General features: G+C 41.2%; 9 protein-coding genes and 1 pseudogene across 26 annotated transcripts in view; 8 read left to right on the forward strand and 2 right to left on the reverse strand.

Moving 5' to 3' along the window:
• The window catches only part of LOC139063666 (solute carrier family 28 member 3-like), an 8,900-nt gene extending 1,584 nt beyond the window's left edge, over positions 1–7,316 (forward strand). Inside the window, exons 4-17 of the mRNA XM_070546260.1 lie at positions 1,363–1,552; positions 2,061–2,205; positions 2,282–2,395; positions 2,618–2,695; positions 2,962–3,042; positions 3,134–3,214; positions 3,311–3,436; positions 3,602–3,732; positions 4,194–4,362; positions 4,444–4,641; positions 5,119–5,200; positions 5,314–5,412; positions 6,330–6,438; positions 6,562–7,316. Coding sequence (XP_070402361.1) covers positions 1,363–1,552; positions 2,061–2,205; positions 2,282–2,395; positions 2,618–2,695; positions 2,962–3,042; positions 3,134–3,214; positions 3,311–3,436; positions 3,602–3,732; positions 4,194–4,362; positions 4,444–4,641; positions 5,119–5,200; positions 5,314–5,412; positions 6,330–6,438; positions 6,562–6,679 — 1,721 coding nt within the window. The 3' untranslated portion in view covers positions 6,680–7,316. The remainder of the gene's footprint in view (positions 1–1,362; positions 1,553–2,060; positions 2,206–2,281; positions 2,396–2,617; positions 2,696–2,961; positions 3,043–3,133; positions 3,215–3,310; positions 3,437–3,601; positions 3,733–4,193; positions 4,363–4,443; positions 4,642–5,118; positions 5,201–5,313; positions 5,413–6,329; positions 6,439–6,561) is intronic.
• Positions 7,317–35,728: 28,412 nt separating this feature from the next.
• On the reverse strand, positions 35,729–42,687 carry rmi1 (RMI1, RecQ mediated genome instability 1, homolog (S. cerevisiae)). Its single transcript, XM_070546461.1, has 9 exons — positions 42,547–42,687; positions 41,954–42,146; positions 40,744–40,854; positions 39,106–39,255; positions 38,564–38,634; positions 38,252–38,375; positions 38,058–38,160; positions 37,760–37,925; positions 35,729–36,965 (listed from the first exon to the last, which is right to left on the reverse strand). The coding sequence occupies exons 2-9, from the start codon at positions 42,113–42,115 to the stop codon at positions 35,897–35,899; spliced, it is 1,956 nt and encodes a 651-aa protein (XP_070402562.1). The 5' UTR covers positions 42,116–42,146; positions 42,547–42,687; the 3' UTR covers positions 35,729–35,896.
• Positions 42,688–42,898: 211 nt separating this feature from the next.
• On the forward strand, positions 42,899–54,427 carry hnrnpk (heterogeneous nuclear ribonucleoprotein K). 3 transcript variants are annotated; one of them, XM_070546463.1, is made up of 17 exons: positions 42,899–42,969; positions 43,811–43,881; positions 44,059–44,155; positions 44,506–44,603; positions 44,846–44,902; positions 45,801–45,844; positions 47,174–47,246; positions 47,464–47,577; positions 47,834–47,962; positions 48,228–48,553; positions 48,896–48,946; positions 50,409–50,448; positions 51,169–51,181; positions 51,538–51,570; positions 52,083–52,150; positions 52,507–52,676; positions 53,757–54,427. In XM_070546463.1, the coding sequence occupies exons 3-17, from the start codon at positions 44,098–44,100 to the stop codon at positions 53,785–53,787; spliced, it is 1,305 nt and encodes a 434-aa protein (XP_070402564.1). In that variant the 5' UTR covers positions 42,899–42,969; positions 43,811–43,881; positions 44,059–44,097; the 3' UTR covers positions 53,788–54,427. The 3 variants fall into 3 exon arrangements, with proteins under 3 accessions (XP_070402564.1, XP_070402563.1, XP_070402565.1); XM_070546462.1 differs by having other exon boundaries at positions 44,092–44,155; XM_070546464.1 differs by lacking the exon at positions 51,538–51,570 and having other exon boundaries at positions 44,092–44,155.
• Positions 54,428–54,751: 324 nt separating this feature from the next.
• Positions 54,752–62,561, forward strand: qng1 (Q-nucleotide N-glycosylase 1). Of its 3 annotated transcripts, none has more exons than XM_054731522.2 (7): positions 54,752–54,857; positions 55,685–55,892; positions 57,441–57,591; positions 59,708–59,820; positions 61,314–61,457; positions 61,663–61,858; positions 61,935–62,561. In XM_054731522.2, the coding sequence occupies exons 2-7, from the start codon at positions 55,707–55,709 to the stop codon at positions 62,162–62,164; spliced, it is 1,020 nt and encodes a 339-aa protein (XP_054587497.2). In that variant the 5' UTR covers positions 54,752–54,857; positions 55,685–55,706; the 3' UTR covers positions 62,165–62,561. The 3 variants fall into 3 exon arrangements, with proteins under 3 accessions (XP_054587497.2, XP_054587496.2, XP_054587498.2); XM_054731521.2 differs by having other exon boundaries at positions 54,775–54,889; XM_054731523.2 differs by lacking the exons at positions 54,752–54,857; positions 55,685–55,892; positions 57,441–57,591 and adding an exon at positions 58,223–58,358.
• Positions 62,562–62,869: 308 nt separating this feature from the next.
• si:dkey-75a21.2 (uncharacterized) lies at positions 62,870–74,694 on the forward strand. 3 transcript variants are annotated; one of them, XM_015972759.3, is made up of 11 exons: positions 62,870–62,988; positions 64,853–64,929; positions 68,433–68,639; positions 68,720–68,841; positions 68,945–69,214; positions 69,606–69,835; positions 70,013–70,326; positions 70,483–70,754; positions 73,358–73,508; positions 73,790–74,003; positions 74,208–74,694. In XM_015972759.3, exons 2-11 carry the CDS (start codon positions 64,855–64,857, stop codon positions 74,582–74,584), a joined length of 2,232 nt encoding a protein of 743 aa, XP_015828245.1. In that variant the 5' UTR covers positions 62,870–62,988; positions 64,853–64,854; the 3' UTR covers positions 74,585–74,694. The 3 variants fall into 3 exon arrangements, with proteins under 3 accessions (XP_015828245.1, XP_015828248.1, XP_015828246.3); XM_015972762.3 differs by lacking the exon at positions 68,433–68,639; XM_015972760.3 differs by lacking the exon at positions 64,853–64,929 and having other exon boundaries at positions 62,924–62,988.
• A 1,012-nt stretch (positions 74,695–75,706) lies between these two features.
• LOC107394039 (kinesin-like protein KIF27) lies at positions 75,707–86,460 on the forward strand. 3 transcript variants are annotated; one of them, XM_015972764.3, is made up of 15 exons: positions 75,707–77,569; positions 77,636–77,833; positions 77,967–78,976; positions 79,110–79,253; positions 79,342–79,518; positions 79,620–79,807; positions 80,850–80,971; positions 81,104–81,238; positions 81,350–81,546; positions 82,633–82,671; positions 82,830–83,000; positions 83,103–83,294; positions 84,657–84,884; positions 84,989–85,187; positions 85,269–86,460. In XM_015972764.3, exons 1-15 carry the CDS (start codon positions 77,272–77,274, stop codon positions 85,835–85,837), a joined length of 3,867 nt encoding a protein of 1,288 aa, XP_015828250.3. In that variant the 5' UTR covers positions 75,707–77,271; the 3' UTR covers positions 85,838–86,460. The 3 variants fall into 3 exon arrangements, with proteins under 3 accessions (XP_015828250.3, XP_015828252.3, XP_015828251.3); XM_015972766.3 differs by having other exon boundaries at positions 85,272–86,460; XM_015972765.3 differs by having other exon boundaries at positions 77,639–77,833.
• A 503-nt stretch (positions 86,461–86,963) lies between these two features.
• On the forward strand, positions 86,964–93,441 carry gkap1 (G kinase anchoring protein 1). Of its 2 annotated transcripts, none has more exons than XM_015972768.3 (12): positions 86,964–87,439; positions 87,734–87,993; positions 88,722–88,880; positions 89,013–89,090; positions 91,707–91,836; positions 91,937–91,965; positions 92,097–92,258; positions 92,358–92,444; positions 92,549–92,612; positions 92,701–92,771; positions 92,842–92,919; positions 93,023–93,441. In XM_015972768.3, the coding sequence occupies exons 2-12, from the start codon at positions 87,745–87,747 to the stop codon at positions 93,062–93,064; spliced, it is 1,149 nt and encodes a 382-aa protein (XP_015828254.1). In that variant the 5' UTR covers positions 86,964–87,439; positions 87,734–87,744; the 3' UTR covers positions 93,065–93,441. The 2 variants fall into 2 exon arrangements, with proteins under 2 accessions (XP_015828254.1, XP_015828253.1); XM_015972767.3 differs by having other exon boundaries at positions 86,964–87,348.
• A 1,401-nt stretch (positions 93,442–94,842) lies between these two features.
• Positions 94,843–104,781, forward strand: LOC129152916 (ubiquilin-1-like; annotated as a pseudogene).
• Positions 104,782–115,084: 10,303 nt separating this feature from the next.
• On the reverse strand, positions 115,085–121,183 carry LOC107394043 (IDNK gluconokinase). Of its 4 annotated transcripts, none has more exons than XM_054731529.2 (6): positions 121,075–121,183; positions 119,356–119,447; positions 118,707–118,737; positions 118,525–118,611; positions 116,180–116,223; positions 115,085–115,797 (listed from the first exon to the last, which is right to left on the reverse strand). In XM_054731529.2, the coding sequence occupies exons 2-6, from the start codon at positions 119,391–119,393 to the stop codon at positions 115,434–115,436; spliced, it is 564 nt and encodes a 187-aa protein (XP_054587504.1). In that variant the 5' UTR covers positions 119,394–119,447; positions 121,075–121,183; the 3' UTR covers positions 115,085–115,433. The 4 variants fall into 4 exon arrangements, with proteins under 4 accessions (XP_054587504.1, XP_070402581.1, XP_015828262.1 ...); XM_070546480.1 differs by having other exon boundaries at positions 121,039–121,176; XM_015972776.3 differs by lacking the exon at positions 121,075–121,183 and adding an exon at positions 120,581–120,662.
• frmd3 (FERM domain containing 3) overlaps positions 121,085–140,163 on the forward strand; it is a 53,000-nt gene continuing 33,921 nt past the window's right edge. For 2 of the 6 annotated variants that reach the window (XM_015972770.3, XM_054731520.2), the window contains exon 1: positions 121,086–121,404. In XM_015972770.3, coding sequence (XP_015828256.1) covers positions 121,300–121,404 — 105 coding nt within the window. In that variant the 5' untranslated portion in view covers positions 121,086–121,299. Of the gene's footprint in view, positions 121,405–140,163 lie in introns of all 6 variants that reach the window. The other 4 variants (XM_015972772.3, XM_015972775.3, XM_015972771.3 and 1 more) reach the window with 3 other exon arrangements.

Genomic DNA, 140,163 nt, shown 5'->3' on the forward strand with positions numbered 1-140,163 from the left:
AGAAAACAAATTCTAAACAAACATATTAAGTTTGGTTCATCAAATAAAGGTGATATTATTTTTAATTGATTTAAATTATTCATCGCTATCAGTTCTCAACCATGATTAGATTAATTTGGCATTACTGGTTTAATGAACCAGACTGGTGTATAATTTACAAGGTTTAATTATATATGTTTGTTTGTTTGTTTGTTTGTCTGGTTGGTTGGTTGTTGTTTTTGTTTTTTTTGTTTTTTTTTGGGGGGGGGGGGGGTATTAATTCAAAAACATGAAAAATTCCAAAATGGATAGTACCATACCATACCATACCATACCATACCATACCATACCATAGTTTATTTATATAGCACACTTGAAACGCAGCATGGGAGCTGCCCAAAGTGCTGCACAGGCTGGACCAAAGCACGGCCAATCTAAGCCACTAAAACAGAAGATAAAAATACCGATCAAAAGCAGATAAAACATGAGGAGTACTAAGAACACATTAAAACAATAAAACACTAAAATGAGTCACTATCTAAAAGCCACATCGTAGAAGTGGGTCTTTAAACGAGATTTAAAAAAACGCCAATGATGGAGCCTGTCGAACTATAATGGGTAGAGAGTTCCACAGCTTTGGGGCAGCATGTACAAATGCTCGTTCACCCTGTGATTTGTAACCCATCTGGGGCGTGCAAAGCAGCCGGAGGTCAGCCGACCTCAACGTGCACGTGGGTACAGAGGGAGTGAGCAGGTCAAAGAGATAGGGAGGTGCCAGGTCATTGAGTGCCTTAAATACAAAAGTCAATAACATAAACTGTACTCAGAAAATGACAGGGAGCCTGTGAAGGTGTTCCAGGACAGGGGCAATATGGCTATGTCGGTGCGTATTTGTCAAGAACCTGGCAGCAGCGTTCTGGACGACCTGCAGCCGATTCAGGGCAGAGACCGCAGCATCAACTAGAGGGGCATTTGCACAGTCCAGGCGAGAGGTAATGAAAGCATGGATGACTGACTCCAAATACCTCCGCTTCAAGATTGGTCTGAGGCAAGTAAGGCGGCGAAGCTGATAAAAGCAAAGTACAAAAAATAATCTTTCATAGTTTACAAATTGTGGTGTCAACTCTATATTTTCTTCTCTTTGTTTTGTTAAAAACACCAATAAGTCAGATTAGTCATTTTCAGGATGTGTTTTATTTTATTTTTATTTTTTGTGAATAAGCTCTCTGTGTGATTTCAGTTCATTTTAGACTTCTTGTTATTATTTTATGTTTGCTGTGAAAAACAAAATCAATGACAAATGGTTTAAATAAAACATGAGTAAAACTTATCTGCTTTCTATGTGCTGTAAGACACGAGTGGCAACAATTGTGATTTTTCCAGGTTTGGTTGCCATGGTGATTTCGGCATGTGTTCTGGACTTCCATCGTGCTGTGGGGCTGCTGGTCATCTCCTTAGTAGCCATCGTTTTCCTGGCTTGGGATTGGATGATGGAATGGTACGGTGACTGGTTGTGGGAGGTCTTCTCTCCTGTCAGAGACCTTCTCACCAGAAACTGGTTTTGGATCAGATGGTGAGCAACACCAGTCTCACTAGATGTTGTCACCAGGGTCACACAGTATTTAAACCCTCTGTGGAGTAACAATGAAAGTCCACCTCTGATGGCGTAATGTAGATGACACAGAAAACAGTTCAGACGAGTAGTGGGATTCTCCGTCTCCTAGCAACAACAGTATGCACAGACTTTTAAAAATAAATTATTAATTTAGCTCGGACATTGAGAACAAAAGAAAGTGATAAATAAACAGTGCTAGCTACATTCAGAGAGGAACCATGGTTTTATGAGGCCTTCGACCCTTTGGCTTGGACAAAAATCTATTTTGTTGCTGCCCCTACTCAGACTAGCTGTTGGCTTATCAATCAACAATTGATTATTGTTCAAACAGAACAAAAGAAATATAAAATAAATTAACTCTCTTTTCTTTTAAAAATATTTTTATTTCTTTATAAGATATCTGGGGTCTGTTTACTTACATTTAGAAAATTTCTTAACCCATATTTCTCGACTCCTTGTTTTCCAGGATGATCTACGTTTTGGTGCTCGTGGCTGTTGTGTGCTGGCTTGCTCTGGATACAGCCCAACAAGGGACCAGACAGCTTGTGTCATTCTCTGGTTTGCTGCTGCTTGTCTTTTTAATGCTGATGTTCTCCAAACACCCATTTGTAGTAAGAAATGCATGTATTGTATCTTTTGCATGCACAGTCAACCATTCTTGACATAATCTGTCCATATTTGTTGCAGTGGTGTTGGCAGACTTTATTTTGTGGGATTGGATTGCAGTTTCTTTTTGGTTTGCTGACCCTCCGGACCTCATTTGGCTTAAGTGCAGTGAAATGGCTTAGCAGCCAGGCAGAGGTAAATGGTCCCAGTAAGATCTGAATAAAACCTTAAAAAGAAAAGGAGATGGATATATTTCATTATGACTTTTTTACGTTTGTTTTTGTGTGTGTGTGTGTGTGTGTGTGTGTGTGTGTGTGTGTGTGTGTGTGTGTGTGTGTGTGTGTGTGTGTGTGATTTTTATTATGATTTAAGATGATCCAAATGCATTGCTAATGATTACAAATCTTACCTTTGCAGATATTTCTATCATACGCAGATGTTGGATCTCAGTTTGTGTTTGGTGATAGTTACACAGATCACTTCTTCGTTTTCAGGGTATGAGGTAGCAAAATGATAAGACCCCCCCACACACACACACTGCTAATTATAAAAAAGGTTGACCATGAACGCTGGTTAAATTAACATGAAACCATACTTCAATGTGATATCAAGGAAGATATTTTACGACAGATAAAATCTAACAATCTAGTTGATTGAAAAATTGTGAAATAAAACATGCATGATATTTTGATGCAAAAGTTAAAAATCAGGACTGAAATTATTTTAAAGTCTTATTGGGATGCTGACTGTGAGCTCCATAGGTGATGCCCATACTGATATTTGTAAGTTCAGTCGTCTCCATCCTCTACCACATTGGCTTCATGCCTTGGCTTGTTGGTAAGGTGAGAAAAATGGTTAATAAATTGCATAAACACATTCAGAAATCTCACTTTGAAACAGTGAGTTCCCTTTATTTTTTCTGGCCATTCCCAGATTGGATTCCTAATGCAGGTCACCATGAAAACCTCCCCAGTGGAGTCAATGGCTGCAGCTGGAAACATGTTCCTAGGAAATGTAAACATCTGTAACTAAACAACACTTTTAAACACATTTCTGTGTTAATCTAATGATTTCTAACAAACCTAACCATTGTATTTGTGGCTCTTTTAGACGGATACAGCTCTTCTGATTCGTCCGTACATCAGTGAGCTGTCTATATCAGAGATTCACGCTGTGATGACTGGGGGATTTGCCAGCATCTCTGGCGCTGGTTTGGGAGTCTATATTTCACTTGGGGTGAGGAAAACATGAGAAAATGTGGTGAGAAAGATTCAATATGAATCTATCTGTGAATCTCTTGAGAAGTAGTGTGTCAAGAAATAAAAATTCATAAAAGTTTAAAAAACAAAATTGATGATAGACAATATGTTTATATACCTATTTAGTTTCTTTATATTTCAGGTTGATGCAACACACCTATTAACGGCATCAATTATGTCTGCTCCTGCCTCCCTGGCCATCGCCAAGATGTTCTGGCCTGAAAAAGAGACCATTGTTTCCATCTCTAATCAAAACCTTAGACTAATAAAAGGGTAAGTGATATTGTATCAAATAAGATGTTTGTGTGTGTGTGTGTGTGTGTGTGTGTGTGTGTGTGTGTGTGTGTGTGTGTGTGTGTGTGCGCGTGTGTGTGTGTGTGTGTGTGTGTGTGTGTGTGTGTGTGTGTGTGTGCATGCGTGCATGTGTGTGTCTGTGTGCGTGTGTGCGTGTGTGTGTGTGCGTGTGTGTGTGTGCGTGTGTGTGCATGCGTGCATGTGTGTGTGTGTGTGTGTGTGTGTGTGTGTGTGTGTGTGTGTGTGTGTGTGTGTGTGTGTGTGTGTGTGTGTGTGTGTGTCTGTGTGCATGCATTCAGGCATGTGTGTGTCTGTTTAATTAACATATGTCTGTGGAACACAATGTTAATCCAATATGCAGATGACACAGTGCTATTTTAATAAGACCGTCTTGATGAACAGAATAAACAGCCATAGAATGAGTTGTTTATTCTCATCAGAGAGAGTTCTAACCTTTTGGAAGCAGCGTCCCAAGGTGCGTCTCGTGCTGTGGGTGTAGTAGCAAGCATCATAGCCAACATCATTGCCTTCTTGGCTCTGCTGGCCTTCTTTGACTCTGTCCTCTCCTGGCTGGGTGGGATGTTTGATTTTCCACAGCTCAGCTTCTCGGTGAGGCCACAACCATTTACACCAACTTACCAATAAATTGTGCAAGTGATTACCATGTGTACTTTTTTTTTGTCTCTTCAGCTCATCTGCTCCTATATCTTTATGCCTCTTTCCTTCATGATGGGCGTTTCCTGGGAGGACAGTTTCATTGTTGCTGAGCTGATTGGGATAAAGACTTTCCTCAATGAGTTTGTGGCTTATCAAAAATTAATTCAATTAATAAAGAAGAGGACAGAAGGTGGACCAGAATATGTAAATGGTGTGAAGCAGTACATTTCTGTGAGTTTCACTGTTTCTTTAATTTGTCCTTAAATAATTTGATATGGGAGAGGTCTTTGGATTTGACTGTAGACCTAAACGTGATTGCAAAACCAGTGTTTTTCTATAGTTCTGTGTGTTTTGGCCGGTTTCTCTAAGTCTATCCTTCTCAGAATCAGAATCAAAAGGATGGGTAGATGGATGAATGGATAGGTGAATGGGTGGGTGGGTGGATTGATCTGATCACTATCTTTGGAATTAACTTTGTTATGTATGCAGTTTCCAAAATTATCATTATTTTTTAACTAAACATTCTTTGGTTGGTTCAGGTGAACTTTAACTCATATTTTTTTAAGTTACCAAACCAAATAAACACACACACACACACACACACACACACACACCTTGTATGAATCCAAAAAGTTACAGGAGGTATTGTTTATTTCATTTCGAGGTTTATTTTTTCTTTTTTTGAAATCATTGTTCTCTTCCTTCCAGGTTCATTCTGAAGCCATTGCAACTTATGCTCTGTGTGGATTTTCCAACATCGCCTCCATGGGGATAAGTATTGGAGCAATGTGTGAGTTATAAGGTTTAAACTGAAGAAATTTCTCCCTCTGTCTGGGAGAAATCTGTGCTGTGTTCCAGGTTTGACCGCTGTTTATGATGTAAATGCTGTTGCTGTGTCTCCAGCTGCCCTGGCGCCAAACAGACAATCTGACATCACCAGCTGTAGCCTCAGAGCTCTGGTTGCTGGAAGCGTGGCTTGTTTCATGACTGCTTGTATTGCAGGTGAGACTTTTTATCTAAAAAGGACTTCTACGATTTTCTTTTCACCCCAAAACCTTTACTTTTATTAGCAAACAACACTCGGAAGTCACACATGTTACTTTTAACTTCATGTTGTTTTGTGGTTAAACTTATAACATACACATTATATAGAGTATAAGTGAAAAATGAGCATCTCTCTTTGAGCAACTTTCTGTTTCTGTTATTTTAAAATGTACTTTTCCTCTTCAGATCAAACATCTTTGTACATTTCTAAAATTAATTAGAATTCTTACTTATGCTATAAAGGCAGAACATTTGTTTTTAGTCTTCGACAGATTTCACAGCAGTACTTCTGATTAGAGAATAATTATTTTCAACATCTTTCTTTGTTGAACACAAGTTAAGCAGCAATCAATAAGTTTGGTCTCTGTTGGTTGTGTACAAGCACATACAGTGATTTTTGTCAGAAACATTCGAGCTTCTGAGGCTATTTTAACCCTTTGATGCATAATGGTCACTACAGTCGACAGGTACTCAAAATTGTTTTGGTTTTTTTTTGCTATTAAGTGGCTGTTGAAGACTTTATTGCATTTGCGCCCTTCCATTTGGACTTCAGGAAGTCAAGCCAACATATTTCATGTTCAGAATGCACGCTGTCCACTGAGGTGGAAATGTAATAAATTATTTGTAAATTATTAAATGTTGCAAAAAAAATATTTGAAATTTGTTTCATTCACACCTAAAGATGAATGAAAAAAATTGTTTAAAAAATCATGGTTGAAGAGTTCATTATTCATGCATCAAAGGGTTAATATCCGATTCATTTTATGAGTCTAAATTTCCCCAAAATATCCTTTAGTGATCAAAATCTAAGAAAAAACATTTTCATGAGCTTAGTAATCCTCACTCATTTTATTTACTTTCCTGTTGCTTTCTAGGAATGTTGTACATTCCAGATTGTCCAGATTTTTTAAACACAGAGTTCAACAAGACAAACGTAATCAGTAGCAAACGACTGTTGGACTGCTGTGCACAGCTCCATCACAGGTTTGTGCCTGTTGTGTGTGTTAATAATTCCCTTTCCCTGCAGTTTTAGATTCATAATCATTTCGTGGAATGAGAAGAGCTAATGGAAGAGAGACTGAGGCTGTATGTGTGTTTTACTTTCAGTGTGACGATGTACGGGCCATGGAACGTGACAATAGGAGGAGGATTCACAGAGAGCGATTTGCACGGCTGCTGCACACTTTCAGCCCCTAAAAACCTTAACTGCAGCTCACTGATTTGAATTGCTGTAAGGAATAGCACACTAAACTATAACATAATTTTTCATTTTTTTCTTTTTTTTAAATAAAGAATGTGTTTGACTTAGAACAGTGGTTCCTAACCTGGGGGTCCCGATCCCCACAAGGGGGCGCCAAAGCCTCTCAGTGGGTCGCCCGGACCTCTCCACTTTAAGGGGCTAAAACTTCATTTATTACTTGTTTATAGCCTGCATTTTGCTGACATTTTTTAATGAGTGAAAAGTTTACTGATATTAAGACAGGAAATAATCAGTTCAGAAAAACGTAACACACTTTTAAGAACCTTTGGTTCACCTCACTGTTTTATTTTCAAGTGTCAAAAGTTCATTAAAGATAGGACTGGTTGATTAATCACAGCCTTTACAGTAAATAATCTAGTATAAACAGTAATATACACATTTAAGTACATTTTGCTCAGTGTATTTTTTATGTGTCAAACGTTTATTGAAATGAATGATTGATTTATCAGTGTTTACAAGAAACAATGTGTTCAGAAAAGTAATACAAACTGTCAAGCACATTATGCTCTGTTTGGTTTTGTTAATGACTTTGTTCTGTACTGTAGCCTACTATTACTGTTATCTATTGAATCAAAGCATATTAAAATGTGCTCGAACAGTTTTATCATTTCTTAATACTGTTTGTACTGGAAGAGAGGATGGGAGGGGGTCGTCAAAATTTTACTGGTAAAAAAGGGGTCCCTTGGGAAAAAGGTTGGGAACCACTGACTTAGAACATACCGTCAAATTAGAGATTTTATTTAGAATGCGGCACACTGTTATTGCAATGCTGTAGAGGTTTAAAATATGCATTTTTCATAAAACTATAAATAATTATTTTCTGTATTGCATTTGTATTATAGTAGACCTTTAAGTTTCTGCAGCACAGACATAAAAAGCTTAAGTTGATGCTTTTGGTAATTTTATCTGCTCAAATAGTATCTTAAATGTTGCACCCAGTTCAGATTTTTTACATCTTATAATTTTGAAGTTAAATCTTATCTAAAATAAAATGTGAGTTTTCAAATGAAACAAACTCCTTATATGTTGTGGCTTTGCTGCTGAGTATTGAAGAGCCTCGTGGGGCCAGCAGGTGTCACTGTTGACTTTTGGTTTCTGTTTAACAACATTCAACAATTCAATGTTCTTCAGAAGCCCAGAGACCAGTCAGGCTCTATGGTTTGACTGGCAGAGTGATTTTACAAGAATCCAGCTCATTACCGCTGACCAATGTGAACAATTCCTTCTGCTGGTGGAACAAGGGGGGGGGGGGGGGGGGGGGTCTAATTTCCCTCTGGGATTAATAAAGTTTCTTTGAACTGAACTGAATCAAACATGCAGTCATAGAAACGGCAAATGACAGCGTCTTCATTAAAAAACGGCACAAGCAAAAGGTCAGATGGCTCCCTTCTCGGTGGGCAGGAGGTGTGTTCACATGTGTGAATTTCACACACCCACAGAGAGGGAATGTTAAAATCAGTCAGCAGAGACCGACACATAAGGCATTTTTAGCCTCTGACTTACCGTACATACACCATAACGAAAAAATATGGAAGAGTTTGTCTTCTAATTTATGTTGAGAAATAATGCAGGAGCTGTTAGAAGGCAATCTGACGTCATACTGTGCAATACTGATGAGACACGTTTACTGTTAATTGTGTTCAGGTGATCGTGTGTGTGTGTGTGTGTGTGTGTGTGTGTGTGTGTGTGTGTGTGTGTGTGTGTGTGTGTGTGTGTGTGTGTGTGTGTGTGTGTGTGTGTTTTGCATTCAAACAGCTAAAGTAATTAGGCATTAAGTGGGGGTGGGAGTGAGGGTTATATTCAACTTAATACAATACATTTAAAATTGGCGATTGAATTTATTTTTTAAGATACAGAAAAAAAGGATAATTTTATCATTTTACCAGTCAAGATGGCCTAAGCATTATCTAACATCTGTAAGAAAACACATTTTATTACATTAAATCATTTCCTTTACCTACTTGCTCTTCTTCAGGATGGGTTGAGCACATTGCAGCTTTCATCAGTCAGGCCGTGCATGCACAGACTCATGCATGAGGTCATTTTTGTTACACAAATAAACCCAACATCCATGTTCTGGGATTAAAAGAAAAACATATGTACAAAATGAAGAAAACAGTTTGTTCAAAGAAAGCGTGCACATCCAAGCAGAAAGGCCCTTACAACCAGATGTCTGCTAGTGCCAAAGGGATTGTAGAATTTAACAAACTAAACAAAAAAGTAGAAGAATTATCATGTAGCACCATTCTAGGTGATGCAAAAAGGGATGAAAACGAAGGAGAAGGTGAATAATGAAGATTAATTGTTATGATCTTGCACTTCAAAGTGACCTGAGATAGATTTACGTTACCGATATTAACTGATGCTTTAATTGCTTGTTGACACATAATTATGTGACCGTGTTGACGCACAAAGTGAGAAAGTAAACAGGAGAATTCCTGACAATTGTGTGCAGACAAAGACATGATCCGTTAGCCTAATTGAGCTTAATAGTTATGAGACATGTTCCTCATCAGGGTATTGTGCTCAAAAGCAGTAATCACATTAAACAGATCAGCATAATTTACTCTGAAACACACAAGTTAGAGTACAACAAATGTAACAGATTTAATGGATTCATAAATATGTGGTTTTAATGTGCTTTTTGATGTGACTGATGCTCTGTGGAAGAATAACCGTTAAGATATGGAAGGATCCTTTCATACATAATTATAAAGCATGAAGCAAATATCTTTTCCAGAAATTTAAATTTAAATAAGTAAATATAACAAGACGTGTTTGAGTTTGAATGTTGATTTTTGTTCAAACTAGAATAAAAATACATTTTGATGCAGAAATCTGCTTTTTTATCTCTGTGTAGTGAAATGTTATGGTTTGTTCACATTTCCCCTTACCGACTGACTTCAAGTCATGTGTGCATGTGTGCATATGCCTCTCTGGGGTCCTGCAATCAAGTGAAGACTTGTCCAGGATGCACTTCATCTCTTGTTACCTGAATAGTGTGATCAGAAAATGGGTCAGTTCTTGGTTTTGTTGTGTCCATCGTTTATTCTCTGGTTTGTTTCAGATGGTTTTCTGCTCCTCTATAGCACACCCAGCCCTAGTTTTCTAATCATCACAACTGGATTGTTTTACTTGTTCACTTCCTTTCGAACAAGTAGTCCCGTTCCATTTTTTCTGGTTCTTCACTAAACAAAGAGTAAATAGAGCTTGTTTTAACCTTTGCTGACATGTTTTGGCTTCCACTGCAGCCTTCCCTGATGATGGTGGCATCACTTCCATCTCCGTATCTATTTACTCTGTGAATAGTGAAGAACCAGAAAAATGGAATCAGATAAGAAACGCAGAACGAACAGATCAAAGATGTTCAAAGAATAAGTAGTCCCAATGCTCATTATTTTTGTCTATTTTCCAGTCTCTGCTCAAGTTTCACACATCAGTCAGCATCCTGAATTCTCTGGCTTTTCATTTTTTTAGGCCTATTTTACTTTATCAGATCTGGAACCTGGAAACTTGAAATGAGAAAAAAGAAATGGAGCAAAGTAACCACTGGAAACTGGTGTCCTGTCCTTGAGGGACACCTTTCTGCATCATTTAGTTCATTCCCTACTCTAACACACCTAATTAAGTGGTTGAATTCAATTTGCCCCCAGGTTATGATGAAACCTGTTGATCATTATTTAATTTAAATCTAAGCAATCAGCTAAAAAAATATTAGTTGGGTATTTTTTGTTTTGTAAGAGGGCCGAAGGATTTGGAATTACTATTTTAAATATTAAAATGAACATTAATCATTTGTATCAAGCTGCATTCAGGTGTCCAAAGAGCATCTTGTTTGTTGTTGTTGCTTCGAGGTGAGTGCTCCTCTCTCCTAAGAAAAAAAAAATATCTGTGACAGATTCTGGGAAAAACCTCTGCTGCGAGACTGTTTTGTGACTAAATGTGTGTTTAGCCGCCTGCACCCTTCATCCCATGTGCTTTCCCTCCTGCTGTGTGAGCTCAAACAGACACAATAATGCACTGAAACACACATGCACAAGTGTGTGTTTGCTGACCAAAGGAAAAGCTTGTCTCTCTTGCACGTGTGCGTGCGCACACACACATACACACACACACACACGCTCCCTGGAGGCCAAACGGGTGGTGTGGCTGGGACAAAGATGGAGACATGCTGAGATCATAGCCGCCATGTGTGATTCAAATTTCTCCCGTCTTTCTTTTAATCTCCTGCTTCCGTCCTTCTCTGATCACACCCTACTCCCACCTCTCCCTGCTGTGTTTACGCTCCTGTGACTTTAAAAACCTGAGTGTGTCAAACGTATTCTGCACACAAACTCATCAGCCAACTGTTCCTGAACCTATAGAGGCAATTAGACACTTGTGACTGAAATCTGGTGGTTTTTGCACTCTCTTGCTCCCTCTCAAAGAATCATGTGTTTCTGCCTTGATCCTACACTCCCCTCCTTCCTTCTGTTCTTTTTTCATGTAGCTGGGTACCAAACTCCTCATTACTCTAATTTAGAGCCAACGCCATCCCCCTAATGGGCTCAGGGGTCTGAAGAATATCAAGTGCTGCTTAATTCTTTAATTCTATTCAGCCTTTACATTCATGCAGCAGCTCTCCTGTTCCTTTTCCCATCAATTTGTAATCCATTTAGAGTCCCTCAGCAAACAGCCACAAAAAGATGGTTCCATGGTTCTTTTTTAATAAATGCAGACGAGGAGAGATGTGAGTTTTAAAAGCATATCAAAACACCACATCTCATCCCTCTTCATGCCGGCTGTTGTTCCTGGCATCCAACAAGTGTTTACATGTTGTCGGTGCTGCTCAGCTCAACTGAATGTGTACTTATTTAACCCTATCGTTTGCTGAAATAGACAAATCTCCATGGTGACCGAAGCAGCAGAGAGCAGGTGGAGGGCCCTTGAGGATGCATTAGGACCTTCTTGCAATGAGGAGATGCATCTTTGCTGTACGCTGAACTGTGCCCATCAGGTCTCTTTCAAGGGTCTAAATAAGGTTCATTGTCTCAGCCTGGAATCAGGTCATGGAGCGCCAACCCAGAGGGGCAATTTAAATCACCAGGCTGCTTTGATTAGAGAAATTTTGGGTAAAATTGAAAGTAAATTACTAAAGCTTCTTTGACTGAAAATGATAGCTTTTTCTTTGTAAAAGAAAAAAAAAATTGGATGGATTGAATCAACTACTATACCGATAGGATGCAACAATGAGTTTCCTTACAAAAAAAAGAGCTAAAAAATACAAACTAATTGGCAAAAACCAATGAAAGAAAAGTTTTTTGGGGGCATTTTTGTATCAAATCTGATATTTTCACAGCAATAGGCACTAGTGGTCTGGATAATCAGTGGGTTAATAATACACGCTTCTTTCAGATTGCTGCCTGAGCATAAAGGCAATTGCTTACAAATGTCCACAGAGTTTAAGAAGGAACATATTCAATTCCTCTCAAACTGAGAATAAAAAAATGTGTATATATATATATATACTCCATGCATCACATTTGTTGTAATTAATTGTATCTATTCAGAATTCTAATGTAATTTTTTTGCTACTTATTTTCTATATGTTTAATTATATTTAATATACCTTATATGTGATAATATATGTACTGTATGTAAATATAAATATGTAAATTTTTTGCATCTGCATCGCTGCTTTTTCAGTCCACCTGCTAACTTCCCACCTCTTTCTTTGCTCATTTGTAAACAAGACGTCAAGAAACAGAAGCACATCCACTTGTGGTAGAAACACTTCACTAACATGGGCTTAGCAGTTAACCCTTTTACCATTGAGCACCGTAGCCTTTGAACATCCCAGATGTTTCACACTCAACTGCAAACCTCCACAGCAAGAGGTGAAGATTTTGGTTTGGTGAAGCTAAGAGCACCAAATCATCTGCATAAAAGGAGAGATGAGATCCTCCACCAGCTCTCCCTTTAAATTCTGTCCATAAAGGGTGTGAACAGGACAGCAGTAGCTCAGGAGGTAGAGCTGGTAGTCCAGTCCAGTAATTGGAAAGTTGCAGGTTCGATCCTGGCTCCCACCAGAGAAGGCTGTTGTTATGCACTGTAAAAACAGACAGCCTCAAAAATGTGTTTCAATTTATTTTTCCTATTTCACCGAAGTCTCCCTGTTAAGTTTTAATTGTTAAACTCAGTTTTGTGTGTTTTGATATTGAAAACTTAAAATAGTTTGTTATTTCAACAAATTATTATATTTTCCTCATTCTCGTCCGTTCAGTCAACTTAAAACTGCAATTTATAGATTAAAAAATGACCCCGCCCACTGTGAAAGCTGCAGTGGGTGAGGTGCATTGTGGGTAGTCATGTTCTTTTTGTTCTAATTTGAGGTGTTTATGCACATTTATTGTGGGCGGTTGCATTGTTCTTAGTTTTTGCTTTGTTTAGTGTTCCTTAAGTGGAGTTATTTGTTGTTGTCATGTTGGCACCGAAAGTGAGGAGGGCGGTCGTAGGAATAAGAACGTTGCGCCGTTTCACTCCACTGCGCTGGATAAAGTTGTAGAGCTAAATGCTCAGGACTCAGCTCCCGGTGTTGAGTATAAGGCGTGAGTTAGCCGGCATTTTTCAGTGTTGTTGTTAGCTTCCTGCTCCACAGTGTTGTTGTTAGCTTCCTGCTCCACAGTGTTGTTGTTAGCTTCCTGCTCCACCGTTTGCCTGCGAATTGGCATGACAGCTGCCAGTTTGATAATGAGTTCAAACAATGAATCCATTTGTTCAGTTAACAAAACCTTTTAATCTGAATGGACAACCATACATGTCTTACTCAAATTTATAAGTTAACATAATGTAGAATTGTGTGTTTGTTTAACAAGACAAAATGATTTTTCCACTTTGTAATCTAATAAGATTTGTTGTTTTGACTCACAGCATAACATTCAAACAAAGCATAGTTATTATTTATGATTTTTGTACAACTTGACATATAGAGTTGAAAGAAAGTGTTCATTTAAGTTGACATAACTCAAGATTTTAAGGCAGCTGTTGAGCTTTCGTTTTTAAGTTACTCTGGCCTACAATTTATTACAGTGTGTCCTTGGGCAAGACACTTAACCCACCTTGCCTGCTGGTGGTGGTAGGAGGGACCGGTGGCGCTAGCATTCAGCAGGCCTCGCCTCTGTTGGTGTGCCCCAGGGCAGCTACATCGTAGTTCATCCCCACCAGTGTGTAAATGTGTGAGTGACTGATTGTTTTTCTGAAGCACCTTGGAGGATTGAACCCTAAGAAGGCACTGTACAAATACAGGCCACTTACCATTTTTACTAACTGGCGATTGCCCTGGTGAAGGCGAGCTCTCACCAGGGCTCTTTTGGAGCTAAAGTCTTTCTCCTGAGCCTCACCAAACTCTGGGGCCTTAACAAGAAGCCTTCCCCTGCCCCCCACCTTTCATATGGAGTCACTCTAAAGAAGAAGGTAGTGTGATACTTCTCAAAGATTTCAGTGTCGAGTGAGGAGTTTAGAGGTGAACCTGATTATATGTACCAATACAGATCAACCTCTTCAACAAGCGTCTTTGCTGCCAGAGAGGTGACAATCCCCTTGCACATACATCCCGTTCGCCAGGCTCCAGGGTGGGACTATGATAACTCTTCTGACTGTGTACTCTGGGAGTTTTGTATTTTTTTCATTAAGGTCCTTCTGAACTGCTCTTTGTCTCACCATTTGTCCCACTCAGAAACTAGTTTGCCATGGGATACCCTACCTAGCATGTGGATTCATTAAGGTATACTCAAAGACTTCAACCAGAGGGCGGTTCTGGTGTAGGAGACTAACTCAGAAAGACTCAAGAGTAACCAATTATAATAAGAAATATTCGTTAAAAAATTTCTGTGAGCTTCACCTTTAAAAAATACTGGAAATCCCAAAATGTCAGAATTGATTTTACTGGAATTCTTTAAAGTTTTCACCAATATTCATCATAATTAGTTTTTAGCATAAAGGCTGTGATTTGAAGTCTCAAATCGTTTTTGCTGCAAACAAGTGAAGAAGCAAATTAGGAAAATTTCCTGAAACATTCAAACATAGAGCATCTTATCTCCTATGTGTCACATTTTAAGTTCATTTTTTTTATCAGTAATGGGTGACTGAATTAGGTAGCCGGTAAACTGTGGCAAAAGTTGGAAGTGTTTGTTTTGTTGTAACTTTTCCTTAAAGTTGGACTTTTTGTCGGATTTTTTAAAACCAAAGTACTTTTTCTTGGTAAAATATTGAACAAACAACCAAGCAAAAGCATCCATCCACCCAACAATCATCTGCAGACGACCAAGTAGAAGAAAATGACTCACAAGTATTTGCCTGCATCCTCCTAATTCCAAGCAAGTAAAAATACACAATGACTACCATTAATGTCAAATTTGAAGTACTTATTCGGCAAATGAGAGAAAACTCAGTGCAGGAGTCAGTGAAATATAATAACAAATTACTGGCGACAATGGAAAAGCAAACATGGTTACAGAGCAAAACATTTACAAGAGTGTGATAATGCATTCTAAGAGATGGGCAACACTTATCGGCAGCTGGGCCGACTCTGATTGTGCCCATTAATAAGACTTGATGATGTGCCTATAGACATCCAAGGTTTATTTTTCATGTGTGGGCATAAATTAATTACTCGTTTTGACTGTCTGTGTGGTTTTGTATTCTCAAGCAATACTGATTTAATCTAATACTTGCAATTATTTGGTTGTGTGTGTCTGTGTGTCTGTCAACGACTACAAGAAGAGAGTTTGTATTTGCGGGTGTTTATTTTTATTTTTTTCATTTTGAGCAGAAATATCTCAAACAATTTCTGGGTTCTAGGGACAAGTCAAAAATTTTTCTTGCATTATTATTCTGGCTGAAATAGTTTAAAAGATAACATGGTAATGTAAATAGCCATTCAATGCAAACAGAACAAACGGTAAAAAGGGTTTATAAAAATAATGTCAGCATGAAACACTGACATTTTGGTCTTAATAGTTAACATTTTTTAATAAAAGGATATAATAGTTATTTGGTTGCTAAAAAAAACATGTTTATGAAGGTCTTTGCACTAAATCCCTCTCAGCAGTTTCATTCTTGACATTTTCAGTACCTTCCAGAATGAGTCATTTCAGGGCTCTGTCACTTTGAGAAAATAATCTGGGGCTGGCCACGCCCACCGAGCCCCACCTAGGTTGCTATAGGCTGAGAAGCTCAGATATCGGAGAATGTTTTCAGTATGCTTTGGTGCTCGCTTCAACATAAAGGGTCTAAAAAACCATTTATCAAATTGATAGACAGAATATCAAAGAGCTAAAAGGTGTATCTTCATTTCCTTTTTGTTAAAGGTCTTTAAAGAGCAAGTCACATCAAAATCAACTTTTTTAGCTGATAACTAGTATAAATGAGTGTCTAATAGTGTTGTAGACATGCGTAGTTATTATTTTTGCATTTTGATGCATTTTCTTTGAAAACTCTAAATTCTGGCATTGAGTCACGTGGGACCGCCGAGGAAGATGGCTGCACGTTAGAGGCGCTCCTAAAACCTGTTAATTAATGATCTGAATCTGAAACATACACTCCAGCTGTAGTCATAAATTGGACACCCTTTGTTGACTTTTTAAGTTTTGCGAGGAGTACCATCTTTGGAAAATGGCCGGTAATAACAAGGCAAACTTTTTTAAGGGAGCTACCACGAGGAAGAAGCAAGCTAGCATAGCCTTGCACCGGAGACGCCGGAAAATGCGCCTGCATCTGAGGCCGCCTCTCCAACAGCAGTGGAGGAATGTATGGGGACCGAGAGCAAAAGAGACATTTTTGAGGAAATTAAGAAAATGAATGCTACTCTTCAGGTTGTAGCAAAAGATGTCACCACTATTAAAGAAGCCACGAAAGAACTTAAAGACTCGGTGGAAGACATAAAAGTGAGGTTAGGAGAGGCGGAACAACGTATCTCAGAAATGGAAGATGCTAGTGTTCTTACCGAAGCAAAAGTGGATAAAGTCCAGAAAAGTTTGGAGGCGTTGTGGTCACGAGTGGAGGACTTTGAAAACCGTAGTAGGAGAAATAACGTACGGATTATTGGACTTAAAGAAGGGGTGGAGGCACCCGGGAACGTAGACAAATATGTGACGGAGATTCTGGATAAAGCACTTGGGCTTTCGGGAAGTGAATTTGAAATTGAACGTACGCATTGTTCCCCGGTGCCAATGCCGGAACCTAACGAGCCTCCCAGGCAGGGCCGTGCAGAGACCTTTGACGGGGCGGGTGCTCAACGTAAAAAAAGGGGCACTTATAGAGCAATCCAATAAGTTAGAAAATTCAAATAATGAGACCCTTGGGTTTAAACAACATAATAAAAATATATAAATTAGTGTCATTAGTGTTAATGTTAGTTCATAAATAATAGTTTAGTTTTTAAAGCTGACTTATATCTAGAGATGTTACAACCACATTTTTGCCCCTGATCCAAGTTGTATGATTTTTAATTATCTTCCAATACTGAGTCCTGTTCTGATACCAGGTGGTGATGCAATGCCTTATAAAAGAAGAAAGCAGTTGTCCTTCTGTCTGTATTTGTCGTTTTGTTATTTTAGCCTGAAAAGGTCCCTCATTCAGGAAGTACATTTAACAGGAATCAAGATCATTTATTGCTATTGCACAGGTGTACAACCAAGTATATTTTGTGCTTACTAAAGACAGCTCTAGTAAAATAAATGCAACCACAGAGACTTATCCAGTGTGATCTACAGCTATGTTAGCTGAGATCTTTTTCCTGTCAGTAGAAAATTCTTGATCCCATTCCATGATCTCACTGAACTTAACACTAAACATGAGAGCTCTACTACCAACCTAACAACAACACCCTTTAGACAAAGGCACCATCATCACATACGTGGCAGGAGTCTCAGAGAAACTTAGAAGAATCTTCTCCAAACACAACATCCCAGTAAACTTTAACCCAACAACACCCTCAGACAGAACCTGGTCCATCCAGCAGATAAAACACCCAAACAGAAGCTCAGTGGGGTCGTTTATGCAGTCCAGTGTAGGAGCACTGTCCAGATGTTTACATTAGAGAAACTAAACAACAAGTACACAAGAACATAACACAACACAGGAGAGCCACCTCTTCAGGTCAAAACTCTGCAGTCCACCTTCACCTGAAGGGCAAGGGACACACCTTTGAAGATGACAAAGTCCACATTCTGGACAGAGAAGATAGATGATTTGAGAGAGGAGTAAAAGAAGCTATCTATGTAAAAACGTGAAAACCCCACTTTAAATAGGGGCGGGGCTTAGATTTCACCTTTCCAGAACCAACAATGCAGCTTTGGTCAAGGTCAATTTTACTTACAGAGCGCATTTACAGCAGCAAAGCTACACCAAAGCGCTGTACAAGGTGCAACAAATCAAGATACAACAAATCAACAATAAAAACCTAAAATAAGATGAGCACACAACAGTCACAATCTGTGATAAAAACTGTTAAAAACTATTAAGATGCTCAAGTCAACCTGCATTAAAAGCCAAATCAAAAAATTGCGTCTTAAGAAGGGATTTAAAATGCTCTAGATTCTGTGTGGTCCTGATGTTGAGAGGTAGTTTGTTCCACAGTTTGGGCCCAACCACAGAGAACGCTCTGTCGCCGCGAGTCCTGTGGCGGGTTTTTGGAACTGTTAAAAGAGCTTGAGAGCTGGACCTCATGGTTCTGGCAGGGACGTAAGCGGACAGCAGCTCAGAGATGTAAACTGGGGCCAGGCCATGAAGGGATTTAAAAACAAAAAGTAAAATTTTGAAACGGATCCTGTAAGAGACAGGAAGCCAATGGAGAGAGGCCAGAACCGGGGTTATGTGATCCCACTTGCTGGTTCCAGTCAGCAAGCGAGCCGCTGCATTTTGGACCAGCTGAAGTCGGTGTGGGGAGGACTGGTCCAGGCCAGAATACAGGGAGTTGCAGTAGTCCAATCGGCAAGACACGAACAGGTGGATGACATGTTCGAGGACATTAGCAGGAAGGTATGGCTTCACCTTTGCTATCTGCCTTAAATGATAAAAACCTGATTGGACCACTGCACTCACCTGTCTGTAAAGATTACAAGAACCGTCTAAAAACACACCAAGGTTTTTAACACCGGGTTTTAGAAAACCAGAACAAGGACCAAGAGGACCAACAGCGTTGTTTAAAAGATTAGAACTTTTTTTTGAATCTCATTCCGTTTCAGTCTAGGGCGCACCTTCCTGCATCTAATCAACACGATGACTCACCATCAATAGAGGCTAACCACTCATCAGGAGATGGAGAGGCGGGGTACTCAGAGTAGTTTCTGCTCTTTAAATAACAACAGACAGCTACAGCTTATGAGCTTGACTCTCCCATATTCCAGTTAGAACTGACAAAGCTCCTCAGAGGAGAAGTGAAATGTTTTAAAGAAACCAAAGAAGTCCAGTTGCCTTCATCTGAACCCTTAGGAGTAATAGTCAATAATAAAAAATACACAATAAAGTAATAAAACGTATATAATCATGCTCACATTCACTTTTACCATCTCTTTGTGGGAGGCAGAAAATTTATCACGTTTAACCCTCTTATGACCATAAATATAACTGTTTTTTGTTTTGTTTTTGTTTTATGACTTTAAAATTGTAATAAAAGTGTAAAATGTTTGTAACTCTGCTCCTTTTTTCAGAACAACCTCAGCTTTCAGTGTCTGGTTTGTATTTGTGTTTATGTTTATTAAAGTCTGTAAAACTGCAGCTTAAATGAAAAAAAACGGATTTGAATTTTCCTTGCATTTATTACTAAACAGGAACTTCAAAATGACTTGAGCAAACTATGTCAAAAGAACTACCGGAGAAGGAGAGAAGGACTCTGAGGCAGGGTTGACAGCCCCTTTAAAAATATCAAATGAATCACGATGAGTGTTTTTGTCCGCTCAAGTAATGAATAAAGTAATTTATACTCCTACTATATATTTTGGGTTTATGGTGATTCAGCCTTTCTTGTTTATATCATGTAAATAAAATATATCATAGTATCTATTCAGACATAAATGACCATATTGACTTTTTCTCTAAAACGTTAAATATTTTTTTCTCTTTTGTCTCACCTTATTTGATGATTCTCATTTCCCCCTCGTTCCTTCTTGCCCCCACGGTTTCCTTATGCTAACCTTTACTTTCATTTCCTGCCTCATGAATTAAGGCCAATTAATTAAGGCTGACAATAAACATTTGCATACATTAGCATCTTAGTTACACACAGTGCTGCAAAGCCTTCACCTAAAACTATAAGCTACAGAAAAAGCAACAGGAGCAATCTCCTGTGTGAATAAATCATGAGAAGAACTCAGTGGTGGTGTGCAAACTCTTGGCTGTCTCACCCCTCTGATTGCCACGGTGATCAGCGAGCCATGCTGACCCGAACAGAACATAGGGCGCGATGCGCCGACTGTCATCTGTCGTCCTCTGTGGTCTTTTTCCAGCTGTGTATTTTCTTAATATGAACCAAGGCTACAGAACAAGGCTTCGTGATGCTCAAGAGGTGTAAGGGCACAGCAAAAGCACTCTGCACAGCTTGTCAAATTACCCTCCTAATGGCCAGCTTGACAGGCTGCCTCCTTTTTGAAGAAAGAAAGGACAAGTGGAGAGGGAGTGAACAATTATTTTTCTTGTCATAGCAAAATCATCCATTCATCTCTTTATATGGTACCTCTTTCTTTTCTTTTAAGCCCTGCATCTCAAGTACATGCTGCTCATATTCAAATGGTCGTAATGACTTGGTGGTATGAGAGCGGGACGTTGAGAGACAGGGTAGCTGTATTGTGGACCTGTCAATCGGCTGTCTTCAGCCTTTCAAAGCTACCTTTTAAATGGGTCATCCCATTAAAACTAGTTAACAATCATTCACCTGAGTCATCGCTAAGAGGTTGAACACCGAATTGATTTTCACTGTTTGTGCACATGAAAATCTTTGAAACTTTTCACACTTGTTTGATATATTTGAACGTATTTTCTGTTAAAAAAATAAAAGTAAATTTTTTATCATTTTAAAATGTGTCACATCATTTATGAGTCAAGCTTTGGTTGCAAACATTCAAATTTGATTTAAAAAACAAAAAATGTCTTGCTAATAACGATCAAGACACAAATCTTCAACTCAATGCATGTTTAAGTATTGAGTGGTACGTAGCATTTCTCTGTTGTTGTGGCTTATTCCAGACATCTTCGCATTTGGAGGCACTTATCATTACTGTCTAGTGCTCTAGAGCCCAATAATTGTCAGGTATTGAGTGAAAAGCATATGGGTCACCAGTTCATCACAGAGCCAAATAGACACACAAAGAAAAAAAAATTGCATAAACACTTAAAAACTATTTAAATTCACCAAATTGCTTAATTTACAGGTTGTTGCTCTCAGGAAATTGGAGTGCCCAGACAAAACCCACATTTGTTCAGTGAGAACATGCAGCAAGGTCCCAGCTAGGAGTAGAATTGAGAACTCTCCAAGTTCAAGGCAACAGTGTTATCCATCCATCCAGCCATCCATTCATCCATCCTGGAGGCTGGGGAAGTTCTAGACTAACATCAGAGGCACATTTGTAAGAAAACATTAAAAACATTGCCTTTAGTATTTCAAACTTTACAGTGATATTACAACAAGTCAGTTACAGTTGCTTTAGACACGACAGCTGCTCAATAAGTTTTAAAATGTTGCAATAAATAAGTTGATAACTTAGTTATCTATTTCAGTAAGAACGTGAAAGTTTTTATCAGTTCCTCTTTACAACTTCATATAAACTCATTCCCATGCTTTGATTCCACATCTCCCATTAGGAAAAATTAACACAACAAAAAGTGTTAACTTTAAAAGTACTTATTAATGGGTAGGCTCCAGACTCCAGGCTCCGAGACTCTGCTCGCTTCAGACTAGGAAGGTTCTGATTGGATCAGTACAGCAATGTGTCATGTGATTGTTTTCCTTACGTGTGTCAGTGTGTCTAGTGAACTAGATTAAGTCATATTATTTATTAAAACATATTAATCATAATGTTGTGATTTCACAGATCGGTCACATTGTATTATTGACTAACAGTTGTTTTGATTAGCTTTATTGAAAATAGAGTTCTTTGATTTAATAAAAGAAAAGAGTCTCTTCATCTTCTGTCTTCTTTGCTGGAAAGTAAACAGTTTAGAAGCGAATGCATGACCTTGAGGCTGTTTCATGCACTCTGGCGCTGTGTCAAAGGCGACTGTGGATAAAGTTAAATAACCTTGGAGGAATAGCTCCTTCATCACGTTACACTTTCTAGTTAAACTAAAATAGACAAAGCTCCGTACGGCTTAAACTAATCAAAAGGACCTACTCTTGGTTTTTTACTTTAATCAGAAAGCTGATCAACCACAAACACTTTTACTAAACAAGGTCCTCTGACCATAAGCGCATAGTGGCAGGACGATCTGGTTCCTCTCTTGCTTCAACGTTTAATCAAGGTAATTAGGCTAAAACCCAATCAGAGCTTTCTCAAGCTCCTCCTCTGAAACCAGTAAAGCCAGTATAACAGAAACGAAGCTACTGAAGGCGTTGTTACAGATCTGAGCTCCCTTTGCTTCCGGCAGCTCTTCTTTTTAACTGCTATGGTCCGATTAGGCAGTTGGGTGCAGCTGTGCAGGTAGTCTTCTGGAGGGAGGAGTGCCTCTGTCCTGGGTGAGGGCTCAGGGAAGCAGAAAAAGGCGCTGACCATGGTCCTGAACTTCTGCTCCCGGGGCAAAGAGACAGCAGCCGTGACGGGGTGACACTGGCCCACTCTGGACCCCTCTAGAATCACCCCTGCCAGGAGGAAAGCTATTCCCAGCAACCCTCTCCATTTCCTGACAGGATCCCAAAGGTTGATCAGAGAATTGATAATATCCCTCCAACAACTTCTGGGTCTATCTGAGGGTCTTGTCCGAGTCAGATGTGCTTAAATAACAACCTACAAATGGAAGCAACCGGGGGCATCCTAATCAGATGCCCAATCCACCTCAACTAACTCCTTTAAGAGAGGAGGAGCTGCGGCTTTATCCCAAGCTCTTCTCAGATGACAACTCTGTAACCTCAAAGGGCTGAGCCATGCTACAGAGGAAGCTAATTTCAGCCTCTTGGGAAATCATTCTCTAAATCTTGTGACCAGCTGAGGATCTGAATGTAGAACAAACTAATAAATTAAGAGCTTTGGCTTTCAGCTCAGTTGCTGTTTCACCACAACAGCAATGCCCTCATTACTGCTAACAAAGCCTCAGCCCATCAGTCCATCTCCCATTCAATGCAACCAACCCTCATCAACAAGACACTTGAACTCCTCTTTAGGTAGAGACCTCCTCCCAACCCGTAGAGCATTCCACCTTTGTTCATGTCGGGTGCTGTGGTCTCAGCTCTCGAAGCAACCTCACCACAGAAATATTTCATGTGGACTGCTCTGCAAGGGCAAGGTTGCATAGCAGCTGTTGAAATATCCCATTAATAATTAAAACCGCCAAATGCATTAAAATATAGATTCAAGTAACTGTTTTTCTTTTCACCATGATGAAAACAAGGCAAAAAAGTAGCTGTAACAGTAATCAGAATAGGGAAATGTCAACCCTATAACAGACTAAATTGAGGAATAAGAAAGCCAGCGGGAAAAAAATCAATTGTCATTATCACTCAGATGGACACAGACAGTGAATATGGGTGAATAAAAGAGCTGCTGCCAGCCTTACATGAGCAGGAGGCTGACTGACCCAAAACCACCCATGATTCACAATTAAAATATATATTTTTTAAAGATCAGGATGCAAACACATCTTAAACTGTTTGATGACAGCATCATTATTGTAGGTATTTTAGTTTATTCTGTATTTATTATGACCATATTAATGAAAGCTGTCATAATGCCTTTACTCTCAATTTCATTTAAAGTGGCTCCTTCATACTGAATCAAAATGCTGTTTATGTGACTCATATTTTGTTAATTGCACTTCAATTAAATTTACTGAACTTGTTTAATCCCGTTCACTTTACTCCTCAACTCAGCTGATTTGACATTTTAGCTCTCTTTAAAGCACTTCAAACTCACTTAAAGCTAAACTATTTTTAGACTATTTGTCAGATCTACAGCAGAGAACATTTGCTTTTCTGATATCTGTGATTAAAATATGTTCACTCAAAGGTTAAAGCTTATACATTATATATTATATACATGTATTATGAATATTTTACTTGAAGGGCCTGAAAATAAACTCTGATTCTTGCTCTAACCTGCGTATCTGAGGCAGCTATTTATCAATTTGTATCATGTGGTTGAAACAGTTCAAAATAACAGACTCCATTCCACCATCTGCAAATTGGCAAAGATTGCTGTTTCATCTCATTTTTTAAAGAAAATCAAGTCTATAAACAATATTTTCTATTTACATTTCCTCTTCTCAGCAGGACGGCAAAATCTTGTGAAAGAAATTCATTACAGAAGTATTTTTTTTTACCTGCATGTAACTTATGTTTCTAAACCCTGGATATCTACATTGAACCAGAAAAATACTCAAGGGACGATTAAAAATCTATGCAGGCAAATAATACATTTACCATAATGGTTTATAGTTGAGTCTGCCTTTGGAAAACAGACATTGTGACCTCTGTTTGGAGTATCACTAGTTCTCAAAACATCTTCTTTTTCCTTTGAACATCTTAGGTGTGTTCTTGCTGTGTCTTTGTAAATCCATGTTTTTCGTTCTTTTTTAAACACAGAAACAGTTTTATTTACCTGTTTGTAGCTACGGTTTCAGCGTCAGCCTGAAGAAGCCGGCAGCTGTCGGCGAAACCGTAGCTACAAACAGGTAAATAAAACTGTTTCTGTGTTTAAAAAAGAACGAAAAACATGGATCTTCTTTTTCCTTTTTCGTTTTCACATAAATTTGTTTTATGTCCAGTCACCTTCACATGAGATATTTATTAAATGTTAAACTGTTTGTTTTCAACCATTGATCATGTTGCTATGTTGACTTTATGCAGCTGTTTTGAGACAGACTGATGGAAATGTGAGCTGATATGCAGAAAAATATAAATTTGCAGCATCTGTGCCTCCAAGTCTGTGCAACAACACGAGCACTTTGGCTGAGAAAAGAAATATAAAAAAGTTGAATACAATACGTTATAAAACAACTTAAAGAAGACAAAATATGACCGTTTTTCTTGAGTTATAAAAATCTATGATCAATACAAAACGTGTTTATGAAGTTCTTTGCACAAAATCTCTCTCACGTAAAGCAATTCCAGCTATTTTATTCTTGACATTTTCAGTACCTTCCAGAATGAGTTGTTGCAGACCTGTCACTTAAGAAAACAAGCTGGAGCTGGCCACACCCACCCATCCCCTGCTCAGGCTGCTATAAGCTGAGAAGCTCAGATATCCAGGGGAGGTTCACCCCTTCTTTCCACTGCATGTGAAAGTGTCGTGAAACGGCCACAAAACATACTACGCTGCAATTAGCCGCCGTTATAGTGGATGAGTTCCTTTCCACTGGCAGCAAAGTGTGACATTTTGGACATGCCCCAGAAGCGAGGGGATGCTATCATTATGGTTCAAGTTTAGTTTTTACATGCTACGCTTCAAAAACACATCAAGCTCCGCAATTTAGATAGTGTCAGACAGGAAGTCAAACACAAAAGCAATGTAAAGCATCCCGGAACATTCAAAATAAAAGTCATATGCAGGTAAACGTATGCCATTTCCTGTTAATACCCGTAGCTGATGTAAACAGAACAGAAAATAAACCACAGACTTTTTTTTGATACATGCAGCTATCTTTCTGGGGCAACAGTGGCACAGGAGTTAAGTGCTCACCATGTAATCAGAAGGTTACAGGTTCAAGCTGTCGTGTCCTTGAGCAAGACACGTAATTCCTGCTGGTGGTGTTCGTAGGAACCGGTGGTGCCTTTGTACGGCAGACTCACCTCTGTCAGTGTGCCCCGGAGCAGCTGTGGCTACAATGTAGCTCATCACCACCAGGGTGTGAATGATTGGGTGAATGACTGATTGTGTTGTAAAGCACCTTGGGGGTTCTATGTTTATGTTTATGTTTATGCGCTTAGCAGACGCTTTTACCCAAAGCGACTTACAATTGTTTCTTTTTTCCTATAGGGCATGTTGTGATCTGTGGGGGAAACCGGAGTACCCGGAGAAAACCCACGCATGCATGGGGAGAACACGCAACTCCACGCAGAAAGGCCGCAGCCGAGTTTTGAACCTGCGACCTTCGTGTTGCGAGGCAACAGTGCTAACCACTACGCCACCATGCAGGGTTCTAGGACTCTAGAAGGCGCTATGTCATATATCGGCCATTTACCATTTCTCATTGCATATTATTGTGTGCGGAATTCTGAAATCACGCATAGAGTTGCCCTTCTCCCGTGATTTTGTGACATCAGCTGTGTGGAACGCTTTCGCCCCTATTTCATATCGGAATTGCCCCCGGTTAGGAATCAGCTTGCAGGTAAAATGTCGCTTTTACGTTACGCGGCTGCTTTCGCAGCCTGTGGAAATAAAGGGTCAGAGTAGAGTCGCTGCTCCTCCAGCAATAGCTCTCTCTCTCTCTCTTGCACATGAGAGGTGGTTCTATTATAGTTTCCTTTTTTGACATCACAAATGTGGGCTTTTTGAAACTGCTTGTTTTCGGAATTCTTACAACTTAACACTGACAAAACATTTGTTTTCCACGTTTGGAGAATTTATAGAGGCAGTAGAGACCCACATAAAGGATGAAAAAGACACATTTTGCATAATATGTCCCCTTTATAATAGAGTACTTATCTAAATGGGAAATTTTTGAGATGGGCTTGTGTTAGATGGCAGAAATTCCCTGTTGTCCCAAGTAATGCCTTGATGAGGGACTCTCCTGATTTGTAAAGCTGAGATTGATCTGCCAGATGTTTGCTTCAGGGACAAGAGTGATAATCACGCTCCACAACGCCACTTCAACAAGAGGCTCTTTTTAAAATCTGCAGGTGAGACAGCTCAGGAGGTTTTTGGGTCTCAACTGTGACAACTTGGATTAAAAAAAACTGTTTCAAAGTGTTCTTCCTTATGCTGGTTAAGTTTCACTTCACACATAAACTCAATACGTAAGAGATGTTACTAGAAATATTAAATTTTTATTGATTAATGTTGGTTTAGAAACACAGAAAACTTAAGTACGACCAATACTTTTTATAAATCCTTATTCAAACCACACTGTTTTTCTCTTCCATCCACTCTGAGAAAAGACAAAGTTGAAAGCTCCCAATCCCAATTTCCTCCCAATTTTCTTTTCTTTAATCAGTCACATCCTAAAAAGAAGCACGCACGCACGCACTGATGCACGGACATAAAAAGGTATGTTTTTGCCATGACGAGAAACCATTTGCTCATTTTGATAGAAGCCTGAAAGAGAAGTTGAGCTGTCTATGTGGATTTTTCATTACTAAATGTAATAGGGCAAAGAAAATTACAGCTGCTGCAGCAGGAGGGGCATTAGGATTGCTCATGTACTTTTTCCATGGATATTTGTAATTGCTGAAAAGGTTCAGTGGAGGTAGATGAACATTAGACAAATTATCACAGTGCTCTCTGTGTTTCATGCACGTGCTCTGTCCTTCCTGTCTCAGCCTCCTTCACTTGCCTGCTATCAGCAATTCGGAAAGGTACATTCAAACTCTGAGGGAAATGAAAAAAATTACATTTTTGGCAGTTCCAAACTAACATAGAAGAAAAAAACCTAACATATTCTGGTGAATTATGTTCAAAATGAAAAAGCTATTAGGGCAGGAGACCACTTTCTCATGCTGCCTCTGAAACATATCAATTATAAAGTGACCCTGCATGAAAAACTTGTATAGACTCAAATTGTAATTTCCTTCAATGCCTCCTGCTCCAGATTTCAAATGAGCCCTCAAGCCCACAAGGTTTTCTTTGCATTTGGAGAAGAACTAAAGAAGGTCACAAGACTTTAGAAAAATAAAACCCTACAGATTTCTGAGTTGAGTCTCTAATGTGATCCATGTTTTTGTTAAAATCCAATATTTTGTTCTCCTTATAATCCAAAGTAAACATTTTCATTTTGCTTTTGCTTCTGACCAACCAAATGAAACAAATGTCCAAAGTTTCAGTTCTTATTTTTAGAAACTTTTATCCATCCATTAATCATCAATCATTCCACATTAATCAAAGATCTTGGAGGTAACAGTTGTGGGACGGAAGATTCAAGTGGACACCATAGACATGAATACGTAGATGCACCATGGAATAGAGAGCGTAACAGCATCGGTGCCATACTGGGAGGCTTCCTCACTCTATGAACCCAACTGGGGTCAACACAGGGTGAGCAATGCTCATTTTTTGTGCAGCCTACAGTTGCAAACAGATCACGCGGGATTACTATTGACTTTCCCAGCCTACATGGTAGAACTTTATATTTTAATAGATTTTATTTTATTAGATTTTTATTTTAGGACTGCACAGTGGTGCAGTGGTTATTGCTGTTACCTTGCAGCAAGAAGTTTCTGGGCTCAAATCCCAACCTGGGGTCTTTCTGCATGGAGTTTACATGTTCTTGTGCGTGCGTGGGTTCTCTCTGGGCACTCCGGCTTCCTCCCACAATCCAAAAACATGACTGTTAGGTTAAATGGTTTCTAAAAAAATTGTCCTTAGCTGTGTGTGCTTGGATGTTTGTCCTGTGTGTCTCTCTATTGCCCTGTGATGGACTGACAACCTGTCCAGGGTGTACCCCACCTGCTTGCCCAGAGATTGCTGGAGATAGGCACCAGCCCCCCGCGACCCTGCGTGGACAAGCGGGTACAGGAAATGGATGGATATACTCATATATTGATTATCATGTCGTACCATATGTCTGATTTTGTGTGAAAGTATAGTAAAATGTGTTTTTTAGTTTGGCAAACACCTTCCTCAGTAGAAATAAATGCACAGGAGGAAGATGGGAACCCATCCAAGATGGCGGGCTGCTGCTATGCCAGCTCTAGTAGGCAGCACCAGTCCCTGTCGCATCTATATGCTGTCCGTGGTGGACACCCTCCATGTGGTGATCTTCTCCAGCGTACAGAAGCCCAAGGCACAGAAAGAAATTAAGAGTTCATTTGCAAAAACAGATAACTACATATTTGGATAACACTTTACAATAATGGTCCCTTTATTAATGTTACTTAGTGCATTATTAAGCATTAATAAACTATCAAATAAAATAATAATAACTGCGTATTGGTAATGTTAATATTAAGTAATGCATTACTAATACTTAATAATGCACTAAGTAACGTTAATAGAGATCCTTACTGTAAAGTGTTACCATTTTTTTTATTTAAAAATGCATGTGATTTACTTCAAGTGATATTAGTCAAATTAAAGTTTGATGATTGGGGGCAAAAATTGGCTTTTATCTGGTTTTTTGCAAATGTTTTTAATTTTATTTTATTTTTATCTATCCTGCCTCTCATTACTCTGTAAAATAAATAAATACAAATATGGATTATTTGTAAATGTTGCATTCAGTATTTTTATATTGCTGTTTTGGATGAGAAGTGATTAAAAAAATCAGCCTCAGCAAAAAAAAGTGTTTTATTTATTTATTTATTTGCTAAGGCTCTGAAATTCAAAGAGAAAAATATATAGATATACAGGTCCTTCTCAAAAAATTTGCAAATTGTGATGAAGTTCATTATTTTCTGTAATGTACTGATAAACATTAGACTTTCATATATATTAGATTCATTACACACAATTGAAGTAGTTCAAGCCTTTTATTGTTTCTAATATTGATGATTTTGGCATACAGCTCATGAAAACCCAAAATTCCTATCTCAAAAAATTAGCATATCATGAAAAGGTTCTCTAAATGAGCTATTAACCTAATCATCTGAATCAACTAATTACCTTTAAGCACCTGCAAAAGATTCCTGAGGCTTTTAAAAACTCTCAGCTTGGTTCATTACTCAAAATCGCAATCATGGGTAAGACTGCCGACCTGACTGCTGTCCAGAAGGTCATCATTGACATCCTCAAGCAAGAGGGTAAGACACAGAAAGACATTTATGAACGAATCGGCTGTTCCCAAAGTGCTGTATCAAGGCACCTCAGTGGGAAGTCTGTGGGAAGGAAAAAGTGCGGCAGAAAACGCTGCACAACGAGAAGAGGTGACCGGACCCTGAGGAAGATTGTGGAGAAGGACCGATTCCAGACCTTGGGGGACCTGTGGAAGCAGTGGACTGAGTCTGGAGTAGAAACATCCATAGCCACCGTGTACAGGCGTGTGCAGGAAATGGGCTACAGGTGCCGCATTCCCCAGGTCAACCCACTTTTGAACCAGAAACAGCGGCAGAAGTGCCTGACCTGGGCTACAGAGAAGCAGCACTGGACTGTTGCTCAGTGGTCCAAAGTACTTTTTTCAGATGAAAGCAAATTTTTCATGTCATTCAGAAATCAAGGTGCTAGAGTCTGGAGGAAGACTGGCCAGAGGGAAATGCCAAAATGCCTGAAGTCCAGTGTAAAGTACCCACAGTCAGTGATGGTCTGGGGTGCCATGCCAGCTGCTGGTGTTGGTCCACTGTGTTTTTTCAAGGGCAGGGTCAATGCAGCTAGCTATCAGGAGATTTTGGAGCACTTCATGCTTCCATCTGCTGAAAAGCTTTATGGAGATGAAGATTTCATTCTTCAGCACACCCTGGCACCTGCTCACAGTGCCAAAACCACTGCTAAATGGTTTACTTACCATGGTATTACTGTGCTCAATTGGCCTGCCAACTCTCCTGACCTGAACCCCATAGAGAATCTGTTAGATACTGAGAAGAGAACGTTGAGAGACGCAAGACCCAACACTCTGGATGAGCTTACGGCCGCTATCGAAGCCTCCTGGGCCTCCATAACACCTCAGCAGTGCCACAGGCTGATTGCCTCCATGCCACGCCGCATTGAAGCAGTCATTTCTGCAAAAGGATTCCCGACCAAGTACTGAGTGCATAACTGAACATAATTATTTGAAGGTTGACTTTTTTGTATTTAAAACACTTTTCTTTTATTGGTCGGATGAAATATGCTAATTTTTTGAGATAGGAATTTTGGGTTTTCATGAGCTGTACGCCAAAATCATCAATATCAGAAACCATAAGAGGCTTGAACTTCTTCAGTTGTGTGTAATGAATCTAATATATATGAAAGTCTAATGTTTATCAGTACATTACAGAAAATAATGAACTTTATCACAATATGCTAGTTTTTTGAGAAGGACCTGTAGATATTTTTTCAAAGTCTTAAAGTTTCCCGGCCAAATAATATACATAAATAGGGTTAAAATTACATTGAAATTTCACAGTTGACTTAAAACCACTTTTTCATGATTCTGATTCCTTCTATATGGAGAGGACTGAGATCAGACCCCAACAACATGTTCACTAAGACAGAACCGCCACACCACCTCCAACCCCTCATTTCATTTGCTCTATCACCCAATATTTATTCCACTCGTATCTCCCTATGCGTTTCTTCTTTTACCATTCTTGTCCACCCCATTCAACCCATTCTGCTTCATTAGCACATAACAGGTTATCAACATGCATGACAGGGTCCTGATTTAGATGTTCAACTTGATTAGCCCCTAATGAGCCGAGAGCGGGTACCTGAATGGAAGTGCACACGGTGATAATAACGAACATGCACAGGAAAAAAACAGGAATGTAAACACTCACACAGTACGATGTACAAGCTTATACTCATTTTCTCGTTATTACGCTGACGATGTGTCAGCAAGACAAACCTAAATATACTTATTGATGGGAGAAAGAATCCACGCTGGACGGAGCTCTCCACCCCCTGCAGAGCTAAATGATCATATATTAGTCACCATGTGGGCAGCGGCTGTTTCCTGTATCAGCAGCATGTTACAGAAAATCATTTCACATGCTTGTTTGTATGCCATGCTCCCTGAGTGATTGCTGCTGGTACATCGAGCACTTTTTAACATCTGTTAATTGAAGTAACCATAGCAACAGGGTTTTATTATTTTATCTGGAAGCAGATGATTGAGCTTACCAAAGCCCTTCAACTGCCTGGAGTAATACCCCAAACCCCCACAAAAGTGGATGCGTGGCAGGAATTCTCCCTTCCTGTTATCATGGTGAAGGTAAACAATAAACAGTTTGCATTTGTTTTGTTGAGCTCATTAAATGTAACTTTTTATTCTTTTTGCCAAGTCCGTGTGTTGATGGCACTCTCTGCTAAGGATTTCCAACAGGGTGGCACTCTGTGGTATGATCACAGATCAGTTTTTCCTGAATGTCATGCAGCCTGATAAAAACTATGGTGGAATTTAAAATATGTCTACAGAGGAAGAAAATTTGGGATTTGATGAAACAGTGGCTGGCTGTTTTTGATGCAGGTTTCATTAGAAGAAAAAAATATCAAATTTCCCACATGTTGGACCGGGTGAGAGCTGATCCTATTTTCATGATTTCCACTGACCCTGGATCAGAGGCGTCAGAGGTATTCATATTTATTGTTCAGTGCAACTGTAGTTACAAGGGTTTTAAAAGACTTCTCTATTAGTTTCAATTAAATTCAATTCAAAAATACTTTATTAATCCCAGAGGGAAATTGATTGCTGTAGTAGCTCAGAATAATAATAATGATCAAGTCATCAAAGAGTTGTTGTATATTACAGTGGCTGTTGGCAGGAAGGATCTCCAGTAGCGGTCAGTGTTGCAGCGAAACTGAAGAAGCCTCTGACTGAAGACACTCTTCCGTTGTCGGACAGTCTTGTGAAGAGAATGCTCAGGGTTGTCCATCATTTTCTTGATTCTCTGGAGAATCCTTCTTTGCATTATCTCCTCCAGCAGTTCCGAAACTGCCGAAACTCTGGCTGAGTCCTTGAAAGGGCTTGGAGTTCCTCCATCTTGTTGGCCAGTGATCTCACATTGCCCATTATGATCGATGGAAGAGATGGTTTGAATTTCCTCGTTCTCTGTCTCCGTTTTGCTCCCGCTCTGCATCCACGCTTCTTGCGTAGCTCATTTGGGATTTGTGGCTTCAGTTGAGGTATTATTTCCACCTTTCCAATGTTAATCAGCTGCTCCCGATTGTAAACAAGCTTGTTGCCATGGTTATGCATCATAACAAATGCTCAAAAAGTGAAAAAAGCTAAAAAAATAGCAGTAAAAATCCTCCAAGATTCACAGCACCAGAAACAGAAAAGTAAAGTGTCCAAAAAATAGTTTTTCTTGAGAAACTAGAAGAAAAATGCCCAAGAAAAGGCAAAACTTACATTTAGTCAACAGAGCTACTCCAACATGCAGCCGCCCAGAGAAGCGCAGTTCCGGAAAAAAGGTGTTTAAGTATATTAATCACATTTTTTACTTTAGGAAAAGTAAAAAAGTTGTTTCAAATATACTTGAATTAAAAAACTAACGCAAGTTTTAGGGGTATCAGTATATTCATGCAGGTGAAACATGACCGAACGGTCTTCTAATCTTGTTATTATCTTCTCCCTTTTCAAGTGTATGTGCTGCTGTAGCAGGTGGATTTTCCTACTGTAAGATTAAAAACGTCTATTCTATCTGTCTCCTGTATTAACGTCTGATAGAAAATAGATGGTGAAATGTTGTTTGAAAATCCTCACATTTCTATGTCACACTGCGGATTTGCATTCATGGCTTTGCCCATCTTGGCTCAACCCGCCCACAGGAGGGCTTTTTGAATATTCTTTTTGCAGCAAAAAAAGAGAGCAGAGTATCTTGGTGATAGTGACTTTGCAACATGGTCAACCATGTTCTGTTAGCCAATCAGAAGTGAGGTGTGTGCATATCATTAATAATAATAATGAGTAATCCGCTGTTTTAAGCTCATCTCTGCACAAGCAAACTTCTGAATCTCAGGACGGGAACATCATACATTTTATCTTTGTTAAATGATTCATACGGCATTAATTCACACTAGAAAACACTAATGTATTTAATAAACAAGTAAAAATCTTCCACTGTTGACTTTTTAAAGGTGTTGAACACTAGTTTTGCAGTGGCCTAGTAGGAATGAATGCCTTGTAAGTCATACTCTGAGGAAAAAATACACATGGGGCACCATTTACAGAACTTGGAAGTGAGTCACATCACAAATGAGCTTTAGATGGATTTGGAGCCTTATTTCCTGAGATGTTGACATTTTCAGACTGGATAACAGCAACGCGACTCTACCACAGAGTTGCAATATTGATGTTTATCTCCACAAATAACTCAAGGTTGGAGGAGTTCTGCCATGTGGTGAAGTTGCTAACGCTAACAGTTAGTCTCTACTAGCCGAGGCATTCTCTGCTGTTTCCTGGACACTTAACCAACAACAGCCTTTCCCGTTGTAAGCCAAGATGGGTGCGTCCATGAATGTTACGGGACAGTGTGATATAGATCTGTCAGGCTTTTCAAATCCTAGATTTTCACCGTTTATGTTCTACCAGAAGCTAATGAAGGAGATATGTGTTGGAGACTATTTCCATGTTCAGCCTGCATGAGGAACTAACGCCGGCGACACACCGGCCGCCGAAGCGCCGCAAAATGGGGATCGCCTTCATTCGGCCCCCTTGTTATCCTATTCTATAGACCACATGGGCCGCCGAAGCGCCGCGCTCCTGTGCTCCAGCCCACGCCGTGCAGCGATCGTTTCGGCGTCTGCTCTATTTTTTCGCGAGCCGCGGGTGGACCGCGTCAATTCTGGCGGGAAGTCACGCCTAGACATAAGAAGCAGGCCGGTAAATTTAACAAAATACAGCATTTCAAAATACAATTCCATGATAGTCAATGTGTTCGTAAACAGACACTGCATAAAAACCACACAAACGCACACACACAGCGAACTTGTGTGTGTGTGATCACGGGAAGGGGGTGTGGTTTTGGGTGTCTTTCAACCGGAGCAAACAGGTCAGAGGCAGAAAGTCGTAGGCCAGCTATAAACAACTGGTTCACACCGTAGGTTCACACACACACGTACAAACACACACACAAACAGCAAGGGGGAGGGGGGTGTAGAGGAAAAGAGCAGAGAAAAGGCAGAGGAAATGGATGACACCAAGTGGTTAAAAGAAATACTACGATGCACGCCTTGACCGGAGCGGAGAAACAAGCGTCTGGTCTGAACTGAGGAGCAGCGAGCAGCGGCCGAATTTCGTGAGCGCTTCGGTGGCCGGTGTGTCCCCGGCGTAAATCAGAAATCAGATTTTTTTAATCATTTTTCAGTATTCCACACCTTTAAATCAACCATGGCAGGAGATGTTTCCCTTCCTATCACACAGAATGATTCATGACAGGTTTCCAGAGCTAATTTCAACTTTGTGTTCACCTGTATGACAGACTGGACTAAAAATGTAAACATGTCCACATTCAAAGCTTTACTGCATGTCTTCCATGACTCTGATACGAGAGCTATTTCTGCAACAGTGTCATGCACTGACAGCACCAGAGCCAGTAACTCAAAAGAACCAAACAAACCAGTAAAAAAAGGGGCTTCTTTCAGTTTAGAGAACTCTTAAAGGATAAAATACGTGCAAGTGTGGCTCCAAAACCAGATGAACTTTCACACAGACGTGGTGGAAAATCTGGATTAAACAAACGCACAGAAGTTACATAAGAACAGCACAAAGAGTTTTTATTTAAATCCTGAAAAATACACAAACAATTCATTAAATTTAACATCAAAAAGCACGGACGAGGCTCGTAAAGGAGAGGAGTAATCAAAGCTCAGAGCCTATGATTTCTTTTCCGTTCCTTTCATTCTCCACTGGAGAGGTTTATTAATGACCCATGCTGCCCTTGGCTATTCAATCATTTTTCAGCCAGAAGTAATGGTGGTGTTGAATGAACGCAAAGACCGGCAATTCATTACAGCAATCAGAATCCTCCGTGTCCATCCTCTCATCTCAACTCCTTCCTTCAGCTAGTCTGTGTGGTTCCACTGAACTAAAGAATCATAACTGGTAGTTATTAGTTACGGATATCCAGTTAGAAGTTTGCCACTTTATTTTTCTGTAACCTGCAAAGGATGCAGCAGATTGTAATGAATAAACAAATGAAACTCTTTAATGACAAATAGCAGAATGGCCCCATAGAGAAGATGGGAGGCAATGCAACATCATTTCACAACCGTTTTATTTTCTTCGCCTGTGCTCCAGCTCTTGGAAGACCCTCTCACTAATGGGCTCGGCCTTGGCCACCACGGCTCTGCCGTTCTCTGGTTCCATGACGATCGTCATGATGCAGCACATGTCAACCAATTGCTCCTGACATCTCCTCATCCCACAGTCTAGCTCACCTCTGCGGGCAGGGTCGCGCTTCAGGGTCATCTTCTCTGCCACGGAGAAGCCTAGCAAGTCTGTCAAAACCTGGTTGGATAGCTCCACGTCCAGGTAACCGGTGCCATCAGATATTGTAGCAGAAACACTCCAGACGCCATTACTACTGCTCAGTTTTCCCCGGAGAGTCACAATGAAGGCTTTGATGTGGATCTCGATGGTCTGGGGGTGCGGTTTGGACATCAGATCTTCCAGCAGGCATAGGTATGTGAAAGGTGTGGAGGTCAGAGTGACTCCTGGAGGTGTGCTGGACATAACTTTTGTTGATGAGCCTGAGATGCCGGTAACGCTCTCTTTGTCTCTTCTAGGTTCCTCTTGAACACAGAGAGGTGTGTTTCCTCCATTACCATCTTTAATTTCTTGAAAAAGGCAGTCCATGTCCTCATCCATGTAACTGCTCACATCGTTAAGCTGCAACTGGTGAGACTGCTCTGAAGCTGCAGAGGATTCAAAAGGCCTCGCTGGGTGGGATGTTTCTCTGAAATGTCCCTGATGGTCTCTTTTCTGCGTGGCGGATCTGAAGCTGGATCCTTCGAAGGTACCTGAGCCACTTGAATCGAGTGGTTCAAACGGAGCAGTTTTGGGTTGCGAGGCTCCTTTTAAACCACCAGTATTCCTTGAAGAGGAAGTGTTTCTGTGACCGCTGTCTTTGCTGGATGCTATGTTTTCCTGAAAAATAATGCCGTCTAACTCGTCCAGAGGAAGATCGTCAAAGTCTCCATCAGGAAACTCGTCACCTGCCAGATTGTCCTCTTGGCTGCTTTGATGAATCGCATCAGAGTCTTGTTGTTCACTGCTGGGAGGAACTTGGACTCTGTTGCTTTGGATCAATCCACTTCTATGAGAGGGGGTGGAGATTTCACTCCTGAAAGACACACATATTATTAGACGGAAATATCTCACAGACAGAATACACATTTAGTACAAACCTCCTTGATTTGTTCATTTACTTACAGATTTTTGCAGCCAAAGTGCTGCAAAATGTAGCAACATTTAAATATATGCATAGAAGACATAAAACAGAGACTTTATAAAGAAGAGAAGCTGTAATTTAGACCCAGCAAACATAAAGTCCAAGACAAAGGTCTAAACGACTGGTAATTAAAGCATGAATTAGCGTAGCTTTGCTGACGTAACCGAAAGAAGCATTTCTGAACAACAGAGATAATAAAAAAAGCATCAAAAACATCCAAAACCACATTAGATTTGGACTTTTTGGGAAAGTCTATGCTTCAATTTTACATTTCTGTTGCATTTTGATGATGATGAGTTGTGTGGTGTGCTCACAGAACCACTGTTGATGTTCTCAGTAGAAATCCAACTAAACAAAAAACTACTCAGATTTGTGAAGTCAACAGTTTTCACACACAGAAGCAGTAAGCTTGTAAATATTTATTTTTGTTGGCCCTAAAACTCACCCAGAGCTCCCAGCATTACACGCCGATTGGTCCAAACTTTAGTGTAGAGGATTGTGTGCTTTGAGTCTTGCAGAAATCCGGCTGATTTGCAAGATTAAACTGCAACTGTCAAGTGCTTCCTAAACACTTTCTCTAAAGATGGACACAATCCCAGTGTCAATAAACTGTACAACCGCCCCGTAGCACGATGAGAGGAGTCCCGCCAGCACAATCGGAGGCTGTGCCTTCGGTAAGCACTGACCTGGATGGGAGGAGGCTCCTGGAAGACGGAGTTGAAGTTTCCTGCAGGGTCTCGTAGCCGCTGTCTCGAGCTGGTCCAGCCTGAAGAACGTCAGCCTCGCCTTGCTCTCCCAGACTGGCCAGAAGCTCTTCATCATCTACCTCCAGGTCCTCCATTTCCCAGTTGCCTTTAATGTAAAAGAGAGGCGTTTTTATACAAAGCAAACCTTTCAAACCAATTTGCAACCTGAATTTAAAGTGGTTTATGATTTTAAAGCTGTAATCTAGTTGCAAAGATCCACAAACATTCCTGGATGTACCTTGTTGTTGTGCTACTGGAACCTCTGCCACCGTCTCCTCCTCCTCCTGCTGCTGCTGCTGCTCTTCTTCAGGGAGACCCAGAGTCCGACACAACACCTTGCCCTGTCACAGTAGTAGTGAAAAGTGTGTGTTCAGCACCCATAAGAGATACGACAGAAATTAAAAAAAAAATGCTTTTATTTTTGTAGTTTACCTGATTGTTCCTTTCCACCAAGTCCTCCACCTCCCCACCCAGAACCTTCACGTTGGATGGACCCAACAGCAGCACGCCAAGTCTGGAAACCATCTGTCCCTGCAGCTGCAGCTTTGCACCAGGTCTGGTAAAGTTAGCAGCTTTTTTTTTAGTAAATCAAACAAATTTTCTTAGAGAAAGAACAAAAAGACTCAACTTAAATTCACGTATCAAAAATAAACTAAAGCTGTGAAAAATGAGAATATCCCTCCTGCTTTTAAGTGGCGGATGCAAAGAAACTAAACAGTTCTGTAAGGAGTTTTAATCTCTAACCTGAGTGCTGAACTGAGCGCAGGGATAGACTGATACTCCATGGCCTCCAAGCTCTGGACTCCATCTGTTACCTGCAGAACAGAGACGCAATGAATTAGCAGGAAAAAATGACAGTGCATATTAATGCGTGCAATGTTTTTGCTGCAAAATTGCATGAGCGTCTATGAGCAAGTCTGCTTTATTTTCCTGAACTAAAAAAAAATGTTTTGGTCATTATATCCATTAAGTCTTTTTTAATGCCTGTAAAACTAAAAAACTTAAAATGGTCTGAGAATCAGTAGAAAAGTAACAATAAAACTGTTGCTACCTTTTAAATCAACACCAGCACTGCAGCAAGTTTAAAACTTTTGTAAATATTGCAGTTTGCATAGAATAAATGCTGCTAATTAAATTGTATTGGTTGACTTGGCTGTAGTGTGATATTTTTTCCATTTGTATTTAATTTTGTGTTTGTAAGTGCTCTCCCAGCTTTTTAAAGTTAACGTAACCATTAAAAAGAAACACATTTGCTACACCAACTACATTTGGGGAATGCTTCTGACCTGGAGTAGCAGCATGCGGTTGGGTTTGGCTTCCCATGGCCTCTGAGTAGCCTGTGTGACAGCGGACACCTCGTCATTGCTGCAGTCTGTTCCTCTCCACTTCTGCAGCTGACCGTATGCAGGCTGACTGATGTCCAGCAACGAGTCAACCTGTAACACAACCAGACCTTCGGTTGGGGTTCATCCAGCCGGGGCAGAGATCTGCCACGTCGAACAAAATGTTCAACAGTCTATAGCCTCCTTAAGATGCATCCGTTTTGACTGTAAATTGCTTTATTTTACTAAAAATTTGTCTCAAAGGTTTCCAGTTACTGTCAAGGTTAAAATGAAACCCAGTGATGCTAAATTACAGCAACAAAACAAGGTTTTCTTTTTCCTTGAATTCCACAGCCGATGTGGTTGTGTTACATTTTTCTGCCAAAAAATTTTTTTAAATAAAAAAGAAAAAATAAATTGTTTATATCTTCAAAACAAAACAAATCCTACTAGATATTTTTTTGTATTTGAACTTTTAATAATTTTCTTGCTTTTTCATCAAAGTTTTACAATTCCATTTATGCTAAAGAAAAGATGGAATTAAGGTCAGCTAAGGATAGCAAAAACAATGTTTGTGCCGGCTAACGACAACATTTAAATGTTAAACTAATCTAAAAGGAAAAAACTTTTTTGGCAGAAAAGAGTGGAAAATGTTTGTTTTTAGGGTCCCTTGTGAGAAGGTTTTTTTCTTTAAATCAATAAGAAAACATCTTTTAAACTTTTTTTTTCACTCAAACCATCCGAATTTATAACATAAACCAGCGTTGACATGGAAGTTCAGATTTACTGAAAGTTCAATATAGTAAATGTGTTTATTTCTAATGTGAAACTGAGCATTTTAACTTAAGAAACTTTGAGGTTGGGGTTAGCTATAAAACATGAGTTTTTATTTATTTATTTAACTTTTTTTGTTATAATGAAGGTCACACAGAGCAGTTTCCTGCTTCTCCCCCCTACAGGTTGAAAGCAGAATTACAACTGTTGTGACCAACCCTGCTAACGCTAACAACAAGCTAACACTAACAGGAGCCAACTAATATGAAAATAAACCACAAAGTCAAAAGATCCACACTGTTGGACAAAACTATTATTACTTACAGGTCCAGTAGCAACAAAGCCAGGTCACCATCAGTCTATGATTGTTGTAACCTCCTTTAGCTTCCTCAAACTAGTGTAGGCCGTGCTGATGTTCACTTCAATTGTAGCTTTTTGCTTAGTCTCCAAAGACATTACTCTCTTACTTTTACTTAGAGGCTCTGCCATGATGCTTTTTATTGATGACTGGCGAACTGAAAATGCTAACCACTAGAAACACAGCTCACAGCCGTAAAGCAGGTTAAGAGCGCCCCCTAGGACACCTACCTGCTCCACATCGATCAAGTGCGGTTTTTTGTCGGCAGAGGACCACAGAGCGGTTTCAAATATGAAACTGGTCAAGTTTCTAACCCAACAATTACTGAGATCAATGTTAACGCTCTAGCTTAAAGTTTTAAAAATATCTATGTTACTTTAATATTTGAACAAAGCGTGAAAATTCAGCAAGAGAGCAGAAACTGCAGAAAATTAATTAAACCAAATATATATTATGAAAAAAACCAGCACCTGGACACAGAAGAAGCCACGGAGTTCTGTCTTCTGGGCCTGAGCAAGTCCTTCAGGGAGAACCGGGTGGTCCAGGTCTCTCAGATCAGTCAAGAGCCACTGGTCCATAACCTGAAATTTTGCATCAGAGAACTTTAACGTTTAGAGAAAATCTGTTACTTAAAGCAACACCTTTCTGTCGTCGGCTACTTTTGACGATGTTGATTTCACGGACACAAATAACCATCTAATAATACCACACCCTAGTAGATCACCAGTGGTACAATAAACCCTTAAATAGATCCAGTGATGCAAATAGAAAGGTTTGAATTAGTCAAAGAGAGAATCGTCATTATCCTAATCAAAGTGACTCAGTAGTGTCACCCCCCCCCCCCCTCCCCTGCTCAAGCAGACCCAAAATCTGGGGGACATGTGCGCCATTTAAATGAAATGATGTCACAGTTATCCTGGAACCATAAGGAGAGGATTTGTCCCCTGACAAAATTAAGTAATATCTTCCTTGGATGTCTATTTAAACAATAAATAAAAGACAGACTCTGGCCATGGAGGGACACAGCTGCTCAGCAGCAATATTTCAGTACTGTGGCGTATGAAAGACGCGTCAGTGCAAGAAAACATACCCCACATGACGCCACCACCAGCTGGTGCAGCCGACACCCGGCATGATGGATACATGCTGTTTACAACAAAAATTGTTCGCTGCTATAAACATGTTGCAATAGAAACCAGGGTTTTTGAGATCAGGAGATGTTCTTCCTCTCCTCAATTGTCCAAATATGTGGAACATTATCTACTAAAGCATGATTTCATCCCAGCAGCTGCAACAACAAAAAACCCCGATCTTGAGCTAATAATTATCCAATAGTAGAATTTCATTCGATCTACAAAATTTAAAGACCAACCGTCATCTTTGTAACCGAAATGCTGTTTACTTTTTTTCTAAAACATTAGCTATTGGTTTTAAACGATTTAACAAAGTTAGAATTTTTATTTTTCTTAATCAAATTAATTTGTAAGATTAAAAAAAACAATTAGATTATTTAATATTTATCTCATGTATTCACACATTTAATCAAGACACCCATTTTAAGTAAAGGCAAAAAGTAATCAAAGTGTCCATCATCAGAAACGATGAGATAGATCAACACAGCAGCTGAATGAATTAATATCTTTTGACACAAAGTGTGATTCACCTAAATGCTGTATCTACCTGTTGATTGATTTGCTGTTGGGACAGACGATTTGCTCCTCCAGCCTCCTCTTGAAGCCACTTGACGCAGGCTTGGAGCCAAGCAAATGGCACCTGGACATGCCAAGTGGACAGCAGCCAGGCCTGGGTAACATGTACCCTGGAGTGGGTCTCTAGGGGCATCCTCTTCTGAACTGCGTGTGGAGTCTTTTATCTGACAACGCAGGCAAAATGATGATTATCCAGTTAAGATGTTCCTTACATTTTCTTATTAATTATTGAAATCAGAATATGATTGGGAAAATATTTTTACTGTTAGTTCACTAATTCTAGATAATTATTTGAAATTGTTTGCTGAATAGTTATATACATATTGCTACTGTGTTGCATTGTAATGTAAAAGTTTAAATAACCACATTGTAATCAATTTGACATTGCCTGGTCTTAAAATCTGGAGGAAAAGTGGCCTTAAAATAAAAATTATTCATTTGTTATTACATTTTATCAACAAAGACATGACAATGTATTTATAGTTCAAATCCAAAGCAAACGAGGACTGAAATGACAAGGAGCTAGTTCTAGTACGATAAACAAAATCTTTATGGATAAGTTACCTTCGCAGTGTTTTGGGAGCTTCTTCCATAGGGTGCTAAAGGCGCCAAAGTTGACTAACACAGTACACTAGCGACAGCAATGCTACGCCATCATTGCTTTAATTTATACAGCCACGACGCCTTTCGAGTACAAAAGCATGCCTGAAAGTCTAAACGTTTGTGCTGTATGATTTCTAGTAGCAACATTTACATTTCATACAGCAGTTTTCCTTACGAACTGAAGAACAGACTCGCATCCGGAAACAGGTTTTTCTAGTCACCGTCTAAACGCCCATTAACTGCGATTGACAGATATTCTAGCCAATTAGAAATGGTAGGAAATTGATTTCTCTCCAGTTCAACCAATCAGCATGCAGTCTTTCGACTCGTACGTTTCAGGTTCGGAAGAAGAGAAGAGGGGCGAGCGAGGTAGTCACGCTGCAGGTTAGTGTTTTTGACGAAAATGTGCATTTCTTTTCATGAACTACGTTTAGTTTCATGTGGTTAACGTTTATTGGTGCTTCACAAGTTACCTACCTTAAAGTCATTTCACGAACAATCGCTCAGTTTTTTGTTGCGTGCGGTGCAACGTTACCTAACTAGTTGGCCTGGCTAGCTAATGCTCATCCTCGGCAACATGGCGAAAGTAGCTAGCCGCTAGCTGGAGCTCGCGTTTGGACTGGCAACATTTAGAATAATTCTTAAAGAAGCCACGTTGGGATGGCTACATCTCGTGTATGCGACTACATATTTTATATATTTTGGTCGATATGTTATGAAATATCTCATTCAAAACTGCAGACGACGTTCCGAGCTAGGTTGCTAAATACGTTGCTAGAGTTAGCTCCGACGTAAGGGACGGCCGCCAAATTGGCTTTCGTTAAGCAGGTCTGCTTTCGGTTTGATCACTGTCATTGAGCACTCTGTCAGCGTAGTTGTCATTTACCAAACTTTAAATTGATCAAACGATAGCGTGTACCTTGTTCTGAACTGGTAAACGATGCGGTTGGATTTACGTGTGTGGTCTTTTCATGAACAGAGCGTTGAAGTGGAACTGGTAAAGTAGTCCTAAGGCTGCCGTTGTGGCAGCGGATATAAGTTTTATCAGACAACAATAGTCTTCATTCGTTGATTATACAATTTGATCACAGTTCATCTACCATCGATTTATCATATATAACACGGGAAGTAAATAAAATGCGTGCAAACAAGGTATTTGTTTAATATCCTGCTGTTTGTTAGCTGTTTCACATCATAGTATTAAAGAAACCTCTCCCCCTGACAGGTTCCACAATCTGTTTGGTTCTTCTTTTGGATCCGCCTATCAACACGCCCTTGTCCCTGTAATAAATATCGGTGAGTCTCGGGAGTCTGACGGCTTCTCTACTACATTGCTCATTCGTGAATAGACGAATCTCACTCATACAGCCTGAAACAGTGTTTAATTTTCCCCCTGCCACATTCTCAACATGTCAGCAATCATCAGCAGCTCACAGGGGCTGGTTTTCTGCTTCTCTGCTACCTGTATCCCAGGTAAAGGGGTTCCGTGTTTTCTTCCTTTTCCAGAAGACCATGGAGACTGAAATTGATCAACAGGAAGATACTTCCTTCAGCAACTCTGAGTCTAATGGTAAAAGCCTGATAGTTATCCTATTTTTGTGTCGTCAACCCGCCCTTTTTTTATTTGCTTGAATGTGCTATGTATTCAATAGAAAGAGGAGAGCAGAGTTTCTCTGTAAACTGTTCTAATTTTACCTATTTAATTTTTAGTTTCTTAAAAACTATTTCCAACACTGACCAACATATTTGCATATTTAATCCTAAAAGTATACATTTTAATATTTAACAGCACAAAAAGAGGTGGATATGTTTTGCATAGCTTGCAAATAAGATGCTTTTTTGTGATCTTGAGTAAAATGTATTTTGCTTAATGCCGTCTGTTGCAGAGTTATCAGTGTTTTCTTTATCTCCTTATGCCAGGCAAGCGCCCTGCTGAGGATGCAGATGAGCAGAAATCATTCAAGCGCTCCCGAAACTCCGATGAGATGGTTGAGCTCCGTATCCTCCTGCAGAGCAAAGTAAATCAGCTTTTTACGTTGAATTCTTATACCATCATTTCTATATCTTGATGATTATTGGTGTTCCCACAGTAATTTTTTAATAAGACCTTTTACTTTATTGTCTTGGTCACTTTAATTTGTCTTCAAAAATTGTATTACTGTATTTATGAACATTGTGCTTTCTTTTGTGAATTTTCTCTACTCTTTAATTACCATAAAACAGTGTTCAGTTTATAAAGTATATACAATGTTGATTGCAGAATGCGGGAGCTGTGATTGGGAAGGGTGGGAAAAACATCAAAGCTCTGCGTTCAGATGTGAGTACATTTTTCATTACACCTTTAATTTTTTGGTGGTTCAAGATTTTTCTATATTCTCTTTATTGGCCTCTTAGACCCAACCTTCTTTATCTAACAGGGGTTTTACATGTTCTTTTGATAATAATTGACACTTTTGTACTTTTAATGGTACTTCTATCTCTATAAACAATGGGTGTAATTGGCTGATGTGTTGATAATTAGCTTTCTATTCATTGAATCTTATGGAAAATCACTTGGATGGTTTTTTACATTTTTGGTCATATGAGCAATATTTCATTGTATCAGCTCAATTGGCCCTAGACTAAAAAGTCCTATTTTCATGTCACTATAGTTTTTTGGCTAATTTTTTGTAACGCACATGTGACGACCTTGATGGTCTTGTTAATCAAAAGCCTACAGGCACCTGACAGTTTGTAAGGTCACATGCGGCACCAGTGAGCATTATTTTTGTTGAACACAGGCTAATTATTAAATCTTTCTCTAGACCTTCAGTTTGTTCTTCCCCTCTTTGTCACTGTCTCTGGTTTGTTCCCCAGCATTGATCTCTTCGTGTTCTTGATATATCATTACCCATTTTCCAGTGTCAACTATCTCCTCTTCTCTCTTTGACAAACCAATCTCTGAGAGAATCAAATCAAAGTCACATTTCAACAGTGTAGAGCCTGTATATTAAAAATGTATTCCTCTTCCCTCTCCCTTGTTTATTATTTTTACTCTTTACTTTTTTTGCCCACATCCTCCTCTGTTGCCCATGTTCTGGATGGCCCCTCCTGCGCCCGCCCACCTGACACCCCGGTTGGCCCTGCCCATTATCGTGCCCTGTCCCTAAATGGGCGCCTTACTTGATTGACATCTGTGCTCGAATGGCCCTGGCCCCTGCCCATGCCACGCCCAGTACAATGCCAGTGTGTCAGTCCCAGACAGCAGTGGGCCTGAGCGGTATGTCCCTAAGCTCCTCCCTCTCACTGCCTGACTACAGGTCAAATAAACAAGAAGAAATGAACATTAATCCTGCCTCTTAAATCACTGCATTTAAACATGTTATTTAAAGTTATTATTAGCTTAAGCCTAAATGCAATGTCCAAAATCTGTCTGTTTTCATGTAAACATGTCCTTTCTTTGCCAGTTTGAAGTTAATTTATAATTGAAATATAAGTTGGTGTTCTTAGGGTTATTCCACAGTCCGTGTTAAAATATGTGCTTTAATCTTTGCTGTTTTATTCTTAATTAATAAGCATCTGTCCTACATACCTTTTTATTCATTTTCTCTTTGCAAAAGCCTCAGTGTGAATATTATGGTGTTCTTGGTTTTTCTCCTTAGTTTCATGAATTCGCCTGCTTTTAGCCCCATCTCATTCTTTCTTTGTGACGTGTTTCTCATCACAGATATAGATTGTGCATCTATTCTCAAATGTCAAGCTAAAATTAGGAGTTTAATTATTTTTTTTCCACCCAACTTACCTCTAGATTCTTTGTTTTAATTTCCTTGATCCATTTAGAAACATCCTTTCCAGCGATGGCAGACTCACTTTAGCTTGGAACCATCTGCTCTGTCACTTTTTCCCTCATCTGCTTAGTTTGTTGCTTCTACGTACAAACTGCTCAAATTCTGTCAGTAAATTCTGTCGATAGGTGGGTGCAGACAACAATTTTAATGACTATTTCTTTGTTAAAATCGTCTCTAAAATCAGCCTGGGTGATTCTTTATGACACAAAAACAACTTATAAGTGTTTTTATTCAGTGTTCAGGACCTTGTTTAGGGTTTGTTTATAGTCAGTCTTTGTGGTGTGCATCCACCAAGCAAAGCTTTAGGATTTTAGAGTTCCTTCTGGCACTGTTGGTGCTTATTTCCTCCTTAAACTCCACCTCCCCCATCTTGCTCCCCCAATGGTCACAAAATGCAGTTTCTTTTGTTTTTGGATCCCTTTTATTTGTTCCTATTTACTGCCTTTGTCCGTACAAAGAAGGCTTTCTTTTCACTGTATTGTTTCTGTGCCAGGCTTTTGTCAATTTCAACGTAAAATCATCAGACTTAGCGTATGCTTAGAAAATGCAGTACTGCAACATTTCAAATAGCTCGTTAATCTGCATTTGTGACAGAAGTGGCTGCGTTTTATTTATTTATTTATTTTTTCTTCTAAAGCTCTTAAAAGGGGGCTGTAATGAACTCTATAATCTGAAATGTTGTTTTCTTCCCCGCGGGATGCCTTGTTGGCTCCCCAATCCCACCCTTTTTGTGTTGCTTTGTTGGTGGATAAAATCTGAAGAATCCTGAGCATCAGTGCTGATATTGACACTATTGGAGAAATCCTCCTGAAGATCATCCCAACTCTGGAAGAGGTGAGAGGTGTCTTAATTTTTATTACGGCTTAAAAATTCACTAAATAATATAAGTTCAAGATGCTTTCAAATTAAACCCGTTTTTGGTAAGTTGTAATAATTATCTCCACTATTTGAAATGTGTTTTTAAAAATAAAATGTTGTTGTTGTGACATTTTTTTTTGTATTGATTTACAAATGTTTAGTTTGTCTGAGTGTTTCTCGTGTCCCCCTACAGTACCAGCAGTACAACGGCGTGGATTTCGACTGTGAGCTCCGTCTGCTGATCCATCAGAGTCTGGCCGGCTCCATCATTGGGGTGAAGGGTGCAAAGATCAAAGAGCTCCGTGAGGTGTGTGCATTCTGCATTGTAATCTGCAACAACCTGCGTTGCCATAGTTGTCAAAAATATTTTCAATTTTAAACTTGGGCTGCAATGGTTATCATATTTTTTAGTATTTAGCTTTGGTTTTTAAAGGCAGTCTTTTGTTCAGTGTTGTTTGCCTTGTGCGAGAATTCTTTATTTTTCCTAAAAATTAAAATAAATATAGTTCAATTGTTTTTTCCCCTCCATAACCACGTGTGTGTGCCTTCATCTGTGTCTCCAGAACACAAAGACTAGCATCAAGCTGTTCCAGGAGTGTTGTCCCCAGTCGACAGACCGTGTAGTGCTGGTTGGTGGTAAAGCAGAGAGGGTGGTGGAGTGTATCAAAACGATGCTGGAGCTCATTGCTGATGTAAGCAGGTTTTACTCCATTCATTTACCTGCTTGTGCTTTACCCAGGTTTATTTAAGTGTGTATTTTTTTGTGGTTTTTTTATTTATTTATTTTTGTGTGTGTGTGTGTGCGCGCAAAAGTGATTCATTGCTTTTTTTTTTGTGGTATGAAAGTTAGTTTTTAAGAATTGTTTGTACAAAAATGATTTTGCATTTGCTTAATTGTTTTTATTAATGTCTTAATATATCTCCAGTTTCACATATTTATTCTCGTCCTTTTTTCAGGCTCCTATAAAAGGCCGCACACAGCCTTACGACCCCAATTTCTACGATGAGACGTATGAATACGGTGGTTTCACCATGATGTTTGAGGAGAGGGGGGGCGGCCGCAGATCCATGGGAGGCTTCCCTATGCGAGGAAGCAGGTCTAGCGGTGGGGATCGATATGACAGAATGCCTTCCAGTAGAGGTGCACGTGGACCCCCTCCCCCTTCCCGTCGTGACTATGACGACATCAGTCCCCGCCGAGGTCCCCCTCCACCCCACCCTAGCAGGGTTGGCCGGGGCAGTAGCCGTTCACGAAATATGCCAATGGGTCATCCATACAGAGGGTAAGAGATGTCTGTGCCTCTTTTTCTGTAGTTTTTAGCTCATGAAGAAGAAGAAACTTTGAAAGCTTTGTTGTTTATTATTCTTTATGTTTCTTGTGTTATTTATAATTTTCATCTTTATTTTCTCTGTAAATGCAAAACTGAAGTTATTACTATTTTATTTCCTTGCTAATTGTGTGTATTCACTAGAATTGCATTACTGTGAGTTGCACTGATTAAACTGAGCTCAGTATTTTTCTTAACTGTTGCAAGTCTTGTGAAAAATGGGAATACATTTTCACTTCATTTAAGTGTGTGTTCATCATTGTCCCCCCCCCCCCCCCCCCATTTTAATCTCCACAGCCGAGAGGATCGGTACTATGACTCGTACCGTGGCTCTGATGACAGATCAAGGTTAGTTTCTGTCTCCAAACTTTTGACAAATTCTATCAAGTGGGGATGCTCGATATATCGCATCAATATCGGCCAATGTTGGTCATTTTTTCACATCTATATCCGTTCGATTGGTGACACTGGGCTGATATGAACAACTGATATTTTTTCCATCGTGTGTGTGTGTGTGTGTGTGTGTGTGTGTGTGTGTGTGTGTGTGTGTGTGTGTGTGTGTGTGTGTGTGTGTGTGTGTGTGTGTGTGTGTGTGTGTGTGTGTGTGTGTGTGTGTGTGTGTGTGTGTGTGTGTGTGTGATTTCAAAAGCTTAAATATCAGCGTGTGTATGCATATCGGTGTCGGCAAATATTGGGTTATCAGCCATGGCAGCGATATTAATATCTGTATTGGCCCGAGATTTCAAATCGGTGCATCCCGATTCCCTACTATCACACACAAATCCACATTCTGCACTTCTGTTTTGTTTAATCTGCTCCTATCAGAAAATGGTGCTCTGTAAAAACATTTGCTAGTGATGATGCTTCTGTTGAGTGGCATGTTATCCCATAGCACTTGTTAGGAATAGTTTACTTGTGCTAAGGGCTCACAGTTGTGACAGAATATTTTTCCACAGTTTGTAAAAATGGTAAATGTTGAGGAATGCCCGGATATTCCTCAATTCATTGAGTTTTATCCAATGTCATTTATTTATATGATAAACCAATTATTATTATTATTAAACTGGTATTATGTCTTCAAACCTTTGCTCTTGCATAATTCTATTAATACCTTTAATCCTATACATTGATCTCCGTTCACATGCTCTTTCGATGTTGTTACAGATTATTTTGACTTTTTAAGGTGGTATTTTATGTGTCGTGTCAAATTAAAAAAAATTTACAAATTTTTAGTTTTTAAGTGATTAAAAAATTTTAAGATATCCTTTAAACCTGTAAAATTACAAATGTTATTTTTACTTATTTTAACAGTTATTTTCTGGCGGGAATTGCAACTTCAGTGCATCATTCCTAGAAACAAAATCTTATGACTAAATGCAGGCTGTGGAGTTAATCACAGTCTCTAGTTTTACATGAAATTGGCATTCATGCAGGCATGTTCTTTGCAAACCAAAAGAGTACATAGTAACTCCTAAAGCCGTTCTAGCGCTAATTCCATTATTTGGTTTGAGTCTTTAGGGGGGAAGCAACAGCAGCCCTTGGCTCTGATCAGAATCACCACCACCTGTCACTCCTCTCACCATAACACTGTCAGAGCTGTTCCTGTTACTGTGTGGGAAGATGGTTGAGAGAAAATGTGTTTATACTGTAATCTTGCTCAGCGTGTGTGCAGTTTGACCTAGACCAGAAATTTTTTGTGGAATGTTGTCAAGAATATTTTTTCTTGGCATTTTCTATTTCTTTCTCTCCCAACCCACATCTTTTCTCTCTCTCTCTCTCTCTCTGGCTGCGTTCCTCTCCCCGTCACCAGTGACAGAAGAGGCAGACCGGATCGCTACAGCGATAGCATGGTTAGTGACCCTTTGCTAAATACATGCAGCCTTGATACTAGCATCTGATTAGGTGCGAGTGTCCTCAAGCTAGCAGTCTAGTCGCTCCTAGCACTTGACATAGTGCTGTGATTGTCCATTGTCCTGCCTTTATATTGTGCTTTATTGGGAATACAGTCATAGTTGGTTGCTTGAGAACATCCATGTGCATGCACTCATCTGAGCCCCTAGCCAGGTTTTGCATGGTGCAAACCATCTCACCAAATGACCATAATCACCTCTGCCAGAGACACCCCATAATAACCAGCTGTAATTCCTCTCTTACTGTGTACATTTCATGGCCAGCCTGTTTTTCCTGCAAAGAGAGAGGGGATGTTGGGAGGGTGGAGGTGGCCATGGTTGGTTGCTAAGCACTAATAATGCTTTCTTGACAGACTGGAAGGTCTCTTTCTCCCTCTATCTCTCCCTCTCTCTCTCTCCATGAGACCTGGCAGGATACTGCCTGCCGTTGCTCAGCAACAGCTTTTTGAATCTCCTGTTGCCCTGGTAACAGCAGCAGCTGAAAATGGGGGGATGGAGGGAGGGAAAGAGGAGGAGTCTGTCTTGGGGATGAAAACTGGGTGGCTTTAGTTGAGTCTACTCCATGGGCAACACTGCTGCACACATGCCTGCTCCTCTGTCTGTGTAGAAGACTCAGATGGGTTGTACTAACACGGCTGTGTCTCCGTTTGTCTTTTGCAGAGTGGCGGATATGGTGAGTGCTAAGCTGAATTCCATTTTTTTTTTTTTTCCTCTTGACTTTTTAAGAATGTGGTAACAGACTGTTGCGTGTGTAAGGATAAAGGCCTTGGACATCCATCCAGCTGTATAGCAGCAAATTACAACTGTTTATGAATTTAACCAAGACAGGAGTTATGTTCTTTCTTTGAAACATTTTATTTAAATAAAGGATAGGTTTTTGTTTTACTGATGCATTTTACGACAAGCTAGGATGAAGTAGTTTTAATAGATATAACGAATGCATACAGGGTTGTATATCTTAATCTACTTCAGCCATTTTAATAAAGGTCTTACTGTTTATTATTAAATGTGTTTGTTTCTTCTGCTCAGACAACAGTTCCTCCTGGGATAGCTACCAGTCAAGTGAGTTTACTCACGCAGCCTCCAGCTCTTAGATTATTAATCTTGCATGTATCCATGAAAGATGACTGTATTGGTGGGGAAAAGAGAAACGGTAGTGTGCTGTGGGTAGGGTCATCGGTAGACCGTGTGCATTGATATTTTTTTTCTTTTTTACTTGTATGTATTTTTTTAATCCACTACCCCCCTTCATTTCTTTCTCTGCCATCTTGCTGAGTGACTCATCTGATAGTGTAGGATACAGGCAGCACATTGTTTTACTACAACTTGGCATCTTTGCAATCCAACCAAGCTTTTGCCAATAGTGATTCTCATCTATTGTTTGACTCTAGCTTAGAAAGGATGATCAAGTTTTATTTATTTATTTTAATTGATTTTTTTTTTTTTTTTTGGGTAATGATTTTTGGAAGTGATCAAATAAGTGAATTTCTTTGTCTGACCATCCTACGCTACTTGTTCTAGACTGTTAATTTGGCTTGTGTGTTTTGGTTTTGACCTTTCCTTCTTGCCGTCAGGCGGACGTGGCTCCTATAATGACATGGGCGGTCCTGTTATCACCACACAAGTGACCATCCCTAAGGATGTGAGTAACTGATCTAAAATAGTTGAAGGAATATATTTTCTCCCACTTCGAACTGAAAGAGTACTAGACCTAATCATGATGTGGAGTGATTATCGATGTCTCACACCTAGCCTACATTCTCCAGCACTTGATAAAAGCACACATGTTGTGTAAATGACAAAATATTTAAATGATAAGATTTAATGTTTTGAATGCTTTTTATCTTTGAAACATTTATTTTCTGACCTTATTTACCAGTCAGGGTTCACTCTGGTTTGATCTTCCATGTCTTAAAGCGCCACATTTTGGGTGCTTTTTTTATTTTTATTTTTTATTTCTTTGATCACCATTTCCCCCTTGGGTCTCTTCACCAACAGTTGGCTGGCTCCATCATTGGTAAAGGGGGTCAGAGGATCAAACAGATCCGCCATGAGTCTGGAGCCTCCATAAAGATTGATGAACCTTTGGAAGGTTCAGAAGACCGGATCATTACCATTACTGGCACCCAAGACCAGATCCAGAACGCCCAGTACCTTCTGCAGAACAGGCAGGTTCCTAAACAAGTCATTGTGTTCTCAGGAGACATTGAATGTCTCACGACAGTGTTCTGGTTTTAGTATTTTCTCTTTAATTTGTGCCATCCAGCATCTTTTTTAACTATGGCTGTATATTTGAACAGTTAAAAATATTCCCCAAAAAATTAATTTTAAAGGAACTTATAAACTGAGCTGAAATTACTTATAAAGTGCTCAAAAACCGTAGCCTTGTAGTGCAGACATGCTAGAAACAATTTAAAATAATTGACAATTATTGTAATTTCCTTTGAAAATGAAATGATAAATTTGACGAAGCCCTCTGAAATCTCATCCTAATACTGTGTTATGTAGTTCTGTTGCCTGCTGTCTCTTCACTAACCCCCTTCCTTTCTCCCCAATGCAACCTTCAACTACTTCAAACCTTCCTCTTACATGAAATGGCTGTGAAGGATTAGGCATACTTGATAAAAGCACATTTTATTTATTTATTTTAACAAGGATTGAGTAACAATTTGCATTGACTTGTATTTGTCCAGGGAATGTAATTCATAAAGAGAAAATAAAGAACAAAAATGTCTATTTGCCATCAAAGCCGTTTCACTGTGAAGGAGGGAGTGGATTGATTCTTCCCCTGGCTGCTGCTGTGTGGAAGACTAGTGATTTTGTTGTTTTTAGTTAGATTAAATGACAACAAATCACAGTCTGCCAAATAGCACAGGCTCCTCCTCTTCTGTCTCCCTTGGCAACCAGTAGGCACGTATAATACACACTACTTCCTTGTTGATGCCATCTAAGCCTTTTCCGAACGCTAATACATCTGTAGATCTGTCTCATGAGTAGTGTAGTGTTGCCATGGTAACTAACCATGCCTGCCTCTTCCTTCCTGTTGTCCCCTTTCAATGTACCACACCTGTTTGGACATAAGAACTAACGATACCTCTATTTTCTCTTGCTCTTCCTCACTCATCAGATCTTCCTTTTCTCTCAAGTTTCCATTCTGCCATATTCGCGCAGCCATACAATTATACTGTCACTCTTGGGTTAATTTCATCTTTCCCAGTTTGTTCATTTTTGTGTTGTTTTTATTACAGTGTGAAGCAGTACTCTGGTCATTTGCTGTAGATCCAGGAGGCTTGGATCAAGACTACTCAGATTGACTTCCCTCTTCCTCTGAACATCCCCTTCAGACTATTACTCTGGATTGGTGGTGTCTTTTTTATTTTATTTTTGTATTTTTAATAAGATGTCCAACATTCCTGTGCATCGAAGAAAATGTAGATTACCTGCATTTTAGTGTGTAGTTGCGTAGTTTGTCCGATTTTTCAAATGTGAGACTTCCCACAGATGAAAATAAACAACCTTTATTTTTGGATTTCATTTATGGCTAAATTGATGTCTGTGTACATGTGTGCTTGTTGGGTATGTGAGGTTTGCTTTGCCTTCTGTAGTCTGCCTTTTCACATTCAGTTAATGCCATATTACCACTGTTCAACATGCAGAATGTAAGATTTTTTTCCCTCAAGAACTCTTGGGACTTAAACTGTGTAGAGTTGATTTATGCTGGGAGTTGTGTAACAAAATAAAACCTGAAACATTTGAATAACCTCAACTGTAAAACTGTGTTGATGGCTAAAGATTTAAGTCTTTTTTTTGGTTTCTTTGACAAATTAACATTTCTACTTTGTCCCTGGGAGTTCCTGTTTGCTCACCATTATGTGGGTTTCATGTTGTAAGAGAAATAAAGATGCCACTTTTTACTGAATACTGTTTCTTGAGCGGACAATTTTGATATTGTTTCTGCAGTTATTTTTACTAAAGACATTTTTTCCAAATACGGTTTTTTTTGTATTCGGATTATACTTAAGTTTTTTTTTGACAACCATAAAATTGCATATCTAACATTTTCTATCATATTTTACTATTATGAGTTATTGTTTTGTCGCCTCGTTCTCCACGTATTTCAAAACTAACCTAAACTTGCGTTAGCGCTTTTGGTATTTGCTAATATGCTAAATTCGTTAACGTGTGGAGCAGTTTCCTTTTTTTATGAAGAGCTTTGATTGGTTGGTGTGCAAGTCACGAGCTTGTGAACGGAACTCTGATTGGTAAAGGGCTGGGACTGGAGCGAGTCGACTGGGGGTGGTTTTCAAGCCAGAGCCTTTTGCAACAAGACACCGCTTAGGTTCCTCACGGTTAGTTTTCGCCTGTTTCGTGCGGTTGAACAGTAAGTTCATGTCAATAAAGCTGAATATATGATCATTTATTGATCAAAATATTTGTTTGTGAAGTAGTTGCTCCAAAAAATCAACCCAAACTAGCGTATGTATGCTTCTGCACTTTGACCGTGATTCAATGTACTGTTTCGGTGTAACGTTATCAACACGTATCCACGGTGGACACTACATGCAAAAAGGTGTCCTAGTTTCGTGCCTAAATAAAAAAAAAAAATCCTCAACTGTAAAACATTTTGAAAATAAAGTATTGGACCACATATGTGTCTGTCTATGATGGACCAACACACATGCTGAAAAAGCGGATAAAATGTAACAGATTATGCATATTTCATACAATTTTAGGATTTCATTTGAGATCTAATTGCATATTTAAATTGCATAATTTTTTGTATCTTGTCTTATGTACAAGCATGTTCCCTCAGATTGAATTGCTGGGCCTGTGCTTATCAACACACACTGTCAGTTTTCAGTCCAGGGTTTCTTTGTGCATTCCCTAATAAAATAGGAAGGGTGGCACTTCCTTTGAGATGTACTTGTAGGTTGTAGAAGGTTAGTGAAGATTCCCTATGAAAAGGGCACAGCCATTAAACTCACACAGCAGGAGCACAGATCCTGCCTCTGAGTTTTGTACATTTTTAACTACAAGGCTATTTAGCAAACTAATGAGTATGAAAATGCCAGGAGGCATCTTAATTTTCCATTTCCACAGCTTCACCTGCTCACTGCATTAGCATTCATGCATATTTTATGAATGATTGTTGCTCATGTGTGTTTTTTCCCCCCAGTTGTTTATCTGCTCCACCCATCATGGAGAAACCTCTGTGTCCCAGAGAGTCAGGGCAGTTTGTGTCAGAACACAGTCGAGATGTGTTTATTGAGGAAGGAGGAGTGCAGGAGGTGGCGGAGATGCTCTACCGCCTCCGACACAGTGAAGCCCTGACAGCCAGCGGATGGAAGAAGGCAAATCCATTGGCTCTGTTGCCAACATCAGACCAGGGGAGTTCATAAAGCGTCAAGAGTAGAAACATTTCATGATTTTTTTCATGTGTAAAATCAATGAAATAAGGTGCATTATTAATAATTTGTGTTGCGACTGATTAGTCATGAAACTGTAAAACCAGTAAACTTCCTTGAGTAATGAAAATTATTAGAAAATGTCAAATATGTTGAAGAAAAAGTAAGTTATTTAACAAACTGATCAATAAATTTAAGCTGCATTTAAATAATAAAAAAATAAAGTAGAGGTTTATAAATTGTACTAAAATGTAGGTGAAGTAATTTTAAGAAGATGGGGTATTTCTTCTTATTGCGCTAAAAATAAAAATATTTTGATTAATATTCAGATCCACTGTTTGAAAATCTAATATGGTTGGAGAAGGTTTAGTAGAATAATAATTTTTCTTGATCCTGATTAAAAATGTGGACATGATAAAATGTTAGAAATGTGTATTTGTGTAGTGTAGTCTTATATCACATATAAATCTTGGTATGAAGAAAGAAAGATATTTGATGAGAATGGTCTTTTTTTAAAGTTGGTTTAAGTTTAGTTGTTTTTCTCTTAACTAAAAAGAGACATTTGAATTGATATTTCTTGATTAAAGTATTGCTGGGTGTTTTAGCAGTTAAACTAAAGTAATTTAAAGCAGATGAAACGAACTTGTGTTTAAGATAAACAACATCTCAATAGTGCCAACAGTAATATTTTATTATATACTGTGCCTACCTTTGCTCTCAAAGATTTCAAATAGCATGATATATAACAACAATTAATACGAAGAAATTAATCACTGTTATTTATCCTTTAAAATAATCATTTTCACCCTGACTAAAATCTATTAGAAAATACAAAAAAAGTAAAGAAATATTCTCCAGGTTTAGAGAACATCTAGATTACTGTGTGACAAAAACATTAAGGTATGGTTCACTGAAAAACTTTTTTTAATGATTATTTCTGATTATAATTGGTCACTTGAGTTTTTCATGCAGGCTTTACATGAAAATAGTCTCCTACATCTATTTCCTGCATTAGCTTCTGATAGGTGAAATGCAAGGATTCGAAAAGCCTGAAAGATCGACATCAAACGGTCCCTTGGTTCACCCATATGAGATGGCTCTTGTTGGTTTAGCTTCCAGAAACAACAGAGAACGTCTGGGCTAGCAGAAGCTAACCGTTAGCATTAGCAACTCTGCCACATGGCAGAAGCTCCTCCAGGCATGTGTCATTTGTGGAGATTAAACATCCATGTTGCAGAGCAAACAGAGTTAGTGGTCGAGTCGAGTTGCTGTCATCCAATCCAAGAAGTCCAAATATCAGGAAATAAGACTAAGTCCTGCCATGTTAAGCCCTCTTCTGATGTGACAGGCTTGTATGTGCTGAAACAGGCGTTTCAGTGCTATTTTTAGCCCTGAGTACGGCTTTCAAGGCATTCATTCCTACCAGAGACCACCGCAAATATATTGATTAAATGTGTTTTCTGTAGCCCTTGAGAAGATTACCTTCTATTTGCTTTTTTTTTTAATGGTTTGTGCATTTTCTCACTGCAGGCCTTAAACTGGGTGTTTGTGGTCGACACCATGAACTTCTCCTTTTGGCCTGAGAAGGAAGCTGAGCAGTGTGAGGTGACCTATAAAGGCACGACTTATACGGGCTACATGACCCTGTGTGCCTCCATCACCAGGGCCGTGGAAGAAGGTGAGAGCGCCCCACTATAGTACTAAGTACTGAGATGTGCTTATTTAGTTGTAAACTGATGCAGCATGAGAACGTCTAACCTAATCTGCTGTAAGATGCAGTTATGTGAAGAACGTAGCTTTTTTTTTTTTCAATTATGCAGAAATAAAAGATTTGTGACTGACAACAGGATGTGATGCAAAAGATACAGTATATTACAAGTTGTTTTAAATTTACTTTTAAATTATTGTGTAAAGTAAATAAGAAATAGTTTTATTATAGACGGTGTGGCAGTTTGCCAGTCTGGTTATTTAATTTTATTTTTGTCTTACCTACTTCCATATGTCATTTCCTCTGTGGCGAGCGCGTCTTTAAAAAGGGGGGGGTTGACCCTATCAGGTGTGTCTGATTGCCCCGCTGACAGTGAGAGGGAGAGACACAGACCAGCGAAAAAGGGAGGATTAATAGAAACGAGTAGTGTTGAAAAAATAACGAGAATATTTGTGGAAAAAATGACAAAACGGAGGAGAGACAAGAACACCGTTCCACAGTGGACATTAAGAGAACGGGATGGCCGTTTAGGTGGGAAGCGCAGCTGTTTCGCCTGGGTTCCACTTCTGAGTCGGGCCTGTCGGACCCCGGTGCTTACGTTCTTCTGCGAGAACCACGAGACCCATTGGGAGAAAGTCGGGTTCCGTGAATAAGAACAATACTGAGTTTGACTGTGAGAGTGCCGCCGAGCACGGAGCGGGTATTGGTGGCTTCCCCGTCGCTGACACGAATGACTGGTTAGTGAGGAGGACCCATAAGCTTTTACGTTGTATGTTGTTGGGTGTGTGATGTGAGTTGATGATCGAGTAATTTCTGGTTTAAGTTCTCCTTTGAAGAAGAAGGGTGCAGACTATTCTATGTTGCATCCTTCGTAGGAATTTTGTATACATCAAGGTTAACTAATCACTGTACTTGATCTTATATATTAGGAGAGAAACCTGGCTGGCACCCCACTCCTTGATGAACAAATTCGTTACATTCGTTATTGTATTGATGTCCTTCACTTAAAGAGCAAGTCACCCCCCAAATAAACTTTTTTTTGCTGATAAACTAAATAAACGAGTGTCTAATCGCGCTACAGACACGTGTCGTCAATAATTTGGCACTTCAGTGCATCTTAGTTAAAATTTAAATATTCTGCCTAAAACTGTCAGTGTTGTGCCGTTGTCAGGTAAAAACTCTGAACTGTATTTGAATTTAAATCTGCCACCGCTATTGGCTAAGAGGTATGCTATGATGTAAACCGGTACATTATGATGTCACAATGCTGTTGTGAGCCTGTGTGTGTGTGTGTGTGTGTATTTGTTAGCAGCTCCGCCCTCTCGGTCTGCCAAGCAACAGCATTTGTTGAGTTTTTCAAACATGAAGTGGGAGTGGAGTTAGACTCAGCAAGTCACCCCCTACCAGAGTCTAACTCCACTCCCACTTCCTGTTTGAAAAACTCAACAAATGCTGTTGCCTGGCAGACCGAGAGGGCGGAGCTGCTAACAAATACACACACACGCTCACAATGGCATTATGACATCATAATGTACCAGATGACATCATAGCATACCTCTTAGCCAATAGCGGTGGCAGATTTTAATTCAAATACAGTTCAGAGTTTTTACCTGACAACGGCACAACACTGACAGTTTTAGGCAGAATATTTAAAATTTAACCAAGATGCACTGAACTGCCAAATTATTGACGACACGTGTCTGTAGCGCGATTAGACACTCGTTTATTTAGTTTATCAGCAAAAAAATTTGATTTGGGGGTGACTTGCTCTTTAAGCTCTGGTTTCTTGGAAATTGCTTGAAGCTTCTCTTGAGCCTGAGCATCATTTACAATTAGCATGAATGACTCCGGATCTGAATCAGTTTTGTCTCTTATGAATTGGCTTTCTTGTTGTGCTCGTTATAACTATGAGACATTCACGCAGAACGACGCAGGTAGCCTTGTGCCAGAGTGTGATTCTCAAGGGCCCGACAGCATGAGAGCAGAACTAATGATGTCATCGAGTCTAATGTGAAGAAATTGAGACCGTGAGACTGTATACGTTTCTCAACAGCACATTTCTTACATTAATTCCCACTCTCCACAGGTGTACCAATTACTGATCCCAAGTACTTCTCCCAGATGAGCGTGGAGGAGTTGGGACTTGTCCTTCGATCAGACAATGAAATAGCCATGCCCATGCTTCAGGAGCGCCACCAGGTCCTAAAACAACACATTCTCACTCCCAGCGCGTCAAAAACAAACGCTCGGTCAGCCACCCTCCGCCTCAGACCCCTGACGCCAAAAGTGCCCTTTTTCGTCACTTATGTGCGAAAAGGGGGTTTCTCCTTTCTGACTGCAGATCCCAATGCAGCGTTACACTGACGCGATGGGATGTCCGCAACCAGGGCACCAAACAAGCTCATTGTACCTCACCCTAACCTTATCCTCTTATTTAACCTTCTCCTCACCCCTATCCTAACCCTAACCATCTTGCTAGCGAACACATTAGTGATGTGTCGGTCGCTCTAAAAGCCGGCTCTATGAAGTGAACGGCGGGAGCCGCCTCGTCATTGGTCGGGTTTGGACCGAGCCAACGCGAGGGGGAGGTTTCAGCTACCATGGTGGAGGTTAAAAGCAGAGGGTATTTGTAACCTCCCCCTCACCAGATGGTATGTTGTAACGTTCCCCTTGGGCGGCAAATAGGAAAATTCTCAGTCAGAATGCATGGGAAACAAACGCTTGATCACAGTGAGAGTAACGTTTTAGGTAGCAGGAGGGTTAAGGTTAGGATGAGGGGAAGGTTATTAATAGCAAAACGTTAAGGTTTAGGTGCGGTTAAATGAGCTGGTTCGGTGTCGCATCAGCGGGCATCCCATCGCGTCAGTTTTACGCTGCATTAGGATCTGCAGACAGAAAAGGGGAAAAACCCCTTTTTGCGCATAAGTAACGAAAAAGGGCACTTTTGGCGTCAGGGGTCTGACGCGGAGGGTGGCTGACCAAGCGTTTGTTTTTGACGCGCTGGGAGTGAGAATGTATTGCCTAAAATAATCCTGATCGATATATTTCAGCTAGGGAAGGAAAAGGAATTGTTTTGACTCTGCCATCTGAGCCAATTGCAGCAACAAGATAAAATGATTTGCAAAAACTAGGTGATAGAAAATAAACCATGTCTAGCTTTTTGTAATTTTATATTATTTGGCTCCGTTTTGTAGGCAGGATCTGATTCAAACAAGTTGTTATTGGAAAATGCTGTTCTTTCAATAATAATAGTTAAAATGTCTGGTTTCTACACTAAAGGGAAACAATGGAATCTTGTATTAAGAAGTACTTTTGTGTTTTTTTATTGTTAATGACAGTAAATTAACCCATAATGTTATATTGGATGATAGAAATGATTAAGTATCCCTGACTTTTTCTAAAGGTTTACACGTGACATATTTCTGCTTTTGTGTTTTTATTTTACGAAACTAATATCTTAAATTAACACATTCTTTCACTAGTTTTTTCACCGTTTTGTGAGTTTTAATGTTTTGCTGAATGTTTTTATTTTATTTTGCAAATAAAACTGATGTTTTTACTCAGAAAACAACTTTTTTTAATCAGACTTGCAGCGTTACAGTTGCTTCATTACTGTGATAAGAAGAGAAATTGGAAGTATAGCTCCTTACCTCAGTTCATCATAGTAGCTAAATCTGACTCTTTCTAGCTAGGCTCTGACTGAGGGCGGCCGCGTACTGCTGGAACATGGGGGAAGTTTTCGGAGTTTCATCAGCCAGGCAGGAAATGACGCCCAGAAGATGGTGGAGCTCATTGTGGAGAAGATCCCGTCCTACAGGGATGAGGCTACGTATGAGGTCAGAGTTCAGAAGGCAAATTAAACGTGGAGACGTGCAAAAAATAGTGATCCAGACAATTTTTGATACTTTCTTATATTCAAATTTCTAACATAGAGAGCTTGAAATACATTGTGATTTGAGAGTTCCACCCCCTGGCCAAAGGAAGAGTTGCAAGCACAAGAACAGGTTTATATTTGCTTTTCTCTGCTGTTTCTTTTTTCAGGGCAGAAGGATCTCTTTCTACAAGCGAGCTCAGATCTTAGTGGCAGATTTCTGGGGTGTGATGGAGGCCCGGGGAGAGGGCAGCATCACTAACATGGACTGGCTCACCATGTTTGCAGACTACAGGGTTCCTCAGGCGCTCGTCTACTTGGGAGTACTAAGATACTCGGACACGCTGATGCAAGTACTGAAGAACGGTGAGACAGGAGAACATCCATCCTCTAATCTGGACAACTCATATACTAATAAATCGGTGAATTTTATCTCTCTCAGGTGAACTGCTGCTTTCTGGAGACCGGAGAGAAGTTGAGATCCGAGGTTGTTCCATTTGGTCCGTGGAGCTGATCAAGGAACGCCTTCAGAAGCTGGTGCAGGAAAGAGATGGACAGACTTGTGACATCAACGCCACTGTCATCGACTTCTACCTGTGGCCTTTCGCCAAGGAGCACCACAAAGAGATGGCTCACATTCCCATTCACCACACTCGCTGTATTTACTACTGATACTGATGGGAGCAAAATAGACCATAAATCACAGGTTGCTACTTTTGGCACAGATTCCTGTATTTCTGAGATGAAACGAGCTTTACTGTAGCTGTAATTAAAGCTGTTAGGATGGTACAAACAGCCTGTTAAGTCAAAACCAATTGAAATGTTGTCTGTATGATATAGAATGAATACATCACACTATAACATAATTGTGTTTTGACTTTAATAAGACACATCCATGTCAGAACATTTAAAATAAAATGTGGTTCTCAGATTGTGTATGTGTTGGATTTGAAGTGAACGCTGCAGTACACTAATAAGAATATTTCCATGACATGACAAGGTGATTGGAGGATAACTCCCACAAAGGTTGTTTGTTTCAAATTGTCAAATAAAAATAAATCTAGTTTAACGTTATTGTGTCCATTATTATCAGTTTGTTAGAATTGGATTTAACTTGGTGCAAACATTTCTATTTTGCCAAAAATATAAAAAAAATTGAATCATTTTGCCTTACATGTTTTTATGTATGAAGACGTAATAAACTACAGTGTAGAAATTTACTAAGCAATATTTTCTTATAATCGTAATATTTGACCGCAGATCCCAACATGAAAAGCCACAAATTTATAAAAAATGAAAAAGTCAAAAATCTGACAAGAAAAAAACAAAAACTGATTACACTTAACATCCTATCCAGAAGGGGGCGCTACCGCATTCACAGCACCGTTCTGAAAACGGTTACACACCATCTTGGTTTTGACTTCTTTTCCGGAGTCCCGCACTGGCTGGCTCAGATCTGAATCACGGAGAAGTTGTAAATGAGTCCGCGCGTAGAGGTAAATGTTATTGCTACTGTCTTAGAACGTGAGCTAACGCTAACTTTACTCAAGCGATGTTAGCTAGACAGCTAGCTCGCCTGCCTAGCGCACAGGGACAAGTGGATATTTGTCTTAGGAAGGAATTACTTTTGTAAAACTGAAATGTTTTGAAGTGAGGCTGTAATGGTGGCAGTGGGGTGTGCAGAGGAGTGTGTGTATGTCGCCATAGTGTTTGTGTTTGTGTGAGTGCGCGCGCTCGCGTGTGAGAAGGGGGCAGACAGATGTGTTTTTATTTTATTTATTTATTTTTTATTTTGCATTGTTTGCAGTTTTGAGCCTTAGCACAACTCCAGATCACGATAAGTGCAACAGAAATTAGAGGTCGACCGATATTGGTTTTTCTGTTGCTGATACCAATGCTGATATGCAGGAGACATGGTCAGCCGATGGTCGATATGTACTGCAGATTTCTATGGGCCGATATCTAGACGTTTGCCATCTTATTTTCATGCTAAAATGTCACTAACAACAACATTTCAAAAGCTGAATCATTTTTTTGAACTCTGAATTTAACTGTTAATTCTTAACTCTGTGCACTGCTCAGTGTTAAAGTCAGATACCTAAATAAAGTCAGTGTTGAGTATTTAGCATGCAGATGTTATTAGTGAACGTAAAAGTACATTTAAATAAATTTCAGCAACAGCACCAGGCTGCCAGAGGATGTGCCTGACTTTAAATTGGCTTTACTAAGGACAAATATCGGTTGGTGCCGATGTTTAAAAAGCGGTAATTATCACCCAAGATGTCGGTCTACCCCTAATAGAAGTGAAAAACGATTGAAACCGAAGCCTGTTTTTGTCCATCCCAAGTTGCTTCATGTTAGCTGAAAAAACAGAGTTGTAATTTGCATTGTAGTTTCACAGAAAATAAGAAAAGAAAATACATATGCTGGTGAAACAAAAAAAAATTAGAATAGTGTTCAAAAGTGTATTGATTTCAGTAATCCAACCAGACGAAGAAACCATCTAAAAGTCCTTTGCATGTAGTTTTGATTAATTAGCTGATCAGAGTGTGACATTTGGGCCTAGAATATTGAATCTTTTTACAATATTCAGAAATTTTGAATTTAGGGTTTTTAAAAGCTATAATCTAGGGGTGGGCAATATAAACGATATAAGGTAGAAACGATATAAAATTGGGTAATGATAGAGTTTTTGGCTATATCGCAATGCCGCGATATTGCGATAACACATGACGTCACTAAGATGTGCACCCTGCTGACATTGGGGCAACAGAATGGCAGTGACTGCAAGCATGGAGTGGACGGAGGAGGAGGCCTATATCTGCCTCATGTGGCATATATTTGCCACATGAGGATATTTAAAAGCATGTCATTTTCAAATATGTAAACAGAGCAAAAAATATATCGCAATATATATCGTTACCGCACATGCTTCAGATTATATCGCAATATAGATTTGAGGCCATATCGCCCAGCCCTACTATAAGCCAATAATCATCAAAATTATAACAAATAAAGGCTCGAAATATCTGGCTTTGCATGTAATGAGTCCATGTCGCATTTTAGTTTCACTTTTTAAATAAATGAACTTTTGCACCATATTCTAATTTTTCAAGTTTCACCTGTATGTGTGTTTCCCTATCTGCTAACAGATCAGTAAAATCAATGAACATCTGTAAGGTCCTTGTGGTCATTTTTTCTTAGCGTCTATTTGGTTATTGACTGTAATTCAAGATGGGTATGTTTCTTTTGTATATATATTTTTGGTACCCTGTTTTAAACTGTAAATAACAAGATTAGTGTATTAACATTAAGTGTGTGTAAAATATTATTTGTAATAACAATTGTTTGTGTATACAGCCATGAATGCTAAGTGTCACTGGTGTCACGTTTGTGCAAAGGAGAAGTTGGAGGACGCCGTACCGGAGGATCTTGAGGTTAGGATCAAGTCAGGGAGTGCAGCTCCAGAATGAAATGGTTATTTTTTGATTGTGCTGATGGGATCTAGCCAGGGGTCTGCAACCTGAGGCCCCGGAGCCAAAAGAGGTCCTTCTTAGCACCTTCCACAATTAGCATCTGATGCTTTTGCATAGAAATATCTTTAACTCGGCTTTATATGGTGCTCCAAAATTACCCTTCATGGACTCGTTGCATTTGCATTCTTCAGACAAAAGTAAAAATTTTGCTGTTTTATCCTTTAGATTACATATTCAACCCATCTCAAATAAGGTCCATTGCTCCTAAAAAAAAACCTATCAATAGTTTTAACTTAAGTGTGAGGAAGAACTTAGTGATTTATTTCCAATTCTAGACTTTGCTCATATAATTTATCAAAACCTAATGTTATTTTTATTTGTTAATGTTGTTTTGTTTTGCGTTGTCCTTTGAGAACCCATCACTGTCACATGTATAACTGTCTGTCCTGGCTCTCTTTAAAAGCTAGGCGGAAATTACACTGTTATTTATTTTCAAGTGCACTCATTTTGGTTTAATAGTGAGGACATGCCTGTTCAATAAGCTACTTGTGAGTAGGGATGCAACGATACCACTTTTTTCCAAACCGATACGATACCAATACTTGGATCTGAGTACTCGCCGATACCGATTACCGATACAGATACTTCTACCACTCAAAAAAAATGCAATGAATTGGAATACAGGTTTTATTTTCTTCTGTTTTCAATAGGAAAAGACTGTGAGGTAGATAAAAAGTAATATAAGTGAAAGTGATCACAAAACTAAAATATTAGGTGAATAGAAATGACAAGTTACAGTGAAGTCACTTTCAAGCAACTGCATTGGTATCAGTTACTGGTATCTGCTAACTTTTACTGATACTGGTATCAGTATCTGTATCGGCACCCATACCAGTATCGTATTGGTGCATCCCTACTTGTGAGCAATTACAGCTTAAGTTTATTGATTAACTTGGTTAGTTTTTTGTTGATTTTATTTGGTTTACAGTGAAATACCTTTTTACTTTGGTATTTAACGCATACGTTTGTATTTGGTTTAAGCAACTTTTCATTTTTTTATGGAATTGCATTGAACTTCCATTAGGGCTGGGCGATATGGCCTAAAATCAATATCACGATATATTGAGGAGTTTACCTTGATAACTATAAATGGGTGATAACTACAGGTATGCGCAGAGACAAAAGTTGTCCACTAGATGGGGCTGTCACATGTATTATGTTGAGTCACACTTTTATGTGGCTCAAGGCGGCACAGCTTCTTAAAGGGACATGAATGTTGCCAACCTACACACATCTTTTAATTTTTTTACTATCAAATTTATTGACATGGGAACAATTATCTCGATAAGAGTCAGAAGTTTTGATAACGATACATTTCCGATTTATCGCCCAGCCCTAATTTCCATAAGGGAATGACATAGAAGTACCAGTTTTAGACTGGTTAATTAATTTTTAATGATTTTCCAAAAATAAACAACAAATTTTTGCAAATGTTTTGTAAATTTTTCCTAATTCTTGATTTCTTAACTTAAAGAGACAATGTGTTGTTTTTACCAGTAATCTCTGGAAGTATCCATTGGAACGTTGTTGAAAACGAATAAAATTATGTCCAGTTGTTGAAAAATATTGACCCCTTCGTAATATATAACCATAAAAGTTGGGTTTAAAGTATATAGGGCATGGGTCTAGTCCCTTTGGGGGACGCCAAATTAGACGCCATGTCTCCTTGTGGCTGGCTTGGGGTCCCGCGCCTGTTGATGATGTCACACTAGATGATTGGCTGTAAGTACAACTTATGAAAGTTACTTTTTCACGTTGAAAAATATTTAGGTAGTATGAAACACAAATTTAATAACAAGACTGCTAAACTGTTTCTGAAACATACGTGAAAGAACGTATTCGAAAACAAAAATTTTTGTCCGAGCAGTATTGCCATAGTATGATGTAGAGCCCTGCACGGGCCTAAAATCTGAGCCCGTGTCCGGCCCGAGGAGGTGGAGCCCCACCCTGTCCAAAAAGGTTTTCAGGATTCTCTGGCCCAACCCGAGCCTGACTTTTTTTTAACTGTTAGCATTGGAGAGGCTAGCCATTAGCGTGCCTAGGCTGGCCACTAGCTGGATTTCCTACCCCCTTGACAGACCATTAGCATGGATAGGCTGACAATAGCATTGGAGAGGCTAGCCATTAGCGTGCCTAGGCATGCCACTAGCTGGATTTCCTACCCCCTTGACAGACCATTAGCATGGATAGGCTGACATTAGCATTGGAGAGGCTAGCCATTAGCGTGCCTAGGCTGGCCACTAGCTGACTAGTGACTCTCCGAGACATGCTAATGGCTAGCCTCTCCTATGCTAATGCCAGCCTATCCATGCTTAAGGTCCGTCAAGGGCGTAGGAAATCCAGCTAGTGGCATGCCTAGGCACGCTAATGGCTAGCCTCTCTGATGCTAACGCCAACCTATCCATGCTAATGGTCCATCGAGGAGGTAGGAAATCCATCTAGTGGCCAGCCTAGGCACGCTAATGGCAAGCCTCTCCAATGCTAACACCAGCCCGTCCAGGCTAACGTTAGCCTATTCATGCTAATAGACAGCGGAAGGAGTGTGTGAACCAGGCAATGACCAGCCGAGGGCTGCTAGTCCCTAGCGTATCTAGTAATAACGCCGGTAAAGGTGCTATTCCTCAGTAAGCAGCGCCAGCCTCTCAGTTACCGGCACCAGCTTATCATTAATCAGATCAGTAGTTTACTTCGGAATTTATATAGCCTCCTGCTGCTGGGCAGTAGTCTTAATTTTGGCCCCCATACCGCGCCATAGTCGTTGGCCCGAAGCCCGGCCGTTGGGCCGGGCTGACCCCGGGCCTAGGGCTTCAGTGCAGGGCTCTAGTATGATGAAGTCATCGGCAGGTGCAAGAACCCGAGCAGATCCAGAAAGTACACCGTGGGAAAGCTACAATGGGCGTTGTATTCTCTCTATGGAAGTAACTGAAGGACCATCAAAGTGTTTCTGCTCCACAGGTAACAACATTTACCATAAGGTTCTTTTAATCTAGCGACTGTCATTGTGATATGGTGTAAAACTACCCTGAATTGTATGTACTGCCCCCTAGTGCCAGGAAACTAAACACTGCCACTTTAATAGAAAATATGTGTTAAAAATTAACAACTTAAGAAAAAATAAGAATTCAGATTTTAAACTGAGTTTTTAGTCATTCATAGGCAGAAATAAAACCTTTTCCCAAGTCTTCTGTAGAAATTTATCAGTGTTTTCAACACTGAACCAGTTTTATTCCAGTGAACTGAGGGGAAGAACGGCTGTTTGGGTTGTAAGGGTTGCAGACCACTGATCTAGCCTCTCCCTGTTCTCTGTACTTTTTTCTACTACAATGCAAATCAAGAGTTCATGGTAAGTTTGACTTAAAAACTACGAATGATATTTTAAAATAATTTTTAATTTATTTAAACAGCAACTTCTGCCAGAGGGGTACTGCCATTCCATGTGCTCATACAGACCACTGGAGGAAGGTTTCGAAGTCATTTTAAAGCTCCAATATTTCACCAGAGAGGAGGCAGAGGCATGGTTGGAGGACTTCCAGCGGTCCTCAAGAGTGACCTTAAGAAAGGAGCAAACGTTTCCTAATACTAAGAATAAAGTTCGGCACAATAGCTACCGTGTAAGATTTAGAATAGTCATGTTTCTTGTTGTAATTGTTTATTTAATCAAAGCATTAATGAAGCTTCTCTGTGTTCAAAGGTTAACATGAGGTGCCAACACAATACGAGAAACGCAGCGTACACTAAAAAGAACACAAACTGTCCGGCTGGACTCTACCTCGTGGTGAAAAAGCTCTCCTTTAGTCAGAACAGGAGGTCCAGGTGGGCTGTGTTTTTTTTTTTTTCACAACAGAATAGAATCATTTAGAAAATAAATCTTACAAGCTGTTTAATCAGGCTCCTGTTTTCTTTTCATACTGTATAGATCCAAGGATGGTCATATTCAGGAGGGGTTATTGACACATGTGACCATCAAACATAACCACAATCACCCCCTTGACTCTGCAGAGATCCTAAAGCAGCGCAGTGTGTCCAAAGAAACTGTGGAGAAGCTGGAGAAGCTTTTCCAGAGTGGACACTCGCCCTGTTCAGCCCTGAACACCCTAAAGTATGATCTTCAGGAGGAGCTGGGTGATTCATACGTGGACGCGTCTGCAGATAGGTCCATCTGCCCAGACTTCTCCTTCTGCTACCGGTCAGTTTTATATTTATTGCTTATTGCACCGATACCGATACTGGTATAAAAGTTAACCGATACCAGCAACCGATACTAATGCAGTTGCTTGAAAATGGCTTCACTGTAACTTGTCATTTCTATTCATATATTTTACTTTTTATCTACCTCACAGTCTTTTCCTGTTGAAAGCAGAGAAGAAAATAAAATCTGTATTCCAAATCATTGCATTTTTTTGTGTGGTTGAGGTCTAGGTATCGGTAATCGGTATCGGCAAATATTCAGATACAAGTATCGGTTTGGAAAAAAGTGGTATTGGTGCATCCCTACTTATTGCATAATGTTTATGCACATGGTCATGTTTTAAGTGGCCTCAGAATAAATGTGTCCCCACTAATTATTGCTTTTACAGATTGTATAACTCTATCTTCAAGAAGACTTACGTAGCAGCATCAGGGGACTCCGTGATTCAAGATCTTCAGGAACGTCTTGTGGTTTACAACAATGAGCAAAGGGAGACATGTGGTCTGATGGAGTTGACTGCAGATGGACAAATAGTTGTCGCTTTCTGTACTCCACTCATGAAGAGGATCCACAGACTGGCGAGACACAGTGGAGAAATAGTCGTCATTGATTCATCAGGTGTGTTACCACTGCTGGATTAGGTTATTCTTCATCTGTTATGTGGTCATCTATCTGTTATGTTACTAGTTACTCATATTCCAAAAGATTAGGTTACAAAATCTGAGGGTGTTATTCTGTGTTAATTCAACCAGGGACCACACACTTAGATGGAAAATAATAATTTGTTTCTGTCAGGATACTGTGGCAAGAACAGCAGAGCGTTCCTCCTGCTGACCCATTCGGCTGCAGGCGGGCTCCCACTGGGAGTCATCGTCACAAAGTCGGAGTCCCAAAACAGCATTGCAACGGGACTCAACCTGCTGAAGACTTTACTACCAGGGGATGCTTTTTATGGAAGAGGAGAGCTAGGCCCGAATGTTTTCATGACCAACGACTGCAAAGCCCTGCGGCAGGCTCTGCAGAATTTGTTCCCCCAGACCACGCCCCTCCTCAGCGTCTTTCATGTGCTGCATGCCATGTGGAGATGGCTCTGGGACGGTCACCACGAGGTTCGTCAGAGGAGTTCATATCGTTTTATTCTTACTATGTATTGGTTTTGTTTAAATTCGAACATTTTTTTTAAATCCCAGACTCAAATCTCTAAGTTGTTAAATAAACTGGCCTTACTGGTATGTAAGATACATGAAATAATGATTTTATCACAGGTACCAGTGGAGGACCGGCAGTGGTTGCTGGACATCTTCAAAAAACTGGTGTGTGCCAGGTCACCAGTGGAGCTGAAGACCACCTACCACCAGGCCCTCCTGGACCCAGTGGTGCTGAAGAACCAGCAGTACCGGGACCATTTGACTGCAGTGTTTGCCCAACGCAGGGACTGGGCTACCTGTCTATGCACTGGTCTTTCCACATGGTGTGAAACCACAAACAATTTTGTTGAGAACACCGTGAGGATCTTGAAAGACAGCATCTTCTACAGGTAGTGATGAAAAAAGTATAAAGGTTTTAAAACTATGTTTATGGTGAAACCAAAGCTGCACACACACACACAACCTATTTTGGGAATGTGTACTGGCAACAGTCAGGCAGTACTATATATAATAGTAAAGGGAAGACGGTTTCACATACGATGTCCGCAAATTTTAAAGACGCGTGTTGGTGCCAAGAAAGTGCTTATTTTTGACAGACGGCAAAAGTTTTTTTTTTAATGTTTAGTGTACATATGATGTACTCCCAACAGCTCGTCTGACCAAATTTACGTCATTAAACCAGACGAAGAGAAAATAAAATTGTTTAGCGAGCTTCACATTCTTCTTCCAGGATGAAAGGAGGAGCATTAAACGTGGCGTAAATGTGGACCAGCTCAGAGGCCTAGTGGTAAATAGTGTCTGCCCTGAAACTGGTATATCAGGGTTCAAATCCCAGTCGGGTCATGCCAAAGACTTTAACAAAAATGGGACCCAATGCCTCCCCACTTGTCACTCAGCACTAAGAGGTTGGGGGGTTGGAATCGCAGGATCTTGAGGGGCTGGCTACCTTTAAGTATTTGGGTATGTGGTCAGACGAGAAGATGACTTGGGGGTACACGTGAAGGACCTGGTGGCCAGGGGTGGTCGGGTGCTGAATGCAATGCGATGCTTGGCCGGAACGGCTTGGGGGGCGTACAGGAGTGCACTGCTGTTGATTTACAGGGGTGTTGTTTGGTCAATCCTGGACTATGGGTTCTTCGTGTATGGCTCGGCTGCCCCCTCGACTTTACACAGGCTGTAGTGCAGGCAGCTGTGCTTTGGGGGGGTGCAGCGGGGCCTTTCGTACGACTCCCGTGTCTGCACTTCAGGTGGAGGTGGGTGAAATACCGCTGGAGTATCGATGGGACAAGTTGGGGTTGCGTTTCCTGTTGAGGACGAAGGGCATGGGGGTGACGACTGCAGCGTCGGGTTTACTGATGGAGCACTGGGAGTTTGGTGGCGCGAGGAGGCTTTCTTGAGCGGCTTAGAGGGCAGGCGGAGGGGTTGGGCCTCCTGGACTGGCCTGTGGTTTTGCACTTGGTCTTGCCAGATGTTCCGCCATGGCTGTTGCCAGTTTCAGAGGTAGACCTGTCTTTCTTGGGCCAGGAGAGTAGGCTGGCAGAGGAGTTTGAGGGCTATCTGGGGTCAGGGTGGACCTCGTATGTGCCGCTGTTTACTAATGGCTTACTGCCAGCAGTGTGTGCGTGAGCGGTGTTCCCTATTTGGATTGCTGGGGATGTTTGGGATGAGGGTGTTGAGCGTCAGGACGGTGCTGGAGGCAAAGGACAGTGTTGGGCAAGTTACTTCAAAACTGTAATGCATTATTTATTACTTGTTACCCTCATTTTAAAGTAATTCATTACATTACAATATTACTGATTTTAAAATGTAAGGCATTACACTACTTTTGCATTACTTTAAGTTACTTTCACCAACACAACTTCAGTATGAATCTGGTAATGTGACGCTCAGTGAGCTCATGACATATATGTGGAAGGTGATGTGGTGTCTGAGCTAGGATTGCTGTTAAAAACAGTCAGATATAATAACAGTGCTTTAAAATGATTGTTTATTAAATAAAAGCAACAACAATCTGTACACTCAGCACGCTGCCATCTTATATTAACTGAGCAGGGAGTGAGGTGGTGGGGGCTCCAAGCCTATATTTGCCTTGGTCCCCAAATGCCTTGATACGGCCCTGGATGTGGAACTGACTTCTGGGGTGATCTGATTCTATCACATGTATAAATATTAAATGCTTAGATATTATTGCTTTCCACTGGTAAAAATGTGTATTGGGAATAAATCTACCTACTTTTTTCTTTTTTTCTTGATTTTATTTGAATAATTTCCTGCCCTTTCTCTCTCTAACCGTCCTGCATGCTGCATGTTCTCTCCGTCTTCCAGAAAAAACTGTTTCCTAGACTTCCTACTTTCTAACTAATCAGCCAAAGGGATCTTGACATGCGCGGTGCTCCAGCAGCAATGAGTTGAAATCACCGGGGCACAGATTATGAACTCAGCTGAGGCAAAGCACGTCAGAAAAGCACAAAATACCAGAGAATATGCGCTGATATGAACGATCGCAAGTGAATTATTTTGTTTTAGTGGAGCGATTTTGTGAATGTAACAGCGGCCGCGTGGAGGATGCCGCTGGAGTATTTGAGCCGTTACCGCTGCGTCCCCTCTGCCCGCAAAGCTGAGTCCATAAATGACGTAATATATGCAGATACTGGATCTTTCTTCGGGTTTCCCGCAATTTGAATTTTTAAGGAACACATCTTGATTCTGGGTTTAAAAATGCATTGTAATTACCGCGTTACTGACAATTGTACCGAGTAAATATTACCATTTTCTTTCCCTGTAATGCCTTACATTACCACATTACATCAAAAAGCAATGCATTACAGTAATTAATTACTTTTGTACTGCATTACTACCAACACTGGCAAAGGACGAATGGCTGGTGAATTATTATAACAATCTTTTAACTTCTCCATGAATTAGATTTTCTTCTATCGAGAGCAACAAGTCCAATTCAGAACCATTCTGTTCTGTATTGCTTTCCCTCCAGGTTGAAGACCCACACCATCATCCAACTGGTTGACTTGATTTGCACGAGGCTGGAAGGCTACTACACAAAGCGACTCCTGGGTGTAGCAAGCGGCAGGCCTGTGAGGTGTGAGTTCCAACCCGATGGCGTAGACCCTGACAGGATAGTCCAGGTGTGTATTGTATTTGCAAAGTAAGGGTACACCTAGACCAGTCACTAGGACCCAGCAGCACTAGTGGGGGAGGGGGTGGGTTGCAACAATCTATTGTTTCTAAAAATTGAGATTTCTCACTTTTATCATGCTATAGTTGATAAAGTTGTGTTTTTTAAAGGTAATCGTTCCTTATATTTGCAAACTAGTTAGACTTGAATGAGATCTGGTTTGCCATTCAGCTTATTTACAAAATGCCCTTTTCTAACATCAACATCTATCTCTGTGTTTTCATATTCTAGGAAGATGAATCAATTTACACAGTTACAACCAAAACAGGAGGCATTTATCTGGTGAACATCTCCTTGGGCATGTGCACCTGCCCAGCTGGCAGCAGTGGTGCACTCTGCAAACACCAACATGCTGTAACTCAGGCCTTCAAGCTGCAAGAAGGCCACCATCACCTTCCAGTGACATCCTTCATGCCAAATAAGTCCTTGTATGAGATGGCCACAGGTATATTGTTTCCTGTAATGTTTACATATGCAAAAGGTGCATAGAGGCACGAGGTTACATGAAATTACTGCTTCCAACAACTAAAATGACAAGAGGAATAGAATACACATGCAGAGATTTCCACATGTAGAAATGATCTTATTCACATCAATCAGACACTTAACCGTCTATCTCACTCTCACGTACACAATTTATGCAAAACAGGCATCCAAGAAGAAGTTCTAACAACCTCTCCCCCAGCATCAGAAGACTCTGGAGCTGAAGAAGCATCTGTTCAAAGTGAGTTGGATGCTGAGCATGTTGAGAGTCGTTTGAGATCCATGTTTGATGACCTCATGGACAAGTTTAAAAAGGACAAGACCTTCCAAGCCCCATTAGAATCCTTCTTGTCATCCTTCGAAAAAATTCACACAGACAGCAACCTGATTTCAGCACTATCTACCTTTGGGAAGATGGAGAGTGCTACTTCACAGAACATCCAGCCTACAGATGATGCTCACTTCGAGTCTCCACTGGAGGACGAACAGTCGATCACATCTGGTCCACCTCCAAAAAGAGCCAAGAGCCAGCAGTGGGAATGATGAAGAGAGGAGTGGTGCACTGGCACCACACTCACAGTGTGTCTCTGCTGGTGTGTGTCCAGATCGGCTGTTGGGTGTTTTTCAATAAAACCAGGAATAGTTTAGTCCTACTCTGGTGTTTTTTCATGATTATTACGTCTTTACTTTCATAACAATTAGGACACCTCAGGAAGCCTTAAAGAACTCTTCTGTATATTTGTTCCGTGTTTTGATTCATAATTATCTTATTATTATTTTTTATTTAACACAGTGAAGTAACTAGATGTTTCTTTACCTTCGGCTGACATGTTTCGGCCGCAACTTCCGCCTTCATCAGAGCCGCCAGCTGTTCATGGCATCACTTCCGTTTATGTAGGGCAGCAAGGGACGATGATAGCACAGTCCCATGTGTTAATTATGCCTTAAAGAAGTCTGTGTAGGCTGTTATGTTTATTGTCCTGCTGTTCTAAGCCTGTTTGCTGGTTGGGAAAACTTGGAGCCTAATTGTTAAAGGTTGTTGTTAGTGTTACTCCACTGTAGTGTACATTGGTCAATACATTTGTCATCCCTTTTCATACTTGGTTCTCTCTGTTTCAAATATTTAGTTTAGCTGACCTCCAATTAAAAGCCAAGTGGGATGGGGATCTACTTTCCACTAATTACCATTCGTTAAAAGGAACTGACCTGCCTCTCACATCTGAGCATAAATAGTGCAGTTTTATTGTAACTCGTGGACCTTACACCCAGCTAATGCCCAAGTGTGTATTCTATGTGATCTGCTTTAATAAAATAACTTCAGTGCTTGAGAGCAAACAGAAGTAAGTCAGGTTTGGGTTTAACCAAAGGCTATTACACGATTTGATCACACATCTTCCTGAAACAGCTGCGGCTGATCTAAACATGCTAAGAAATTTTGAACTTGGATATAAATCTATCTGACAGCACACACTGTTGGACACACAGGCTTACATATTTGAATACCGTAAACCCTCTAATATTGGCCTGTACTCAATTAACTGCCGGGTATCACATTTTGGCCGGAGTCGGCGGAGGTGAATAATGGCCGTCTTTTTTTATTGTGGCCGGGTGGAATGTGGTAACAAGCAAGTGTGTGTGTGTGTGTGTGTGTGTGGGGGGGGGGGGGGGGGTTGTGTCATCCGTCTCACTTTTGATTTGCCAGTGATAGACCGCGAGGGTAACTAACCGTGTGGAGACGAAGAGGAGGTGAAAATTTGATATCAAGTTCAAAGAGAACGTGCTGATTATGCTGCAGAACACTCTGGGGAGCAGTAGCAGGGGTTGTATGAACTAGTCACTAGTCGACTTCACTGCTCTATAGTGACCTTTTATGCCTGTCATCGACTAGTCGCTGTCACGTGATAATGACCGGCAAGATGCAGTCCACAGAAAAGATATCAGCCTGCTGTCAGCAGGTGACAAGCTCCTGCGCGTCGGGAGGCAACGTGCTATGCCAGAGCGTTGGTACTGACACCCGCCATAAAACGCGACATTTAACCAAATTGTGACGTTTACCCTCTTGCAATTTAACCTTCCCCTTACCCCCATCCTAACCTTAACCAGCTTGCGCATGCAAAGCTCTGATTGTTGACGCGCTCCAGACATCTGCGTCCTGAGCACGGCCACAGTAACATTATCAAATCAGGTGTCGCCACCTCAAAAACCAATTTAACACGCGATCGTTCATGTCGGCTCATTTCCTTTCATGTTTTCTGTCTTTTATTCTTTTATTTGTGCCTGATGCTTTTCGCTGCTGTGGAGCGGGGCGCATCACCTGTTTTGTCCTCGGTGACGCACCTAACTGATGTGGCCGGCGAGCAGCGTGCACTCAGCTGTTTTTGCGGTCGGTAGATCTTTTAGAACTGCAGTTCAAAGGTAACTCATAAGGTGAATATATATGAACCCAGGTAGCAGTTTTTCTTTAGGATTGAGAGGAGATGCAGGAAAATAATAAACAGGACAGAAAAATAGTCAAATAAAAACAAGTTAGTTTTTGTACCTGGTGGTTGCAACTAACAGACACCATTGAAGGTAATCAGAAGTGAGGAACAGAAAATGAAATAATTATTTTAATGTTTAGAGCAGCAGGAACTCCGAGAGGCTGCAGGCGCATCAGTGAGTTTGCGGCAGCTGCGCAGGGGGAGGGGGAGAGGGCAGAAGCAGAAACTACTGTTGTTAAAAGAAATGTGTTTAACTTTGAAAATGTGGGCGCAATTTTAATTGTCAAAAACTCCAGCGAACCATTAGTTCATTTTGCTCAAATAGAAATTGAGACCTGCCTCTAATTCTGGCCCTCCTTCCAATAAAGGCCCAGGGCTTGATGAGCTTGAGTAAAATACAGGCCCGGGCCTTTATTAGAGGATTTACGGTATAACTTATTTCGATTGATTATTCATGTTCCCGGGTGGGATTTTGAACGTTATTAGCCAATCATACAAGAGCTCTCCTAGCCAGTCAGAGGCGAGAAAGGCAGGACCTTCCGGTTTCCAGGGCAACCACAAAGCGACAACAAACGTGATAGGATGAAGTTACCTACAACTACGACAGATAAAACACTGGAGACACCGGTAACATTGGTTAAATATCGCGTAAAACTACTTAAAACTGAAAAGCAGTTTCGCCACATCTCATGAAGACGCTGAGGACAAACTCGTGAAACACCTGCGCGAGCGTTGGCCCATTCGGGCCTCATGGGTGACGTTTGTGTTCGGGTGGCGGTCCGCATCCGTCCCTTGCTAGCCAAAGAAGTCCTCCAGCAGCATGAGGTGTGTGTGCGGGTGGTGCCCAACTCCGCACAGGTGGTGCTCGGCTCGGACCGCCTCTTCTCCTTCGACCACGCGTTCGGACCGACAGCCAGCCAGGATGAGGTGTACCAGTCCGGCGTGCTGCCCCTGGTCGAGTCCCTGCTTGATGGCTACAACGCAACCGTCTTCTGTTACGGACAAACGGGGTCTGGGAAGACCTACACTCTGGGAGGGGTCGACCAAGGTAAGCTGGGACAGTTCTGATGTAATAAAATACTTCTGATAGTTTATTAAAAACGTTGTTTTTCAGAAGAAGAGGGAGGAATAATTGAGCGTGTGGCCCAGGATATGTTCCTGTTGCTAGAGAGGAGAAAGAGCAGTGATGGTGCGGATGCCACTGTGAGGGTCTCATACATGGAGCTCTATAGAGAGGAACTACGAGATCTGTTGGAGCTCCAAACCGTTCAGAAAGAGCTTCACATCAGAGAGGACGAGAGGGGAAACACGGGTAAAGAAACAGTCACACCTCAAAGTTATTACATAATGGGGACCTGGCATGCTTCTATATTTACATGTAACACTCATTACATCAAACTGAAAATATTAATGGTAGTTGATTAAGTATAGTTGTGTGTTTTCAGTGGTCGTGGGAGTCAGAGAGATCGTCATCACCTCAGCAGAGGAACTGCTCAGCGTCCTAGAGATGGGAAATGCCTTACGTCACACTGGTGTTACAGGAATGAATGAGCATTCCAGTCGTTCTCATGCTGTCCTCACCCTCCAGGTCAACATCTGTTGCCACAACAACAAGAACCCCTCTTTAAAGTCTATCCGCACTTCCAAACTTTGTCTGGTTGACCTAGCAGGCTCAGAGCGTGCTGGAAAAACTGGAAACGCAGGATCACGACTCAAAGAGTCTGCTCACATCAACACGGGCCTGTTGGCGCTTGGCAACGTTATCCGAGCCCTCTCCGACCAGAGCCGTAATCGTCACGGTAACAGATGCAGCAATGCACATATACCGTACCGTGATGCCAAGATCACTCGTCTCCTTCGGGACTCTCTGGGAGGCAACACTCACACACTGATGGTGGCTTGTGTAAGCCCCTCCCACCTTGTTGTCACGGAAACTCTTAATGTCCTCCAGTTTGCAACCAAGGCTCGTTGCATTCGTAACTGTCCGGGAGCCGCATTCGCCCAAACAGAGGCCACGTCCCTCCCCAACAACTGGAATCCCACTGACACTCGACTGGAGGAACTGGAGTATGAGGTGAAGACGTTGAGAGAACTTCTGAAAGAGAAAGAGAAGGACATTGAGATAGAAAGAGAGAAGACAGACAGCAGAGGGGAAGAGGGGGGCACTATTACACGGTCCAGTCAGATCAGGGTCTCCGAACCAGATCAGAAGATGAACCAAAAAACGGCGTGGCAGTACTGCCTCTTGGCACAGGAAGCTTCAGCCCTGCTTGAAGATATTTCTGGTCCATCTCCAAGTTGTTTCTTCAAACAGAGACTGCGAGACTGGCAGGACAGACTGACCGCTGTGAGTCACTCACATCTAAAGAATGACAAACAGTATTCTGAGGAGTGCAGAGACCAAGCTCAAAGTTTAATGCTTGGAAAGCTAAGAGAAGAACTCCACAAGTGCCAGGTGAAAAATTATTATTGAATTTGATTAAAACTGGTCAAAAATATAAATATTCAAACTTTCTGTGCACAGCTGTGCGTTCATAATAATCAGTTCACTTTGGTTACGGTTTTCTCTGTTTTGGTCGTAACGTTAGGATGATCTCCGTGTGAAAGAGCTAATGCTGCAGGACAAAGATGCAGAGGTGCAACGGAAACACAAAGAAGTGGAAAAACTTCTGGAAGAGAAAAGAAGCCAGCTGTTAGATTTAGCGGCAGAAAAGGGGCGTTCTCAAATACAGGTAAGGAGAACAACAACTGGTGTCTTCTGGTTTTTTATGTCCTTTAAATCTGTGTGAATGTATTTGTGTGTGTGTGTGTGTGTTTCAGGCAGAACAGCTGGTGAATCAGCAGATTCTGATTGATCGCCTCCGCAGCGCCCTCATGACCTTTCATGGGACGATCTCAGGAGCAACGGTGGAAGCGAGCACTTCTGGGTATTTCTACAAGAGGCCTCACAGCGTCCCGTTGATCAGGAACAGCTGTGTGCACAGGACTTCCAGGAAGGTATGCAATACTACATGTAGCTTTACCTGTAAGTCGACTTTTAGCGTGGATATAATTCCATATATGTGTGTGAATCCTCCTTAAAAATCTTGTGTTTGCAGATTCATTCTAGTCCACCGACCTACTCTCTGGAGAGGGTGATGGCAGCTTTTAGGATGCGTGGTCACCTCCTGCTGGCTGAGATTGAGGAGAAGGAGGAGGTCTGCTGTCTGTGCACTAACCAACAGGCAGCAAGCAAAGAAACAAGCCAGGAGGAGGAGAACGGTTCTATGAGGGAAACAAAATTTAGGTGAGAAAATGTGTTCTACCTCAAGTGGAGGAGTTAAAGTATCTCGGGGTCTTGTTCACGAGTGAGGGTAGGAGGGATCGGGAGATCGACAGGCGGATTGGTTCGGCGTCTGCAGTGATGCGGACGCTGAGCCGATCTGTCGTGGTGAAGAGGGAGCTGAGCCAGAAAGCCAGGCTCTCGATTTACCGGTCGATCTACGTCCCAATCCTCACCTATGGTCATGAGCTTTGGGTAATGACCGAAAGAACGAGATCGCGGATACAAGCGGCCGAAATGAGTTTCCTCCGTAGGGTGGCCGGGCTCAGCCTTAGAGATAGGGTGAGGAGCTCGGACATTCGGGAGGGACTCGGAGTAGAACCGCTGCTCCTCCGGATCGAAAGGAGTCAGTTGAGGTGGTTTGGGCATCTGGTCAGGATGCCTCCTGGACGCCTCCCCGGGGAGGTGTTTCGGGCATGTCCTGCCGGCAGGAGGCCCCCGGGTCGACCCAGGACACGTTGGAGAGGTTACATCTCCAATCTGGTCCGGGAACGCCTTGGGGTCCTGCCGGAGGAGCTGGTGGAGGTGGCCGGGGAGAGGACGGTCTGGAGCTCCCTAGTTGGGATGCTGCCCCCACGACCCGGACCCGGATAAGCGGAGGAAGACGACGACGAAAATGTGTTGACCAGCTGCTTCTTTAGCAAAGTGCATCATGCTGAAGATGCCTCCTAAGTTTGGCCATCTTTATCGGAATATTTTGTGAAACAGTTTCAAATTGATCCCCTGCTTTCCTCCTCTTCCTCAATCACGCTCTCTGATTGGTGGCTGCACAAACTTGCCTCCTTCCTTTTGGAGTGTTTTTTATTTGTTTATTTTTTAATATTACACTCTTATCTTTTCCTCCATCCATTCTTATCTTTCGCCTCCTGTACGACAAAAATAATTCATCTACCTGTAACGTGTCGGTGATCACCAGACAAGCCTAACCCGACAAAACTAATGGTATTGGATATTATGCACCGCAGAGCAGGCACCATCAAGCTTTAATGCTGTGACCTTACTGCAGACGTTCTTTAAACCGAACATGGACAAGCCGACAGGGGAAGCTACCACTGAAGGAGGAAAGCGCGACACCCGGTCAAACGGCGTACGGTAGCGTGGCGTTGGAGCGCTCCCCGCAGCCCACAGGTAATGTTTACACGTATTTCATTTGACATTCTTTCATTTTTTGCCTGATTTTTCTTCATGTTTGAAATCTTTTCTGATAAAGGAGGTATTTTGTGTCCAGATCTTTTTTTTAAATGATCTGTTTTTTATCAGGCACCATAAAACCCCCGCCTAATCAGAGCCTAATGAAGAAGGGAGTGAGAACCAGCATCACTGAAAGACGGATCCATGAGCTGACGGTCAACATGCGCCTGAAGGAGCAGCTCATCAAAGACCTGGACAGAACTGGTGCGTCCCTATTTGTGTTTGTGCTCACTTGTTTTCTGTTGTTGCTTAAACATTTTTAATACTTTCACCGTCCAATAATTGCATCTTTACATGAGTGTTTTTGTTTGACAGACAAAGAAACGCGTGCAGTGGACGGACTTGGCTATGACTCTAATGATGGAGGACAGGTGAACGTTCTGGCACCACTTTCCATGCAGAGCCAGCAGGTCCGAGCGGAGGCGTACCGCAGCTTGCAGCACATGAGGCTGCAGAGAGCGCAGCTACGGAGGCAGCTGAAGGAAACCGGTGACAGCATGGAAAAAAACGGGGTCAGTTTTAACACATTAAATGAGCTTAAACTTCACTTTAGTTTGATGTAAAATTGTGAGCTTTTTTGAGCCGGACCTTAGTGTTTTTGGATGTTGTTGTTGGTATATTTTACTTGAAGTTTAATTGAAAATGTTTTAATGTTCTGATGTTTTACATTTACTAATCAAAGATCTATATAGAAAGTCCCTTTATTGTCCTTGAGTGGGGACATCTTAGCAGCAACGGGCTGCATGGTGGCGCAGTGGTTAGCACTGTTGCCTCGCAGCAACAAGGTTGCAGGTTCGAAACTCGGCTGCAGCCTTTCTGCGTGGAGTTGCGTGTTCTCCCCATGCATGCGTGGGTTTTCTGCGGGTACTCCGGTTTCCCCCACAGATCACAGCATGCCCTATAGGTTAACAATTGTACGTCGCTTTGGATAAAATCCATCCATCCATCCATTTTCTGAACCCGCTTTGTCCACGCAGGGTCGCTGGGGGGGCTATCTCCAGCGGTCAATGAGCAATCAGGCGGGGTACACCCTGGACAGAGAGCCAGTCCATTGCAGGGCAACTCAGAGACACACAGGACAAACAATCATGCACACACACACCTAAGGACAAATTAGACAGACCAATTAACCTAACAGTCATGTTTTTGGACTGTGGGAGGAAGCCGGAGGACCCGGAGAGAACCCACACATCCACAGGGAGAACATGCAAACTCCATGCAGAAAGATCCCAGGCCGGTAAGCGAACCCAGGACCTTCTTTCTGCAAGGCAACAGCTCGAAGCACTGCGCAGCCTGCTTTGGATAAAATCCTCTGCCAAATAAATAAACATAAACAATCAGATTCACACCAGGATCAAAGAAGAATAAAGGAAAAAGGCTGTACAGTGAATAAAAACATATGTATTAAATACTTAAAAGACTTGATTGAATTTACCAAATTTAAGGAAATAAATAAAGTCCTCTGTAAGAAAATCAGCAGAATTTTTACAGGGAGTGAGAACATTGATGGCAAACCATCTATTCCTAAATCTGCATACATTCTAACTAATAGAAACTCATCTTCACAGCATTAGTAAATGGTTTGTTTTTATTTACAGGAACAAAGTGAAAATCATCTGGAAAAGTCAGACAGAATGGTAAAGTCAAAGAAAAGTTATTATTTTTTAGTGTTCCTGATGTTTTTTAGCAGTTTTTTCTTTGTTCTCTCCATCTTCTCTCTAATGTACCGTCATCTCTATCATTCCTGTTCTTCATCCTTGTTTTTGTCTGTTTAACATTCATGCTCTCGTCATAGCTGAGTGACAGAAGTTGGCTGGATGAAGAGGAAGAACATGTTCTTCAAAGGAGAGTGAAGCTGCAGCAGCTGCAGGAGGAGTTCAGGAGAAGAGAGGAGGTGCTCCTGCACAGGGAGGCTTGTCTACAACAGAAAAACAAACTCGAGGTCAAAAAGCTACAATCCAGTCAGGTCAGCCATTGCAGCGAGCCAAGCTCTAATGCAGCGATGAAAATAAAGGAGACCTCTGTTCGTAAAAGTGAAAAAAATTCTTTTAAATTTATTGTTTTGTAGGCTTTGAGTCGAGATTTGGTGCGTGTGTCGATGCAGCTGGAGTCTGTGGAGGAGCGGCTGCAGAGCAGCAGTGGTGTGGAGAAGGCTGAGGGGGTTACCAGAGAGGAACTGGAGGAAGAGAGAGATCTGCTTAAGATGAAAAGAGACACTCTGGATGCCCAGCTGAGGGACAACCGAGTGCTCACTGCAGAGGTGAGAGGAGTTAAAGAGCAAGTCACCCCCTACCAGAGTCTAACTCCACTCTCACTTCAAGTTTGAAAAATGCAACACATGCTGTTGCCTGGCAGACCGAGGGGGCGGAGCCGCTAACAAATACACACACACTCAGGCTCACGACAACATTGTGACATCATAATGTACCAGTTTACATCATAGCATACCTCTTAGCCAATAGTGGTGGCAGATTTAAATTCAAATACAGTGCAGAGTTTTTACCTGACAACGGCACAACACTGCCAGTTTAGGCAGAATATTTAAATTTTAACTAAGATGCACTGAAGTGCCAAATTATTGACGACACGTGTCTGCAGCACGATTAGACACTAGTTTATTTAGTTTATCAGCAAAAAAATGTTTATTTGGGGGTGACTTGCTCTTTAAGACATCGTGTGTAATGAGGCGAGACCTTGTCTTGCAGTTGAACTCAAACTTTAGTGAATTAGAACACCTTACAGCAAAATCACATGTCTGCACTTAGCGCCAGTTTTTACTCACATCCTCGTTTTCTTGCTAAGCCTTCTGGGAAACACTCTAAGGCCCTGTCCACACGTAGCCGGGGATCTGCCAAAACGTACACGAAAACGGATCTTTTTAAAAACTCCGGCCAAAGTGAAGATCTGCGTTTTCTCCGTTTTGGGTGTCTGCGTGTGGACAGACAAAACCGGAGTTTTCAGGTCCGCAACGTCACTTTCCGCGACAAAAACATGCTGACATCACGTGTGCGACCTGTGTTTACACTAGCCGACAGCATGGATGCCCTCAGAGCTGCGCTCGCTTTATCAATTGTCCAAGCGGTTTTTGCTTGTTTGTTTTTGCAAGCGGAATTACTGCTCCTTGCGGAAGACCACAGACGAAGGACGAGGTTAAGAACGGGGGAAGTACTGCCGCCTACAGGTCTGGCATGTCCTTAACAACGTATTTATCCGGGTACGTGTGGACAGAGTTGTTTATTTTAAACGAGGTGGTGTGGATGCAAGTTTTTGGAGGGGCGGATATTCGTTTTAAAAAAACCCGGCTACGTGTGGACTAGGCCTTAGTCTCATGGGTAATGACGTTTTTAAAGGTTACGCAATACTGAACCTCTTAACTAATTTCAAATCAGAAAATACTGTCTCATATCACTAAATAATAATCAGATTAAATAATATGTCCTTGGTGAACATTCAAATTCAACATTTCCATGAACTGACATAAGTCGTTTCTATTTGTTACTAGCGTTAATTTAACCCCCCCCCCCCCCCCTATAATAATTCACAACAGTGTGTAATGTGCACATCATATGTCTGCACAGGTTTTTGGCATTCATTAATTAAGTTCACACCTGTGCTTCTACAGGAAGAGCACTCCCTTCTGCAGCTGGAGGAAGCCATCGAGGCTCTGGATGCAGCCCTTGACTTTAAAAACCAGTCTATCGAGGACAAGAAGCAGCGTTTGTTGGATGGCGACTCATTTCTGCATCAGTCACAGAGCACTGAGCCCGCCCAACACTGTGACATTTACAGGAAGGTGAAGAAGCTGTCCCCACCTGAGGCTCTGAAGCTCCTGGTCAAATATTTCAACAAGGCAAGATAACGTGATTTAAATATTTATGTCAGCGTTACTCTCTGTTGGGTCCATTTTCCCCCAGTCTTTGTGATGATGTAATGTTTTCCTCCTGCCTTGTGCAGGTTGTTTGTCTCAGAGAGGCAGAGCGCCAATTGCGTTTGCGATGTGATGAGCTGGAGCTTCATGCTCGAGAGCAAGAAATGACTCTAAGGGAAATGGAGGCAACCATACAGCGTTTGAGCCTAGATGCAGACCGCAGGATCACTCAGCAACACAGAGACCACCAAAACAACATTCAGCTACTGCTGCAGAAGCTCAGAGGTGAGGATAATGGACATAAATATTTAGATTCAGGCCTGTTGTTGATGCTTAAGGTGACTGATGTTGTGTGTGTGCATTTAGAAGGTGTTTCTGGAGAACCCCAACAGGCATTACAAGACAGACTGCAGTATCTGGAGAAAGAGCTGTTTTTCTACAAGAGCACCAGTCGGCAGCTCAAGAAGAAGCTTAAAGAGGTCCTCGGTGATGCCTTACACCCTGAAAATCATTCCTCACACACACAAGAGCACAGACAAATGCACAACAGGCAGATACACGTCAGTGTAAATAAATCCCAAGCTCTTTCTGAGGAGATGAAAAAAACTGCATGCATTGCAACCTCGTACACAAAAATATATCCTGAGCAAGCTGATGCAAGAGCGCACCGGGATTCTTCTGTTGACCGAGTGCTCCAAAGGTCAAAAATAAATGAACATAATCAGACGTTTACACAATCCCTCCTGAGAAGTTCAAGAGGTCAATCAGAAGAGTCTTTGGAGGTGACACCTGTCAGGTTGAGCCGCAGAGAGCCCACACAGATTTCTCCAGCTGAAATGCAGGTCTTTGGTTCTGCCAGTAGGGGGCAGCAATCTGTAGTTGATTGTAGCACAGTGTCAATGATGGAGGATTCAATTGAAGTCCAAAAATACTGACATGTGACTTTGTTTTGCTAACTGATGTGCTTCAAGGCTTACATACTAGATACTAGATTTTGCCATTAGAGAATTGGAATAAATAATTTTATGTAAGATCGCAACATATGCTAAAGCTAAACAAATGAGACATTTGTCAGTTCAGTATGTCAAAATAAGTGATCGTTAAATTAAATAGAAGAAAGTTTGTTGTCATTGTGAAATTCTTGCTGATGCTCTGATTTGACTTGTTTAATAGGAAAAACATTAAGGGATGCAGCTAACACAGTTTGGTGTGTTTTGTCTTTTTGTTTGGTTTTATTAATGAAGTTAAACTTCACATGCTATGGTAGATCTTATTTGCACTTGTTACTCCAAAGACTGTATGGTACCACACATTATGTTTTGTTCTTGCAAGTTTTTTTTAACTCTTAAATCTAAAGCTCTTATTCAGTAGAATGCTTTAAATTTACTTTTAAAGTGTAATGAACATTTCTAGTGTTTTTGGTGTTATGAAATTGCTTTAATAAACAAAACTTTTCTGATATTGTTTATTTATTGTTATATTTTTAAACTTGTCTTTGTATATTTTTTCACTATGATTGGCACAATCTGCATCTATTAAAATTATTTTCCCTTTTTTACTATGTGTATTCAATTTTGTGCAAAATCTAAGAGTGAGATGTTAGGTTTTTTTTTTTTTTTTTTTTTTTTTTTTTTTTTTTTTTTTGGGAGGGTGGGTACCGAGGGGGCATTCCGAAGAGCATTAGGTCTGGCCAAGATGACGCAACTGGTCTGGCAGAGACGGTCCAGTTTTAGACATGTTTATTATTAGGATGATGCAAAGGCCCCTTTGTGCTTTGTTGAATACAGTACATTCTATAAATAGAAATAAAGTAATGTACGGATTAATAATCCCAAGAGGGAAAAAAAAGATCACTTTTTTTTTTAGCTTTGTTGGGATAGGGAGGCCCAAATATTCAGAACTAAAATGTAGTTCCAACTCTTCTCCACTGGACGGCGCCAAGTACCCATCGTTAACAGAACCAGGGTGTAGTTCAATCTTTCGCCACTGGATGGCGTGATATGCAACGTGTAGCTCACATAGCTCACTTACAGAATTTTCAGCTTGAGAAATTGAAGGTGCGCGTGAGAAGTGTGAAGAAAACAATCGACTCAAATGCGTGTGTCTCATGCTCATTTTGAGTTGGCAGCCTCGCAATTTGTGTTCAGGCCTAATTAAAAAATGAGTGGTTCACAGTGATTTAGATGGGTTTAACTTATTTAAATACTTACTTTTTTAAAATAATGATGTACGGCTGTGGTAATGGACTATTAAAATAAAACCATTGTTCAACTATAGAACAAATTTAAGAAGCCACACATATTTAGTTAACGACTAGCTGAAAAGGACTAGCAACCATCGCTAGCAACAGATGAAATCGCAATTTGAACCTTTTTGTACCTGCGGGCTTCCGTAGTGAGATAGAGTGATAGCTTTCTGCTGTAAACCACACTTCCTTCGCGAACAGGTGAAAGTGTTCTCTTAAACGTTTGTTGTAACGAGTATCTATTCATCTCAAGCCACCGAGCGCAACAGAGACAAAAGCTCCACTTTAGCTGGTGAGGGTTGTGTCGTCTGGCATAGATAAAAACTTTAGTACTTGTTAATAAGCTAACAAAGCGATGCTAGCTCGGTTATTCCGCTGCTATAAAACGCTAATCTCCAGCAGCAGCCTGTTAACAGAGTGGGCAGAAATTAGCACGCCAGACTTCGCTGCACCGTTATTGCTTAAAACAAAGCAGCTAATTGAGATCTGCCGATTTTTCTGTTTAAAGGGGTTTCCGAACTACTATCTTGCTCGATTATCTGCTTGAATTTATGCTAATACATGTAATTTATTTGTTTGTTTCTAGTTCTCGCTGTCATGGCATCGTCTGCAATGATCACCGTTCCCACCACTGCTTCCCGGTTTGCTCTGCTCCAGATAGACTCTGATTCGGACTCTGACACCTCAGAACCGGGGAAGTCCAATGCCAAAGCTGTAAAAGAGTCCTCCGGTAAGGCCCGGCAGGGAAAAACAGGAGCATCCGGGGGGAAACCTGCTCAGAGCAACGAGAAGAAAAAAGACAAGAAGAAGAAGAAGAAGGAGCAGCAGCAGACTGAGGCAAATGAGGCGAGTCACTGAGGAAGCCTGGAAAATCGTCTGCTGGATTATGTTTCCCTTTGTTTCATTTCAGTGAAACTGAAACTGCAAACACCTTCGGATGCATGAAAGTAAATCATTTTAAACAGACATTTTATTGTGTAATTTTAGAGTCTTGTCTGTTTAAAGATTACCATCTAAGCCAGTGGAGAAATACTGAAAATGACGGTGAATCAACTTCAAACACACAACTAAACACAAGTTTGCAAGTTTTATTCTTTCAGCATCTCTGAAGCTCCTTCCAGAAACAAGGATGGTAGTAAAAATCTGTTTAACATTTGCATGAAAATCTTTAAAAACATCCAGAAGCCAGACCTGAAGGTCAAAGAGCCAGCTGTTATTGGCGAGCACAGGAGGTAGGCTGATCTTAAGTAATTAATCAGATGACTTGGTAGCAAAAAGGCCATGTCAAATTTGGTATTTATCCAAGATTTGGTTGGTGTTTACAGGGATTTATAGCCTGTACTTATAATTATGAGAAGTCACCTCTTATTTTCATTTTGATGCTAAATGAAAACAAAGATGAGAACTTAGATCAAATAAAAGTAACAATTTCCACAACAATCACTGTTTTGCAGCTGATCAAATCAAACATGTTCCTTCTAACCAGCATCAGTCACTTATTCTTTAGAGTTGCACAGTCAAGCATCAGTTTATAGCTAAACGATATGGGTTATGTTCATCTGTCTTCCCATCAGTTGCGTAATCTTGCCTTCAGGAAGATTCCTCAGAAGTCCTGCGCCCCGCCACCGTCCATGTCTCTGTCAGGAATCGCCAGTGAACTGCTGAACCCGGCACCGGGGGACCACAGTGTACCGTCAGAGGGCTGGCAGCAGTGGAAACAACGAGATGAACAGGTTAGACCACATACAGCTGGGGTGTACATCTGTAGAGTCAAGTTGATCAGCAGTAGAGATGATTACAAGATGAGCAGTTTGAGAGTGCTGATGTTTTGTTGTTTAAAGGGATCATTTTCTTTTTCTCTGCAGATAACCACAGAACTATATGAGGCAGATTTGGAAAAGGCTTTGATTCTAAGTAAACTAGAGTATGAACAACAGAAACAGGTACTTTTTTTAAAATACTATTAATCATTCTAAGATTCTGCTTATAGATCTGAATACGTTTACATCTCTTCCTGTCTGTGGAGAAACTGATTGGTGGCTATGCCTAAAAGTTGCTGCTCAACAGTTTTCATAGCAAAAGTCAAAAATACAGTCTCGATCAAAAGTTTAAAGGGGCATTATGGAAGTTTGACAGCCAAAACATGTATAGAAATAATAAATTTCTTCATACATTCTCCTGCAATGCCCTGGTCCTGTAGAATGAGCCCTGGCATTTTTACTGAGATTGCCTGTTTTTCTGTAAAATCACAGAAAAAGACAGCTGCTCGGGTCGAGCAGGCTGCTTCATGCGCGTTCACGCTCAGGCATAGCCCGTAGCGTTTGCTATCCGTAGCTTTAGCAGCAGAGAGAGAGGTAGTTCCAATTCAGCGACTTTGTCGCTGTTCCTAAGGCCTAGTGACAAAGCTAGCTACATTTCTGAGGACCCTTAGCTACTTTCTGTAGAACTTTCTTCTAGATATTTCCTGTAAATTAGCAACAAAATAGCCATTTTCGCTTCGAACCGTTCTTTGGATTGACGTTGTTTCGGCTGTCATCAAGGATATAAAAGTTACAGATACTGTGAATGTCACTAGAGTGTTTCTCACCTTGTAAGATGTCTGACTCCCATGCAGAAGACCTGGGTTTGATTCTGGGTGTGTACACAGTTCATTTAGAGTTTCTTTTTTACATTAATGGTATATTTTTTTATAGTAAGATGCCCAAATTTTTATTTGACTCGCCGAACGGCATTGAATTGAAAGATAAAAAAGATGTGGGTTCAAAGATGTGGGTTCAACTTTCATTTTGGAACAATTTTTCAAGCAAGGGAAGGGAATGATCTGAGCATGCAGGAGGACTGACCCATCATAAACCTTTGTCGGCTGTGCTGAAGAGAAAGGTACAGAACCAAATTATTTAATTAATTAGCTGTGTGTTCTCCTGTCCTCTGTCCTCCGGGCCACACACACACACACACACACACACACACACGGGACTGTCTCAGCTGTTATTTTCGTTAAGGAGTGTGCACGTACAGCATGCGCGCCTCGTGCACGAGACTACTATTGAAGCTGCCGTTACACTTTTGGCCTGAGGGGGCAATCGCGAGCATAAAAATTCAAAAGTCTGTAAATTCCCTTTAAGACTACTTGAAAAATAGCTACAAAACATATTTAGCATGGTTAGATCTTAACAAGACTCCAAATAGAACTTCAACATGTAGCAAGAAAAAAATGGGAGTGAGACTAAATTATTTCTGAGTTTTTTTTTTTTTTTTGAAACAACACCGAAACTGAAAGTCTTTTTTTTTTTTTTTTTTTTTTTTTTTACAGCTTGTTAAAGTGTAAGACCACACCTCCAAACAAACCCAGACAAAGCAGAAATCGAGTCCCGAACATAAACTCAGTAATGATGAGTAGTTCCACTGTTGTTGATCAATTCAAAAATTTGTTGCAGCATGGTTGATATGGGCGTTTCCAAGAGGTGAGCGGGAACAGATGGACGCACGAAAGGCCTCTACTGTCTGGAACAGTTGTCTTGTTTAGTAAACTTTCCTTGCTATCCATCCCCAAAGGTTCTCGGTTGAATTTAGTGTTCTGGGGAACACGCAGGATGGTCCCAAAGTATGATAGTAGCGTTGTCCTGTTTAAAACCCAGGTGGGGTCTACATGTCATGCTTGGAACGTTGGAAACCACCAAGACCATCAAGGTTACATTTCTTCATTGTCCCATGTTGCAAAGTTCAGTCAGTTCTGTGGCGTTCAAGGAGACGGGGCTTTTGAAGCCCTTCAGTTTCAGTTGCCGCCTGATTGTCATGGAGCTGCATTCGGCACCACTAAAGCCACTTCTACACCTTGGTCGGCTCGGGCTGGTCTTGGTTGGATCAGCCAACCCCCGTGCAGCCAGGTTTTCTTCGCAGGAACGTGGATGACTCTGAGCCTGTGGGCGGGGCGAAGGAGGTGCGGAGAAGTCTGTGGTGTCCTTCCTAAGCGCCACAAATTAGTAAAAACAAAAAGCAGATGTGAGCAGTGTTGTTTTTGGAGACCCACTGACATGAAGCACACAGCTTCCTGCTCTCTCACTGAGCAGCGAGGCTGCTGTGGGCTCCTCACCCATCCAAGAACGCTCACAGCAGACATCTGTCTTGCTCTGTCGTGGCTGCAGCGGCCAGTCTGAGCTACAGTCAGAGAAGATGTTTACCCCACTGCATCCAGTCTGATATTGAATCGAGCAAGCGAAAGCCCGCCGCTGGCTGATTCTAACAGCCAATCAGAGGTTCCCACTAGTAAGTAGGCATGAACTTCAGCCGGTCAATCAGTCCATAGTGGGTGTGTTGGGTCGGCTCAGCACCAAGCTGACTGGCAGGGAGCAGCTCTGGGAAAAAAAAGGTCAGTTGAGCTCGGACAACAGTGACCCTAGCAGGGCTAGAACGGGCCGACAGAGACGTAAAGGCGCCATAACGGTCTTAGGCCGGGTTGAGGATCGTCCAGTATCTGGACGGACAACCAAGTGGATCCTCCGGCTCAGTGCTGGTGAATGAACTGCACGAGTTGAAACCATGCATTCTCATCCCTGCAGAGCAACACCTCTTCACCAAAATCACGAGGAGCAAAAGAAAGTGTTGGGAAGAAGGACAAGAAGAAACACCAACAGGCAAAGGACAAAAAGACGGTTTCTCTGCAGGATTTTCAAGCTGAAAGCGGTTCTGGTGAGAGACACCTGCAAAGTATTTGTGTTTCTAGTTTAGTTTTCTCTTAAAAGCGCGTGTAATTATTTTTTCTGATGTCTGATTTTTCTTTTCTTTGCAGAACATTTCAGTAGAAAACAAGAAAAAGAGGTGAGCAACAGATTCAAGACTCTAGTAACATGTTTTTGCAGGGAATTCATACTTAGTTTTTTTAAATAATCCATACAAGAACCACATAGACACACACTTTGATTTGCAATGTCCACCATTTTCCTCTCCAGGACCCCGGAGTGGCAAACGTAGCTTTAGGAACAGGACAAGAGGAGCGTTTTTTTAACAAACTAGAAGATGATGTAAGTCGTATCATCCAAAGGGAGAAAAGACGTGAGCAGTATGTCAACAGTCAGGGACAGGAAATCAACACGTCCACAGAACATGAACCGGTGAGTGCACCAAACACTCGTCCACACGTCTTTGTTTTTAACAAAATCTTAAAGTTGAGAGTCTCTTCAGTTGCTGATTCTGCCAAATCGTCCCGTTAGGATCCCCGGGCGGAGCAGCTGAAGTACGAGCTGGAGAAGAAGGATCAGGAGATCCATCAGCTGAAGAAGACCATCTCACAGTGGGAGGTCAGGAGCAGCCGTCGGTTTTTAGAACGAGTTAAATCTCCACCACCGAGTCAACTTTAAATCTTTCTTTAGATTCATTAGCGCGTGTAATCCGGTCTCTGCAGGTGAAATACAAAGAGGTGAAAGCAAGAAACTCTCAGCTCCTTAAGATGCTCCAACAAGGAGAGAGTGAGTGGAGCTTTGGGTTTGTTTCCTCCTTCTGCAGCTTCCAAATGTTCAGTCTGATGTTTAATGTTTTCATCACATCACTGTGCAGTGAAAGACAAAGCAGAGATTCTTCTACAGGTGGAGGAACTTCTGCACATCAAAGAAGAATTATCATCACAGGTGTGCAACTCGGACACAAGATCCCGGTTGTGTTTGTTCTCAAGAATAACGGACTGGTGCTTTTCTCCAGGTGACGTTATTACATGCTGCTCTTGAACAAGAAAGGTCTAAAGTTAAAGGGCTGCAGTCCGACCAACCCAAACATCAAGTATGTGTTTAAATATTCCCTCGTGCTCATTTAGCGGGGTTTATTTTAGAGCTGAAATGTTGAAAAAAACTAAATCTTTGGTTTTTTTTCTCCTGCTCAACAGGGAAACAAGAAAGGGAAGAAAAGCTCCGAGGTGGATTTATGAAGGTTCCAGCAGCTAACGGATTTAAAATAATAAAAGAACGAAACCAACTAGAGATCAAAATCAGAGTTTTTCTTCTAGTGTTTTCTGTTTTTTTAAATCAGCCTGCATGTCACCCTAAACACACACAGACATTACCTGCTGTGTCACAACTAAGCAAGACTTCCTGAAGTATTTTGAAGTAATTGAGGTTAATGACAGTTTTGAAATGCTTACTTGGTGCAGTGTGTGTGCTACGGCCTCTCCAGTACTGTCAAAGGCTCTGTGCCTGCTTCGTTTCATGGGGTTTGATGCCAAAACGACCGATTCAAATGTATCCTTTTGAGGTTTTTTTTCTTGCTCACTGTTAAGAAAATAAAACACGTTTTCAGTGAAAATAACATTTTGTCTTCTCGTGATTGTAGAATGTTTTTTTTTTTCTAAAGACATAAGACCGAATCAAGGAAAAATGGAGAATCGGTAACTTCTCAGGTTATGCCAGCTACTGATTAAAGGGGATATATTATGCAAAAGTCACCTTTTACATCCTTTTTTGCTGTCTGGGACTCTTTCTTTATAAATACTCCAAATGGGAAAAACATCTGTCCATTTTCTGTTGGCATTTGGTTTTTGGAATGATATGCCTAAAAGGAGCCATTTCAAAAAGCCCTGTTTGTGATGTCACAAATGGGTAAATTAGAGTAGACCCACATCTTGCATGCAATAGATAGTTGCTGCTGCTGGAGCAGCAGTGGCTCTATTCTCAGCTCCTTGATATCTGAGCTTCTTAGCTCATAGCAGCATGGGTGGGTGGGCATAGCCAGCTCTAGCTTGTTTTTTTAAGTTGCTTTCAGAAGACACTGTGATGGCAAATCAACGTAATACTGACGCCATGGTGTGGTTTATGTTGGCGGCATGGCAATGCAGCAATTTTACAGCTTTCATTCCACTAAGCTTGGTAGTAATATTGCTGCAATGCCAGACATGTGAAGGAAGATTATCATCATGATCAGGTGTCGAGTGTTCGCCGAATCCTTGCAGGCAACTATTGAAGATGAAAGCAAACACTAGCATAAGTTTAGTTTTTGTAAACAGAATCAGCTGAGATGGCAAACTGGAGCGATGCAAAGCTCCAGGAGCTTCTGTCTGTTAGAGTTTCAGCTCAGATCACCAGTGTACTGGGACCATAGAGGACAAACGCCTTCAGGAGTAACTCGAGGAAAAAAATGCAAGGAGGGAGACTTCAGTTGCAATAAAAAGTAAGTTAGAACTTTTCTAACTTAAAGTCATAAAATCTCTTCTTTAAAATCCACAAAAGCAAATTTGGAAGATTTTCTAAACATTTTAGAGTGAAAAAATCTTAATGTAGAGTCATGACATACAAAAGCATGGCATTTTTATATTTTAGACTAGTTTGAATCACATACTAGAAAATATAAATAATATAATGCTCACAGTGTTTGCTGTGTTGTTACAGTGAAAAATAAATCTCTTACTGCGCAGACGAGTTACAACTTTCTGCTGAGTCATACACACTCTGGTGCAGGACTGCTTCCTGCTGCTTCACTCTCCAAAAGGACAAAACTGATGTCTGACTACATGGAGCACAAACCAGATTAGGGTTGTTGCAGGTCTGAGGGGATCCATGTTGTCATCAGAAGCGTCAAACCTACGCTACCCGGCCCGGGCCGACCCAGTACAGATGGGAATGGCCCAAAAGAGAGCCTAGACCTGAGCACTGGAAGAGACTGCACCATCAGACAGGTCAGGAGACGAGAACCATCTGCTCTGAGCCATAAATGATGCTTTTGCTGAGTCTGTTAACAGATTCAGGCTGAGTAATGATTTATGACCACTGGCTCATGTTTGTCCACAGCTGAGGTGGACTCTTATCAGAACGCCTGGGAGGTTCAGCGGATCAGCTGGTGCTGATCCAGAACAGATGCATCCTCAGAGACTCAGAACTCCTGAGTCACCTTATAGAGGAGAATGGATCGGCCAGCTTCCGTGTGTGATCCAAAGGTACCAAACAAACAATCAAGAAAATGAAGCTAACAGCTGGGATTTGAAAAGCGGTATTTTTAAATCTTGATGAAAAATAGGTTATTTAGACAAAAACTCATTACAAACAATGAAAAAGAAGCACATTTTAATTCTGTTACTGGCTGCTTTCCTTTAAATTGGTTTTATTTTATCTTTTTGAGTAGTTTATGCATTTATTGTGAAATCAACATGAACCTTTTTCTTGTTTGAAACAAAAATGTGTACCTTTAAAATATTTCTGTCTGTATGAATGTGTGTGTTTGTGTGTGTGTGTGTGTGTGTGTGTGTGTGTGTGTGTGTGTGTGTGTGTGTGTCAAGTTTATCAAATTAAACCAGCTGTTGTGATCAAACATTTACTCTACACACTTGAAATCCAAATACATGAATTATTATTTTTTTGTTGAAAACAAAATATGGACCTTAAAAATCATATCAATGTCTGAGTGTATTTTTTAAATGCGTATTTGTTTTATATTATCAAATAGTTCTGCATTAAGGGTAAAATCCCTCTACGAGAAAATGGCTCAGGGAGTCAAAAAAGGTTGGGAAAAACTTCCCTGTTCTGCTTCTTTCCCTTCACCTGCTTCTCCTTAATATTAATATTAACAAGAGGACAAAGGAACATTTGGATGTTTTTTCCAGCTTAATTTAGATAAGGGGGGTAAAATATTTTCTAAATGAGTTATATTTAGCTTTAAATAGCTTGAATATTAAAAAGTTAATTGCACTCCTAATGAAACATTAAAGCATTTTTTCAACCGATTCAAAATGGCAAATACGCTTTTATGGTGAATAGACTGCTTGCTTTAAACAATTTTAAAAGGGTAAGTTCACTCCACGGGCTACAATTAACTGGCTGATGTCAATGTTGACTTTGGTTTGAAGGGTTAACATCTATTTTTAAATAGCTGAAATATTAAGGGGATAAGTTCATTCCTAATGAAACGTTAAAACACTATTTTAACCTTTTCAAGATGGCAAGTACGCTCGTTCAAGGAACCAACTGGTCATGGTAAACAAACAAACAAAGTGTTATTTATAAAGTGCCTTACGCAACCCTGTCAGGAAGCCCAGGGTGCTGAAAAACACGTTTTGTGGATGAACAAACTGTTTTAAACATTCTTAAAAGGGGAAGCTCACTCCACGGGTTACAAACAACTGGTTAGGTTCGATGTTGATTTGGACATAAATAAAAAATGGGTTGAAGGGTTAACATGTATCTTTAAAAGAGGATATTAATAAGTAAAGTGCACTCTTAAGGAAACAATAAAACATTATTTCAACCTATTCAAAACGGCAAGTAAGCCTGTTTGATGAATGAACTGGTTACTTTAAACAACTTTAAAAGGGTAAGCTCACTCTAATTGCTACAACGAACTGATTGATTTCCTTTTTGATCTGGACAAGAATAAAAAATAAATAAATGGTTTGAAGATGAAACATTTTCCTTTAAATAAAAACAAAAAGGTTTTGAAATAAAAGGTTAAGTTCATCTCTGATAAAACTTATAACACTATCTAAACCCAAACTGGGAGCATCAAAGACAAATGTTCGTTTTGGATTAGTCTAATCAGGGATAGGGTTTAAAAATCTAATTTGTTAAAAGACACATCAGGATTTGATCAACCCTGGTGGGCCGTCCTTGGGTAGGGTGTCTAGTGATAATGGCCGAAACACCCTGAGACCCCAAGGTCCACTACTGATGTGTCCAAAATTTTAACTCAAAATAGTTTTTGAAGATCTTTCCTCACTTTAATATAAAAAAAAAATCCTTGGATGATTTTGCATCTATTTTGTATTGGCCACGCCCATTTCCGCCTAACTAGATTTTTTGCTAGATCGCAAAAAACGCAAAACTTAGTTTTAATTACCTATTCGACATTTTTCGTCGAATCAACTTGAAACTTTGTACATATGATCTACGGATTAAGCTAAGTTGTTGTGACGAAGAAAAACGTGGAATTATTGAAAATTAGGCTAATGACACCATGTCAAATTCTGTGCGCTAGCTAGCACATGTGATAATTGATGATATCTTCACCATTTTTCAAGATAAAATGATGAGACTCTAGACCCTTACAAAGTATGAGCGGTAAGCTCTATCTACCCAATTTTGTTTGGATTCACCAATAGGGGGCGCTAAAGAGTCAAAAAGTTTGTTTCAGCAAAACGGCTTGATGGATTTCTACAGACCTTGGCACATATGTTAATCATCAGACCCTTAAGCTATATTTTGAAAATGATTAAAAAGTGGGCGTGGCTTATAGGCTTTAAAATTTTTCGCCCTTTTACTCATGAAAAATATATATTCTGTACAGAAATTTACAATTCGTATCAGTCATAGCGACATCTACAATCACAGAATTTTTTTTGAAAATCTTCCAATATGTGGCGCTGTTGTAACCAAAAAATATTTTTGCCATGTTTCTCCCCATTTTTTTAGTTAAAAAAAACAAACGATCTAATCCAATATGTTCGTTGAGTCAGTCAAATTTAGACGAGCATTTAAAAAAAGTTTTAAACTTATGCAAATTAGTAGAAATTCGCCTAGTAAGTCAAACGTACTTTCGTTAACTCCTCCCGGCCGTCAAACACAATCAAATCAAAACTTGTCCTGACAAGAGAGGAGGAGCGGCTGACCAAACGTTGTAAAGGGATTATGGATAATTTGCTTATTTTTTTAAATTTGACTTTTAAATTTTTATTTTTTTTTTGGAATTAAAAAGTATTTTTTAGCATAACTTCGAAAGATTTTGACATTTTTCAAAGCTGTTCATAACCTTCATACCTAAGGTCAATTCAAGTGTATGTCTTGATTTTCAACTTGATTCAACAATAGGGGGCGCTATAAATAGGAAGAAATTATACTGCTGAACCGGCTAAACGGATCTGCACGAAACTTAGTGCTTGACATCATTATAGAGTCTTAAGATTACATTATCAATATGGTAATGATTGAGTAAAGTGGGCGTGGTTTATGATCATTTAAATTTTCAAATTTGCAAAACTTCCTAAAAAATCATTATTTGCATGTAAAAGGCTAAAATTTTCAGGTTGTGTTAACTGGGTAGGCTTCAGCTTATGTCACGAAAATCGCAGCTCCACAAAGAGGTTTGCGCTTTATATTTACAAAAATACATTTTTAGGCTAGCAGTTGTAGCGCAAATTCTGTTGTCAGAATCTTCTTGAAATTTGCCACAAAGTGCACTCTTAGTTGGTTTATGAAACAAATAAAATATCGTCTTGATTTGACTTCCCCCTTGTGTTTAATTATAGGACTTATTTTTGTTTACAGCCACTAATGCAAATATTATTTTATATTCTATAGCATCTTAACTCCTGTGCCACTGTCACCCAGTTGGCGTTGGTAGACATTTGTTCCTTACTCACTCATTCCTTCTCACCTGTTCGTTGTTATGCTTTCTTTCTCTGTTTTTTAGCCTGGAACCAACATGGTGGAATACCTCCACAAGGCCAAGCCCACAAGACCATTCCCCTATGTTCTGACATTGGGAAATGATACACAGCATGTGTCTCAGGCCTTTGTCATCATTGCTGATCAGGCTGTGGAACATGACACACTGCTTCAGGCCGTCGATGGAAAGGCATTCTTTATTTTAGACATTGAATACCCGAGGCAGTGTGAACACGTCTGGAAATTCCTGCAAACCACCGTCTATGAAATCCCAGGAGGGGAGTCGAAACTAGTAACGTTTCTGCAGAGTAGAATACGTGCTAGCAAAAGAAGCAAACAGGTATTTGTAAAATGTACTCTTGACCATTTAAATGTTGTTTTTATTTTAGCACTGAGTTACACGTATTTCAGTGTAAATTGGTGCAGCTCTTGATGTGAAGTCATTGGAACTTTTATATTGTTTACATTTATATGAATAAATTTCAAGGCAGTGACTTGTAAAGATTTCAGTATTGTTGAAGTTTTATTGTATTGTATATGCTTTACGTGACCAAGTCTAGCATGTATGTTTTGATAGTTGAGTATGGATAGGTGCAATTTTCTGTCTTCTAAAATGCACTGTATGTAATGTGTTAGAAATAATTTGGCATATTGACCAAACATTTCGATTGATTACTGAACATTATGTTGTTGAAACAACCCATAGTTTAATTAATTTGACCCAGCATTTAGGTAGGGTAAATAACACGTATGTGTGGTTGAATTTACCCAGATTTGTGGCTATTTTGACCCGGAATTTGGGTGGAATATTTAACTCATCTGCTGGGTTAAAATGGAGTAACCCATCTTGCTGGGTTGAATTAACTACTGCTGGGCTGGTGCAATATTGCTCCAGCGGCTGGGTTAAAAACCAGCCCAAATTGGGTCATTTTTAACCCAACTGTTTTTAATGAGATGGTGTCCTGTGCAGCTCCTTGGTGCAGAACACCCTCCCCTGTCTTCATCTAACAAGACAGCTTCCTCAGCAGCTCCTGCAGATGAACCCTGAGGTGGAAGACATGCTGAACAACAAAGATGTCATAAACAAGGTGTTTGAGTGTGCTTCGTGGCAAAACTAGACACATAATTAACAAAATTTAACATCTTGTGCCCAAAATGTTGTATTTTTGACTCCAGGTTCTAGGACTCATAAGGAATCCTGACATGAATGACGGTTTGGTTCTGGAGGACAATCTTTCAAACACCACAGCTGCTTCTGATGTACTTCAGAAACCAGAAGCACAAAGCCTCAGAAGCACAAAGCCTCAATCTAGTCTCAAAACACCACAGGTAAAACATCAACTGTGAAATGTCTGAAAAAATATTTCAGATGCTTACGTTTGCTGCATTTTTTAAAGACATCATCTGTAAACCATCCAGAGGCGACGCCGGTTCTCTCCTGTGACTCCACAGAACCCCTCAGAGGGCTGATTGCTGCTACCAGAACTGCTTCCAGCTCTCATAGAACCGTCACCGCAGGCAAAAACACAACATTAACCTACAAATGACCCAAAACTAAAACTAAATAGCATCTAAACTGTAAGAAAAGAACATTTATGTTCTTAATTCTGTATTACTAGAAAGTTATTAAGATTTTTATTATAATAAGCCGTTTCTACATGCTTCTGCTCATCCCTGCTGCAGGTATGCAGTCTGTCCTGCAAGAGATCACAGCCAGTCCAGGTGTGATGCAAGGGCGTCAGTTTGTTTTCAGAATTGCTGGGGACAATAGCCATACACTTGAGTGGGGCTTAAAAATTGCTGGGGACAATAAAGTAGGCTAGCACAGGGGTCAGCAACCCGCGGCTCTGGAGCCGCATGCGGCTCTCGGTGCTTGTAAAATAATGAATGGATATTTAAATAAAATGCTTTATATTTTACTGCATTAATTTTACATCTGTATGCCAATTCTAAATGTAAAGATTGTCTGCGTAAACCTGAACAGGTCCAACCCGGTCTGTGAGACCGGGTTGACGCGTCACGCTTGTGCGTAATCATGCGCTTCTGAGCTGCTTTCTGACCTTCCCCACCTACAAAGTTTAATTACAACAATCAAACGTGACAGAGCCTGGATTTGTATTCTGAACAGTCTAAACATGTTTTAAAAAGAAACGTATGACAAAAGTGGCACCTGCTCAGTAAAACCACCAATAGGGTGAATATTGAAGGCAGAGACGGGCTACAGCTTCTGGATCCACTTTATTTAATCGTTTTATTGATTATCTTTTTATGAAAGATAACTTTGACGTACACGAGTGACCAGGCGCGTTGCAAGCTTTTCAAAAGTGTGGGGGATGTTGTCTGTGCCTAAAATAATTTCATGTTATTCATCCTGTTAGTTTAATTTCCATAATAGCGGAGCAGGTACGAATTTTAGACGCGTCACGCACGTCTCCGTTTTAAACATGTTTAAACTGTTCAGAATACAAATCCAGGCTCTGTCTCGTTAGATTGGTGTAACTAAAGTTTGTACTGAATGAAACTTTACATTAAACCATGTTGAAAAGAAAAGGATCCGATTAAATCATTTCCCCTCATTTACAGTCACGACGTACAGCGCAGTGCGCGTGGCTCTGGGGTTAATCAAGTTTAATTGTTTCTCATTGCAACAATCTTCACAAGAAGGCAAAACAGTTAAATGACAGGTTACAGATATTTCCATTTGACTGTTTATTTTGACGGATAAACTCAAGGATGTTGGTTGATTTCCTCCCACTGAAGCGGTCTGGAAACTCGGTCTCTCTGAGGGATGTGTCACTTGGAAAAATGTTATTTTTATGAAATTATGAAAGTTTGGCTGAATAGCGCTTGTTCCCGTCTCTAATATGGAGACGCATGACGCATCCAGTTGCCTCTTCAGCTCAGAAAGCACCTGTAGAGACATTTGATCACGCACAAAGTTCGTGTGGAGCAGAAGCGGTCGGGCTACGGCAGGTGAAATGTTCCTAGCCTACATGAAGTGAAACTATTTAATTGTAACATTAATACGTTACTGGACACACTGGTCTGGTTGGTTAGACCAGTGTTGGAAGTGGAAAACACACACACACACACACACACCAATTAACATAATGCTGATAGCGTGGACTAGAAGACAGGTGATGGTTTACGTATTTAGATGATGATCAGGCTGCTGTAAAATGTAATCTCCATCCACATCCAGACACAATTATCCTCTATTCTTTCTCTATTTGTTCTGCTCTTGTCTGGGCCGATCAGCTGACGGTGCGCGCAGTGCGCCTAGTGGCTGTGATGCACATTTTACGCATTTGGAGAGGTGGGCTGGATGCTTTTCTTTTACTGGAAGATGGTCCACTTAACGCACGGGTGTAGACTACATATTAATGACAAATGAATGAAAATTAAATTGTGAGTTTTTACTTCATATTTTAGAAATAAAAATGACGGGGGAAAACATTTATGACGTCTTTTTAAACGAAATTTTCTAGCGCGACCTGCCTGCTTCACTTAAGTCACTGCTTATTGAGGTCCGTCCAAAATTACCGTGGCCCACCCAAAAATGAAAACCTGGCGCTGCGCCAGTTATAAACCTCTGCAAATTATTGTTCTTCACTTGATCAAACTCAGACTTTGTACAGCTAATGTCAAGATGTAAAATTATGAATTCAGTCGAGCTCTAAGTCCCTCCCTCTCCTGGAAACCCGACATCGGCTGTCAGAAGCGGAGGTGAAGAAGGAGATGAGGCAAACAGAGTGAGTGCGACCTAAAGAAACCAGACTGGTGTGGAGGTGAGCAAAACAGAAGGAAAATTGTGGGTGTTGAATCCCCCACGGGTGCGACGCCCATGCGAGCGACCGGTACCGGCTGCTGTCACCTGGTTGTGAGCAGCTCTCTGCTGTCTGAGGGTAGGCCCCGCCCACAACGCCGCGGCTACTGCGGTGTTTTCTTTACTGTGGGAAATGGGTAATAATGGCTCTTTGATGGGAACAGGTTGCCGACCCCTGGTAAAAGATCTGAGCTGGTAAAACAAAAATCCTCATCAGCAGGCTTTTTTGAAAGTGGGGGGGACACAGCTGCCAATCACAAATTTTGCCAGGGACATGTCCCCGGCGTCCCCGGTTAAAATGACGCCTATGGTGTGATGGAGAGTCTGATGTCTGGACCACATGCCAGCTGTATTCTGAACTGCCTCAGCCAGAACCCTGACCTCGCTGCTCAGGTGATGCATGCAGAGAAGATAGCTGTCTGTGTTCCACAACATTAAAAGTAATTTATTTTTTTCCTTCAGCATGATCACATAAGAAAAAACTTTATGGTCTGCTTTTATTTTGGCGAGTTTCACTGCAGTATTTTGTAGAAAACCCCCAAATAAACCAACCAATCACCGACTGAGGTTTTAGCTACAAATGATAAAAGGCAATTTTCACTTTGACCCCTAGATGTCATCAGATCCTCACACACTACTCATTTTGCTCAGATGGGCAAATCATTTCTTCTTATTCCCATATATTCCCAGATGCTGCTGAGCCATCCCATATTCTCTGGAAACGTTCAGCTGCAGCAGCAAATGAGACAATAGACCCCCGTCTTTCTGCAGCAGGTCTGTTTTAGATCAGTGGTCCTGATGTTTCATCCTTGTGTTTTCCTGTAAATCAAATCTTTATACGCTGCAGGATTTTAGCAACAGTTTGCTTTTATTCAAGGTTTAATGCACATTTAGATTTTGCAGATGTAATAGGCTGTGACTTGAACAGATTGATTGTTGTCATCATTCAAATCTTTTTTGCAGAGTCCAGAGGTGCTAGCAGTCATGTTGAACCCCAGAGTCACAGAGGCTCTGCTACAGATCCAAAAGGGCCTGCAGATTCTTGCAGAAGAGGCTCCGTCTCTCATTCCTCAGTGAGAGACTTTAATCCACTCTGGTAAAATTACAGAGATTTTTTCTAAAGATTTAAATTTTCCAGCACGTGTCTGTCCTGCAGTGCTGAACTCTGTACTGGTGGAGCTGGTGTTAATGCAACGTCTGACGCACGCCTGAGCAGCCAGTCAGGAAGCAGCGATCAGGTTGCCAAGGAGACGGAGCGGCAGCAGCAGCAGTTTGTGCGAGAGCTGCTTAAGGCACTAGCTAACACCAACAACCAGGTATGCCATTGTTTTTTCCTGGTCTTTCGGACTGTTTTAATGGGACACACTGCACAGGAGGTCTTTCAAAATGTCTGATGATGACATCAACATCTGCACAATGATCACGTTTGATGTTTTCATTCTTTACGAATGATGTGTCCAATAAGTTAGATTAGAAATAACTCGTGTGTTATTTCACGTCCGCTTTGTCAGGAAGAAGTGGAGCTCCAGGAGGAGCTGGAGAACTCAACGGGCTTCAGAGACAGACAGATGAACTTTTAGGTGGGGAAGAGTGTGAAATATCTGCTCGGGTTGTGGTGCACGCACGCACGCACGCACGCACACACGCACGCACGCGCACACACACACACACACACACACACACGTTACAGTAATAAATAAGTTAAGGTCAGTGATTAAAAAGTGGAAAAAGCAAACAAACATGATTTTCAAGCTAAACAATATTTTGTTGGATCTTCCACAAAACAAACTAAAAACAGATAAATAATTTAAATATAGTAACTTGAAAAAGTCATAAAGAAGTTGCTAAAATACAATCTAACCATGGCAATTATGACATTAGCCTTTAAGCTTTCTTTAGCTCATAGAAGTCACCGATCCAGATCTACACTGGTGTTTAAACTCACTTTGCTTAGATGTATAAATATTCTAAAACATAATATTTATCAGTAATGCATGCTCACAAGCTCTGCAAATCTGTTTATATGTTGCCAAATAAAGAGAATCTAACAGCCTGAGGGTCAAGCATTATGCCCTTATGCAGCAGAAGTAGAAGGGAGGAACAACCTTTTATATAGCGTCTCCCAAGATAAAAATCACGATGCGCTTCACAAGAACAAATAATTACAAAAAATCAAAAAAAAAATTTAACAAATATAAAAGAAAAGTTAAAATTGTGAATAAAAATGAGAGGAAAGAAAAAAAAGAATAATAAAAAGAAATTCTGTGGATCCCGGATAGTGATGAAGAATCAGTTAACCAAGACAGTGTTGTTTTATTGTGTCTACACGTTTTCTGGTGATTTGTGTTTCTGCAGGATGGCAAAAAAAAAAGTTTCTAATAAAATTACAAAGGGTCACTATGAAGACAAACTACAGAACATTACAGAACAGGCGCTCGTTGTCTGTCTTCTAAAACACACAAGAACGTGGTCGGTCGTCTTGGGGAAAACTTGTTTTCCGACTGTTTACTCTGACTAAATGATGTTCTACTAAAGCTTGTCTGAAGGGGATGATTTTGTGTTTTTAACTGGAGTAAACTGGAGTTCTATTAAATTTCTAACAAGTGCTTACCCCTATTTCAGATACTTGCCCCACACATTTTGTTGAATATGTACTAGCACTTAACACACTTTTCTCTGCACACACCAACTTTACCAAAACACAAGAATTTTGAGTCAAAATTAAAATGTTCTGTCAAAAATAGTTTGTGCTTTCAGTTCACGAGGTACATGCAGTTAAATACACCAGGTTTTAAAATACTGGCAGTTGTTGGCATTACAAAAACTACATAATACTTTTGTTGAAGCTATTTAGTTTATTATAGCCTAGTTTATTTTCTTTATTGTATGCTAAAGTGAATTTGTTTGTTTTGCATTATGCTTTTTATTTATTATTTTGGCTAATTAGTTTATTGTTTATTGGTCAGGTGTGGGTGATTATTTGTATAAATAGGTCAAGGTGGAAGGAGCAGCCTGTCATGAACTCCTCCTCTTAACCTCCTCTGCGGGCCGGGCTGGCGCTGTACTCCAGTTCCCAGCATGCCTGTCACCGACGCTTCCCGGTGACGTCATCCCGCTGAGCCTATTTAAGGACCTGTCACAGCGGAGCCGGCACTCAGTCATCATCTAACGATAGACGCCAAGCCATTCTAAGACCTAAGACACTAACTCTACAAACCATACGGGAAGAGAACTTCCCACGCTGCCACATATCAGTCTCCATCCACCACTCTCTCCGCGCCTGGGTCTCATAACCACTCCAGCTCAGCCCACCGAACCTGACAGGATGACTGAGTCCCGAGTAGACCCAGCGGAGATCGCACAGCTGCGAGCTGAGGTAGCGCAGCTGCTCAGCCGAGTAGAACGCCAGGAGGCGGACAACGCCCAACTCCGTGTGGAGAACAATCAGCTGCGTGCTGTTACTGATCGCCTCGCATCCAAACTCGATTCCGTCACCGAACTGGTAGTCCAACTCTCCTCAGCCCTCCAACGACAGTCATCTGCCACTCCTAACGTGGTGGAGCCGTATCTAAGTCTCCCAGAGAAATGGGATGGGATTAAAGGATCCCCGGAGAGCATGTTGGCCGTTCTGTCAATGACTTTTGAGTGTCAGCCGGCACGCTACCCGACTTCCTGCTCTCGCGTGGCTCTGTTAACCTCCCTGCTGACTGGGCGAGCCGGTGAATGGGCGGCTGCTCTGTACCATCAGAAGTCCCCAGTCTGCAACGACTATGAAGCCTTCGTGAAAGAACTGAAGAAGGCATTCGTTCATCCCAGCAGCGAGGTCGCAGATGAGACACGCCTGCTCCAGCTTCGACAAGGCTCTCAGACCGTGGCCGAATTCACCTCACGCTTCCGGACCACCGCTGCCCGTCTAACCTGGGGTGATGCCGCGGTGAAGGCTGTGTACTTGGAGGGATTGTCACCCCGCATCCGCGAGGGCATGATTGGTCACGAGGCTCCAACCACCCTGGACCAGGCGGTGGACCTGGCTCTCCAGCTGGACCGCTGCCTCCTCACCAGACCAGGAGTGAGGGCGGTTCCCGTACAATCCCGAACTTTCCCCCGCCGTCAGGAGAACCAACCCATGGAGGAACCCATGCAACTGGGTCATTTGCCCCCCGAGGAACGGGCGCGCCGTTTTCAGGAGGGACGATGCGCCTATTGTGGGGCTCTGGGTCATCCCCGTGCAACATGCCCCATACGCCCGGGAAACGGTCCCTCCGGGTCGGTGTAGGAGCTGCCTCACTCGGAGTTTCCACTCATGCAGCTCCTCATCACACCACCCTCTCGGTCTCCTTCCAGCTGAGCCAAGGACCGGTCCCCCTGGTGGCCCTCCTCGACACCGGAGCTGCAGAAAGCTTTATCGATCAGGGGTTGGTCAACCGGCTCAAGATTCCACTCACCCTCCTCGATCATCCCGTTCCCGTCACCTCAGTGGACGGGCGCCCTCTCATGCCATATCCGATCACGCACCGAACCCAGAACCTCCGGATGACCATCGGAGAACACGTAGAGACCCTTCATTTCTTGGTCATTCACGCCCCTACGACTCCTCTCATTCTGGGTCATTCCTGGTTCCGCCTCCACGACCCTCACATCTCCTGGTCCACCAGTAAAGTCATGGCATGGGGTGTTAACTGTCGCCTTCATCATCCGTCTCCAGGATCACAGCCTAGGGAGACACCACCCAAGGATGTGGATTTAACACTCCTTCCAGGATCACAGCCTAGGGAGACACCACCCAAGGACGTGGATTTAACACTCCTTCCACCCCAATACCACGATCTGGCTCGGGTCTTTGCAAAAGAGCCTACCACCAAGCTGCCTCCTCATCGCCCCTACGATCTGGAGATCAGGCTTCAGCCCGGAACCACCCCGCCTCGGGGTCGGCTGTTCTCGCTCTCCCCGGCAGAGACCCAGGCGATGGACGCTTACATCAATGAGGCTCTCCAGAAGGGGTTTATCCGACATTCCACGTCTCCTGGGGCGGCAGGGTTCTTCTTTGTGAAGAAGAAGGAAGGTGACCTCCGACCCTGTATAGACTATCGTGGATTGAATAAAATCACCATCAGGGACCGCCATCCTCTTCCCTTAATGAGCACGGCTCTGGACGCCACTGCCCAAGCCACACTGTTTACCAAGCTGGACCTCCGCAGTGCATACAACCTCATCCGCATAAAGGAAGGAGAGGAGTGGAAAACCGCTTTCATTACACCCACTGGACATTATGAGTACCTGGTCATGCCCTTCGGCCTCTGCAACAGCCCTGCCGTTTTCCAGCGTTTCATCACTGATGTCCTCCGTGACATGCTGGGTCGTTGGGTTTTTGTTTATTTGGACGACATCCTCATCTACTCCCGCACGGCCGAGGAACACACCCAGCATGTTCGAGCCGTTCTGTCACGCCTCCTGGAGCACGACTTATTCTGTAAACTGGAGAAGTGTGCTTTTCACCAGGAGTCCACCTCGTTTCTGGGATTCATCATCTCCTCCCAGGGCCTGCGCATGGACCCACAGAAGGTTCAGGCGGTCGCGCAGTGGCCTCTACCCAAGACCCTGAAGCAGTTGCAGAGTTTCCTGGGGTTCTGCAACTTCTACCGCCGGTTTATCCGCAACTTCAGCGCCCTGGCGTCACCATTAACTTCCCTGACGAAAACAACCAATCAGCCTCGCCCTTTCCGCCTCTCCCCGGAGGCTGTTGCTGCCTTCCATGAGCTGGTCCGCCGCTTTGTAAGCGAGCCCATCCTCCTCCACCCGGACCTAACCCGGCCTTTCGTTGTGGAGGTGGACGCCTCTGAGACGGGCGCGGGAGCCGTACTGTCACAACGTGGCCAGGACTCCAAACTCCATCCCTGCGCATTCTTTTCCCGGAAGTTCTCTCCTACCCAGCAGAACTATGGGGTCGGGGACCGGGAATTGTTGGCGATAAAGTGGGCCCTGGAGGAGTGGCGACAGTGGCTCCTGGGTACCCCCACTCCTTTTCTAATCTGGACTGATCATCAGAACCTCATCCATATTCAGACCGCTCGCCAACTCAACCCTCGTCAGGCCCGGTGGGCCCTCTTTTTCGAACCTTATAACTTTCACATCGCCTACCGCCCCGGCTCAAAGAACCTCAAGGCGGACGCCCTGTCCCGTCAACACACCCAGGATCCAAGGCCTCCTGAACCGAGGTCCATCCTCCCGACCGAACGGTTCTTGGCCGCCCTGCAATGGCCCCTGGAAGCCTCCATCCGGGCGGCTCTCCCGGCGGACCCGGCGCCCCCAGAGACGCCTCCTAACCGCCTTTACGTTCCGGCCGTGTGTCGACAGGAGGCCTTGAGGTGGGGGCATAGTTCACGGCTCGCGGGACACCAAGGCCAGGCTCGTACCTTCCAGTTCCTCCGCCGGGCCCTGTGGTGGCCCTCTATGAGAAAGGACGTGCGTGAATACACCGCTGCATGTGACACTTGCGCCCGGTCTAAGTCCACCACCCAACCTGGAGCCGGGGAATTGCAACCGCTCCCTGTGCCTAAAAGGCCGTGGTCGCACATAGGTGTGGACTTTGTCACGGGGCTTCCCGTTGCCGACCACCTGGACACCATCCTCACCATCACCGACCGCTTTTCGAAGGCTGTGCATTTAGTGGCTATGGCAGGGCTCCCCACGGCTAAGAAGACGGCGGAGCTCCTCCTCGATCATGTGGTGAGGCTCCACGGATTCCCCCAGGACGTGGTGTCTGACAGAGGGCCTCAGTTCATCTCACGTTTCTGGAAGGCTTTCTGTCGGTTGGTGGGCGCTTCTGCCAGTCTGTCGTCAGGCTATCATCCGCAGACTAATGGTCAGACGGAGAGAGCAAACCAGCAGCTTGGGCGTTACTTACGCTGCTTCGCCTCGTCTCAACCGTCCACCTGGCCTCGTTACCTCCTATGGGCGGAGCTCTCTCACAACCTCCAGACGTCCTCCGCCACGGGTCTATCGCCCTTCGAGACCTGCTACGGATACCAGCCCCCTCTTTTTGACCATCAGGTGCCGGAGGTGGAGGTTCCGGCGGCTCAGGATATGGTCCGCCGCTGCCATCTCGCTTGGATCAGGGCTCGCGCCGCCATCACCCGGGCTAATACGGAGTACTCCCGACAACACTGCCGCCGCCACCGGCCCGGCCCTGTGTTCCAGCCTGGTGACCGGGTTTGGCTCTCTACCGCAAACCTCCGGTTTCCGGCTGGTTCCAGGAAGCTGTCGCCTCGCTTTTTGGGGCCCTTCCCAGTCCGAGATGTCCTCGGTCCGGTCGCTTACCGGCTGCGCCTCCCTTCCACTCTTAAGGTGCACCCGGTATTCCACGTCTCACAGCTCAAGCCGGTGGTGTCTTCTCCTCTCCATCCGCCTCCGGCCCGGGTGCCGACGCCCCGAGATGTCGATGGGGACCCCGTCTACACCGTCCGCAAGATTCTGGACGCCCGCCGCCGGGGCCGTGGATGGCAGTATTTGGTGGACTGGCAGGGTTACGGTCCGGAGGAACGTAGCTGGGAGCCTGCCCGCTCGTTTCTGGATCCTTCCCTGTTGGCTGATTTCTGGTCTCGTCGCCCTGGGCCTTCTGGAGCCGTCCCTCGCGGGGGGGGTCCTGTCATGAACTCCTCCTCTTAACCTCCTCTGCGGGCCGGGCTGGCGCTGTACTCCAGTTCCCTCTAACCTCCTCTGCGGGCCGGGCTGGCGCTGTACTCCAGTTCCCAGCATGCCTGTCACCGACGCTTCCCGGTGACGTCATCCCGCTGAGCCTATTTAAGGACCTGTCACAGCGGAGCCGGCACTCAGTCATCATCTAACGATAGACGCCAAGCCATTCTAAGACCTAAGACACTAACTCTACAAACCATACGGGAAGAGAACTTCCCACGCTGCCACATATCAGTCTCCATCCACCACTCTCTCCGCGCCTGGGTCTCATAACCACTCCAGCTCAGCCCACCGAACCTGACACAGCCAGGGCTGCGAGGGGACATGGGTTTTTAACCACAGAGACAGAGAGGACGCAAAAAATCTGTGATCTTGCTTCTTGTGTGAATAAACCACCACCAAACACAATTTTGGCATGGACATTGTTTGATTTGAAATCTTTTTACCCGTGCGTAAAGCCTAACCCTTGACGTAGCCCAGTGGCCATTTGAAAGTATTTGATTATTTTTTGTTTAAGTTTTATGGACAAATAGCCACCACAACTTTGTTTAAGTTTAACTGGCAAACTGTATGTGGACATCTAATGTTCACATTCTGAATCATTCTAGGAAAATGTTTTTTTAAACCATTACTGTATACAAGTTTTACTTTATGATGAACAAAATACTTCTACTAAAACAAACACACAGAATACACTGAGCACACACACAAGAAACAGCAAGACAAATGCTCGGATAAAAGGGGGAAAATAAAAAATAAAACACAAAAATCATGTAATTTTGGCGATCTGGATTAAGCCACGCGTTTTCATCAACATCCTATCTGATGTCATCCAAGGTCAGATCCTGCCTCTGATATCCCGTCTGGAATCACCTGCTGACCCAACTGACCCTGAATAAATTAGCTGGTTGACTATTACCATAATTTACGGACTATAGAGCGCACCTCAACATAAGCCGCACCAACAAAAAAAAAAAAGGTTTTCTACACACACACACACACACGCCGCACTCAAATACAAGCTGCGGCGCAGCAGCCACATGCAGGTCTCCGGTGCACAGTGCATGTACGGTCGGCCATAACATAAGATAATTAGACAGGAAGACGCTACACGGAGGTTTTTTGTTGTTTTAATTCAACAAAACAAATTTTAAACACGGGTGAACGGGCCTGCAAGTTTAGAAAAGGAAACAGCACTGATAGCATTCATATTTCTGGATGGTTATAAAATAAAAACAGCACTGACACGTTATTACCGGTAATTTGCATGTTTAGAAGAAAAGAACAGCGCTGACACGGCATTAACAAGCCCTGGATGATAAGAAAATAAAAACTGCACACATAACATGCCTGGTTAGTAAATAAAACACACTTGCCTACCAGAAAAAGTCATTCGCTCTCATCTTCCTCTTGCGCACTAAAGCCATTAAAGTCCTCTTCTTCAGTGTCGGAGTTGGACAGCCTCAGAAGAGCTTCGTCACATACCTTTTGTGTGGCGATGTCAGTGTCGCTGTCCGTGTTGCTGTCATCATCCCCAGGTGAAGCTGGCTTGAATGAGTTCTTCCCGCTGCCGTCTCCAGCGCCGAACCATGGATTCATTCATGCCAAGCTTACGTGCGGCAGCACTGTTTCCCTCCTTTACTGCCAGATCGATAGCCTTCAACTTAAATGCAGCAACATATGAACTCATACATGTAGTTACCATGATGGGGGGGTATGGATTTGAAAACAATTCTTTGTCGTGCCGGCTGCTTGCATGTGCTAAATTAAAATGAGCACTTTCTTCGATTTCCACTTTTGACGTCCACCTTTCACTTTCTGCTAAAGCGCCCCCTGGCAGGTGAAGGAAAATCTTCAGTAAAGCCGCACCTCATTATAAGCCGCATGGTTCAAAGTGTCACACCCTGTCCTGTCTCCCCATTTTGTTCAGTCCTGTGTCCATGTTAATTGCTCCCACCTGCCTCTCATCTCCCAATCACCCAAGGTCCCAGCTCCTCCTGTATTTAAACCCTGTTAGTCCATTTTGTCTGGTTGGTTCATTGTTTCATTGTCCTGCGTGTCCTCCATTAAATCAGTGTTTTAAATGTTCCTGTCTGCCTCCCTGCCTGTTTCTTCCCCTGCACTTGGATCCTCACCTCTGTCTCACTCACCGGCACGTTGTGACACAAGGCGTGGGAAAAAAGTAGCGGCTTATAGTCCGGAAAATACGGTAGTTAAATATCATCTCATTTTTGAGCCAATATTACTGCAGCAGCTAAAATTTGGAATATTATTGTTTTGATTGTGGTATGTTGTGTGCTAAAGTTTGTAACTATCCATAACTTTGGTGGTGGGTATAGCTTCTCTGTTGGGTAAATGTAAGCATTGTACAAATGTGATGACTGACAGCATTTTGTATGAAAAGGACAAGAACTTTGTGAATGATATGGCTTAAACACATCCATGCTGAGCTTAACAGTTCTAAAAACGTAACTCTTGTTTGGGCAAATGCTTCGTAGTGACTAGCCGTAGCCCTAATCCTAAAGAACTGGTACAAAGTTAGCGACTAGCCCTAACCCTAACTAACTGGTAAAACGTTAGCGACTAGCCCTGATCCTAACTGGTAGAAGCGACTAGCCCTAACTAACTGGTAGAATGTTGGCAACTAGCCCTAACCCTAACTAACTGGTAGAACGTTGGCTATTAGCCTTAACCCTATCTGGTAGGACATTGGCAACAAGCTACCCCCCCAACTGGTAGAACCTTAGCGACTAGCCCTAACCCTAACTGGTAGAACGTTAGTGACTAGCCCTAACCCTAACTATTACATCCCTCAGCTCGATTGGAGTGATGTGGTTGTTTAGGGGGCAATAAAGTTTGAGTGTGGGTTGAATAATAACAGAGTAAAAGTGTCCAACAAAGGGTTTTATTAAACAAAACAAAAGGCAGATATTCACAAAAGGGGAAAAGACTAACAAAAAGTGCCAAGCCAAAAGGGTTGGGAAGAGGGAAACTAATTAACTGAAATACTCGTACTTATGATTCTAAATAAAACAAGAGCCGTCCTGAAAAGCAGTGACGCTCGGGCAAACCCAAAGTCGAACTCAAGGGCCAGTATAAGGTCAATCCAAAAGTCAATCCGAATCTAGAGTATGCTAACGAACGAAACTAAACACAAGGGCACCACGAGGAGAAAAGAGTGAACACCTCCGTGCCCACACTTCTCTGTACCTTCTCGTCGATTGAGGGCAGGAGCAGAGCCGGATTAAATAAATGGACTACACTAGGCAGGCTGCATTTTTAGCCCCCCTCCCCCCTCATCCATCAATGTTATTTAATGAATTGAAATCTGAAACTTACCAAAGTTACTTATAAAAGTTCATTCACATTTTACATAGCCTAGTCTTTGGTTACAAATTGGTTGTTTGTATGCCAAAATAAGTCACGTGTTGCATGTTAAACATTCTATCAGACAATTTTTTGATATTAATAGTTTATACGTCATTACACAGCTGTATTAAATGCTAATAAATTATCCTCATCTTATCGATTGGGAGCGTCATTGTCGAGGCGGTACCAGTAAATAACCACTAGGTGTCATTAAACTATGTAAACAGAGCAAATATGTGTCTCTTATTTGCTCTGTTTATATTTAATCACTACATTTAATTAAAAAGATTTTCTGCTAAATACAATAGCTTACAACATTTATAAATGTTGACAAATTAATCACATGATGGTGGAAAGACATTCAAGAATAAATAGATGAATTTGAATGGACTGAAGCATGTTTTAAAAGTGCAAAATAAATTATAAACACGCAGCCTAAATTATTACAGTATAAATTTAATACAATCTATAATCTTAAAAGAAAGTATTTTAATAAAATGAAAACATTATCTTAAGTTTTGATCTTGCTTTATGCTCCTTCAGGCTGTTGCCTCTGCTGAATCAGAAATTCTGTGTCAATTTTCTGAGTGTGAACTTATTGTTTTGCTATTTGAACATTAATAAAATTATTTAAAAAATAATTAATAAAACCAGCAACACTTACCAAGGAAACCATTTAGCATGCTCCACTCCGGGATCATCTTCAGCCTTCCAGCATCACAGGGCCTCAGTCACAGCAGAAACACGTCTAAAGAAATGTTCCTTGGTTAAGCTTCGGTTTATGTCTCCATATTTCCTCTGTGATGCAGAGAAATATCCAATATTTTGACAGGGATGGTTTAGTGCAAAGTACTCACGCATCCTGTCATCAATTTGGTACCACTTTGCAGGATCAGATGGGTAGCTAGTTGTTAACACCCTTTCTGGGTCTAGAGGCTCCTGTAAGACTATATTGGGCTCACTTCTGGCTGGCGAGTGTGACTGGGTGTGTGAGATATGAGAGTAGCTGAAGGGGGTTTCTGGATTAGAAGCTCAAAAAATATTCCAATAGAGGATTGAAGATGAGTCACACCACGAAAACAGCTCTTCAAGCTGCAGTTTGTGTGTTTAAGAGTGTGTGTAATTATTCTAAAGACGACAGTCTGGAAACTGGAATCAGAACGCTTTGACCTTATCTGACCTGTGTGATAGTGAGAAGCGTGAAACCTGCCTCACAGAACTGGGTCACATTTAAATATTTAGTCTTTCAGGGGGAAACCGCACAGCAGATAGAGCTGAAACCAATGATCATTTTCTTGATATTTCAAACACATTTGAGAAAAATATGTATCTAAATGATCATTTAGTTTATTAGGGAGCATGTGGGAAATTTAGAGCATAAAATTACTTTTTAAAATTAGAGCAATGGTAAAAATACTTTTAATTTGCTAATTGTAAAGATGTATTGCCTGTCTCAATACCCAATATCCTGATTCCAGCCTCTGTTAGTCTAACTTTACCAGGGAGGCTTTGAGACGCTGTTTTCAGGTGTTTTAAGCAAGCTGCTGTTCTGTTCTTCCGACTGAAAAAATTACGTGGAGATAAAATAAAATCAAGTTTCTGTCTGGTTGTGAATCTGCACTGAAATGTATTTCTCCCTCAGAATAGAATCAGTGTTTACTTTGAAGTCAAGTGAGGCAAAAAAGCTTCAAGCTGCTCTAGTTACACCTTGAGTTTAATTCAAAAAGAAGTACAAAGACAAGTGTCAGCATGATGAAGGTCATCGTGTTCCTTCTGCATAATAAACGTCCACAGACATCTGAAATGTCCACTCTCTGCAGGTATTTGATTCTGAAGCATTCAAACTTTTATTTAGATAAATCACAATAGTCCTCTGCTGAGCTAATTCTTTACACAAATTATTTCAAATTAATTCAGAAATACATTTTAAATATTTTAGAAAAATGAAAGTTGTAGATGCACAAGGCACAGCAGCTAAAGTCGTGTACGACCACATGTTCTGTCCCTTTGGACATCCATCACAGTCTGGTGCTGCGGTCACTGATTCACTGCTGCTGATGCTTCAGACTGAGGACGTGCTTTTCCACTTCTCCCGCCATATCACTGATGCTCCTCCCGACGTCCAGGGACAGGAAGTTCTCCTCCTCTGATGGAGGCTCTAAAATGTCAAACTGAGAACGCAGCAGGTCTGCTTTCATGTAATGTCCCCTCCGGGCCGCCAGCCTCTGGTGGATGAAGTCATAACTGCCATGCAGATAGATGAAAAACACGTCAAGAGGAGGCGAGACGTGTGGACGTGGACAGGTGGAGGGAGGAGTGAGGACCGTGGAGCCGTGGCGGAGGATCTGCCTGTACAGACGCTTCAGAGCCGAACACGCCACGAGAGCATCAGAGCCGCAGCATCTTTCTCTGCGACGGGACATGCACATGTTTTTTTATATTAAAACCACATCCTCTTTGATGTTACCAAAGACAATTTAAAAAAAGAGACACACTTACTAACATTTTCCTTACCTATCCTCCTCCTCTCCCTCACTAAATCTGTCTCCACGCCCCCAAACCCGCTCTCCTTCCGCTACGGTTCTCATCTCAATTTTCTAAATCTTTTTTGATTTTCTTTTCACATCTCCTCTGAATATTCTCACTTTGATTCTCTGCTTAGTGCAACTATCGAACTCTTTGAACCTTTTCCTGCTTTTACCAAAAATAACTACACGAAGTACTTAAATAGGAAGGGCGAAAACTAGAACGTAATTGACAGAAGGACAAGAATGTGGGAGTTTATGCTCACCTCTTAATTATTTCATGTAGTCTGAAAAGCCAAGGGAATCTGTCCTGAAAGGACAAAAAAGTAGTTTTTCTTTTATTATTTTCATAAAATTGCATCGTTTTAAAATGAGTTGTTCTAAATTACTTCAGTTCTTCTCATCAGATTTTACAATTTACTGAATAAAACCACAAAGGAACAGGATTTTCTTTTCATATGATACAGTTTTATGACCTACTGAACACAAATTCAGAGGCTGGTGTGTCATAAAGTTTGTACAGTGCTAATGTTTGTATCTGAAATTACTTTCCGGAAACAAAACCTGTTTTGAAACTCCTCTAAAGTCACACCTCCACCTACCGACTCTTGAAAGTCTGAAAGACCAGGTTCACAGAGAAACCACTTTTTACTTATTATTTTCGAAAATGATCTGTCTGAGGTTAACGTGCAGGCTGAACGTGAAAATAGTCTTCTATAACTATTTTCTGCATAAGCTTCTGATAGAAAAAATGCTCAGTTCAGAAAATCCTGACAGATCTACGTCACACCATCACAAAACATTCATGGACTCACCCATCTTGACTTGCAATGGGGAAGGCTGTTGTTGGTTTAGTGTCCAGGAAACAGCGGAGAACTGTTAGCATTAGCAACTCCACCACACAGAACTCCTCCAGGCTTGTGTTATTCTAGGGGAGATAAAACATCAATGTTGCAGAGCGGATGGAGTCAGTGGTAGAGTCGCGTTGCTTCTATCCAATCAGAGGCGAGATGTCCAAATATCAGGAAATAAGACTCCAAATCGTCTGAAGCTACCTTCTCCTCCTGCTGGCTTGTACTTCCTGAAACAAGAGTCCAACTTACAAGGCATTCATTCCTACTGTGGCCACTGCAAATGTATTAAAAATATGAGTAAAGTTGATTTTTAATGTTTATAATGGAATCAGCTAATCTGTTATTGTATTCAGAAGCACTTGTATCAGCACGGAAGAGTCAAATGGAGGAGAGAGCGGCAAAACACCAATTTGGAATCTTATATCCTGATATTTTGACATCTCTCCTCTAATTGGATAACAGCAATGTGACTCTACCCCTGATTCCTTTTGCTTTGCAACTTTGACGTTTTATCTTCACAAGTAATTCAAACCTGAAGAAGTTCTGCCACGTGGTGGAGTTTCTAATGCTAACGATTAGCTTCTACTAGCCAAGACATTCTCTGCAGTTTCCTGGGCACTAAACCAACAACAGCCTTCCCTGTCGTGAGTCAAGATGGGTGAGGCCATGAACGTTCAGTGGCAGTGTAACGTAGAGCTGTCAGGATTTTCAATTCTTAGAGTTTCACCATCTATTTTCTATCAGAAACGAATGCAGGAGAAAGGTGTTTTCATGTTCAGCCTACATGAAAAACTCAGAGGGACCGATTATAATCAGAAAATAAATCATTAAAAAATGTGTTTTCAGTGTTCCACAGCAAAACGACTACCTGGCTGAAACCAAGTAAGAGTATGTTTTTTCTTTGGGGAGGGGATAAAGATTCGATAGAAAATTCAAATGTTTAATCAGTAAATGAATCAAACAGATCAGGTAGCTGTATAATATTCTTGATCTCAAAACAAAATCATTATTTCACACATTTTCACTTCCAGCAGAGCTTCTAAAAACTCCAGTATACCAGAGTTAATGCTTTATTTACATTTCTGCTTCACTCCATCATTTCATCTCAAAACTGACAACTGTTGATGGATTTTTGAAACACGCCAAAGTGTTGGACAGAGTCCTTCCTGTGGCGTTTCTCCACACCGCCCAGAGTAAACGTCTGAGTGGGAGGTTATCATCTGTTACCAAACACAGCTTCCAGAAACAAGCTGCCAAATGTTGGCAGGCCTTCTCTGCCTGCAGGCCGCTACACTCTACCCTGGCAGGTAGCCAGTCGGCTGTTTGAAGCTTTCCTTTTTATATTAAAAGTGAGCAAAGAGAGAGAAAAGATAAATAATGAACAAAGGGAAGTAAAAAGAGCTGGATTGTAGAAGTGTGGGTGGAATGAAAGCACCAATATGCTGTGGCTGTCTGCTCGACTGAAGCCTCCTCCGGCTACTTGTTGAGTTTGTTTTGGTCCAAATCAGAGAAAGTTTCTCTAATCACAGGGACTGTAAAGACTAGCATAAAGCTAGAACTGACAGATTCTGAGAGCCAAACAAACACACATCTGAATTCTTAATCCCTCTTTGGCCTTTAAAATAATTTTATTTCTGACTCTTAAATCTAGCCTCAAAATCCACAAGGATGTCAGACCCCACGACTACTAAAGGTTCAGTCTATGGGGTTCATAAAGGCAATAAAAACATTAATCAGAGAGCAACTCCTGTGCTGACCTGGTCAGTGAGCGGTACGCCACGAGCCATTTTCTCGATGTTCTCCGGCGGGTGGAAGTCATCGCCTTCGTGGAAAGGCCACCCCAGCTGAGATATGACACACACAGCAGACCAGTCAGTGAACACAGAGACAGCAGCAAACAGCTGTGTGTGTTGGAAACATCTGGATCGGATCGATTTACCTTGTCAGACAGAAACGTCCCCAAAGTTGTTCTTTAATTTAAAAAAGGAGAGGAAAATCAAAAAATGAAAAACAATTAATTCATTAAAATGGTCAAAATAGCAAGCAAACCTTTTTTTTTAATTATACATTAAAAGAATAAACAAATTCACTATTTAGCTCCAAAAGAATAAAACATAAAAAAAAAAGTTTTTTTTTTAAATGTTCATCAGTGAATCTAAAATTACTGTTTTAAAGTTCTGGTAAAACTATGAGTTACATAAATACACAACTTTAAGATGACTTTCTTTTCTGTATCTTTAATTCAATGTGACTCATTCTAATTCGGTCGATTCATTTTAGCTGGATTTACAGCAGTTTTTTATCAACATTTTAGAAATATTATAGGAACAATTAATTTATAATCATGATGCCACAAAGCTAAAGCAATATAAAGAACATTAATGATCAGAAGTGAGAATAAATGAAATGGAAAAACTTAAGGAATTATGGATATTGATGGAAAGTACAAATGTTAGTAAATCCATGGCTTTTTAGGTTTAACTCTGTGCAGTGCTTTGGTCAGCTGACATGCTGTTTTTAAATGCGCTATATAAATAAAATTGGATTGGATTGGATAAATAAGCTTCACATTGAAATGGTGCACATACTTCCCAGTGCCTGAAACTCCCATTATGATGTAGATCATCCTGTTGGTCAATGTTCAGACACTCGAGGGCAGCTTCTGTGCTGAAACAAGTTACTGAAGAAACAAATAGAACACACACACACACACTTACTATAGGACCGCACGAGTGAAAGTGTGATAACAAATAAGCGAATGTCAAATAAAATGTCAAACTAATGCATGATCAGGAAATGTAATGATATATAATATATGGCACTATTGTAATAATCAAGTCAGATTCAAATCATTTTATTGTAATTCAGTTAGTGCAGATGCATCTCTGTACGAATATATGAACCCATAGCTCAATACAAAAATCATGATAAGATAAAAATAACATATTTTGAGCATGTTATCAAAATAATAACAATAATAAGACTTTTAATTTGTTTTAAGAATAAAAAATAATACTGAACAGAGGAAAAAACATTATATTTAACTATTTATGGAGAGGTAACTGTTTTTGTGTTTAAATTTGTAATAAACTATAATAACAGCAAAAATAGACCCCGTAAAATAGCTAACTAATTTGTGAAGGAATAGCAAAATAGACTTGTGTAATTGTCTCATGATGCTTTTTAATTTGAATCAGGTACAGTGAAGAACCAGCTGATGGTACCTGATTAAATTAAACGTCAACAACGTCTCAAACTGAACTTTGAACGAACTCACACAGGAGAGCTAACCTTTTTCTTGCTAGTTTTTTGTCAAAATGGTATCAAAATGTCCTTCAGTTTAACACTTTACTCATGTAAAGCCTAAACTTTACATTACGTTGAATTTTATTTTGTTTATTCTTGTGCATATGTACATGTAAAAAAATAGACGATTCCTGTTGGTGGGAATTTAAATAATAATAATTTAAAACTTCATTTTAGAACAGGTGAAAGGGCGCAAATTACCAGCATGGAGTTCAAATTGGCAGTCTTTGTTTTATGATTATTATAAAACTCAGAGTTAAAAACATGTATTTATTGTGTTGTAGCTGCTATTCTCACATTATTACACTAAAACTACTCATTGCCATTAGTGGCAGTGAAACCGGAAGTGGGGAATTCTCAAACCGTTAAGAACATCAAACGGAGTACAGTAAAACAAAAACTCTGCTGTCTTTAAGTCATTTGTTAGTTCTAGGATGTAAAACCTTCACGTAACAAACGCGGAGTCTGTGTGGCCTGTCAGCAGAGCTCAAACAAAGCCATAAATACCAAATAATGAATCGCTCTGGACCTCCATAACGTTTTGGACCATGGCCGCCGGTTGTTTGGTGACGTGATGACGACGCACGCTGCGTGCGTTCGGATTTAAAGGGACAGCGCACAGCGCGGGGAGGCTCACGTTGCATCAGAGCAGTCTCTGGTTACTGCCAAAATGTCTTTTACGTTATAATGACGGGAAAATATCACCAGTTAAGGCGATTTAAGACAACAAATATTTATTTTGAAAGGTTAATGGATGAACAATACATATTGGATAAAAGTTTAAAGATGAAAACTGAATTTTAATCTAGAAATTCATCAACAGTTATCATTAAAATAAACACAGCGTTAGAAATATTCAGTTTTAATCAGTTCAGATGCTATTTTATAATCAGCAGCTTCAGTTGGAGCTGCCGAAATGTAAAAATTAATTAAAAAGGGGTTGTGAGAAAAAAATAGGGGGTGACCATCCTCCATCCTGTTGATCAATCAGCGAGCCACACCAAGGCATGACGGGTTGAAGCCCTCCTCCCTCCTGGTCTGTCGCATCCATCCATTCTCTTACTCATCCATCCTTCTCTCCATTAATTTCCAAGGGCGTCTCAAGGGGCGACAGGACCCGACGCAAACATGTTTCGCGTGCTCATGCGGATCTCGGTTGGGTTTTTCGCGACTGGTTTGTGTTTGGAGCCGCTCACGTGAGGAGCTGAAACCGAACCGACACAAGGATGAAAATGCTCCGGTTTCGCAGCCCCAGCATCCGCTCCTTGGACCAGGAGGTCCTTTGCACGATCCGGTTACTGGACGACTCGGAGATATCCTGCAGCATTCAGGTAGAAGAAACCCCCATGAATGGTGCTCTCTGCTCGTCACGTGCATGCAGATGGATTTCCTTTATTTTCCAAAAAGGATCTAATGGAGTGAAGGAAATAATTTAGCTTTTTATTTATGATCAGATCCTGATATCTACATGAAGAAAGTGCATTTGAATGCGGGATTTTCCCATCTCTTGTTGGATTCATGCAGCCATGTGATGCATGAGCAAAATAAAATAAATAAAAGTTAAAGTCATTTGTGATGCTGAGGGATCAAGACTCACACGGAGAGAAGTTAGGATGAACTTTAAGTCATCATGCAGGAAAGATGGAGCTCCATGGGTGTGGTGGGGATGACTGTAAAGATTAGATGATTCAGTTTGAAGAATGATGGTGGAGGCTCGAGTTTACATCTGGTTTTGCTGCAGTTTCCCTCTTAGAAATGAAAGCACAAATGAGTTTTGGAAAAGCTACATTTTTATTGGAGACAATGATTTTATCTAAACGTGTGCACTCAAAAACTCCAGGAATCCTAACTTAAGGCTGGTTTATGTCAATTTGTAGTTTTTAAAACCACATTATGAACCAGTGAAATCCACTAATACATCTCACACTTTCCTTTTTCTGTATTCTTACTTGTGAACACATCATTTCTAATCAGCATTTATATTTTCACGTTGAAATTCTGATGGTGCAAAAGTCCAAAATCAGGAGAAATGTGCATAAATTGAAAAAAGATCTGATTTGCTGAACACGAAGCCTGGAAACATGATTTTTCTTGTAAATGAAACACTGATAATGTGTCACAACATCAGAAAACAATCTTTCCTCAGAGTTAAAACACACACACACACACACACACACACACACACACACACGTATACATATATATATTTTTTTTTTCATATAAAAATCAGATGCTGTGTGGATCTGCCACTTCTAGATGATCTTTGTCACTATTAAAACTATGGAGGTTTTGTTAGTAAAAAAAAAAAAACAAAAAAAAAACACTATTTTAAACAAATGAAAAAGTAATCCTACTTTACACCACTTCATCCCAGCAGCTTGTTGACAATACTAGTCAGTTTAGCAGACCTAAGTGCCGTCCGTAGCACTCCACCAATGTGACTTCAGGAGAAATCATCTGTTGTTTTGTCCATGAAATCTCCTTTCTTCATCTCAAACCAACTGTGTTTCTGTATTCATGTACTTGATTAATGATTAAACAAAACACCATTATGTGCACTCACACACACATAGAAGGAGAGAAATATCCGTCTGTTCTCAAATGTTCATAGACTTGAAAACACAAGTGTATTAAAGCGGCTGCACGCGTCAGAACACATTCAAGTGTGGATTTTCACCAGGAGATGCTAAAATGCAAGAGGTGGAAGAGTGTTGGTGCTTTTAAGCAAGCGCCTGAATTACAAGGAATTGGACATTTATGTTTCTGTTTGACTGCATTTTCCTCGACTTTCTTTAATGGCTTTGTGTTCCGGTGCTAAGCTGCTCCTTTCTGCATATTTTATGACATCCTTGTGCTTCTCATGCTACACTCCTGCAGCTCAACAACACCACTTCTCCTCTTTCCATTGATTCTAACTCTAACTTTATTCATTTTCTTTTTTCCCCTTTCATAATTCCCATCATCTCTCTGACTTGTTTGATCTGTTCTGTTTTCCTTTCTGTTGCAGATCTGGGTCACCGGTAACTACCAGTGAACTCACTGGATCAATCATAAGAATAAAGCTTAACTGGATTTAAAATTTTATGATAATCTGTTTGCCCTCATTTCCTCAAACTTTCCCTAGATTTTTAGTGGCTGATTTAAAATAAAGCAGTAGTATGATTATAGCCTGGATGGCTTAAAAGTTATGTAAAAAAAAATAACAGACTGCAAAAATTTTACGTAAAAAATAAAATTCCATATGGCTGGACTTCAAATTGATCAATTATTTAATAAATAAATAATGAAGGAAGAAGAGGTTTTAAAATTCCAAATATGCAGGCAACAAGGCAACTTATAAAATAAATATATGATAAATAAGTTTTGCACTTTGATATGCGACATAACTCATAACTTGCTTGCATCTAAAATACACCGCACATTTCTTCAAAACAGTGGTGCCCCCAAGAAGAAGGGGGAGGGGAGGGGGATTGCAACATGTAGGTCTGAGAAATGGTGCATCGGTATATTTTCCCCCCTGAGAACGACTTACATTCATTCCTACTAGAGATCACTGCAAATGTATTTATTAAGCAAGTAATCCAATATTTTAAGCTAAAGATCAGTTTAATTTGTGTATTTTTCATGCTTTTGCATTGTTAAAATACAGATGTTCCAGATGAGATGTGGTGTTCGCAAGTTGTAATCTGAAGAGTTGAACCCTCTCAGGCTCAAAATAAGCTTTGATAAACCGACGAATAACTAAGTCCTTCAGGGGTACTTCTGAGTTAAAAAATGCTCATGAAATATGTATGTGGACTAACCAGGTAGGTAGGTTTTAACGTTGCAAATCTGCGCCGCCTGCCTCCAGAGGGTTAAAAATAGTGATTAAAAGTCTGATGATTCTTGCAATGGCTTTAAGAAGATGCAGCGTACAATATAAATGCTTGTTTCACACAGTAGATCAAATGAGTAAAATTTCATTTGACAAATTCTCAGAGGGACTCGTTTATTTCATCAAAAGCATCTGAGGCTATGCTTCTAAATGCAGACTAGTTGTGAAGCACAGTAATGAAAGTATTATAGTTTGGGAAATTTACCAGATAAAACATCTGGTAATTGACTTCCAGATATGAAACACTGAAAAAATTTTTTTTTAAATTATTATTTCAGATTATAACCAGTTACTCTGAGTTTTGCAGACCAAAAATGAAAGTAGCCTCCTGTTTTAGCTTCATAGAAAATGGGACTTAGGAGAATAGGATTTCAAAAAGCCTGACAGATCTACGTCACACCTTAACATTCATGGACTCACCCGTTTTGGCTCATGACAGAGAAGGCTGTTGTTTTAGCGTCCAGCAAACAGCAGAGAACGTCTCATGCCCTACAGGTTAGAAATTGTAAGTCGCTTTGTATAAAAGCGTCTGCTAAGTGAATAAACAAACAAACAAACGTCTCAACTGGTAGAAGCTAACCGTTAGCATTAGCAACTCTACCACACAGCAGAAGTCCTCCATGATTGTGTTATTTGTGGAGATAAAACATCGCTTTTGCAGTGCAAATGAAGTCAGTGGAAGAGCTGCGTTGCTGCTATCCAATCTGAGGTGAGATGTCCAAATCTCAGGAAATAAGACTCTAAATCAGGGGTGTCAAACATGCGGCCCGCGGGCCGCATCCGGCCCGCAAACGGGTTAAATCCGGCCCGCGAGATGGTTGTGTAAACTTTATTTTCATACTTTACAATGTAGAGTGAAAATAAACTTATCTTTGTGAGCAAGTTTTCTCTGTAATGAGTATAAATAAAACAAAGCTGCGCTCAAGGCTCACACAAGAACTTGAATCACATCCTGAAGTTGGCCGCCACTCAGGATGTGACTTCTGATATTGATGTGTTGGTGAAAGCTAAAAGACGTAAAGTAAAATGAGTCAAATATACTTTTAAGTGCTGCATGAAACTGATCTAGCCATGTGACCTGTAAGCTCTTTGAATCACTAAGGAATGTTTATTTATTTATTTATTTATTTTTCAAATTTTCAAGTACACTTCAGGTGTTGTACTTGTACTATTTTGGATACACTGTCCTCAGGCTCCAGCTTTGTTTTATATTGATTGTATTAAAACAAAGAAAACAATCTGAAGTTGTTTTTAATTTACCCCCCCCCCCCCCCCCCCAGTAAAATACTGAAAGTGAACGAACCTTGCTGTTGAGGTGAATGATTCAGCAAGAGAACAATAACGAATCCAGAAATAAAATATTTTTATTGGCCAATACCAACTGAAACACTGTGCGGAGTTGTAAAGCATCTGCAAACATACTGAAGTGAAAACGGGAAAGTGACACAATTATGACCACAAGAGGACAAAGTTTTCTCCATCAGCGAATCGTTTATTTTTTTTTCTGCAGAAAAACGTTATTTTTCTGAATCTTGTTTAAAAAACAGTTCCATGTGATTGAGCTCAAGAGAATTACTTTTATAGGCTGTAGCTTTTAATAGCTATCATAAAATACTAAAAAGGATGGAAGGGGGATCCTCTGTTTTTATAACACTTTGATGTTGGAAAATTATAAATAAATAAAAAATAATCCTCCTCCAGTTCTAACTCTATAACTGGAAAATGGTTTTATCTTTGAAAAAATGTAAAATCTGGGTCACAAACCCTGATAGCAAAGCTGGACTCTATGTACTTTTGCTTTTACTTTGCTTTTGTCACACTAGTAGTAGCTCGACAACAGCATGTAAGTCTGAAGGCAGAATTGTGTGTGTGTGTTTATGCACAGCCCCGCAGGGCGGACTGTGTCCTGTCTGCTGCCCACATGGTCTGTGGTGACGTTGAATACGACCCGTTGCAGGAGACTCACGTCAGGATCGATTCACTTTGACCTCCTCTGCTTTCAGCTCTCCTCCCAGTCATCCTTTGCTCTGTCTCTACTCATCCTACCATCGTCACCTCACTTGCTCCATTACCAACTCTACGTTTCCTTGTTCTTCCTCCGTTTTTAGCTTTTTAACTAGTTCTTGCCTCCCCGTCTCTGTGACACATCATGTATAATTAAAGCAGATCACTGCTCTTCATGAGGCCAACATCAGTCAGCTGTCAGCGATGCACAGTGCCACAAGTGTGTGCATCTGTGTACATGTGGTTGTGTGTGTGTAACTTCAAGTGTAACTTCAAGGATGCATGTAATATTTAACAGCAGACATAGGTCTGCAATTGCAGACATTAACTCATAATTTGTGACAAATTGTTGCTTTAAACCCAAATATTTGATGGATCATACTCTAGGGTGAGTTATTTAATTCATAGTGTATAAAGAAGCATGCATACGAGGGTTTTGAATGTTTTTCTTCAGTGATCGGCGTGCATGGGTGCGAGAATTGGGTTCTTATTTTAGCTGGAAGGCATTCTTTGAAGCCGAAGTTATAAATAGCATCACTTTTCTATTATTATCCTGCTTTCCGGCATCTTTTTGATGCCCCTCCAAAGATGACTAAAAAGAAATAATCCTTTTTCTGACGACCGAGAGGAAACAGTGAGATATTAGACACCAAGGAAGGGATGTGTCAACAGAAATGCGAGGAGGCAGGGAAATTAGATGGTTGATAAGACAAAAGATGGATTTATCATGGATGGTTGTCCTGTGTGAGCGGTGAGGGTGACGGTGAAAATCAACGACATGCAGGAAGGAATGGAAGAGGAAAGGAGATGGTGTGAAAAAAGATGATGTAGATTAAAACATCAAACAGATTAAAAATGAGTCTGGCACAGCGAGCAGATTTTTAAATATGTGGCTTGTCGCTTCAAAGAGAGATGGGCTGAAGAAAAAAGGAGGAAACAAGGAAAATATTTAAACCGCTGACGCACAGAGAAAATTAGCGAGACATCAAAGTGTAGAGGTTGCACAGATTATATTTATAGTGAATTTTACATAATCCAACTTGAGCAAATGTGATTACTCTGTTTTAAACAGACATTGGGGGTGCTGATTTATTATGTTGCTCATTCAAGGGATTTTGTGAAGAATTAAATACAAATTCTGCTGATTTATGAGTCAGCGCTAAAATTTGAAACCTTTTACAATTCAGTGTGTGTTTTTGATCAATTATATAAAATAACAAAACCTTTTAAGCATGTTTTCATATTAATGTGGCAGTGAGACGTCATTTTAACCATTTAACTTCCAAATCAAGTAAAAACTATTAATTTATTTGCATTTTTCTTCAATTGAAGCAGATGACTATACAGTGGTGTGAAAAACTATTTGCCCCCTTCCTGATTTCTTATTCTTTTGCATGTTTGTCACACAAAATATTTCTGATCATCAAACACATTTAACCATTAGTCAAAGATAACACAAGTAAACACAAAATGCAGTTTTGAAATGATGGTTTTTATTATTTAGGGAGAGAACTAAATCCAATCCTACATTGTGTGAAAACGTAATCGCCCCCCTTGTTAAAAAATAACCCAACTGTGGTGTTTCACACCTGAGTTCAATTTCTGTAGCCACTCCCAAGCCTGATTACTGCCACACCTGTTTCAATCAAGAAATCACTTAAATATGAGCTGCCTGACACAGAGAAGTAGACCAAAAGCACCTCAAAAGCTAGGCATCATGCCAAGATCCAAAGAAATTCAAGAACAAATGAGAACAAAAGTAATTGAGATCTATCAGTCTGGTAAAGGTTATAAAGCCATTTCTAAAGCTTTGGGACTCCAGCGAACCACAGTGAGAGTCATTATCCACAAATGGCAACAACATGGAACAGTGGTGAACCTTGGGCGGCCAACCAAAATTACCCCAAGAGCGCAGAGACAATTCATCCGAGAGGTCACAAAAGACCCCAGGACAACTTTTAAAGAACTGCAGGCCTCACTTACCTCAGTTAAGGTCAGTGTTCACGACTCCACCATCAGACACAAACACAGATTTCCAAGACACAAACCACTGTTAAGCAAAAAGAACATTAGGGCTCGTCTCAATTTTGCTAAAAAAAAAAACACCTCAATGATTGCCAAGACTTTTGGGAAAATACCTCGTGGACTGATGAGACAAAAGATGAACTTTTTGGAAGGCAAATGTCCCGTTACATCTGGCGTAGAAGTAACACAGCATTTCAGACAAAGAACATCATACCAACAGTAAAACATGGTGGTGGTAGTGTGATGGTCTGGGGTTGTTTTGCTGCTTCAGGAACTGGAAGGCTTGCTGTGGTAAATGGAACCATGAATTCTACTGTCTACCAAAACATCCTGAAGGAGAACGTCCGGCCATCTGTTTGTCAACTAAAGCTGAAGCCATCTTGGGTGCTGCAGCAGGACAATGACCCAAAACACACCAGCAAATCCACCTCTGAATGGCTGAAGAACAACAAAATGAAGACTTTGGAGTGGCCTAGTCAAAGTCCTGACCTGAATCCTATTGAGATGCTATGGCATAACCTTAAAAAGGCGGTTCATGCTAGAAAACCCTCAAATAAAGCTGAATTACAACAATTCTGCAAAGATGAGTGGACCAAAATTCCTCCAGAGTGCTGTAAAAGACTCGTAGCAAGTTATCACAAATGCTTGATTGCAGTTATTGCTGCTAAGGGACGCCCAAACAGTTATTAGGTTCAGGGGGCAATTACTTTCTCATACAGGGCAATGCAGGTTTGGATTCTGTTCTCTCCCTAAATAATAAAAACCATCATTTCAAAACTGCATTTTGTGTTTACTTGTGTTATCTTTGATTAATGGTTAAATGTGTTTGATGATCAGAAACATTTTGTGTGACAAGCATGCAAAAGAATAAGAAACCAGGAAGGGGGCAAATAGTTTTTCACACCACTGTAATATATTTGGCTGCATTTTTCTTCCTATTCAGATTTTTGTTGTTTTGGGGGAGAATGTCAAATAAATTAGTATTCACCCAAATAGTTGTTTTTTCACAATCAAGAAATGCTGTGTTTTTGTTATGTAGCCTGCATAATATTTGTGTGCATGTAAGTATGACATGATCACCCTGAAGGATGTGTGCACACTCTTTTGCAGCAAATATAAATATTTCATTTCATTTTATTTTTCAAATCAGCCCAGTCACCTGCAAGTAGCATTTTTAACTAATGTCCTCATATTTATCTGTCACTGGGAAATTTTGAACTCTGCAGAAATAAATGAACCCGCTTCATGCATTCACTCACGCCTGCAGTGGTTCCGTTATCTTCCTACTTGTTAAACCTCCTGCCATCCTGTGAGTTAGTGTCCAGCTCCACCGACTTTAATGATGATCCATTTTAACAGAAAATGCCCCTGCTTCCATTTATCAGAATTTACGGCTGTACTTGTAAGAGAATTAGGTTTTGTGCCCAGCCACTCACTCTGTGCACGTGCACACGACATAGTGTGTTCATCTGAGTGTGTTCCCATGAAGTGTGTGAGGAGCTTTAGGATCAGCTGACATGTTTCTGTCCCTCGCTCTGGCAGAAGGTCACTGAGTTGGCGCTCAGAGGGATGCTGATGATTATCCGCTGCATCATAATCATGGAAGGACTGAAGGTTGAAGTAAATCTGGAATTGAAATCATTTTCACTTCTTTTAAATCTAAACTGAAATCTGTTTGGTTTTGAGAATGTTTATATAAAGTTGTTCAATTTCTGTCAACTTTACATGCAGAAACAAAGTGAAACATAAAGTTAAAAAGATGTTTCCATCAATTATGGCTTAATGAATTTAGTAAATGGAGCTGAAGATAAAACATCTGAAATCTGCTTCCTGTCAAGTAAACACTTTAAATTCCTTTTTATTTTTATTTTTTACCAAATCAAAGTACTTTACATCCTTATGGTACTACAGGAAAGTCAAAGGATCAAGACAAGAGCTGATAAATGTCGAAGCAAGCAAGTGTTTCCATATAATAAGACTATAACTCAATAATTAAGCATCTTTCACAGAAAAAAAATCACAAAAACCCCTCAAAAATAAAGTTTGATTAAAAAGGAAAAAAGCAAAAGAATAAAGATTATTAAAAAGACATTAAAAACAAATGAATAAAAATGTTTTTTAATTATTTCATTTATTATTAAAATAGAAAATACGATATTAACAACAAAATGAGGTTTCTCAAACCAAGAAAATGAAAAGGGAACAGAAAGAAGAAAACTTATGTTATCTGCCCCTTTTTAACTAAAATGACATTTTTACACTGAAATAACATAATTATAAATTAGCCTATACAAAGTAATTGCTTGACTGGTTAGCTAACTAGAGTTCAATTTGTAAAGAAAGAAAAAAATTAATAATTCAATAAGCTAAAGGATTTTTGCGCATATACCTATTCATGCATTTATACATTAAAGTGCATCACATGCCCATATGGTCACACATACTTCATATATACATATACATATAGATATACACACGTATCCACTGCATATACACATAAACAAACATACATACATATTTATACATACACACACGAATGCACCTACACACATCTTCTATAGCTTTATTTATTTATTTATTTTATAGAATTTATTTGCACGTATATGATTCCAGTATTTCATTTGTAATTAGTTTTTTGAAAGTAAATATCATTTTCGCATCCATGATTACATTACCTAGCTTATTCCATATTTTAACTCCATATATAGAGACACAGCGCTCCTTTATAATTATTCTATGCTTAGGTATTGTAAATAATTCATGTCCTTTTAGTTCATATTTACTCGGTCTTTTTATTAAGAAAAAGGAATTAGGTAAAATAAATAACTAATAAATAATTTTAAATACTAGGCAGCTGCTTTTTACAGATGTACCGGTTATCAATTCAACGTAAAAAAAATAAAGGGAGGTAATTCCAAAAAAAAGAGAAGAAAATAGATGTTTGGCCATTTTTAAATGGACAAAAATATGCAAAATGAAACAAAAAGAAGCAAAAACAATAAGTTAATTGTGTGTTGCTGTATTCTGAACACTAAGTCCGAGCTTTACTTCAACTGTCCGTTTGAGTTTCTGTATGGCTTTCATCAGATTGATTTATCTCAGTTGCTCATTAAGGCTGCAGATCAGTTTATACTAACAAACTTACAGTTGTTGTGACTTTATTAAGATTGACACTTCTAATAATAACAGAGAAAACATTTTGCCAGGCATGCTCAAAAGTCTGCTTAGTTATGCTGAAGCTTAATGGGTAAATAACAGAAAATCAATCTGACGTCTATCTTTTCCTCATAAAGCAGCAGCAGTTACATGATAAATGGGAAAACCATGAAATATAGTATTATTTGTGCTTTCTGTTACTTGTTAAACTGGTTTGTGTTCAGGTAAAGAAGTCACATTATGGTTTTTAATCGCCCTCTGCTCTCTCCTGGGCATCTCGTCGTTCACTTCCTGACAGGCGATGCAGGTAGAGCACTGGAGTTGGAGTCCTCGGGAATTCAGTTATTTTCCAGCAGCGTGTCGGCTCAGACAATCAGGGATGCTGTGTCATGAAATGAGCTGTGTAACAGTCGATAAAGACCACTCATAATTGAGCTGGCGAGTATTAAATAGCAATTGGAGCATAAATAGCACAGGGCACACATTGTCCTTCTGGATGAGTCATTGTAACAAAGTCATGATCTGGAAAAAGAAGACTGCAAATGAAGTTGGTTTTATCAATATAAAAGAAATCTCTAAAGGATGTGTGTTTTAATAGGAGAAACTGGTTTCTGAGAGACTGCAGCAGACTTAGGTTGGAGGGTGGAAAGTCTTGTAGCATGATGAATTGTCCATTTTTGACCTAAAAGGCCCTGCTCTGGTTTGCTGTGCTCAAAGCAAAACCAGAAGTTTCTGACACAAACCTAATCTGCATGAGATATTGCTCAAGGTCTCATGCTCTGCTTCTAAACTGTTTCTTCCTTTCCAGCTCAAGAGAAGAATGAAGACAAAGGACTCTTTCTTTTAATAAATCAGAAGAACTCTTATATTTGATAAAGCTAATCAAACTAAGTGTTAGTCCAATAATAAAATGTGAACCAATCTGTGAAATGACAATGTTTATGATCAGTAGTTTTTAATAAGTAATGTAACTTTAAACTAGCTGTACTAGACATTCTCATCCATGTAATGTTAAGTCACATGACACATTTCCTTTTTCTGATCCAATCAGAACCATTTTATGGTTCATTAAATAATATGTAAATTTAATCGTTACAGTCTAAAAGGTCTACAGTGATATTTCTGGCCCATCTCAAGGTCCTGCAACACCTTGAAGGGCCTATAGATCCTTGTTAGAGGGAAGCTTAAAGTAAGCAACAAACCACAATGGATGCCATCAGCAGCAGCAGCTTTATTTATAAAGAACTTTGCATTAATCAGAGGTCAAACCAAAGGTTCGTACACCACGTCAACATTAAAACAAGGTTGAACCCTGAGAGGCCCAGCAGAGCATTAAACAAGTAAGAACAAAAGATAGCCCTGCCGCCTCTAGCCACACGTAGCTAGGTGAGTGCAGCTTGGCTAACTCCTGAATAAAGGGAGTTATTTCCAATGAGATGAGAACAGAATGGAAAAGGCAGGAATATAAATGCACCATCATTTATTTGAGTTGATTGAGATTCTTCAGCTGCTATAGGGAGTAGATCTTCTGCTTCTTTTAGGGGTTTCCAACTTTACGTCCTGGGAGAGGATGGTTTCCTGAAGGTGGGATGTCCATGAATATCTTCATTGTTTCAGCTGTACTGAGCTCCTGGTCACGGTCACCACACCAGGTTGCCAGATCTAATCAAAAGGCAGTCTCATGAGCATGTCTGATGAGAGTTGTGTCATCTGAAAACTTGAGCAGTTTGACAGGAAGGAGATCAGAGGTAGAGCTTTTAGTGGTTTGTTTCTGTGCTTGTTTTTTGTTGGAAATTCACTTTAGTGATGTTGGTTTTGCGTATGTCTTTTGTTTCACATGTATTTATTAGATTTGCATGGCTTTTTTGTAATTTAATAAATGGTGCAATTTAAAGGCAATCCTTTTCCGAACCAAAAACTCCCGAGGACAGATTTGAATGAACCTCTCAAAGTTGATAGTTTTCTAGTTTTCCTGCTTCGTTTTTGTTTGCTTGTCTGGGGGTCTGTGGGACTCAGATGACAGTAAGGGCCTTGCTACATTGAGACAGAAACAGAACAGGGATATGCTTGCAGACTAAAGTTAGAGTGCACTTTGCCTTTTGCTAAACTCAGTTGGCCTTTTGCCACGGCTCAGCCTAGAGTGTGCGTTTGCATGTGTGTGTTGAAGCTAGTCTGAGAAAGGAGCACTTTGCTTTCATTAGGTGAGATCATGTAAAAACAGGGTGACCAGGTAAATTTTTAATGTCCAGCCTTTGGAAATATAAAATATGTATTCAGTCGTTGTTGGATTCTTTATATCTCTCTTTTGCACTCTGTCGCTTTTTCGTCGCCTCGCTATCTTCCAACCTCACTTCTGTTTTTAGCTCTGATCTTTCCTTCAGCCTCTCGGCATGGCTGGCCCGGTTTTGCTCTCAGTCGTCTCACACGGCATCAGTCCACGATTGTCTTACCTTCAAACCAGACAGAGGAGAAAGGTGTTTTAGATGATCTAACTAGAAACAGCTCACCATCCATCCATCCATTTTCATCCGCTCATCCGGAGTCGGGTCGCGGGGGCAGTAGCCTAAGGTGAGAGGCCCAGACTTCCCTCTCCTCAGCCACTTGGGCCAGCTCCTCCGGGGGAATCCCAAGGCATTCCCTGGCCAGGTGAGAGACATAGTCCCTCCACCGTGTCCTGGGTCTACCTTTAGGTCTCCTCCTGGTTGGACGTGCCTGGAAAACGTCACCAGGGAGGCGTCCGGGAGGCATCCTGACCAGATGCCCGAGCCACCTCAACTGGCTCCTCTCGATGTGGAGGAATAGCAGGTCTACTCTGAGCCCCTCCCGGACGACCGAGCTTCTCACCCTATCTCTGAGGGAGAGCCCAGCCACTCTTCGGAGAAAACTCATTTCGGCCACTTGTATCCGCGATCTCATTCTTTCGGTCACTACTCAAAGCTCATGACCAGGTGAGGGTAGGAACGTAGATCCACCGGTAAATCGAGAGCTTCGCCTTCTGACTCAGCTCTCTCTTCACCACAACAGACCGGTACAACGCCTGCATCACTGCAGATGCAGCACCAATCCGCCTATCGATCTCACGCTCCAGTTTTCCCTCACTCGTGAACAAGACCCCGAGATACTTAAACTCCTCCACTTGGGGCAGCACCTCATCCCTGACCCAGAGAAGGTATTCTACCCTTTTCCAAATCAAGACCATGGTCTCAGATTTAGAGGAGCTGATTCTCATCCCAGCTGCTTCACACTCGGCTGCGAACCGCTCCAGCGAAAGCTGAAGATCACGTTCTGATGAAGCCAACAGGACCACATCATCTGCAAAAAGCAGGGACCTTATCCTCAGTCCCCCAAAACGGATGCCCTCCACACCTTGGCTGTGCTTAGAAATCCTGTCCATAAAGGTAATGAACAGAATCGGTGACAAAGGGCAGCCTTGGTGGAATCCAACTCTCACTGGGAATGAGCCTGACTTACTGCCGGCAATGCGGACCAAGCTCTGACACCGGTCATACAGGGACCTAACAGCCCGTATCAGAGGGCCTGGTACCCCATACTCCCGGAGTAACCCCCACAGGGCCCCCCGAGGGATGCGGTCAAAGCACCTTCTCCAAATCCACAAAACACATGTAGACTGGTTGGCAAATTCCCACGCACCCTCCAGGATCCCCTAAGGGTATAGAGCTGGTCCAGTGTTCCAAGGCCAGGACAAAAACCACATTGCTCCTCCTGAATCTGAGTTTCAACAATCCGATGGACCCTCCTCTCCAGAACCCCTGAATAGTCCTTACCAGGAAGGCTCAGGAGTGTGATCCCTCTAAAGTTTGAACACACCCTGCTGCTCCCCTTTTTAAATAAGGGGACCACCACCCCGGTCTGCCAGTCCAGTGGGACTGCCCCAAATGTCCACGCGATATTGCAGAGCCACGTCAGCCAACACAGCCCCACAACATCCAGAGCCTTAAGGAACTTCGGGCAGATCTCATCCACCCCTGGAGCCTTGCCACAGAAGAGCTTTTTAACCACCTCAATGACCTCAGCACCAGAGAGGCCAACCCAAAGTCCCCAGACTCTGCCTCCTCACTGGAAGATGTGTCGGTGGGATTGAGGAGGTCTTCGAAATATTCTGCCCACCGATCCACAACGTCCTGAGTAGAGGTCAGCAGCACACCATCCCCACTATAGATAGTGTTGGTAGCGCACTGCTTTCCCACCCTGAGGCGCCGGATGGTGGACCAGAATCTCCTCGAAGCCATACTGAAGTCTTGCTCCATGGTCTCACCGAACTCCTCCCATGCCCGGGTTTTTGCCTTGGCGACCACCTGAGCCACGTTCCGCTTGGACTGCCGGTACTCGTCAGCTGCCTCTGGAGTCCCACAGGCCAACAAGACCTGATAGGAATTTTTCTTCAGCTTGACAGCATCCCTGACCGCCGGTTTCCACCAGTGGGTTCGGGGGTTGCCACCACGACAGGCACCGACGATCCTGCGACCACAGCTCTGGTCGGCAGCCTCAACAATGGAGGCACGGAACAGGATCCATTCAGACTCAATGTCCCCCGCCTCCCCCGGAACATTTTGGAAGTTCTGTCGGAGGTGGGAATTGAAGCTCTTTCTGACAGGAGACTCTGACAGAAGTTCCCAGAAGACCCTCACGATATGTTTGGGCCTACCTGGTCTGATCAGCATCCTCCCCCACCATCTGAGCCAACTCACCACCAGGTAGTGGTCAGTTAACAGCTCCGCCCCTCTCTTCACCCCAGTGTCCAAGACATGCGGCCGTAGGTCAGATGAAACAACAACAAATTTGATCATCGAGCTACGGCCTGGGGTATCCTGGTGCCAAGAGCACATATGGACACCTTTATGTCTGAACATGGTGTTCATTATGGACAATCCATGACTGGCACAGAAGTCCAATAACAAAAGAAGAAGAAGAAAGAAGAAAATATAATTCCGATAGCGCCTCTCAAGATAAAAATCACGAGGCGCTTCACAAAAACAAAAAATGTAAAAATATAAAGAAGAATTTAGAAAATGGTTAAAAATATATTTAAAATGAGCAAAAAATAGACAATTGTGATTAAAAAAATGTTAAGAAAGAGAGAGAGTGAATAGGAAAGAGGGAAATTAGTTGATCCTGAGGAAGGTGGAATAGGTGGGGAGAGCAGAATAAAGAGAGTGGTGAAGAAGGTCATACAAAAGCCAGCTTGAACAAGTGAGTCTTCAGCTGTTTTTTAAAGGAGACCACTGAGTCCACTGATCTCAGGCTCAGGGGGAGAGAGTTCCAGAGTCTGGGGGCCACAGCAGCAAATGATCTGTCGCCTTTGGTCTTTTGCCTGGTGCTGCACAACCAGTAGGCTTTGATCACTGGACCTCAGGGACCTGCTGGGGGTGTAGGGACTAAGAAAGTCACCAATGTAAGATGGTGCTTGTCCATGTAAGGCCCTATAGACCAGGACCAGAATCTTGAAATGAACCCTGACCTTTACTGGCAGCCAATGAAGCTGGAGGAGAAGCGGGGTGATGTGGGTGTGTTTGGAGGATTTGGTCAGAAGCCGAGCACAGGCGTTCTGAAACACCTGTAGACGGTTCAGGGAGGTTCTGCTCAGACACGTGAAAAGAGAGTTACAGTAGTCTAACCCCAAAATTCCACTATCTCCGCTCCGCCCCCACCCTCTGCTGCCGCTCGCTTCCAAACTCAAATTATACTATACCCGCTCTACAATGGCTCTGCTCCGGTGCGGAGATCTGAGGTGCGCAAACAGGCATGCGCGGGATTTTCGAGATCTTGCGATACAGTCCGAGCAATAAACGCGGAAGTTGGATCCAAACACCCGTTGTGTGGGAGAAGCATCGAAATGAACTGTTTAATCTGCCCATCATTTGTGTTGAGAGATCAGCAGTGTTTGGATCAACAAAGGGTGACTACTTTGATAGTAGAAACTGTATTTATGGCTTATTTTTGTGCATTTAAAGTTCAACCGCCATTGATAGTTGTTAAAAGTTGTAAAACCTGTGCATATGAAACAAAAAAATAAAAACGCCTTTTGTTTATCGATTTATTGTGAAATAATGGAAGTTGTGCTTGCTCCCTTTCCTGCTGGGCGGTTGTGATTTCTGTCCATTGACTGCGGAGGTGCTCCGGCGTCCGGCAAAAATAGAATAGATCCTATTTTTGCCAGATGGCGGAACAGCGGGTGGCGCACTGCGCCGCACGGCCGCAGTAGTGGAACAGCTCTGATTGACTACAATAGGACCGTTTTTGCTGCGGAGTTCGTGCCGGAGCGGAGCGGAAAAAGTGGAATTTTGGGGTAAGCGTGAGGAGATGAAGGTGTGGACAACTGTTTCAAGTTCAGAGCGGGACAGAATGGGACTCAGCTTAGCAATGTTCCTGAGATGGAAGAAGGAAGAGCAAACAAGAGAACTGACATGAGAATCCAGAGTGACAGTTGGGTCAAAGGTCACGCCAAGATTCCTGACGGAAGGTTTGGTGTGAGAAGCAAGCTGACCAAGAGAGTCTCTGACTTTGGAAACCAGCTTGTCTGGGGCACAGATGAGGATCTCAGTCTTATCTTCATTCAGCTGTAGAAAGCTTGGGTAGTCTGAACTGTAGTTTGGTGCATAAGCACAGACCACAGTCAGATCCCGTCCCCCACACGTAGGCGGAGGGAGGCTACCCTCTCATTCACTGCGGTAAACCCCAACGTACAGGCACCAAGATGGGGGCAGCTAGTATGCCCACCCCTACTCGGCGCCTCTCAGTGGGAGCAACTCCAGAGTGGTAGAAAGTCCAACCCCTCTCAAGGAAACTGGTTCTAGAGCCAGAGCCATGCGTTGAGGTGTGTCCCACTATATCTAGTCAGAACCTCTCAACCTCACACACCAACTCAGGCTCCTTCCCCACCAGAGAGGTGACATTCCATGTGCCAAGAGCCAGCTTCTGTAGCCGAGGATCAGACCGCCAAGGGCCCAGCCCTCGACTACCTCCCGTCACACACTGCACCCGACCCTTTTGGCCCCTCCCACGAGTGGTGAGCCCATGGGAAGGGGGACCCATGTTTCCTCTTCGGGCTGTGCCCGGCCGGGCTCCATGGGTGAAAGCCCGGCCACGAGGCGCTCACCAACGTGCCCCATCTCCAGGCCTGGCTCCAGAGGGGGGCCCCGGTGATCCACGTCTAGGCGAGGGAACACGGTTTCCATTTATATAATTCATCATAAGAGGTCTTCTGGCTGCTCTTTGTCTGATCCCTCACCTAGGACCTGTTTGCCATGGGTGACCCTACCAGAGGCAGATAACCTTAGACAACTTAGCTCCTAGGATCATTGAGACACTCAAACCTCTCCACCACGGTAAGGTGGCAGCCCAGGGAGAAGCTCACACAGATTCTTTTTTTTATCTCTTCTCAGGGTGATTTGTCTGTTTTCTCTTTGGATTTAGCAGCTTAGTAACACCCTTGTCGCAGATCTACTGCGGAGGTGAAGAAACACCTCACATATGATGAGGTCTCATTTAAACCACAATTCAAAACTGAGAGTCAAATAATTAATTGAGACATTTTACATAGTGCCTCCGCTGATTTACTTTTTGCTGCCACTCACATACAAGGGTAAATCTGAATCAGCCAATGAGAGAGACCACCAACTTTTATCTTTTTTGGGGGGGGGGAGGGGTCAGGTCAAAGGGTTCTTTCAGCTGTTATCTCTACTGTTCGGGCTTGGATTATCTAGAACATTTCTGATGTTTCTGCACGTTCCTCTTTACATTTTCATCTGCATGTATCAATTAGTTCATTAATGCTCAACCAACTCATCAGTCATGATTTAATGAATACATTTACTGGACCAGGCTTAAGCATTATGTCACAATATTTTCACATTCTTTAAATGTAATTGACAGCAGAGCCTAGTCTTCACTAAATTAGTTTAATACATATTTCAACTTGAGATGTCCGATCTCATCGGCTGATTTTGGCATTTAAATGTAATATTGGAAATTATCAGTATTGGTTTTTGTTCTTTTAATGACACAACTTATTAACCTAGAAATCTAGACAAACTGTGGTATTCGCAAAGTATTTTGCTCTACAGATTGATCCAGCCACCCTCCATTGTAGCCTCAGCAGGTCTATCACTGGCTCGACTGAATATAGGCCGTGCCAATCACAGCGCTCTATGTTTGTAGAGGGCTTAGTTCCAGCAGAGCTGCAACAAAGACGGCATGGGCTTAAGAATGGCGCTGGTTTGAAACAACTTTGCGCAATTTATTCTTGGGCTTTTCTTTAGTTTCTTTTAGAAAACAATGTTGTCAATTTGTTGTTACGGCGAGCCAGCATCAGGTTGTTTATAAGTGGGGTAACCATTGTGGTAATGTGGCACAACCGTGTCCTTTTTAGAAAAGATCATGCAATGATGGTACTAAAGGAGAATGGGGGCGGTCCCTGTGCTACAGCGAAATTCCATTTATCTTGGAGATAACTTGCTTTTCATCAAAGCCACACTCATTACATAGACACGGTGCTCCTAACGGTGTCTGTCCTCCACAATCCTTTTGCAGTCTCTGTCGATCTGACTTCCAGCTCTATTGGAGAGAAGCTCCTGGAATGCTGCATCACTCCAGTTTATCATCTCAGCTGGTTCTGTTTGCCAAAGTGAAACTTACTGCCCGAGTTTACTTTCATTTTCGCTATAGTTGCCGGCCAGAGCTCGGCAGTAACTCCCCACGTGATGATGACGCCTCCCTTTGTTGTGCCAAGGTATAAAATGCATTCACAAGTCTGTCGTCGTTGCAATTTTACTACCAAGCGTGGTGGCAAGAATGCGTTAAATGGCACATTTGAAAGAAACATGACATGACAGGACTACTGATCTAGCATTGCATCCTTTTCGTGCTTTCATGTGTTTTGTGTTTTCTCTGCTTCACTTTGTTCAACTGAGGTGTTAAACTCATGCAGCTACCATGTCTGCTTGTTTAGGACCACCAGAAGCCCTCTGAGAAAATAGAGCTGTATGCGTGTTTTTAATTTTGCCTTTAGTTA

This window comes from Nothobranchius furzeri, chromosome 17, assembly GCF_043380555.1.
Source record: "Nothobranchius furzeri strain GRZ-AD chromosome 17, NfurGRZ-RIMD1, whole genome shotgun sequence".
Taxonomy (NCBI): domain Eukaryota; kingdom Metazoa; phylum Chordata; class Actinopteri; order Cyprinodontiformes; family Nothobranchiidae; genus Nothobranchius; species Nothobranchius furzeri.

Excerpts from the sequence above, each read along its gene's own strand:
- LOC107394043 (XM_054731529.2), bottom strand. The coding sequence starts at position 119,393 with ATGATCTACATCATAATGGGAGTTTCAGGCACTGGGAA. Across the intron at positions 118,612-118,706 it reads GGACGTTTCTGTCTGACAAG|CTGGGGTGGCCTTTCCACGA; the intron begins GTAAATCGATCC and ends GTCATATCTCAG. Across the intron at positions 116,224-118,524 it reads GCGTACCGCTCACTGACCAG|GACAGATTCCCTTGGCTTTT; the intron begins GTCAGCACAGGA and ends TTGTCCTTTCAG.
- LOC107394039 (XM_015972764.3), top strand. The coding sequence starts at position 77,272 with ATGGGTGACGTTTGTGTTCGGGTGGCGGTCCGCATCCGTCCCTTGCTA. Across the intron at positions 77,834-77,966 it reads GGACGAGAGGGGAAACACGG|TGGTCGTGGGAGTCAGAGAG; the intron begins GTAAAGAAACAG and ends GTGTGTTTTCAG. Across the intron at positions 80,972-81,103 it reads GCGCTCCCCGCAGCCCACAG|GCACCATAAAACCCCCGCCT; the intron begins GTAATGTTTACA and ends GTTTTTTATCAG.
- hnrnpk (XM_070546463.1), top strand. The coding sequence starts at position 44,098 with ATGGAGACTGAAATTGATCAACAGGAAGATACTTCCTTCAGCAACTCT. Across the intron at positions 48,947-50,408 it reads GGCTCTGATGACAGATCAAG|TGACAGAAGAGGCAGACCGG; the intron begins GTTAGTTTCTGT and ends CCCCGTCACCAG. Across the intron at positions 52,677-53,756 it reads CAGTACCTTCTGCAGAACAG|TGTGAAGCAGTACTCTGGTC; the intron begins GCAGGTTCCTAA and ends TTTTTATTACAG.
- si:dkey-75a21.2 (XM_015972759.3), top strand. The coding sequence starts at position 64,855 with ATGAATGCTAAGTGTCACTGGTGTCACGTTTGTGCAAAGGAGAAGTTG. Across the intron at positions 64,930-68,432 it reads CCGTACCGGAGGATCTTGAG|CAACTTCTGCCAGAGGGGTA; the intron begins GTTAGGATCAAG and ends TTATTTAAACAG. Across the intron at positions 70,327-70,482 it reads TCTGGGACGGTCACCACGAG|GTACCAGTGGAGGACCGGCA; the intron begins GTTCGTCAGAGG and ends ATTTTATCACAG.
- rmi1 (XM_070546461.1), bottom strand. The coding sequence starts at position 42,115 with ATGCCCCTAGAGACCCACTCCAGGGTACATGTTACCCAGGCCTGGCTG. Across the intron at positions 39,256-40,743 it reads GTGGCTTCTTCTGTGTCCAG|GTTGACTCGTTGCTGGACAT; the intron begins GTGCTGGTTTTT and ends GTTGTGTTACAG. Across the intron at positions 38,376-38,563 it reads GCGCTCAGTTCAGCACTCAG|ACCTGGTGCAAAGCTGCAGC; the intron begins GTTAGAGATTAA and ends TAACTTTACCAG.
- qng1 (XM_054731522.2), top strand. The coding sequence starts at position 55,707 with ATGGAGAAACCTCTGTGTCCCAGAGAGTCAGGGCAGTTTGTGTCAGAA. Across the intron at positions 55,893-57,440 it reads CTCTGTTGCCAACATCAGAC|CAGGCCTTAAACTGGGTGTT; the intron begins CAGGGGAGTTCA and ends ATTTTCTCACTG. Across the intron at positions 57,592-59,707 it reads CACCAGGGCCGTGGAAGAAG|GTGTACCAATTACTGATCCC; the intron begins GTGAGAGCGCCC and ends CACTCTCCACAG.
- gkap1 (XM_015972768.3), top strand. The coding sequence starts at position 87,745 with ATGGCATCGTCTGCAATGATCACCGTTCCCACCACTGCTTCCCGGTTT. Across the intron at positions 92,613-92,700 it reads GATGCTCCAACAAGGAGAGA|TGAAAGACAAAGCAGAGATT; the intron begins GTGAGTGGAGCT and ends ATCACTGTGCAG. Across the intron at positions 92,920-93,022 it reads CCGACCAACCCAAACATCAA|GGAAACAAGAAAGGGAAGAA; the intron begins GTATGTGTTTAA and ends CCTGCTCAACAG.